The sequence below is a fragment of the Vanessa tameamea genome, chromosome Z (assembly GCF_037043105.1).
Source record: "Vanessa tameamea isolate UH-Manoa-2023 chromosome Z, ilVanTame1 primary haplotype, whole genome shotgun sequence".
In the NCBI taxonomy this organism is placed as follows: Eukaryota; Metazoa; Arthropoda; class Insecta; order Lepidoptera; family Nymphalidae; genus Vanessa; species Vanessa tameamea.
The window spans coordinates 8,706,873-8,851,051 of record NC_087341.1 but is presented as its reverse complement, the minus strand read 5'-3'; the positions used below and the strand labels follow the sequence as shown (position 1 = coordinate 8,851,051).

Below are 144,179 nucleotides of genomic sequence, written 5' to 3'. Positions count from 1 at the left end.
GCAGCTCTACAGATTTTAGTCATTGAGTTCACAACCTACACTCTTGTATAATCTAGATAATTCTATAGTACATGTTTTCTTTTACGTAGATCAACTATACACAATATAAAAAAAATGACAGTCAGTAGAAGAATAGCTTAAATTAATTAATGTGATCGTTTCTAAAACATTACATTATTATAAATAAAGAAACAAAATAATAACATCAGACACGCTCACGCTCACAGACAAACAAACAATATATACGACTTTTTGCAAGCTTAAAATTTCTGGAATTAGATAAATACTAATCGAGTAAATATTAATATAGAATAAATCTAAAATATAAAAAATATATATATATTGAATTTGTTTTTTTCATCTAACGAAATTGTGTGGATGAGATGTTGGTTTGTTTTTGGATCCGGTAGAAGTAAAAGTAAAGTAAATCTATTATTAAAAAAAAATATGTTATTCGAATACATACAATGAAAATGGCACCACTTTTTTGTCACAGTATCATTAGAATTGATTAAATATTTTGCAAATAAAATTTTATAACAACAATTATTCAAAAACATTCAAACAAATTTCAATTTAAGTGAACAAAATTAATTCTATGTGAGTTAAGTCATTTCTGTTCTATTTATTCTACCCGTAGGAGATTAAAAAGAGTACTTTCATTGTAGAGTGACAATACACTACTTCTGGTGTTGTGGAAACTTAACCCATTTAAATGTGAAAAGTGTAGTTTTTCTCGTTTTACGCTTACGACATTAATATTAAAGCAAAGTATAAACTCTTTTTTGTTTGCAAATGTTATTTAAGCTATTCGTTTTTATTTACAATAAAAAATATACCACATAAATCATATTTTATTTAATAATAAAATTAATCAATTGTTGTATACACGATGTTCGATCACAGTGAATTAAATCCTTTGTCTTTCAAAGACAATCGTGCAAAATGAGATAGCGTCGACATAATCAGTGCTTTTCCAAATTGTCACTAAACTCACAAATCACAATAAGTCACTGAACACTGACTGTTGCAACACTAAGCAGTTCCGAGGAGGTTAGGGTCGCGGTCAACGTTCAATTAGTAACTCAACTATATACTGATATACAACTCAGTATATACTGATATAATATAGGGGTCGCCTTACAATATCCATTTTCATGAAAATACAACATACTATGTATGTAAAAAAATATTTTATGTAACTCGGAGACGGTTTTAAGTATTTGACTCAATTTTATAATTTTGAATGTTTTGTTTTTTAACATTATCAATACCCTTTCCTGAAAACAGAATTTTTCACAAACAATTCAAAGAAAAGCCGAGAGAAGTCCGATCACCCAGGCACTGTTGTTTATAACTAGCTTATATTCCAACATTCAAATTAAATGCTTGAAATGCTTTTTTTTATTCGAAACATATATAATTATCTATCTGCATGTAAAAAAACAGAAACTTATGTAATACAATCCGAATATACTGGATTCTGATTCACATGGCTTTTTGCAAGCTTGTCGGGGTAGAAGCTAACCTCAGTGTTTTGTGACGCTCTGTTTTAATCAGTTTTATATCTAGAGAATATTCTACAGATGTACATAATACGTATGTACGTGATATAAACATAGAAATAAAAAAAAAACATTATAACAATAAGAATAGTCGAAAGATTAAATAACGTAGTGTATATTATTTATTGTTGTCAAAAGTATTCTGCAGAGAAAATGTATTTTTATATTTTTATTTTATATTTGTACGTTTGTTATCATGCTTTAATTTTCATTGGGAGTAACTTCATGTATCTACTAGTTGCTATATGATTATTAATATATCCAATAACATAGTTTTAAGCTTGTAACTAACATTATGGATATTATATATTACAATCTGTAAATAAATATTTGTTATTATTATATTATTTTAAAATGTTTATTAAAATTAGTGTCGAACGAATGCTTAACTATTTAAATATTGAAAATTTACTAAACGAATATTAAAAGTTATGGAATATGATGTTTGTTTTATCGTCGTTCCATTCGCAAAATTTAGTTTGTAACCCACATTTATGTATGCACTTGTTCTTGTTAGTGATAATTTGCTCCCGAAATCTGTCCGCCATTGCGATATTTATGAGCAAACATTTCCTCACCGGGCTCATGTTATTTTGACTTTTAAAATTTTCTCGTTATCTCTGTGAGACATACGATTGCGTATTTTTTTAATTGCATTGTGAACACCATTCGTTAGACAGTATCCCAGCATCAGACACTGAAATTCTATCACTTTATTTATATGACTATGTAGCTATTATATTTAATGAAGTTATTTAATAATATGTATAATGAGAGCCGAGATAGCCCAGTGGTTAAAACGCGTGCATCTTAATTTTGTTGCCGGTTCAAACCAAGGCAAGCACCACTGAATTTTTATGTGCTTAATTTGTGTTTATAATTCATCTCGTGCTCGGCGGTGAAGGAAAACATCGTGAGGAAACCTGCATGTGTCTAATTTCAACGGAATTCTGCCACATGTGTATAAATATATTTCGTGTTTAGCCGACTTCATATAATCACACCGAATTATTAATCATTCCTCATATCAGAATTGGAGACTTCGATATTGTCTCTTGTCTCTGCAGTTACTGTACACTGACTCACTTCATCTTCAAACCAGAATACAAAAGTACAAAATATTATTTTTAGCAGTAGAATATTTATGGTTAGTAATGTCCAAATGAGTACCAACAAGTCCTAACAAAGTCCTTCCACCAAGTAGAAATAGAACATAGAATACAATACAATACATTGGGTAAGGGTATACTATTAAAATAGGTAATAACTTTTTAATTTCAAAATATAATTTATTAAAATCATGCACAATCAACAAATATAATAATAACACTATTTTTAATAAAAATAAGAATTAGTTTAGAAATTACACATGCTAGTACTTCTTGAATAAAAAAATTTACATAATATCATCATGACATAGTATAAAACATAATCGCTTACCGCTGTCTGTCCCTGTGTAAGCTTAGATTTTTAAAATTGCGCAACCGATTTTGATGGGGTTTTTTTATAATAGATAGATTGATTTAAGAGAAAGGTTTATTTATTACATGCACAGTATAGTACACTGATACACTGGTACGCTGATAGATACACTGATAATTTTAGAGGTTTCTGAAGTGATGTCGTAAATGAACACATTTAGCTCAATAAGGCCCTTTACAGCATGTGATTTGAATGAATATTTTCAAAGATACTACCGATTTAAGACATAGGAACGCAGCGGTTTGTATTGTCTAATGACTGGAAAATTGTGAACGTTGTAAGACATTCTGTAGTATATTTAGTATCGGCATTGCACCCGTGCTCTCGCACGCTAGTAATATTATTTTTTTTAACGAACAAATAGTAAGTTTCTAAAGTTAAATCGGTAATATTAAAAGGAGATTAAGACTATTATTTTATGAATATTAAATAAAATGGAAATTTAAGGAGATGAAAAATGTGTAGTTTCGCTGTTAATTCTGCTTTTCACCGTAATATTAATGCCTATGTTGTCTGGGGATATCGAATCAGGATCAGTGTTTTAATTAAAGCCTGATGTTATATTCAAATTTCCTTTTTGTCGATGAACTCGAAATGTCGATAACTCATATATTAGAATTCGTTACATCCGAACACACGCACATTACAATATTAGTGTTTCTAGCTTCTTCACTGTGGAAACATTTGAAGTGCGCACAGGACTGCCACTAAGTAAAGATAGTGCCACACACGGTCGGTACGATACGGTTGGGGAAACGGTCAAACAGTTGACGTAACGTGACATAGAAAAATAATCGTGTGGGGTACGCAAAATAGATCCCGTGCATATTTTCGTGTACATTTTATTAAGCTTCAAGCGAGAATATCAGAAATATAGGTATATATTTTTGTATATACGGAAAGCTTTAAATTCCTAAGTAAAACAAACAATTAGCTGCCGAACAGTTCGAAAATCAAATACGACTACATACTTCCCATAGAAAGGATTGCAGGCAAAGTGTCGGATCGAAATCCACAAAAAACATTCCCACCCGTTAATAAATCAAAGGTTTTTGAAGAAGAATTTAGGTCAACAAGCCCTTTGATTTAGTAATGACCATTGAAAATGCAAGTTTCAAAGGTAATAGTACCCTTTTAAATTGTAGGAGCAAAATGGTTAGGTCTAATTGGAATGCGAGTAATTAATGAACTCTCAACGTGGTAGGTTGGTTTGTATGAATTGACCTTGAACATATTTCATCTTAGCTTTCTAACATAATTATAAATTACTCTATTGGAGATTCGAGATGACTCTGAAGCTAAACTGACATGTGAAGACTATAAGATAATAATATAGGCTAAAACAGACTATACACGTATAATTGACAAAAAAAAAAAAAAATTGACCATACTAACCCTTTTTCTTTACGTGACGATTTCTACTAGTTAAATTTACTTTAAACCGCATTAAGCAACTACTTTCCAAAAACTAACAAAACTTCGGTCCGCTTTATTGATTTTCTGTATTATTTATATACTTAAAGCAAAATATATATTTATTATAAAAAATACGAGTATTGGGAATGTTATTGATAATTAGTAGAACATCTTTGTTAGAGTTTATTATACACCATTTTTGAAGATAATTCATCTCGTAGACATCAATAAAGATAGATAGATTGCAGGAAGAAATTCTAAAATATTTATACATCCGTCAATAAGGAAAAGTAGTCAAATAAATTCCTATAGTGTAATATATAATATAATAAGTCCTTTTTCAATACAAGATTACGCTTACGTTCAACTCTGGGATATCAACCGCCTGTTACTTTATGGAATATTCCGAAGTAGCTTTGTAATACTGAAAATATCAAATAATAAATAAAATATATGTCAACGGTCGTAGTATGTACTTTCTTATTGTGCATTAAGCTTTAAAACAAAGCAAATATTTGAACATACCGTCTTGACAGTCTTGTATGTAACTGGTCAAAGGAAAATTTCGTGAATTCGAAATACGAAGTATTTTCAACACCAACAATTCAACATTCCATGTTCATCTTACATACGCAAATAAGCAAAATATTCAATCATAATCGTTCGCGTTTTCTTTTATTAACAATTAAACTAATTAATTTTCTTCAACGAGGACGATTTATTCATCTTAAATTGATATAAACGTATTAAACAAAGTGTAACTCATTAAATTTGTTTGCTGAACTAAAGATTGGATTTCTTTATGTAGGAAAATTAATAATTATGTGATAATAATGAATTATCAGAGATTATAATTACTTTGTCGCTATGCCTGCTTTTGTTACGTATTCTGAACGAGCTTTGAGACAACCTGCCATGAACTAAGTGATAATGGAACTAGTTCTGTACTATTCTAACACATTAACCCACATATTATAGCTGTCTCAGGTCCCGAGTGACTTCATATGCCGCATGAAGTTAGTAGACACGTGGAATGATATTGGCGACCTATGGATTTGACTTTTGGTTACAGTTATATGCGAATTCAGAGAACAATCAATATATATTATATTAAAACATATAAAAAAATATTACGTAGGTCTTGTTTACGTATAATTGCTTCTAAAATGTGTTTTCGATTTATAATTTTTGGGTATATTTTAATTAAAATGGGAAATTAACAAACCAAGAGCAGCAACGCAAACCTTAGCATACAAGCGTACATGAACAGCTCATGTAAGCTAAGTGGCTTAAACTTTTGAAGAGCCGGTAAGTCTATATACGTATAAATACACCAATGAACACGGGTTCAAAGCCAGCAATACTGAACTTTCACTAGCTTAATTATTCATCCAATTATATTCATTAAAATAATCACAAAACCAACAAATTAAATGAAACTGTGTCATAATAGCCCACCAAAAATCACCATAGACGTATATTGGTTATTTTATTTTAAATAGGATAACCAACAGTAGAGACAATATCACATCAAAATAAACATTTCAAAATTATCTTGGCAAATGTTCTACTACTTACAGGTAGTCTCACCATGCACTATCACATTGCACAATATGTATAAAAATATAAATTAAACCTTATCATTGATTATAAATAAGAATTTAGTATAATACATTTTTTAACTATTATATAATAAATAATAATTAATAAAACCAATGAGATATAAATATACATAAAATTAGAAATGATCGGTGGCTATGGTAACATATTATGTCTAAATCTTTTACTCGATGAAATGGTTATTATTACAATTTTGCTGATGTTACACATTTCACTCCAAGGAAAAGATAAATTTTAATAACCGATAAAACGTATCAGTTTCCTTCAATTAACTGGAATTAATTAATTTATTTATATATTTCAATTCATAGTTGTTTATTATTTATAGTTGTAAAAGCGATTTTAAAAAACACTATCAGGAATAACTAATACTCCTATTTTCCCCTCCAATTAAGCTTAAAGATCGTGTTAGAAGTAGAGACGACAATAGCTCAATGGCTCAGGATTGATCCTGCGACCTTCTAATCCCTTGCGGCCCTTAAGCCATCGACGCTTCAATAATGCGTTTGACGATTCTATTAACGCTTCTATTGACACACATTGAATATAGATAGAATAATAAAACGGAACTGTTTGATTGCGTTTAATGACCTAATCAGACGTTAATTACGCTATTACGCATCGGACGTTTGACTTGGACGATGTCTGTTGATCATGCACAATGCGAGATAAAATAAATATTCAAAATCATATACATACATAAACATATACTATACATATGTATTAATACTGTAAAAAATAACCATCGCTATTGTGCCACCAACCTTGGAAACAAGGATGTAAGGTTCTTTGTGCCTGTAGTTACAGTCAATCAGCCTTCAAACCGGAACACAACAATACCAGTTAGGGATGTTTAGCGATGGAATAATCATTTGGTTGTTATACAAATATTGTGCTACGAACGTAACATCGCCTCTGTTTATTTATATTGAAAATTGTAAACAGTTAGAAAATCAATCAGCATTTAAACAATCATGACATATTTAATATAATATACTTTATTATCTTTCAATCAATGAATCTTGCAACCTTTATTTGAATTTCATTAAGTTACGTTTTGATTTTTATGGATAACATGATGTGTTTCTGCTCTCAGAATAAGCTCCAGACTGAGGAGCTCCTCAACAACCAACAGCATAAGCACGAAGTCTTGTATATATATTTATTTTAAAAATGTTGTTTACTACTAATTTATTTACTTCCATTTCTCTTTTAATTCAATTAAATCTCATTTGTTTAGCAAACAACGGCAGTAAGTAATCTAATGTTGACACGCGAGAATGTGATAACCACATGAAGCACATTCACTGTCTGGTAATTAAAGTTTCGTACGTATTTGCTTTAGTTTATTTCCGCTCTAATCGTAATTTCTTATTTGTTAAACGTATAAATACAATTCTAAGTAAATTACAGTAACATTACGTAAACATGCCACACCTGGCCTAAGACGTTCTTTTCTTGCGATGTTCCTTTCAAACTCAAAAGAACATAAAAACTCAATGAAGGTTGCCCGCGATCGAACCTGTAATTTATAGTCAAGATGCAGGAATCCTTGTTGAATGTGTGTCCTTAATTAGTCCACAGTTCGGCAGAGACGTCTTTTTTATTTCACCATGCATATATGCATAGCATAGCATAATGAGAGATGGTTGGTTAACAAGCCGAAGCTTATTCCATTTATTATTATGCGCCACTAACCTTGGGAACTAATTTGTTAAGGTTTTTTCGAACTAATACGGCTTGGGAAACTTCAAGAAAAGAGCGTACTCCTTTCTTAAAGGCCGCCAAAAAACCTGCAAGACAGGGGGCTAGCAGATGTCAATGGGCGGTGGTAGTCATTTTCCATCACGTGAGCCTCCTGCTCGTTTGCAACCTATAACAGAAATAAGTCCCTTTGTAGTAAGATTGGCTTAATCATCCTTCAAACTATAATATAACAATCCTACGAATTGATGCTTAGCTTGAGAAAATATGATTAGTGATTGGTACGGACTGATTTGTTCAAGATCCTACCACCAAACAAAATAAAATAAACTTAAAAAAGACTCGTATGAATTATATTTAAATGTTAAAATAAATAATAAAAATACTATATCAAAGTAAATATTTAATACTATATTATATTTGTTTAAATATTAAATACGTTCATTAACACTGAAAATTTTGAAAGAATTTAAGATATTTCGTAAAATATTATTGAAAATATATCAGCTTACTGAGCAAACGTTACATAAACATTCGTTGGAGGGTTCGAGCTTTATGTAGTCTGCTCTGTTATAATCATTACACGGTTGACTGGCAAAGATATTCAATACATTGTCGAATATAGCGTAAATAAAAGATCGGCATTTTTTGTGTGTTGTCACATCAAATATATTTTGTAATATCATATTTTTGGGTAATCATTTGTGTCCATATGAAGGTCAAACTGAACCCTTTATTATTTATTGTAGTTATATATTTGATTAGTTGCCGCTGTCAAATGTCTACATGGTTTCGTTTCAGCAATAAAATAATAATAAAAACAAACAAAAGAGTTTGAGGGTTTACTTTCGAGAAGAGAAAAAAATGATGATCACATTATTCTAAAACAAAATAAAGAACTAATGACGTTATAAATGATTTGTTTAATTTAGAACAGAAGGAATTTAAAAAATATTTTACAAGTGAATAAAAGATATCAATATTTCTGAATAGTTTGGTTTAAATTTTTTAACTAAATCTCGTTATTACTGTTGAAGGCTCTTTGATAAGACCCAGATAGTGAATTGCTTCTCTGTAGGACGAATATCGATGACCTGCTGCATTATTTCAAAGTAGAAAAATAAAACAACGGGCTCAATTGTAGTTATTCAAAATTGCAATATCGAGTGCATAAAAATGTAAAGAGGTTTCATTTATTCACAAAAGCTTTTGTTAAAACACAAAAAAAAATCAAATATGAAAATGTACTCGTAGTTCTTGCCTACGCGTGGAAGTAATATTAAAGAATTTTACAGTGTAATTAGTAGTCAAGTTACATCTTCAAAATCTTTATCTTAAAACCAAATTGTATTTTTGATGATTTTATTTATGCTAAGATTAATATAGTCGAATACTTAATTATATGTTTGGCCGATTGGATAATCAATTAAAGTAACAAGTTAAAAATATTGTTACGAGTTGGTGAATATTTTACAAATTGTAAATTAACACTTTTAAATATATTTTCTACAGAATATTAGAATGTATAAACAAAAAAAGCCAACGAACATCGGACCAACAAAAATACAATACAAATCATGATCGTACGGAACGGTGGCAAAAATGCCAGTAATATTTCGTGATCCCAATTCCGATTTTTCGGATGAAAAATGAAATGTATAGTGATAGATGTTATATTCAAATAGTGACTTACGTGATCAATACTAAAATATTGAGGGAAATATTTACAAAAACATATTGTTATCAATTCATTCCAGATTTATTTAACTATACATATAGCCTATATATTTTATTATAAAACAAAAACCAATCGAGTACTTTTTAAGACACGATCATAGAATGAGAAGAACATACACGAGTTTTAAAAAATATAATATTTGATGCGTTGAACCTTTAGGTCTAATGTTATTTTGTCTATCATAATTTAAGAGTTATTCAATGGGCATTTTAAATTTAATTTATAATTGATAAGATACATATTACCGTAATTATTTTGTTATTAAATAACCTTTAATTAATTATTGAGTTCATAAACAGCAGTCCAATAATCATAGCTTATTCATCATCAACTTAGTTATGCTATGATTGTATAACGTAAATTAATTATTGTTACCTTGATCATAGACCGATAGCTTCAGGGTTAACAACTTAATTAAATTTACTTCATTTACTAAATAAATTATTTACTATGCTCACGTTTATTACATAACAAATAATTTTGTAAGTTATATACAAAGTAATTTTACCAACATTTAAAAGATTTCAATGGAAAAAAAAACCTAAGCTTATGTATATTTAAGCATCACAAGAAATCATTTATTGACATAAGAATTATTAACATTAAGACGTTAACTATGTACATATAAAAATTAAAAATACTTACTGGCTTGCAGCCATGACCGCGTGTAATGGTGGTGAGAAAGAAGGCTAGCAATATTTTCCCCTTAAATCGCAATTTCGATCGTCTGGGCAGAGTGGGAGGGACTTTTTGAGGCATCCTCTATATTTTATCACCGGAAGAAATAAATTATTAGGTGAGCCTCCTGCCCGTTTGCCACATGTACCATAAAAAAAAATAGTGCCACCAGGTGGCACGGTACAAAGTACGGCTTTCGGAATGGTCGAAAAATTTTAAGTTCAGTGGTTTAGTGAATAAATAATTGTTTAACCTAGGAACTGCTCATTGTTTTAACGCTTACTGTTACGTTACTTATTGTGATTTATAATTCTTAGTGACCTTTGTGAATATTTGAAAATGCTAAAAAATGTTATTATGTTGAAACGACCTTTAAGTTTGCAAGATAGCTATTTACGCCCACACTATTTCGTCAGAACACGTAGGCTTTAGTGCATATGTGACCAAAAATAGAATCGTTTACCGATTTATAGTACTATTTATTCCAAGTAATCGGTAAAAAAGATTTATATAGACAAAAATGTTTCGAATGTGTTAACTTGAAATGCAAGTTTGGAAACGTTTATCTGTTTTTCACTCTAACTACCAAGTAGGGATTTAAGCAAAATTTAAAAGGCTTTAGACAGTTCCGATTCAAAACCAACTTTATTCCAGTTGGCTTTTGCAAACCGTTTGGAATGATTATTTCAAAAATTTGTCATATCGATTCTATTTGGAGGCAATTCTAGTGGTTCAGCAAATGGTCCGATAAGTTACTCAGTAGTTCTTCTTTTGTAGATTAACAACTACAATAAAAAATATTTTATTACTCTGACCCATAAAAATAGAATAAGGATATGAATTTATTTATTTAGAACACCCAACAGAAGTAAAACACGAAAAAAATTAAAAATAAAGTTAATTTCACTTCTAATTATAGGTCGTTTAATTGAAAATCATTCGATGAAAAGTCATAGCAAACTATTTTTGTCGTCACTTATGTCATGTAATATACTTAATTTAAACCGTTATTATAAAAAACTGTTTATATTTTTAAAAAAAAATGCGAATATTGCTGATTAATTAAAGTTTTTAATTTCAACAACCACAAAGAATATTAAAAATATATGCTCTTCCTAACCAAACATGATTGCCAGAGATTGTGGAATTTTTAAACCCGAATTAGAATTAATAAGAGCTCAAACGTGACCCAGTTAAGTCAAAGCTAAAAAATGATCAAAGCACATTTCAGTGGCGAAGAGTGAGTCTTTTAAAAGAAGCTCAGATGCTTTGAGGTTTGATCTAACTGCCCACAAATTTCGTTTTCGTTATTTTATTTCTCAATATTTTCTTATATATCATTATCCTATCAAAAATAATAATATAAAAAGCTAGATATAAATAACTGTCTATATGAAGAAAAAAAAACTACATATTTCAACAAGATACGGCAGGCCATTTTGTTTCTCATTAAATAAGCGACTAGCAACCGTCGTCTATATTAGTGATAAAATAATTCCTTGTTCGTAGCAAATCTTCTTTGTATATTTGTCGTAAAAATTTTATAGGCAAATCATTTTTCTGGCAAAAAGTACGATTTTTAGTGGAATTTGTCCCGACATCAAAGCACCTTACAATAAAACGAAGTACCTGTTCGAATGAAATATTTCGTAAAACGAGCGACACTTGGCAGCTATCGACAATGCTGACATCGATTTTTCAATCCAACGCGTTTAGGCATTGACATTTAACATTTTAAAAATGATACATTCAATTCAACTCAACCGCTTATAGTGAACCAGAGATCTTTATTCCATCTTGTATTGTTACAATATTTAAAATATTGACTATACAATTTATAAAGCAAAACGCAAACTTTAAAATAGGGTAGAATTAGGGTATCATTCAGATAATTTTAGTTGCAAGATTTGAATTCGGTATCCAAAACTATTGTTGTATTCAAAATATAGGAATGTATTTTGCATCGGAATTAGATTTTCCTCATAACAGTGTACCTATTGCTTTGTATGGTCATAAATACATTAAGCTATTTGACTTTTAGTCTCTGGATTCACGGAACCTGACAGAAGAATTTTATATCTGCTTTGGCCCTATTACTATACATACGAATTGTACAAGCCACTTTGATTTAAATTTATCAATTCGTCAAAAGAAAATTACAATGGTACCGAGTAGACGCAGTAAAAATATATACTAATAATATATAGAAGTAAAAATATACAAAATGTTACGATACAATCGAGTTTATACGCTATTTTCAAAGTATAATTAAAAATGTGTTAAAACCTAAGCTTACATTATGAGCTGTTCTGTATTTTGTAACGGAATTTACACTTTATCGTTCCTTCGTTATCTTGAACAGAAATTCGATTACTCTCTTACGCTACGGTAAAATTCACGGCGAATTAAGTTGCTGATTGAAGTATTCTTAGTATCTGTAACATATTTACAGTATATTTCTTATATCAGAATCAAATGAAATTACTTGTATAAATATTACAACAACCTGTTATTATATTTATGGAATAAAACTCGTTATGTGCAACGTAAATTGTTTTCTGGTTATCTCATATTCGAATCGTCAATTGTGTAACGGTTTACGGGATGCCTAGCGATGTAAAAAGTAGCAGGTTTGATCCGAGCCCCTTGGGCTATTGTAGTCCCCAATTGAAATATTAGTAATTTATTTAATACTAGCTGTGCCCGCGACTTCGTTCGCGCTGTTGGAATTTAAGTTATTTGGATATTGTAGCGTGATTTTATTTTTATTCTATATATAATTCTAAAATAAAAGTAGCCTGAGTTACTCCTTATTACATCCGCTATCTACCAGTGAAAGGTCCGTCGTAATCGCTTCAGCCGTTCCAGATATTAGCCGGAATAAACAGACAGACAGACAAAAATTGCAAAAAATGTTATTTTGGTATATGTACCGTGTATACATACATATGCATTTAGTAAAAATGGGTTATTTTAATATTACAAACAGACACTCCAATTTTATTATATGTATAGATAATTAAATAAATAGTTGCATCGTAGTGTTGCTCTGTAGGTAGGATAGGCATGTCTCAGAATTTATCACGATACACGTTACAAACATTTCTCTCGCCACTGAGTAAGAAATGGACTTTGTAAACGATTGGCATTCTAGGGTATCAATACTTTTTCTCTGATTTTATGTCATACATTTATCTTCTCGCTTGTAATTCAGACTTACTTTAAATATTTCATTAACAATTTGAATGATGGGTTTCGAAATTTTTAATAGTAATTTATCTCTATTAGCATTACATGGCTATCCGGATATACGATTAAAACAAATATATATGAAGAAGGACAGTCCCGATGAGTTTCTTTCGTCAATTCTTCTCATGTCTGAGGTATTTTTTTGCGAACCGGTGAAAGATTTTTTTTCTTGACAATCTGTATTGCTTCTTTGTTTACTGTGTCATTATCGTTTCTCGTTTTGTTAAGTAGTTGAAAGTACTGTTGCAATTTTGTTATTAATTATTGACGTATTAACAAATAGTCGCGTCGTTTCATACTTCAGTAAATTGTAATCGATATTGGTTTTTATATTTGATTTTGTTGCTTCACTATAATATTCTACGCGTTCCATCTGGGTTTTTTAATCTGAGAGTCATAAATACATACGAATATTAACATACTAAATATTTTAATCATTATTTTTTTATTACAAAACTAATGGCCAGCTTCTTAGTGCGGCTTAACTGAAATTGAAGATAAAAGTGTATTTTTAAAATCTTATTAATAGCAAACGAACGAGACTTACAGTAGTTGCATATGAGATATCTTCTGACGGAAAATAGGTTGGAAACTTTTGACGGCCAACTCTAGCAACGCTCGAGGTTATTGGTCAAATAGCTCACGATCCCCTGCTACACACTACCGTTCCTTTTCACGAAATCCCTCTTACAGATTGTAGGAAATATGTTGTAAATAAATACGTATTTTAAATAATATCGATGATGATAAATATACTTCGATATTCATAAGTATGGTAGTTGAACCCAACCAGCTATGCACCACAGATGAGTCTCCTACCGTGACAAACTACTACTCCAACGCTGCTAGCTAATACTTTGCAAGTGACTGCAGTACTCCATATTCAACCGGACATAAGCTTGTTATAAATTATAATGCCATCCAGGTTTGAAGTACCGTTAAACTTATTCAGGATGCCCAAGTTTTGTAGTAGCGTTAACTTTAACAATGAGACCAATTCCTCGAGAATCGGTTTCATTTTTTCAGAGACTTCATACAAATGAAATAATAAAAAAGTCTTAGGTTTGTAAATAATGTATTTATCTTATATATTATATATTACAACTTATGAGATGCGATGGTGTCGGAAGGTTTTTAAATGCACTTTGTTCGAACGTTCATATCGCTCTGCAGACTAAGTATGCTGTTAAAACAAATTAGTTTTTCACCACACAGGACACGATAGTCAAATATAAAAAAGTAAAATTTTATATGCGATAATAATGTTTTTTTTTTATGTTATAGGGGGCAAACGAGCAGGAGGCTCACCTGATGGAAAGTAATTACCACCGCCCATGGACATCTGCAACACCAGGAGGGTTGCAGGTGCGTTGCCGGCCTTTTAGGAAGGAGTACGCTCTTTTTTTGAAGGTTCCCAAGTCGTATCGGTTCGGAAAAACCGCCGGCGAAAGCTGGTTCCACAGAGTGGAAAGAATTATTATTTACATTGAAAGAATTTTCACAATAAAATAGCGTATGTCTGTTTTCACATTACACGGGTGAGATACAAAATGAGTTCTTACGCAATAACACTGCAATTCTGCCATTCGTATATCCACTTACCATTAAACCGCTAATCAATTCCTCTCTTAACAATCCGGTCCCCTTATTTGATGTTTCTATACTCAGTATAACTCAGTCGATTGTTTACATCGACCAGAGGGTCGATCATCAGAGGATGATTGCGTAAGCGTTAACTTAAAGTATTGTAACGAATAAAGGCCTTACCTAAAACATTTTTAAGCGTTTATTTAGTTAAACAATGATTACTTTTTTTCTGATATGGATTTTATATTTGAAATACTGTATTTAAACGGCGCAGTGTTCTCTAACCCAATTATTCCTTAAACGAATTTAAAAGCGTTCAGAAATTACAATACAATCTCCGAGGAAAATGTTAAATAAAAATTAAAAACGTAATATTATAACGATCACGTATAAAGCTCGTCGTGAACATTTTAATTCATGCATGAAAACTGAAAGGGACTTAATTTTAGATTCTATTTCATGTCATTTATTTGTATTGTAGTTACTGAGGGCCGATTCTGCTAACGAACCGCCCGCTGCGAACGAACTGACCTTGTTTAGAGAGGTAAGCCAATTTATTTTCCTTTTAAAAGTACAATGTTTTGCTCGTATAGGTAATATTGCAGTGTATGTTCAGATCGTACTAATGTTAGAAATGGCTTAGCTTCTTCTTTTGTTTTTTACCATTTTTTAACCAATAGTTTAAGAATTATAAGACAATATGAATATGATAATGTTGATATCAAATATACAAGACTTTTACAGGATAGATGCAAGTTTCCTCACGATGTTTTCCTTTCTGTCGGCGTCACTGATTTCTACCTTGGACCTGGCGCGTGTTGTCTTTGTCAGTATGAACACAAAATATGAATGTTTCGTACTAAATATTTGTTTATTTATGTATGTTTGTGCGTGTGTCTCAATAATTTAACGCATAATATATCAAAATAATTGCTGTCTGCACTCCACAATACAAACTTTAAGTGTGCGAAATTTCATATTCCTCCGTCCGCGTAATTTTCGTAAAAAGGGGTGCATAGTTTTCGCTTCACGTATTAATATATAGAATAAGCATAACGAAATTTATAGGCGAGCATCTGGGAGACGGTGCCCTTACCGGCTAAGTTGCCAGCTACGGGAGAAGCGCAGATGTTCCCAACCTCATTACGTTTGCTCGCAACCTCCTCCGCAATCTAGTTTAAACAAGTTTTATTCACGCCAACCGCAAATAATATTTTGCTTAACGTATAAAACTTATAATAACATTATTTTATGTTTCAAAGTATATCATTGTTTTCATTCAAATTAAATATAAAACTTATTAAAAGATGATTTCAGAATTTTGATTATTAATATTTATAAATGATTATTGTAAATATATTTTTTTTAATATTATAATTTAAGCATTTTTTATTTAAAAAGGTTAAGTTGCCATTGTCTAAGAAAGAGATATTTACGACTTATCGTAAGTTGTACTTTATACGAGTACGATAGACCATATCAATAAATTATATAGGACATTTTTTCTCTTAGAGATAAGCGGATCTGTGCTTTCGTTAACCAGTCGTTTGTATTATCGAGATCAGCTTTCATAATAACGGGTATCGATTTCCATTCCAGAATAAAGGCATTCGAAATATTTCAATTAATTAGCACAGATCCATTTTAATAGCTGATATAAAGAGCAGCGATAATACTTAGATTAGCGCGATTTGTAAACCTACGAATTTCGGACGATAATTGCTTATTACTTAAATGATTGCTTAAAAATATATTAAAGTCAAGTATATCTAATTACTCTTTATCCATTTATTGTGTTTGTCTTCTAGAATATTGACAGTCGATATTTTCTTCCAAATTCCAATGAAACATAAAAATAATTTTCATATACGAGTAAATAGGTACAATCAGTATTACTATGCTTAGTATCATCGCATTTTGAAGAACATTGGTTTTGATTTACTTGTATAAATGATATACTTTTATTTATTTCAGTTAGTATTTATTTAATTGACGATTTAAAAGGTTAATAAAAAAGTTAAATTAAAATTGTATCTGTAAGAAGCATTAGCGTGTAAAATGTTGGCAAGAATTCATGTAAAATGAACCTGTTGAATTGAAATTTTTACGCGAAAAAAGAACCAAGTAAATGATCTAAACTAAAATGAAACACTTTATTGAAGGAAAAAACTGCATATTTTTTTTGACAGGTCCTTCTCTATGCTACGCCGACCTCTTAAAAGTTTCATCACAATCGCATGAAAAGACCAATTTAAGATAAACATACTAATTTATAATAATTATGACGAATATTTCAGTTATAATAATTGTACTGAAGTCTAAACTAATTTAAAGAATAATATTTTTATAAACGCAATTTATAAAATAGCAATAGACGAAATAAATAAAAGTCATTATATCCATTGAAAGCCGTGCCCCAGGCTTTCGTGCAGTGTTTATTTGCGGTTTTATTATAATCAAATTACGTTGGAGTTTAGCCCCAAAACAGTTCTGCTAGCTTTGATTGAAAACAAGTTGAGCTGTGATACTTAATACGGTTTGCAAAACTTAAGATCAACAACAAGTTCCTCTTTTTTGGAAATTTCTCTACTCGCTTGCAACTTACAATAGAAAAAAGAAATAGCCAGGAGGCGATCGTTTCATTCCCAAGATGTGGTATGTATGAACTCACAAATTATATAATAATTATTTCAACGCCGTACCGTAGACACCTTATACACCGGCTGTGCTAATATTTCTCGGGAAAACGTCGATGAAAACCGGAATAATCTTGCGCCTGAAATCAAGTCTTCTTTAAACAAACTCTCGAACTGGGGCCGGCTAAACCTGGTCCATTTCAACCCCAAAAAGACTCAAGTTTGCTCGTTATCCGCTAATAAAACACCATTCGTCGTATCTCCACGATTAGAAAACATTCCGATAGCCGCCACAGCTAGTATCGGAATAATTGGAGTTGATATTTCGAGCCTCGTTCAGTTCCACGGTCAATTGGAAGGCAAAGTCAAATTGGCATCAAAAAAAGCTCGGTGTGCTCAGCACGGCAAGACGAGTATTTTACGTCGGCCCAACGCATAAATTCCGCCTCACATGAAGTACTGCTCTCATCTCTGGGCGGCATTTGATCGTATCCAACGCAGCTCGAAATAACGACAATCAAGCCCTTTCTGATCTACTTGATCCTTTGGCTTTGCGTAGAGATGTTGGATCACTCTGCATCTTCTACAATTTTCTACGGGGAATGTTCCGAGGAATTATTTGGATTAATCCCGGCTGCTAAATTTCACCTTCGGACATCTCGTCAAAATTCTAAGTTTCACCCGCACCACCTAGATGTACGAAAATCCACATCAGCGCGATTTTTTGCTGTCTCGCACAACCACTCTGTAGAACCAGCTTTCGCCGGCGGTTTTTGCCTCCCGGTGTTGCAGATGTCCATGGGCGGTGGTAGTCACTATCCATCAGATGAGCCTCCTGCCCGTTTGCCACCTATGACATAAAAAAATATATATTACAAAGATTCAAAAAAGGACCCTTTTTTCAAACCTTAGTCTTTAATGCGCGACATATAATCATTATTTAATTCATTTGTCAAATAAATATACCTACTATCATAGCTTGATGTGATGTTATGCTGACACCTTTACCGAAGTATCAGCAACAGCTTTACCTCAATGTTATGAATTTTGCCAAATATTATCTGAGCCACTATAATACAATACCGACATTTTCAGTCAATAACTTTAACATTTTTTTGCCAAAGGAACTGAATTAGCCGCAATATTAGAGTTTTATGTTTTATTTACTATATTGTCTTTATGTTATACTGGTAGCCGCCCGCGGTTCCGCTCGCTTCTTAGGCATGATCGTCAGGTTATAGGTATAAAAAGTAGCCTATGTCCTTTCTTGGATTTTCGAGTTTGCTTTATGAAGATATTTTTTTTTTGTATACCAAATTTTATCAATTTCCGTTCAGTGACCACCCTGAAAGAGAAAGTCTGAGTTACTTTCGGATTTAGTTTTATTATGGATCACCTTCTGTGACAATGTAATCCCAATCGAAAACAAACACGGTTTCCGTTCTCAAGGTCAATTTGTGCGGCACATATTATAGTACATAAGTGTGTGCGCAAGCACAAGTTCTATATTATAATCTGATGGGACGGCAATTCCGTGAAGATGAATTTTCACGTACTTTCTGACTCGGGAGTGTAAGCATCTTCTCTTTTATGGCACAGGTGAAAACGAGCAGGTGGCTCACCTGATGACTACCACCGTCCATGGACACGTGCAACATCTGGGGTTCATAGGAGCGTTACAGTCCTATAAGGAATTAACTCAAAGTAAAAAAGACTGTGATTTTTTCTATAAAATCTCAAAAACTCTTTCATAGTGCCGACCCTTGTTCGAACCCAGGACCTTAAAAGTCGACAAGACAGTCAACCTTAATTAATGTAAGTGCAATCGGTCAGTCAATCGGTGTTCTAGTTGCTATTGAGTACATTAGCCATTGTACTAACCTATTGTTGTAACTTTTTGTTTACTTTATAATGTTGGCAATAATGTATATATAACTTATAACTTTATAAAGAGCTATTTCTGACATTATCTCAATTCATAAGATAAACTTAGGTCTATAATGTATTATAAAAATATGTTAATGAGGCTATATCCGAGTTTCTTTTTGTTTCATTTCAAATCGGTAGACAGGTTTGTAAACGGCCCATCTGATGGTAAGTGATCGCCACCAACCTTGCGAACTAAGATGTTATATCCCTGATGCCTGAAATTACACTGAGTCACTTACTCTACAAACTCGAATAGAACATGAGGCGAAGAATTGGGTAGATTGTATGGTAGTACTTACTCAGACGGACTTGCCCTAAGCGCTACCACAAAAAAGTTTAATAGTGCCTTTACAGCAAAACGATCGCCAGGCGTTGTCTGCTATCTTATATAACCACTAATACCTTCTTAAAACGCGCTGCATCAGGTATAAGTTTCATATACATATATTGGTTTGGAAGTTTAACAATTAGGGAATTCAATATAACATAACTCTTAATTTCTAATGCCTGTAGATAACATTTTGCCTGTCAACCTTTCATTCATCTGTCTAATTATTTTTCCCTACAGGATTGTTTTAGAAGTAATCTCTCAAAGGAATAAGCATGCCTTTTAGGAACTCTCTTCCGTTCGTTAAACAAAAGTGTTGAATTAATTAATATATTTGCAATGTTCATGTTCTAATAAAGTACTATTCTATTCTTACATAATATTTGAGAAGTGCCTCTACAAGATTGCTGGGATCGTGGCAATTTCTCTAAAATGGTGTCAACCAAGCTATCAGATCTGGGTTGCCCGTAAAACGGCGGGAAAAATGTAAGAAAAGAAAATTAGAACAAGGCAACGGTTAATAAAAGTGAGAGACGAAAATATTTAGTCATTGTCAGCTTTATTTTTGTATATTACTTTAACCAACAAAGACAAAATGAATGTATGTAAAATTCTAAAAGCTAACACGGAACTTCGTAGTTGCACTAGAACGTAACCAAAAAGATTTAAACTAATGTGTTCTTGCAACATATACCCACTTTAATTAAGTCTTAAACCAAAATTTGTTACTCTCTCAGGATGTTGGAGTGCGAAGATAATGTATATTTTAACACTTTAATCTAGGTGCCTTATATATTTTTTTTATTAATTGATTTAAAAATATAAAATTTATACGCTTCACTTCAGTTTCACTAGCATATTTAAAAACAACGATAGGTCAATGAACCTCATTATATAACTTCTTTGGTTAGGTACATATCATAACATATCGAATAGACTTCCCCAGCTTATTACTATTCATGTCTACGAGCCTCAAACCTATAAAGTTTGTAATTCATGCAAACTATAAACTAGTACGTCATCCTTTCAGACTCAATATAAAATAGCTCAACAATACTTTAAGTAATATAAAATTGAAATTACTTGCGAGGGAATACTTAGGAATATGATGCGGATACAGCTTTTAAGTTGAGTGTGCAGAATATTGTGTGTGTGAATCGTGCCTCGTAGTTTCACAGTTACTATTATATAATTGGTTCTGTAAATATCGCCTGGTGTCTTTTTAATAAAAACAATCAAAGGTCAAGTGACATACATTGAATTTCCTCTGTGTTAATAAAGATATGTATATGCATATGGTTCAAGCTAGTCCAAAAGCATTTGCTTGCACAGAATCCGTTACGCATCCTCCACTTGACGTGTCCTCTAGGAAAATATTTTTTTATTGTATAAGTAACAATAATGAGACTATGAAAAACGATTGCGTTTGACATTCAATTAAATGTCGTCATTCAATGAACGCGCTAGGCATACAAACAAATCGCAAATTCAACCAGATGACTGCGACATATATTTAATAAAAGGCTGATAAAATAATGAAAATATTATGTATTTATATTATTTATTTATTTCAATTATTTCAAAATTTATATAGTTTGGTTTATATTTTTGAAATTCAATGTGGTTTATACCTTTAAAGACGTATCACTTCGAATGATACCTATATCAATTGTTAATTTTTAGTTTTTAGTTATAAGGATTTTGAAAAAATATTGTTCACACTCGCCACCTCCCACAGGTATGGCATTATCAGACTTCTATTTATGATCATACAGGGAACTGTTAAAAAAAGTTTCAGGGTGGTACAAATCGTTTGGCGAAAAAAAAAAAATTACTCCTTTGCCGTGGTATTGCGGCCATTGGGAACTGTCGGAAAAGTATGGCAAGGTGATTTTCGTGAATGGCTACTCGACGATGATTAACTATGCAAAAATTAGCCTGGTAAAAATGGTTGAATTGTTTTATTTAAATTAATGCAATAGCGTCGGTATGGCGGGCTGTAAGTCACACCCCAGAAGTATGGCATTACGCTACCGCCTCCTTCTTTTTTTTCGACTATCTGAAAATACAAGCATTTTTGTGGAACAAGTCGTTCAACACTCGTTATTTATCCGACGCGTTCGATTAACGCCCACGCGATTGGGCCGCCGGTGCGAGCGCTATGACCATCATTTTCCTTTTTGCCTTTACGTAATTAGACCCCTGAAGAACCGCCATACTGGTACAAATGACCTACTATTTTGTGTCATCATCTTCCTGTCTATTACCCAACTATTGTACGTTGAATTATGAGCGAACGTTGTCCGATTCCAGCGCATACTTGAATAGTACTATGTCACAAACAATAACTTAATTGTACGACGTCAGCTGTACAAAGTTTGAAGTTAATTGGATGAACGATACACGAACGCATAGAATATGCAAAAATAAATACCTGGGGAATTGTTTAGAGAGACTTAATACTAACAGGATATTATCTTCCGAGTTTATTACGATCATTGTACGCATGCCTTCTCAAAATTTATTTAAATATAGAGGTGAAGAAATACTTATAATTTTAGGCAATAAAAATATAATATATTTTACAAATGTTATGTTAGTTTTGAGTCTTAATCCGTATCTTTATGTAAGTTTGTGCTAGTTTAAGGTTTTATTATTAATTTATTATAGTATATTACTTTTTTATTGCTATTCAATAGTGTTGTAAATACCTGTCACTACAGGTAATTACATCAACGTTGCAGAACTATCGATAGTTTGACTATCGATAGTTGACCTCGAAAACTATTCAGGATATCGATAATACTATTGATAGTATCGTATTGATCGATACAATCGATATTATCGATAGTATCGATAGCTCTCCGTGAGCAATACTATCGATAGTGGCAATACTATCGATACTATCGATAGTATCGCTAGCTCTCTGTAAGCAATACTATTGGTAGTAGCGATACTATTACTACTATCGATAGTATCGATAGTTTTAGACTATCGATAGTTTTAGACTATCGATAGCCAGCGATTTCTTTATAGTATTCGTTTTTTAATGTAAGTAATGTATTCGTAATATATTCTAATCGCTACACTCAAGATTACTACAAAAAAGTTTCATTGTAATGCCACCGTCCTCCTAAAAGTTTTTTTAATGTTATGAGTATTTATAATGTTTATTCATAAATCAAACACAAAAAAATATTGACAACATCTTAATTCTAAAAACAAATATTGTGGTAAATTTAATTTCATTTATTTAAATATACACTACAGTTGGCCTACTAAATTACTTATCTTGAGAAAGTAATACTATCGGAAATTACTAGCTATCGATAGCACATATAGATAAAACTATCGATACTATCGATAGTTTAGGTCAAAAGTAATGGTTTTTGCAAAACTATCCATAGTATCAATAGTATTGCTCATGGGAAGCTATCGATAGTATTGACACGTGACAATACTATCGATAGTATCGCTTACACCTTATCTACTATAATATTAATTATTTATAATATTAATTATGAGCGCTATGACCATCATTTTCCTTTTTGCCTTTACGTAATTAGACCCCTGAAGAACCGCCATACTGGTACAAATGACCTACTATTTTGTGTCATCATCTTCCGGTCTATTACCCAACTATTGTACGTTGAATTATGAGCGAAAGATGTCCGATTCAAAAATGCTTGTATTTTCAGATAGTCGAAAAAAAAAGAAGTAGGCGGTAGCGTAATGCCATACTTTTCGGGTGTGACTTACAGCCCGCCATACCGATAATAAAAATAGTAAATAATTAATAAATAATAATATTATAATAATAATTTATAATATTAATAATTAATGCGCCATATCGATAGTCTATCGATAGTGGACTATAGATATGCAACAATAATGTACATCACTAATACTACACCACTGTATATAATGCATCAGTCTGTGTACTTTTGACTGCATTGTTTTTGTGAATATGCCGATGGTGTTTCAAATAAATAAATAATTGTTATAACAAAACAATTATGGCTGTAATATTACAGTTTTTTTTTTATTTAAGTATAATGATCATTTAACAAGGATTTCGTACAATTGTTTTAAATTGCTTGTTACACTTAAATATTATTAAACCTTTATATCGTGTTATAGAAAAACCAAAACATACATTCACACCTTAGCTTCATCTATGTTTGTTAATATTTATATCTATATCTGCCATTTATCTGCTAACTTTATGTTAATCAAAACATACCTACACGATACAGATACAATAGCAATGATATAAAAACAAATGATGCCAGCAACTATTACGCCAGTAAAAAACTTATGACAGTAATAATTCTTGTTTATTAAAACTTTTATCATCGCTTGTTTTATTACACAATACCGGATACAAAATTATACAAATAATAATCTCTCACTTAAAGTTAAAACTAATAATTTCTTGATTAAATTATAATATTATAAAACTATATATATTGAACGAAATGGGCTTAATTCATGATTTTGTGAATCGGAAAAGGAACTTGCCTATAATTATACTTGCCAAAATACTTTCCAATTTTATCTCAAATAATTAATAATTAATGAGAGATAACTTAAAAATAAACCATTCCACATGATTTTGAATTTATATGAATATTTTTCAACAACCCATTTGAAAATATTGTTCGTCATAAATTAATAAGATTAAAATTGTTAAAATGAATTCTAAAATCGAGTTGCACATGCTTCGTTGGACTTAAAATATGAAATATTTGCAATACTTAAGGCGTCTCATGATAATTTATTTAAAAGAATAATGGAATGTCATTTTCCAATAAACAGGAGAAAGAGTAATATAAAATAGTCTGCGTGCGTGTACTATATAATACCTGGTTGAACGATAAAGAAGATAATCTATTGTAGCTTTTATACGTGTAGTGACAAAGAAAGAATACAATCTACTACCCCTCTCTCCCGTGGGTATCGTAAAATTCGACCGAGTAATATCTGAGTGACCATCTCCTCGTCTGTTGGTAGGGCCTCATTATCCGTTCCCTTCCCTTCTTCATTTTGGTGGTACATGTTGATTTGGTTCATTAGTGTTTTTGGGGATTTCAATACTCACCATTAATCGTGGTTGAACTCCCTCAAAACACAATGCTGGAAGAACTGCTCATGCTTTCACTTATAACTTAATCCAACTGGTTGATCAGCCCAACAGGATCTCTGATATAGACGGGCAAGCGCCTTGTATACTGGACCTTCTGCTAACTTCTCAACCGGTAGAGTATCAGGTTGAGGTTCAGGCTCCTCTTGGTGCCACAGACCAAGCTGCTGCCACCAACGGTAGGTAAACGTCGCCTTTGGCACTATAAGTCGGCTAACTAGGACGGTATGTCCGATTACTTTGCGTCCTCGTTCGTTCGGTTCGTTTTGGTCGAACGTTCATTCAGAGGGGACGACCCGAAGGCTAGCGCTGTTGTTGCTGATAAGATCTTGTTGTGGAAGGAATACTACATTTATAACTCATTATTAGGGCTACTCGTCCTGACTTTATGAACATTTAAACAAAACCCAACGCAAAAAGTGTTTTTTTTACACTATGTAGAGACAAAGAATTCGAAACTTCAAAACGCTATAAATCTCAATTTGAATTACGAATGTTATAAATGGCGATATTATAAGTTATATACCAAAAACAGCAATGTTTCAAAGTTGCAATAAGTTAATTATACAAAATGTATCAAGACAAGTAACAAGCTGCGAGTGCTGTCAACAATTAAATTAGACTGTGAAATTATTGCAGTAAACTATTTCCCCGTCAGTAACATTTTAATTAAGTTCCCATTATTATGAAAGTTTTATTTAAATTTAATTTTTTTAAGATTGACATGCACGCTAATGACAAAGTACAATAATAGTTCCGCAACTTTGTATTCAATTGACCGATATCAAATTTGCCGAATCGTTTTTTTCAGCTATTTTCATCGTATTATGTTTAAGGCATTCTTTTTTTTAGGTAAAGGTGCTTATATTGAAATGATTTTTCTTCTTCAAAAAAATCGCACGGTCGAGTCGAGTCGATTTATAATTTAGGTGCCATAACTATTAAAGATAATTCGTAATATGACAGTTGTATCACAGTAGATATATTTACTAAAAAATATAAATATAATATATGTAATAATAGTAATCAACATACAAAAAAATTGACGTAGATTCAATAAATAAAATAAATAAAATTAAAATATTCACCCAAAGGTTTTGCCGTAATAAAATTAATAATAAAGTTTTTAGAGGAAGCTATTCGCTACCGCTATTGAGTTAGCGCTAAACAAACATTAATTAGTGATTAAAAATAATCTTATTACAAGTCGAGAGACGACATGGCCCAGTCGTAAGAATGCGTCCATTGTAACTGATGATTACGGGTTCAAACCCAGACAATGTTTATAGTCTATATCGTACTCGGCGGCTGATGAAAACATCGTGAGGAGTTGCAATTAGACACATGTAGGTTGCATGTATCTAATTGCAACTTTGCCACATGTGTAGCACATCCACCGACTTGGACACTGTATTGGAGCAGCAACGTTGGAATAAGCTACAAACTATCTCTTCCATGGGAGGAGAGGCATTATCTCAGCAGTGGGTCAATTACAGCCTACTTTACTCTTTGTTTTTCCATAACTAGGTAAGCCAATAGCCTTTTTAAATATAATATATTCTGAAATGGAGTAATAAATGTATTTCAGAATATATTATGTTATATTTGAATGATTATTGGATTTCGTGTAAAAAATACCAATTGTAATATGATAGCAATTTGTATTAAAAAATAAATATTAACTACAAAGCTTTTTCTTCGTAGAATCCGTATTCAGAACCGGCGTTAGTACTCAATTATTCAAAAGTACTGATAAAAAGAATATCATTTGAATAAAAATATCGTTGCGTTGATTGATTGCCTCGGAAAACACGTAAAGCCGCTCAGCCTGTGCCTGACCTTTCTTCGGACGACTCGTGCACAAATCGGTACTCACGAACAATGCGAGTGTGAGAATAAAGTATCCGCCTGTGTCTTCGCACATACTTGTGTTGTATATAATCTAGTCTCTATTGAAAATAGTTAGCGCGGCTGAAACTGGTCAGGATAATACCAATATAAATAAATAAATAAATACTACTATTTGTAATACTTTCAAAAATATATTGTTTTAATGTTTCTACCATTGTAATATTATTTAATGTGAAGTTCTCTCTGGATAAGTTGATTTATTTTTGTCGAGTGAAAGTTGTCACATCCTTATAAACGACTCGTCGCCTCATACACGAAATACTTTATGCAAATACTTGAATAAAGACGATAGGGGGCCTTCCCTCTGTAGCAAAATATACGCTCTGGTTAGGTTCATCAATCAATATTACTTACGCATAAACTTACTGAGTCAAAGGTATTCCTACAATTGAATATTTTCATTCTATTTACAAATAATTATAGTATCTGCAAAAAAATAATCTCCCGTTAAATAATTTAAAAGAAAACCTAAATACTTCTTTTTTCAATATTAGTTAAATTATGATATACTCATGTACAATTTAGTTTAAATAATTAAAATGAATTCAAATTATATTTTAATGGGAAACTGTTCCAGAAGCATAATGACGGGACTAAACTTATGGGAAAACATGACCTGTTTCATTACATTGTAAATTTTTTTTGCCTTAAATACAAAATACGAATTCTTCCAAGTAATGCTTACTAATCTACGGAAACATTTTCGAATTACGTAAGCAGTAACGCACTTGAATGGTATTTATTTATTATTATATATTGCTTTTTTTTTGGCTTTCTAGTAGCTTCTACATTTCATAAAATATTTTATAATAATTAGTTATTTAATATTGGTGACACACCATTGATTTATATTTCCTTTATATTACAAAGAGGTAAGATAAAGCAGGTTTAAGCGATAAAAGTAAATTGAAAGGTTTGTATAAAAATTAAATATTACAATCGACTATTCACTAAAACATTTAAAATAAATACCGCCGGACACTGAATAACAAGTTTCAGTTATATATCAACAAAATATAATGAAATCATCATCAAGAATGCAAGTGACAGTTACAAACTTGTTACCACCATCACAACCCAAGATGGATGCCCCTTTCTTTTACTAAGTCTGAAAGGTGACGTCATTTCCTTGGCCACGTCACTCAGTTTTCGTTCTACAATAATATATTATTTTAAGCAATATATAATTTGTAGTATAATGAAAAAAATACTGGCATGAAATATATGGTGTATACCGGTTAGTAAAAAAATGCAAGTTTTGATGAACTCAAAATTGGTAAGCTTTAAAATGCTTCAACATTATAATTTTTCCAATAATTTCGTTAATTTTAAATAATATACGAAAGTGCTGACGAACCGGTTAGATTCTTACGGATACAATATTTCAGTATTCTAGAATATTTTTATTAGAGAACTTTTAGAATTCCGAGAACTTTTTTCAATCTTGAAATCATATATGGAAGAAACTTGACACAAACTTGACAGAAACTTGAAACATTTGCACATATTTATATATTTCATATATCTGCATATATAGTCTACAGCTGAGCCATCCCAGTTTTAAAACCGTCATCATTGAACCCCATCTTTCAGCGGTTAATTGGAAAAGAAAGAGTTGGGGCTTAAGCTTACTGCGTACCAAATGTCATCAAAATTTGATGCCTGGTTTTGATAATATAACAGACAGACAGACTGAGCTATTTTCATATTTATAACCTTCGTAAATAATTAATTTTTTTTTCTGTGCATACGTCATGCAGCAATAACTGGTTGAGTTTGAATTATAATTTGAATTTCTTTATTCTGATTTAAAATTCGATTTTGTCTGTGAAATGTATAATTTTATTTAACACATTAAAATAAGTGAATCATTTTGTAATCTGTCAAAACTTTTGGTAACGTTTTTTTTATTATCTGTGATAGATTGTAGTTCGGAATAAAAAGTAAAATACATTGTGCAACAGAATTTTTTTATGTTATTTATAAAGAATATCGATTCCATTGATACTAAAGAAAGTGAAAATTTTTACACGGTTTTTTTATGTTAGACTAGCTGTGCCCGCGAGTTCGTGCGCGTTGTTTGAATTTTCAGTTATTTGGATATTGTAGCGTGATTTTATTTTTATTCTATATATATGTAATTCTAAAATAAAAGTAGTCTAAGTTACTCCTTATTACATCCGCTATCTGCCAGTGAAAGTCTCGTCGAAATCGGTTCATCGGTTCCAGAGATTAGCCGGAACAAACAGACAGACAGACAAAAATTGTAAAAAATGTTATTTTGGTATATGTACCGTGTATACATACATATGCATTTAGTAAAAATGGGTTATTTTAATATTACAAGCAGACACTTCAATTTTATTATATGTATAGATAACTATTTATTGCATAAAAAAATAAATCGTGTGAATAATGATGAATTAAGAATTTCGTTCGTCGTTCTTGATGCAAATCCCGAGTCATGCCTGTAAAAATGCTATTGAATTTTTAAATCAAGAAATTCCCATTAGCATCTCGGATTTATTAAACTGTTTAGTGGATCAATGTCCAGACTAGTAAGACCTTTGGCCTTACTGATCTCGTCAGTCCTGTCGGATTATCTTCAGTCATACTATGAGAGTAACAGAATTTACAATGAACCTGAGTTTGCTCACAAAATATCCCCTAGATAGAATCTTTGAAATGTGCTGCTCCAGTCAGATATTATTAAGGAGAATACGATAATGGTTAACTCAATTTGTCTTTCTTAGATATCGTTGTGCTCCCAGTGGTCGAATTCTATAATCATTATTGACAATTATTGGAAAATATATATTTGAGAAAAAATGCACTGAATCATTTTATCTTTGCCTATTATATTAATATATAAATTTACTGATACAGATAAAATATCTAAATTAAAAGGATTTATTTATTATGATTAGTTATACTTAACTCAGCAGTAAGTTTCGAAATATACCTAAAAATAATTGTTAATCTACGAAGACGAAAGCTTCAAGTAAATAGTTTGTTTTATGTCTAGTATTCAAACTCATTCGCGCGATATAATACAATTGTGTTAGCGTTGAAAACGAGCGACACGGAAGAAAGTTTTTACGTGGAAATACTTTGAATGATTAAAATCATATATTCTATGGAGGAATTTATGTAGGATTAATGTAATTTATTATGTGATTAGAATTTATACGGAACCTCATACTCATATTTTTATTCCATTTAAGATGTAATCTAGTCAAATCATTCGATTGCTGTAATTCTACTATAATTATATATTTATATTAATAAATCTTTATAATTTACTATTTATTTATGAAAAATATTTCCTTGCATCTATTGTATTTCACCTTCAATTTATTAAAATGTAAAGCTTGCAAACGAATACTATTTGTATATATTTAGAAAAATCAAAGTAATGTCAAAATACACGATAATATCTAATTAACTAACTTAACTTTTTAAGAAATTACTCAAAAAAATAAAGACAATATTCATACGTGGCGTTCATACTGCCAATGACAACACACGTAATGTCAAAGTTAAATATCAATAACGTGTATTTTGACATTTCTTTGTTTTTATATATATATATATATATATATATGTATATCCTGTACAAGTTATCCTGATCTTTTTGACAGATGTAAATTTTTCTGATCGACATAACTTTGCAATGAACGAACATATTGTTTTCTTAATTTGATGATTTTAAAAATTTTAAAAATATTAGAAAATACATATAATACAAAAGTTCCTAAAGATTCGAGCGTTATCCGATAATTTTAAGACTTTTCTATTATATATTATTGCTTCAAAGTAAAATTTAAATAAAAACACTGAAAATAATAGACGCTTGTACAATATTACATCGGTCGGACGGTAGGGACGCGAATAATATGCAGTAACTGCTACAAATATCGATTCCAAAAATCCTTATTAAAGATTATTGTTAAGTTATTGTTACGAACAGGGATCCTTTTGGTTGGAGTCTCTTTGGCTAGTGGTTGGGGTCTCTTTAGCTGGTATAACTCTTTTTAGAAAAATAACATTAAAAAAAATGAATTCTAATTTGAATTACGCATTCCATCGTTCCATCGACTGTTATATATTATGTTATATTTTCTGTTTCTCATCACTGGCCGTCTGTCAAAAAGATCAAGCTAACTTGAACAGGGTATAATAATGACTAATGAAATAACCATAAATTATTATGGTTATTTCATTATATATTAATATAGTACATAATTTAATCACACACTTCGATTAGATTTACATAATATTCTATCCGCTCAGTCACCTCGGCTCCACTCTTTCTAATTTAACTTTAAAATTGAACTGAGTTGAAAAACCAAAGCAATTGCATTGTATTTTGCTAACTTTCCAACCATGATTCATAACTTTTTTAAATTTTAAATTTTTAGACAAATATTTACAACCTATTTAAAAAATTTGCTTTTACGTATATTAGTTACCGCTACGAACTATAAAATATTAATCACAAGCTTAATTAAAATTATTATTAAGGTAGTATTAAGGTTATTAGAAACCACAGTAACCTTGATAAATCTAACCTTTCTTAATTAATTTATGTTTTTAATTAGAGACAGTCAGTGCTACTTTAGGTATATTTGAATAGTGCCTTAATGTATATTATTATTATTTATATTTATTTTTTTCAAATCTCCATGTACACCGGTAAGTAATGATCACGGACCAAAGTCAAGTGAGCATCATCTGAGTCCTAATCTAAAATTTTAATTATTACGATGGTTTGGCAATGTTATATTATCATTATCTGATTGCATAAATTCTCGTACTATCCTACATGTGTTCAGTATTGCAGCTTTCTGTAATTGAATAAATGTATGTGAAGGTAAGTCAAGCGCTTTAAGTGACTGATGATGTTGTTGCGGGATGATGCCTGTAGTAGAAAGAACTCTCGGTACTATAGTTACTATTTGTAAATGCCAATTTATTGTTATTTCATCTTTTAATTCTGTGTATTTTGCTAATTTTTCGGATATGGTATTCTGTAAATTATGAGTATTTGGTATTGCAATATCAGTAATGTAGCCAGTTTTATTTATTTTATTTATAACAGTGATGTCAGGTCTATTGTAAGGTATTGTTTTGTCGGTTAAAATTGCTCTGTCAAAATATAGTCTGTAGGTTTGATTTTCTAAAATTATTTGGGGTTTATATTTGTAATAAGCTGTACGATTCTTGGGATCTATAAGTTTAAATTTTAAAGCTAGTTTTTGTTGTATTATATATGCAACCTGATCATACCTATGCTTGTAGTCAGTTTGAACTATTGTTTTACATGCACCAGTAATGTGTTGTATGGTTCCAGAAGAACTATTGCATAGCCTACACATGTCTGACGGTAAGGTGGAATTTTTCATAATATATTTTTGATAGTTGCGGGTCTCAATAACCTGATCCTGTATTGCTATAATAAAGCCATCCGTCTCAGGGAAGAGCACACCATGATTGAGCCATTCGTTCGACGCTAATTTGTCGACGTTAGGTAGGTTCAAATCCTGATAGTGTCTTCCGTGCAGAGACTTTCGGGCCCATTCGTTCATTTTCATTTGTCTGTCAGTCAAAATTTCATTTCTCTGTATATTATTGTCTTATTATTATTATAAGATAATATTATTATATTTTTTACTTTATTTTAACTATAAATTTCGATGTTTCACATCTACCAGTCGTGTCGTGACCTTTTATTAATATTCAATTATTTAGTATTTTTATGTATGGTTACAGCTAAAAGCTCTTTTAATAAGCTGTTATTTATTTTAGAAATTATTTAGTAGTATAAATATATATTCATTCGTTCATTTATTTCTTCAGAAGAGTTATTTAGCGGATCACGTGTTCTCGTAATTCAAACGGTTCGTTACTACGACCGGGTGCACTTGACAATCTTGTCACTCGATGTCATGCTTCAAAGGTTTTATTTACGACCGATTAGAGTGGACAAATAAATTCTACGTTTTAAGGCCAATAAAATACATGTCTTTATTTTACAAGCATCTGTAAGAGTTTAAAAATGTGGGGCACCTAAAGATAGTTTTCTAAATAATGTTAAATTTATTATAAGTCAATAAAACATAGGAAATAATAAGTTTGGTTTTTTCTTAATTTCAAAATATGAAAGCAATAATTATATTCAGTTAGAAATCATATTGAAGAAAATAATATTAATATACATAAGTAAACTTAATTATCTTATACAAACGTCAATTTACTTACATTTTAGCCGACACTGCTATTATACTGTATGGGTTCTAAACACAGTTATTATATATTTTCGCAGCAAAAGTTACCTAATGACCGCGCTGGTTATTAAAATTTAGTTAAAAATCAAGTCAATCACGGTCATTGACATCCTTCCAAAGTTTTGGACACTACAAGCTTCATTGTTGGTTCTAACAGCATCTACGTTCAGATGATCAGATAGCTCAATGTTACTCAACTACACATTATTTTAATGTTCCCCTCTTAATAACATGTCTATTTCAGTAGTTATTAGATCTCCGTTTATATAGCCAGCTTAATATCACGTATGAATAATTTCAGTGATTTTCAAGATTCCTGATAACTCAAAAGTCAGAAATCTTTATTCAATAAAGAACTTACAACTTAAATTAAACTTACTTATTGACTGTCTAAAATTAACTGAATCTAGTTAGTACTACATCGGAAAGAAAAAAAGAAATATCTCCGAACTCTAAAATCATCTTTAAATATTTATGCTATAATATGTAATTTTATAACCGATGCTTGGTTTTTTCATTTGAACCATCACACCCGACCCAAATGTTTTCGACCTGTCTTCCTAAGTTGGTTCAATCCAATTATAACGTTTATCTAAGGTAAATGTATTCCGTAACGACTTCGAAAGCGACGCGAAGCCATTATCAGCAGCTGTTTTCAGTGTAATTTGCTTACGATGAATGATGAATCCATATAAAATTCTTAGATAGATCAATTTTCATAACAACATTTTGTGTCATATATGAGGTATTTCACGTCACCGCACCGTACTTATAGGTACGTTATTGTGTTGCGGTTGCGTTTTGGTTAATGAACAGTTCGATTGCTTTAATAAATTATATTTTTTTGACAACACACATCGTGACTGTTTTTTTTTATTAATAGCTTGAATTGAACACGTTTAAATCACGAAAATTAAAAATATTTACTAAGAAATTAAATGTATTTTTTTTGTTGTAATGTCTATCTGAAACATCCACTTAAATGCACTTATCTCCATTAATATTTATTAGTACATTGTTTAGCGCAATCTAGTAAATAAAGGGAAGTTGGCCTTTTAAAAGTGTTTAAAGTTTTGTATAAAAAACAAATACGGTAGCTTTAAGCGTAACAATACACTGCAATTTCATTTTTATTCTTTAGTTTTTCGAACGGATACAAAATAATTTGTTGTATTGTCGTCAGTGTCACGTGAACTTATCGAATAGAATTTGTGAGTGATCGAGTCTAGTACCTAACGTTTTGTTCGTTGGCTCTGAAAAAACAATTGTATATAGTTTGCGAGGGATGACATTCATTTTTTCGTTATAGGATATTGTTAAAAGATAAAACAAAAATCATTTATAATCTAAAAATAGTAATTTAATTGCGAAGTTTTGATTTGAAAACGTATTAATAAAATTTAATAGACTAAGCGTAATATTATGCATATAGGAGATTACATAGTCATATTAAAGAGGACTAAAAATAATGAATAATCATTGCCTTGCTGTTGTCTATACTATTATACAAAGATGAAAAATTTGCCTCAGCAGGTCTAAGTTACATTTGAACTATAAAGATGAGGCTATATAACGTTACAGTTTGGCCTACGGTTGCTGAGCAGTCACGTTCAACGCGGTTAAAAATGCGCACAGGAATAATACGTAAGATATCTAACTTATTGTTCTAAAAAGGGTCACACTATCAGAACCTAAGGATTACCTAAAACTTAACCTTAACCTAGCCATCCTGGGGACAAGGTTAGGTTGCCTACCTATATACTTACCAGGTAGATTGGTAGGTAACCTAACCTTCCATAACTCTTAGGTAGCTAAGCCACCATTTTTGGTCTGAAAGATAATTGCAAACCTTGATTAATTACTAAAACTATTACGTAATAAATATAATGTATCAAAAAAATTACGTCAATTGTATACAAAGAAAATGTGTGCGTCGTATTGTCATTAGTATAGTTGTAAGGCGTTCTCTATATTTTATCGCCGGAAGCGAGACACAAGCGCCAATCGGTGGCGAGCAGTCGACGTGCTTTCATTTCAGTAGTTAAGAGAACGTTGGCTGCGACACTACCTGCTTAGAAATTGCGTTTTAACGCTCTTTGTTTAGTGTCTTATTGTATTTTTTTATTAATTTCGACGTCGAATCTCTATTTAATTTTAAACGATAGCTACGTACGCCCGACTATGTAGTCGGAAGACGTAGATTGTATTACATTTCTGACAAAATATCCTACATAAGTATAAACATAATTTTATATGAATAGTAAACTTACTCTACAAATATAAATCTCGACCCGTTGGACTATCGTTACAACCACTCCTAGTCGATACTTCTATAGCAATCTATGTAAATATTACAGCTCAGACAGTTTAGTTATAACATCATATCTTTAAATTAGGTTTTCGAGGATAGTTTCAAGATATAATATATAATACATTATAAATCGAATTTAAAAGACTTTGAATATAATTCACCTTAACTGTGTAAGATAATGTAAGTTCTGGATATTTTTATGATATCAGTAGGAGGGCGAGCAAATGGCCCATCTGATGGTAAGTGGTTACCACCACCAATGCGCTACTAAACTCGGGAACTAAGATGTTATGTCCCTTGTGCCTGTAGTTACACTGGCTCACGCATCCTTCAAACCGGAACACAACAATACTGAGTACTGCTGTTTGGCGGTAGAACATCTGATGAGTAGGTGGTACCTACCCAGACGGGCTTGCACAAAGGCCTACCACCAAGAATGATTATAGGGCCATAGGTACTATATAATATTTCCAAAGCTTTAAATATACAAAACAACTTCACTTGGGCGACTAGCGTAAAAGCTGTTATAATATTGCAATAGCACAAAACAGCGTATTTTAGGAAAACGTGGATAAGCTTTAGGATATTTTCATTCTGATCACGTATCATCCACTGTTTATGTATATTTAGATAATCTTGGTTTGCCTTTGTGATCGATCAACTTCGTGTTGTACATTTGAAAGTGTTTCATGACTATTTGAAAACATCATATGTTCAGTATTGAGGAATACCAAAACTGCGAAAAGATTTACTTGTCGATCTGTTTGTGATGTTTTGAGAACGATTGATTTGATTTTAATTTTAACTCGACAGGTCAAGCTAACTGGCACTAAGGGTCGACACAAATGACTTTTTTCTTCCAAGTAATGTAAGAATTGGCGCTAGGGTAACTACAGATATTATACAATAAATAACTCGTACATTTTCTAGTTGGTAGAAACAAAGAGCCCGAAACGACTGTTGTCTAAAGTGGCTATCTTGCTATAGAAAAGTAGTTAATTTTAGTCTTAATATTTTATACTTGAATTTTATTTTACTGTATTTGAATATAAAAATAATGCACAAAATATGGAAAAAATGTATTCTCACAGCTTTATTGATTACATTTCAGTATCGTGTTTTAGTAATATACCATCATTGTATATGTATGTATAACTGTGAAAAATATCTCAACTTCTTACCGTCTTATTATTAATCGTAACAATGCACATTATTACATATTATTTTATATGCATGCGTAATAACTTAATAGTTTTAATTATTTAACGGTTCATTTGAAATGAGAACACAGGAATTTTACTTTGTGAGTTTATGAGGGTTACTAAACCAAGAAGGTTTTTAAATGATTTATAGCAGCGGTTCTCAGTGACCGTTATTTGTTACAGATGAAAGGGACCACGGACAAATTCACTTCGGAGTATTATACAACATTGCAAAGAATAACAGCGATGGAAACGATTTGAATAAAAATGCGTACGCTTTGGTTGTGGTGTAACGTGTCTTCAAACTAAATCTCTCTCTCTGGATACATTGAGGTGGATCTTTCTTCATTTGGCATGTATCAATTTTTACTTGTTTTTGTTTTCATATATATTTTTTTTATGTTATAGGGGAAAACGAGCAGGAGGTTCACCTGATGGAAAGTGATTACCACCGCCCATGGACATCTGCAACACCAGGGGGTCGCAGGTGCGTAGCCAGCCTTTTAGGAAGGAGTACGCTCTTTTTTTAATTTTCAAATTATATTTATGTTCTCAAATTATATAAAACAAAGGCAGAAAGAGTGCGCAGCACATTATAGTGAAGCAACAAAATGAAATACTAATTCTTGATAGTGCGAAAAAAGGCGTCTTTTTGTTATTACCTACTTCAAAACTATTGTCATTTTAATTAATAATTATCGATGTATTAACAAATTGTTTATTACACACACTAGCGGGAATTAGCATTCACTTTTGATTCTGTAGTCGCATTTGTTGATTCACTACAATGCAACGCACGCTCCATTTACCTTTTGTTTTAGAATCTGAGCTTATGTTGCTATTCCTTACTATATTAACAAAATAGGTATATATCTACTATTAATAATTCATTTTAGAATATTATTTTATTATGTTTAATTATGTTCGAAACTGCGATAATAGTTTAAGGTAATGTGATATTTATACAAGGTTCATTGACATGATCGAGTTCGCCGAACCAGTTGGATAGCAGCTGCAGTACAATCACAGACTCAAGATTTTTTCTACAGAGTTAGTAAGAATTTGGAAACAGATTTTAAGATAGGATGTTTACAAGTTTCATTTATTCATTAGAAATTTTCCTGTAGCTGTTGCTTTAACATTTTATGGAACGACAGCTGCACATAAAAATCGGTAATGGTCTCATTTTGAAGAGCTCCAGCCGTAGATTTGCAGAAAATTAAAGAGGATACTTGATTGCAATTTACTGCAATTAATTAATTATTTGTTAAATTGTTACAATTTAACAAATAATTAATTTTAGAGAGAGGAAAACAGGTACTGGACGGTCAGAGAGCGGTACTACGGCTGTATAAGAATAAAATGAAAACGTAAACAAAATTAAATTAAATTTTTATTAACAAAACTTAAATTCTAACTGAACTAATGTATACAATTTGACATCAAAAAAATTATTTAAAAAAAGTTTCATAATTTTGGCGCCAAATTTAGATGAGTGATTTTTAATTTACAAAATTATATTAAAATGAAATCAAAACAAAAAGCCTGTCAAAGGTTACGAAACTACTAGTACACTAGTAAACAAATATTTTGCTAAAATGGTACGAACAGAATATTTTCACGGAAGAACTAGATAGTTTAGATATAACGATAATCATATGAGTCAGAGACAGTCTGACATTATTGAAATATTTGGCTAACACAGTACAAAGGGAAAATCTTATCTGTATATGACGGAGATCTTATCAGACTGTGGTAATTATAGTATTAAAATTAATTATCAAACTGAAGATGTTTCGAGACTATTTGACGAAGTTAATTATTTTATAAGGTATGTATACATGTAGCAAAACCTTTTTATACAAAAGCTGAAATATTGCCCCAAATAGTCACAAGCTATTTCTGGTTATTGCCGTACTTGTACTCTTCGTAATAACTGTCTTGAAAATTACGTGTTTAAAGATTTTAAAACAGTGTTAAAATTAATATATATTTTATCATCGCATAAATAGTAAATAATTAGGATTAAAATGGTATTACTGTTATTGGTTGATCGTTATCATACTTCTATTACTTACATTATAATAATCATATTATGCTACTGCTTAAATTAAATAATTGTTATTTATGAATAAAGTAACTAAATATATTAATGTATTTCTTTCAAATTAAACGTAATAATGTTATATTTAATACTATTCGAATTAATCTCGCTGACATGTTAGTTTCAGAGCAATTCGGAGAACTTGGATAACGATATTATTATTTTTAATTAAATACTACACCCTAAGAGTAGATATAGTTTCATTGTGGCACTAAAATAATAATTCCAAACCCCATAATGGCATGGGCATTGTTCATTTAACACAGATTTTCTACCAATATATCCATCCACAGCTCCAACAGCCCTTTAATTTTGCCGTCTTTCTATCCATTAGATTCATCCGTCCAACTCATCCTCAAACCTATATACTGATACATAAACATTAGAATCTATGTGTCTCACACCGAGCATTTATCATCTCTGCATATGATAGATTGTTAAATTTAATAAAAGCATTATATAGTTATATTGTTCGGAAACAACTATTGAAAACGGTTTAAGTGCTTCATTTAGGGTACGTCTGAAGCACCTTAGGCTACGATATGTTTGTACTGTACCGAATAAACTCACATGTATTTGTGAAATTAAATAAAAAAAGAAGGAATTCTTCATAAATTCTATGTATATGTCATAACAGTTCGCCAATTTGAAAGAGAATTACAGAGAGTAGGTATTTTTTAATACATATAGCGACTAAATTACAAGCCTGCACGTATTATAATTATATATATATATATAAATTTAAACAGCTGACTTGTTAAGTATCTAAGAAGTATTTGAAATATATCAGTTCAAAATGAACTCCATAGATTTTTTATTTTTTTAAATATTCATATTTATTGTTACTAAATTTGAGCTTCTTCCTGTATCTATAAATAATAAAACTAAAACATTTTTCCAGTTTGGCAACAAATTTTTAGTAAATGTCCATCAAAAACAAGTGACGTTCCTTCAAAGTTATGACCAAATTTTGTGGTTTCGCTTTAAAACTCTTTTTTTATCGCAACCCTTAAGATATATATTTTCGTAAAACCTTTTTATGCCAATCTCTATTCGCTCAGCATAGTAGCTTAGTTATTTTAACAGTAAAAAAAAACAATTAGGGTAAAATCAATCTAAAGATGTCATTGTTAATGATAAGTGATGCTCATTCTAATAGAATAATAATACGAAATTTAAAAAAATATAAAAGACATGCGATTCATATTCAACAGTTAAAATATTCTCAATAAACATCAATGGACGTTTATCGTTCTACTGAAATTTGTATCGTAATAAGAAGCGATTTTCGTACGATAACGCTTTCAAAGCTATCTGAATTTAGATGACATAAAATATTTCAAGAGGAATGATCGTAACCGACCACGGCTCAACATTCAATAACATCCAATCTGGACGTCGAAATGAAATTCTGTAGATAGCCAATAACAGACTCTAAACGAATGGATTCGATTAAATATGTCGAACGTTATCGTGTTATTTAGAGTTTGGTTTAGTCCAAGGAGAAGCATTTACACTCGACTGGAACTATTCTAATAAATAAGTTATTTGATAAACATTTGGGAAATATCTTCTGTGTTAATTAATTTTGTAGAACAATACTAGTCGAATGAGATTCACAACGGGGTTGCTATTAAAAAATATATAAGTATCCAAACTCAAGTGAACGTATCTGATTTGAAGTTTTACCATTGTGATCACTCAAAGAACTTGCCTGTCTTCAAAATGATGTATAAATACTTACAATTAATATTTCTCATAATACTCAAATATTTCATTTTATTTTACGTATTTGCTATGGCAGAATTTAATTATGACAGCCGCGATATAAGCTTTATTTAAATTAGGATACACGAATTCTGAAATATTTAAACTAGTAGTAGGGGAACCCAAGAGGGCTTTTGGGATTTACTCGGATGTGGCAGATTAACATAAGGGGGCTTGCATCCTGAAGAGTAGCCCACCATATATAAGTTCTTTATATAAGATTGTGCGTAGTGAAGCCCATCAGAATAGTAAAAAAAATCAGGTCGACAGAAATTCTTAAGCGGATCAGATTACGGTTAGGTTTATTACTAGCTGAACAGTACACATTGCAATAGTAGAGCGAGCAAGAGCGTAACGTAAAGGAGTTTTTATTTACAACTGTACTATATTGAAGAATGTAATCCAGGGGTAACAGAAATAACATTATCTACCGATTTTTAAAAGACGGAGTAAAAAATGAAGTGTTTTCAGCTGGAGCGATACATGTACCAACTCCAGGTCTCTCTCGCCCTTTTACTTCCTCCCTATCTCTGACTCTTTCACTTTTTTTTATGGCGTATGTTGGCGGACGAGCATATGGGCCACCTGTTGGTAAGTGGTCCCCACCGCCCATAGACAATGGCGCTGTAAGAAATATTACCCATTCCTTAAATCGCCAATGCGCCACCAACCTTGGGAACTAAGATGTTATATCCTTTTTACCTGTAGTTACACTTGCTCATTCACCTTTCAAACCGAACCACAACAATTCTGAATACTGTTATTTGGTGGTAGAATATCTGATGAGTGGATGGTACCTACGCAGATGGGCTTGCACCAAGCCCTACCAACAAGTAAATCGACCCTACATCGCTTCCCGTCAGTGTTGTTAACTGTAATTATGCTAAAAACACCATAATTGGTATAGATCCTACCGTTGTGATTTAATTGCGATCTCAAGGAACAACGATATATTGATGATGGTTTTTTTTAAGATTTTATTTAAGTGACAATACTTTTCATGACACATTTTTTTATGCTTCTACGCATTTAATTATCGGTAATTTCTTTGATAGCACCAAATAAGCGTAGTGAGATTGGACATCACGCTGAACAGTCTGTATAAAAATCTGACACGCTTGAGTATTTCGATATGGCGGTCTTTTGGCATTTTCGAAAATTCGCTACAAGTTTGTGTCCTTTCCGAATCGTCAGTCTTTTGAATGAAAACATTTCTAGGGTTCACTTTATATTATCTAATGCGCCAGGATATTTTTTTTCTTCCATATCCTTACCATACAAGTTAGCAGATTAGGTCCTTATATATATACAAATGTCAATTAGAATAATTACATAACATACTATACATCATAACCCCGTGCAATAGTGACAAGAATGCTAGCAGCATTTCTATGTGTACTACTAAATGTGCAAACTGTTAAAAAATATCATAAATTCCATAACAATAATATTTTCAGTATTTCCGAAAAAATTATCAAAATCAAAATATACTTTATTCAAGTAGGCTTTTTTACAAGCACTTTTGAATCATCATTTAACAAACTATATTAAGTTAAGATTCTACCGAGAAGAACCGGTAAGAAACTCAGTAGTTACTCTTTTTCAACATTTGAAAATACAGTCATGTTAGTTAAATACTATTATATATGTATGTAATATATCCTGCCTGGAAGTCAACAAGTATGCGAGGTTGATGCGTCTATTAATATTTTCTAGTATCCGTTCATTTAAAATAACATGTCTGAGTTAAACATACGTTAACAGAAGTTAAGTGAGTATGTCATCCATAAGTCTCCCCATTATCATACGAGCCGTAAATTTCCCTGAGGTTTGTTTCGAAGTTTAAATGCTTTTGCGAAGTTTGTTCGAACTTTAAACAGTCTAGAACTAATCTTAACCGGACTTAGACACAGATAAAGTCGAGGTACACAGATATAGTAGCCGCAAATGACAGGGAGCAGTTTTATGATCTGAGAATCGTGACATATCCGTTTTAAATTTCATGATAGTTCAAGACTACGCCTATTTTACATCGTTTTAAAGTATTGAGTACACCTAAATTCAGTCTGCTATGGCTGCACGATTACGAAGTCCTGGTTACGAACAAGGATAGAAACACTAAACAAATTATCATTAGCTATTTGGAACATCTAGTGTTACACTTATATGCTTTGAGTACCTTAAGTCCTGTACGTAATCTCTCTCCAGTCGTTTCGGATTTTCATTCCTTGCCGTCCCGTTGAGCACGCTTTATGCATTGTTGGTTGGTGACTGTTGAAAACGAATCCCGTGGCCAAAAGCAGTTAGGATAACAGTTTTTCTTATTAAGAAGTATTGTCTTTAAGCAAAATAAGTGAAGTAGTAGCCCTAGTAAATCTAAATTAGAATACTTACTCATAAAAAGCCGCCGTAGACATAGGATTTTTTATTTTTTTTAATTTTAGATGTCGCGATTCGGTTGTTGCCATTTCATGACTTATACTATGTACTATGTACGCACATAACAATTATAGCCACGTCACGGTGTCATGTTTCAGTCTAAATCGAACTCTATCTATGACATATAGAACAGGTCTATACGTATATACAGTTCTGTACATTTATATATGAAAATTTCTACAGAATTGATGAATGTGATGTGAAAATCCTTACAAAAGTTAATAATATGATATCCGAATCTGTAACATTATTGAATGCGTATTATTCTTTTATAAAATTTTTCATAAATCTTAAGTTCAATTTGGACTTTAACTGTATATTCATAAGATTAATGTTAGCATTAATTAATGGTACAGATTTCGCCGACCGATTCGTAAACATGATGCATTATACTTTATATTTCGAATAGTGTCTAAGCTGCATAAGATAAAATTCTAATGAATCCTTGAATTTTGTTGACGGTCTCTAATCAAAATACGGTTAATTACACCGCTTAAATCCCAGATAATGGTAATTAAACTTATGAATGTTGGGCTATAGCAAGTTATGTTAATCCTTTGTGCTTTCTTACCTTTTAAATAAACGAGTTTGGGTTTGGTTTGGTTTTAATTACATTGCAAACCTGTGCATAATTATTTATTATGATACAATTTATTTTTTTATATAAAACGTGATTTAAACGACATTTTCATTTACGTGATCTCATGTTACTTTGATCACTTCGCTCTGCAAGCTTTCTTGGTTGAAGATCAAGTTAGGGTCCCTAACCGCAAAACCCTCTTGTCTCATGAGCTTGGAATTAAAACCACCTTACCGTACAGTGAGCACGGATTAAAATCTCGAAGTTTGTTCCTAAAATTTATGAGGGTATATAATACAGTAAAGAAATACCTTCCTGCCCTGACTAAAATGTCTTTAAGTACCTATTTTATTGCAGTTTTTCTTAATGATTTGAATAAATGCTGTAAAATGTGAATTTTAGAAATTATCTTCTAAATCGACATAATTGTGAGTATGTACATATCTTAACTTAGTACAGAAACATGAAATGAGTTCTAGTATATGACGTTATCATTATAATGAATGTATGGCCTATAACTTAACTGAAATTATTTATTTATAATATCAATGAAAGTGACCAATAAAATTAACATGTAACACAAAAATGTACTAAGAATAAAAATCGCTGAAGATTTGTATTTTGACCTCCATGGTCTTCATCAGTCTTCGATATCTAAACTATTAAAAAAAATTTATTCTCTGTTTAAGTTGGTTCTCAGTATGACGTTCCGGATTCAATTGAATTTATAGCTACCTGGTTCGAAATGTAGATGTTACTGAGATAAATGGGCAAGATGCTTAGTTATTCTTCTTCTTAAATGTAAATTATAAAAAATAAAATATATATGTTCTGCAAATACACCACGTGATACGAAATTCGCGATTACTAAAGGTTTCAATATTCATATAACACTATATGAATAGCTATTATTATCATAGATATATTAATAGTTTTTTTTATATACATTTTCATAGATTTTAATTCAATATAATAATTTTGAAATAAAGAATATAATATACTAATGTAATTGGCAACTTTTTTTCAAGTTTTATTTATATATTCTCACTCATTTTCTACGTTAATCTATAATGTTCTAAATTTAAAATAAGCTCCAACGTTATCATCAAGAGTGGCGAGGGGGTCGTTATAGAAAAGAACTCTCTCGAAAAGAATTATGTCATGAGATGAATATTTACGAAAATAATTATTAAGCATTTCAAACATAATATCAAAATCAGTCAAGAAAATTGTAAAAAAAATACTATAAGATCTTTGTTGAAACACAAATGTTATGTTGGTTATACCCCGGCTAAAGATACAAAGCGGAATTTTCATTACAAGTCCTTTGTTAACAAATGTGTACCAACAAAACAAAGAATCCAAATTGTAATAATTGTGTTTTAATTTAATATTATCAACAGGCTTAATTTTATTTGAAAAAAATGTATACTAATATTATAAAGGGGTAAAATTTGTAGGTTTGTAGGTGGGGATAATATCCGGAACAAATCGACACCAACATTTTATACTACCCTAACTCGAGAGTGTGCGCGCACTCCGCTAATAATAGTTAGCGTAATATAAATCGATTAATTTCAAAAATTGCCTTTAGTTAGCGTTGTATAAATTAGTAACTTCGTTAATTTTGTATATTTCTTCACGATTTTATTAATACACATAAATATAAAAAAAAACGATTTTCACTAAAATTCGAGTTGTGTCGAAATGATCCAAATCAATTGTTTTTCACTCATATAAAAGTTTCGTCTATAGGTTTTTATTAATAAATTACAGTCGATCGAAACCAGGCCGGGGCGCTAGTTTTAAATAATTATATATAACACTTTTTATTTATATATATAATGAAAACGGCGCTGTGTAAATCAAAGGCAAAATAAAAAAAAAATAGTTGTATAATGCAATTAATAAACAAACATAGGCTGACCACGGAACTGCTGGCAGATGTGAAACATCGAAATAGTATTTTTATCGAAAAAATAATAACGACACAAACATTTTTTTAAATATTTTCCGTCATTTTTTTTATTTACTGAATTGAACACAACTCAAGCTCAGAAATGGGTTAAAGTTTATTTCCATTTCTTATTTATTTACATTGGTTAGGAAATACAATACCTCATAAGGTATGAATCAAATGGAAATAGAAATATCTTTGCTGTAACTAGTTTAAACTGGTTTTATTTCGACCAATTTAAAAAAAGCAGGATACCGTGCCAATGTACGGTTCTTCCTTAGCATGTGTATAGGATTACATTAACTTAGATCATCCTACCATAGCTCCTTAGAAATTGGACGGTTTTTCAATTAAATATTCCTATGACGTTCATCGATATTTTTTTAATAAAATAGGTAGGACTGGCAAATTATTGTTATTGGTCACCGTCGGATCACAAGGGCGACGTAAGAAATAATAAATTTTCATTACATTGCCCATACGACACTAACATCTCCCTTGTGCCTGAAGTATTGCTACACACTAAGTATTGGTGGTTTCCGGTAAATTGTGATGAGTGGGTGGTATTAATCCAGGCAGACTATTACTACTAATATACTAGTAATAACTTACTGAATGTGTTTTTTTTTTTATTAAACATTACATATATTTATCGAGTGTAGTACACACACGAGCTTAGTTTTAGGCCTACGCAAGGCCGAGTTCAGACATTCGGCATTAGATCGTATAGACGCCATCGTATGAATAATTTGGCGAGAGATTTGGCACGGCTCCTTGGAAATGATCCCAATTCCCGGATGAGCTCGCATCTTTTACTGCCTCATATCTCATTAGGTTATCTTGCTATAGTATACTATCTCCAACCCATCACATATTTATGTTGTGGGCATATCTCGAGAGAATAATATGCGTCTTGTATGAATGTATGCGATGGCTTTAATATTCTACGATATATTGATTACGTTTCGGATAAGTTGCTTCATAAAATCATTTTATGATAGAATGCTGTATACGTGTAGTAGAGCTAATACAATATAATATTCTATCGCTTTCTACTCTAAATCAGAGTACCGAGACAAGCCTACGACTATTTACGTCACGACTGTTTGATATATTATTACACTTAGGCTAGCAACGATAATATTAGCTGAGATAAACTCCGCAAATATGAAACCTAAACATGAATCTATAATTTATTATGAGATAATGTAACACCAATGTAAACTAATTAAATCCAAATACAATAATTTAATATAAATAGTCTTTTTGTGACGTAGACGCTCACTAAGAAAGGATTTTTAAAAATTTCAAAATCAAAGCCCCCTTTGATCTTATATTATCTTATTAATTTTACCCTTAAAAATTCGGGATGGACTAGTAGTCCTACTATAATTATATTAATAAAATACAGGAGCCTTGTTTTTGTTGGTTAAATTGATAAATTAATCGACCTACTATTCAAATCGACGTGAAATTTGATGTTACTATGTAGCATATAATACATATTAATGTTTCAAGTGCACTCTGTGTATATAGTGTATCCTATGCAATACACATATTGTCGAAGTGGAAATCAATGGGTGACTAGAATGAACATTAAATTTAAACTAATTAATTATTATTTCATGAACAGATAGATTAAATTGGCTGACAGCACAAATAACGATCATCAAAGAGATTACTGGAATACAACTTTAAAATGACGAGCCTTAGTAGAAATAATCCAATTGTATGGGCAGACTAACCGAATACCATTCAGACTTTTCAGAGAATTCAATGATGGTTATCGTATGAATCTATGTTATTTTTTTTATGATATCAGTAGGCGGACGGTAGTCACTACCGCCCATAGACATTGGCGCTGTAAGAAATATTAACCATTCCTTACATCATCAATGCGTCAACAACCTCGGGAACTAAGATGTTATGTCTCATGTGCCTGTAGTTACACTGGCTCACTCACCCTTCAAAACGGAACACAACAATACTAAGTACTGCTGTTTGACGGTAGAATATCTGATGAGTGGGTGGTACCTACTACCTACCCAGGCGGGCTTGCACAAAGCCCTACCACCAAGATAAATAATATGTTAACAAAAAAAAACTAAAACTTAAATTGTGATATAAAAACATACAGCATGCATAGCATACACAGCTTTAAAGTAACATAGAAACAAATTAATGATAAGATACAATAAAGACACAAAACGCGAGGACACAAATATATAGATTAAAAAAAGACAGACATATACTTCAGTAAATGGTACTGCTAATGTGTTATTTTTTATTATTTGGTAACCAATCCCAGTGGTAAAAATATTACCTTAATTTATTGCAAATAAAATGGCAACAGCCGGTCAGCATAAGAAATGGGCAGGAAGTTTGACCGCAGGCTATAACGTGTTTGATATTAGCAATGAACTGGATTAATTGACCAACGTTGAACGTAAGCAATGGATTTTTTATTTTAACTTTCTGCACTTCTTCTCTATATTAAACTATAACTATGTCATAACTTGCTCTATAATTAAAACGGATTACAAAAGTTTTATCTTAATATACAGTTATGGGCTAAATAAATAAAAAATATAGTTATATTTTGCTTTTTGAATTTGGAATATAAAATAACAACCTAGTTGCGAAAAGAGTTGCGAAATGTTATAATACTTATACGAAGGAAATATGTGCGTTTCGTGCCAAAGGAATATAACATAATGTGGAATTCAATATTTAAACTTCATAAAATCATGTACTATTTTAATTATTTTTTTTTAATGTAGCAATGGAAATTATTTATTTTATTTATTATATTTTTGATTGCCTAAATAATAAAATAGCTAAGCCTTAAGGAACTTATTTTAAGAAGGGTTTATAGTGTCAGAAGACTTAAATAAGCTAAAAAGATTTATAAACAAAAATTACTCACAAAATCATTGATGTTGACCGGGATAAAATTTGGAATGATAGGTAAAAAAACGATCGATCGTTGTCATGCCCTGCCAGTTGAGAGTAGCTTATTTATAATTCAATTATTACAATTGTTCTACGGTATTAAATGTTCTGTTTACAAATTTGACTATTATTGTTTATCGGTTACTAATTTACAATAACGGTTAATTATAGAGAAAGGGCATCAATTTATGTAGTTGTGCGAAACGTAACCGTCGGTTACTAATCTTCGTTTCTGAATAAGCAATTTCAAATTATACCCCTCAGCGTCAATGAAACCTACAGTTTTCATGATATCCGCTAACTGGTTACGTCAATATATGTGTATATTTTGTTATTTTCATTTGCCAATACTACAAAATTTTTTTTAAACTATTTTTTAAGTTATAAATTATGAAAAAGAAAAGTCTAATTGATTGTTTCTTATGATATAATAATACACTATCGGACCGAGAAGCTGCATCAATGTTCAATACGTCTTTTAAAAACATTTTATCCAAATATTCAAACTTTTTATACCAATTTAAATTGAAACCTATAGTTTGCTTCTTTAACCTAACAGTGTAGTATCATGTCCTTAAGTATGTTTGTATACTGGAAAGGAACATTTATTTTTTGAACAAAAATAATATATGGAACAAAAATTGGTCAGTATCAAAGAAATCTCAATTTAAGTTCACACGTAAACATTTCGAAGGGATTTTATATTTTGTTTCCGAGTACGGCTATGATTAGAATTAAAGTCCCGTATATTCGAATCAGACTCTGATGAGATAAGATTCATATCCTCAGTATTCTACTTTTTATTATTAATCAGCTTCATTGCATATTACAAAATAAAGTCATCCTATGTCTGTACGCAATAAACTCAAAACCTACCATAGTGATTTTTATACGGTTTTTACTAACGGATTACTAATATTTCAAGAGGAAAGTTTAGATGAATTAAGTTATATAGATAGATATAGAAAGTTTAGATTAATTAAGGTTTTATGTTAATTGGCAGAGATATGATTGTGATTATTGAAGTTATCGGGAAAAAAAATATACCGACCAAAAGAGGTGTGTATTATGATATAACCTTTTTTGTCGACCCTTATTCTATGCGAAACTGTATCTGGTAGGTAGTATTGAATATGAACTAAAAGTTTATGCAGCTTGTCTTAAAATGGAACATTAAATAATGTTACATCAAAAGATCTAACTTTTTTTATCTAACTTTTTAGACTATAGGCAAGTTAACCACCTGATCATAAGGTTTCACCATTGTGTTAAGATATTTGCGCCGTAAGAATAACCATTTTTTACATTTCCGATGCACCAGCAACCTTAAGAACTAAGATGTTGTTACTTGTGCATGTAGTTTCACTGACTCACTCATCCTTTTAAACGGAACACAGCTACACAAAGTATTGCTGTTTGGCGGTACAATGTGCTAAGTTGGTGGTACCTACAAGACAGGATTGCACAGAGCCGTATCACCAAGACCCTGACCGACATGTTGATGATAGCCTCCTGACCGAATGCTATTATGTCTGCCATTCTTAATAGAGAATAGGAATGAATGTGTGCTCAAGTGTGGCTGCTATTGAGATTTTTTTGATAGCTGGAACTGGAGTTTTAAATATGTCTACTAGAAAGCCTTTCGGGTTTCCAAAGCATAAAGCAAAGCAGTTCGATGTTATAGTCATTATCAAATTGTACATCGCATAGGACCAACTTATGATATTTCATTATCGTATTCTACAGTGTCTTTCGTTTTAGTTTTTACCAAATAGTTCTACTGATAGTCGACACACATAAGCCAGTTAAGTTAACCTAAGTTTTAATGGAGATTATCTCACTTTGCGTTGCTCGGAAATGCGCTTTCAAAAGTAACCTATCGAACCGATAACGCTTACAGATAGATAAGTCGCCGACAAAAGTTCCTCAGACACCGGCCATGAATAGAATAAACATTCACAGTTAACCTTTACACATATTATTACTGATATTATTTAACTAACTGTTCGTCTCGACTTCATATACATTACATTAAAAGCCTGTAAATTCCCATTCCCACTGCTGGGCTAAGGTCTCTTCTCCCTTTGAGGAGAAAGTTCTTGGAGCATATTCCACCACGCTGCTCCAATGCGGGTTTGTGGAATACACATGTGGCAGAATTTCGTTGAAATTAGACACATGTAGGTTTTCTCACGATGTTTTTCTTCACCGCCGAGCACAAGACGAATTATAAACACCAATGAAGCACATAAAAATTCAGCGGTGCTTGCCTGGGTTTGAACCCGAAATCATCGGTTAAGATGCACGCGTTCTAACCACTGGGCAATCTCGGCTCTAAAAGTAAGACCACCCATTGTCTCCCCCTTCTGAAGTAATAATGACCAAAAAGCGTTTCTTAGTGAGGTTCGTTACGAAACTATGCTAAATTTCAAGTCAATCGAATCTTTAATTTCGGAATTCTCGTGATGATCTTGATATAATCTGTGGTATTTCGCTTGCATAATATAATATATAACATATACAGGCTACTAAGTACAGTCACGGTTGACGGCGTGATAATTCTATGACGTTTAATTTGAAAGACGTTTTTGATACCTTGACATAATATTTTAATTTGTAGACGGTTTTTTCTTACAATTAATATACTTTTTTTTTATATTAACATTAATAACGATTTGTGTTATCGTGCAATTTTACCGACCAATGTTACCAATACGATCAGTTTATTTTTTAATCATAATTAGGTTTCCAATTAATTTACTGAGTTGCCCACTCGATCAACGTAAGATACAATCTTTGTTACTTGTTAGAGTTATACTTGAGTTACAACGAGATATAGAGTTTTCTCCATCTTAACTTAGAAAGGGGGTACGGTGAGAATGACAATTATTTATGCAAAATATTGTTTATATTCCAATTAAATAATAAACAAATGAGTTGACGTTTAGTGTTATAAATTATACGTAATTTGCCAGGAATAGAAAACATTCGTAATTCATCATCCTCCTGCCCTTATCCCAATTTTATTTGGGGTCGGCGTAGCATATCTTCTTCTTCCATACTTCTCTGTCTGGCGTCATCTCACAAGTAACCTTCTTTCCAGTCATATAGTTTTTCACACAATCCGTCTACCGTTTCTTTGATCGTCCCCTTCCTCTTTCGTAATTAAATGTATTTTTTATTATATTTTTTAATTGGTAGGTGGATAAATTTATGGGTCTCCTAAATGTTCATTATCGCCCATAGGCATTGATACTGATACCTAGTAATAATATCCGGATCCAACTATTTAGGGGAAAACAAATAAAAAATTTTGGTCTCTTAAAAAGCGGTATGAATTGGTTAAGTAATGTTCATAAATGCTCAGTTATTATTAATAAATAAACAATCAATACTTTGTAATAGACCTCATAATTTGGTCCACTGAATAGTTGGAGTCCCAACAACCAAGTAAAATATAGTATAATCCATCACATTATTCATAATAAAAAAAAATTAAAGTAATTCAATTCAATTATATTCAATTCAAATATAAGAAAATTAACATAATTAATAATTGATTAATTACTATTACCACAGGAGGGCTGGTTCGTTTTTAGCCCAGAGGATCGGATTTGCGATTCAACGGGGATATACACTCCAATATACCATCCAATACCAATCCAATACCCTCCAATATGATATTTAAAACAACGTTTTATCAATACGGTTCATCAATGTAAAATAAATATTTATGTTTTCTAAAGTAATTATTAAAATTTGAAAAAATAAATTACCCGTCTATAAATGAATATCAATAATAATAATGATATTGTCATTCGCAAATATAATATACTACTAAAAATAATATATTTAACTACCTCGGGCAGACATTGCGATTAGGTAGAAACAACTTTGAGGACGAGGTGAATAGAAGAATTCGGCTTGGTTGGGCAGCATTTGGGAAGTTACGTCAAATATTTACATCGTCGATCCCACAGTGCCTTAAGACGAAAGTCTTCAACCAGTGCGTCTTACCCGTCATGACATACAGAGACGAAACGTGGACACTCACGACAAGGCTGGTCCACCAGTTTAAAGTCGCTCAGAGTGCTATGGAAAGGGTTATGCTCGGCGTTTCTCTGAGGGATCGCAACAGAAATGAGGTGATCCGTCAGAGAACCAAAGTCATCGACATAGCCCACCGGATTAGTAAGCTGAAGTGGCAGTGGACTGGCCACATTTGACGTAGAACGGATAACCGTTGGGGAAAACGTGTTCTAGAGTGGAGACCGCGTCTCGGCAAACGTAGTGTAGGACGTCCTCAGGCACGGTGGAGTGACGATTTGCGCAAGACAGCTGGCAGGAGCTGGATGCGAGTTGCCGAAGAAAGACCACAGTGGCCTGCATTTGGAGAGGCCTATGTCCAGTAGTGATTCGCATTATTTATATTTTTTTGCAATCGGTACCGTATTCTTTGGCATTCATTTAATACTCGGCGGTTATAAGCCATTCTTGTTACTCTACCTTATGTTGGTGTTTATCAAATTTGGTTGTTTTGGTTGATTCCAAAATAGATTGGATGATTTCATTTCAAATAAATTGACCTGACAAAACTGTATATTTTTTCATACAATGGAAACCATCTAAAAGATACCCGGGCCCCGAAAGTAGAACCGGATTATATAACCGGATATGTGATTCTTAACCACTAAGATGACCTTCTTTGGAATGGAGGTGAGGCGTGTCGTGCTTGGCTCGTGGCTCGGCGGAGCTCTTCTTCAGGGAGCGAAGACGATCTCACCCACCCGCACTCCTCGTTATGGTAGCGCAGAACATCTCGGCTACCTCAAAACCGTCTCAAATTGATTAAAAAACAAATAGTTTTTTACTAATGTGGTCTCGAGATTAGTAAAAACCTATTTGTTTTTTCCGTACTCATCCTCAATCCCTTAATTGAGACATGTTCTTTTTGTTAATATGGTATTTTATCATAACCAGTCTAACCAAGACTAAAATAATATATACGAGTAAATATAGGCAAACGAATACTTGATAGAAGAGATGAATCTTAACTTTAAGTCACTAATTCAAATGGGAACGATAAATTAGTGTTTACAAATCATCTCGTTATCCGCCAAACTGCTTCGTAACAGCGCAGTGAATTAAGAATCGTATTTATCTCACCGATAGGTGACAGGATTTCGTAACTTTAGAATATTAATGAGCGCAATTTCAAACAAAATCATTATTGCAGAGGAGAGTATCACAAAAGTAGACTTTATTTAATATTATTATTATATATATATATATAAAGTACCAGGGCACTGCTGCGGGTTGATGGATCTAGATGGTGATCAAAATGTAAAATATATGCTATGTGTATATGGATAAAAAAACTGTTTATTGGCAAAATATTATATTTCAACAAAATAATAAACATTTTTTATTACATAATTATTCTACTAGTGGATATATTACGAATTGTATACATTAAAATATTTAGATGTCCGGACTATGTTTGCAATCTGTTTAAATTAGTTTTGTTTTAAAATGGACGTGAGTATTTGTAAATTCTACAAACGCAATATAAATTGCATTTACAACATGTAAAATAACAAATATAGAATACTTCCAATTTTTTTCAATAAATACTGTTTTAATGATCCTATTCAAATTTTCGTAAATATTTTGCACCTGTTAAAATATCTGTTTTTAATTTCATATATCCAAATAAAAATGTCCATAATTTCAACGAACAATATTACTGAAATATTTTACAAAAATATATATATAATAAATATCACTAGTACTAGACTTACAAAAATACATCTCAGCTTTATGGCGAAACACATTTCTGCATTAAAAACCTCTCAGCTAAATTCGTCCGCAGTCCACACTTCTAACGAAGAGCTTGGCCACTTAGTTCAGAGGATAAGACACGTTAAATACATGAGGCATGAGGCAAAAATGTGTGGCTTCTAAGTTACTCTATACGCTGAACGAGAAGTATCTATTAAAAAATTAATCTGAAGAAAATACTATAATACTAAATATATTTTTTTGGTTTCATACCTATTAAATTAGCTTTAGTGTTTTAATGAAAAAATATATGAAAAAAGAATATAATATATATGTATAATCAAAATAATGAAATCTATAAATATCATAAAACAAAGTCGCTGTCTGTCTGCCAGTATCTCCGCTTACCTGTTGAAAACAACACAACAAATTTTAAGACATAGATAGAATATTTTCAGTAATAGAAAGAATAAAAATATGTACAAAATGGTCAAAATTGTTTTCGTAAGCTTACATGACTGACGCTGGCTAAACCTTAGGAGGTATATAAAAACAATGTACTAGTAATTGTAAGTCTTAAACATTTAAATATATAAAAAAAAACGTATACGTTTCAAAATAAAATTAGGAATCTTTTTATAATTCATATTCCCTATTCATGACATACATAGTTATAAAAAAATTAATGTTATAAAATTGAACTTATTTTCTTAATTACCCAATAAATTATAATTTGTGGCAAAGATATTCTTTCAGTAGGTACATTTGTTTGTGAGAGACTCTTTGTTCACTTTAACTAACAAGTCACAGACACTTTTTTCAAGGCTCATTTCTCGTGAATCCTAAAATTAAATCGCCAACATTTGCAAGCAACACAATATAATAAAATTATATGAAATTTATCAGTTCCTCGAATATGTACCAACATTGTATAATTCTAAAATATACAAGCTAGTCTCATTGTCCTCGACACTGATAAATGAGAGGACGGACAGATAGAACACACAAGTGATTAATAGAGACGAAGCAGTTATTTCGATTAATTTAGACAGGCGACCTGACAAATTTTGGATTATACTGCGGCCATTGATTTTAAATAGTAGACCTATTCAATAATAACAAACTCGAACGCGATAATTAAATGTCCGAAAGTGATATTGACTATAATTAAAAAACATTTTACACGAATTAAAACTGCATATTACCGTAAATCGCCTTTACTCTAAAAATACATGCTTTTTCCAGAATAGCATCACTGAACAAAACTCTTTTCACGCGAATAAATAATTTGATAGTAAATGTAGAGCGACGTGTTAAAAAATTCGAGTAAAATTATATTTTATGCATTTCATGTTCTTCGTACAGTTATCAAATAAATTACTTGAAATGCGAAAATTTTAATATTTTTATGTTCGTGTCTTGACTACACAATAACGACGACTTCTAATAAAAATTAGCAAAGAAGTCGATCGTGTCGTGCAGTAGGAGAAAGAGTATTTTACCAAATGAAGGTTACCTTAACAGAAATCAAAAGCAAGTAACGGCTAGTTAACGACGCCGAAATATTATGCATCTGCGATATCCAAAATTGTATTAGGAGCTTATCTATGGTCATGTTCAAAATTCTTATTTAATAAAATAAATTCAAAATAATCCGACGCAAAGAAACCTTTATTTGAATTTAAATTATCTGTGATATTTCAGAATTTCACTATTTTCTTCAAACCTCAAAAAGGAAAATTTTCAATGTGAATGTCTTGAAATGTTCGCTGTGTAAAAGTATACAAAATGTCCAAATTGCCTAAAATATCTGGAGCAACACAAGTGTCCGGATTCTCATAACTTTTTACGGCGTCATTTTGATATTGGGTCTTAGACTTTTACACTGTTTTATTTGAAAATATTTTTGTTTAATTTAAAATGTTATAAACCTAATGTACTTTTTATCGTTGAAGGATTTACTGATATATTATAATTTATTTAATAATACCTTACATTTTAGTATATTTTTTTTATGATATAATTAGTCGGACAAGCCAACTGATGGTAAGTGATTACCACTGCCCATAAACAACGAGGCGAGATGGCCCAGTGGTTAGAACGCGTGCATCTTAACCGATGATTTCAGGTTCATACCCAGGCATGCACCACTGAATTTTCATGTGCTTAATTTGTGTTTATAATTCATCTCGTGCTCGGCGGTGAAGGAAAACATCGTGAGGAAACCCGCATGTGTCTAATTTCAACGAAATTCTGCCACATGTGTATTCCACCAACCCGCATTGGAGCAGCGTGGTGGAATATGCTCCAAAACCTTCTCCTCAAAGGGAGAGGAGGCCTTTAGCCCAGCAGTGTGAAATTTACAGGCTGCTAATGTAATGATGTAAAATAAACAACGGTGCTTTAAGAAATATTCACCATTCCTTACATCGCCAATGCGCCACCAATCTTGATAACTGAGATGTTACGTCCCTTGTGCCTGTAGTTACACTGGCTCACTCACCCATTAAATCAGAACACAACAATACTTAGTACTGCTGTTTGGCGGTAGAATATCTGACAAGTGGGTGATACTTATCTACTCAGACGGGCTTGCACAAAGCCAAATAACATATAATTTACTTTTAATAAAGAAAATGCTCAAACTTTTTAACTAAAATTATTTAATTCTGTGTTCTTTTCTATACATGTAAAGTTTGTCAAGTGACAAAGGTGGCGGAGGATGCGGCGATCGTAATTAAAATTATCATTTTAAGGCCCTAATAAATCTCTAGCTTGCGATCCCACTGAGATTAGGTCTACTGAAGAGGTACTCTATTTAGTAAAATTATTCAGTTGGGTACATGCTTAAGTTGACGAGTTCTGTTTTAGAGTATTCTCATTATGTTATTATCAGGAGCACATTACGTTAATTCTGTAGATTGGTAGTTCCTGAGTTAAGCTTATCTAAATTGTTACCAGATATTCCCATATAAACTACAATGTGAGTGACAATATTTATTTATCTTATACAAATTATATACACAATAATTATTTACATTAAGGTCTTAATTACGGACAAATAAAAAAATTTAGTAACTGGACAAATTGTGACCTCGTGGAAGTGGTGAGATTATACAAAGTGTATTTTTTTTTATGGTATGAGTTGGCGGACGAACATATGGGCCACCTGATGTTAAGTGGTCAACACCGCCCATAGATGGTGCTGTAAGAAATATTAACCATTTCTTACACCAATGGGCCACTAACCTTGGGAACTAAAATGTTATGTGCCCCTTGTGCCTGTAATTACACTGGCTCACACAGCCTTCATACTGCCGTTTGGCGGTAGATATCTGATGAGTGGGTGGTATCTACCCAGACGGGCTTGCAAAAAAACCCTACCACCAAGTGATTTTTCAAATTAAATTAAATGTTATATTTAAAACTAGCTCTGCCCGCGACTTCGTGTGCGTTTGAATTTAATAAAAAAGCGTGACTTTATTATTATTTTACATATAATTCTAAAATAAAAGTCTAAGTTTAAATTGAAGTGTCTGTTTGTAAAATTTAAATAACCGCTTTTTACTAAATGCATATGTATGTATATACGGTACATATACCAAAATAACATCTTTTTCAATTTTTCTCTGGCTGTCTGTTTTTTCCGGCTAATCTCTGGAACGGCTTGATCGATTTTAATGGGACTTTCACTGGCAGATAGCTGATGTAATAAGGAGTAACTTAGGCTACAACAATAACTTTTTTGTTAAACGCGAACGAAGTCACGGGCACAACTCGTTATAAAATAAAGTCTCTGTCAGTATGTATGCGAAACTACCTATAAAACGAATTGAAAATATATTTTTAAACGGATTTCATTAATATACGGATGGACTAGTGAGGTAGGTTTATTGTATAATTGATTAAGCTTTTGTGTAAATTGACCGAAATATGTGTGCGATTGATGTATGCGTCTGTAAATAATATGCTGACTAATAGAGATGTACTGTCATATAAACTCCTTATATAGAACCTTATTCAACACATGCGAAGTAGCTGGTAACATATAATGTACAATTATAGTTGAGATATGCGATACATAATAATATATGATGATCTACTTCGTCCAGAATTTATGAAAATAACTAAAATATAACGATTTCTTTATTCTAAAAAGAAAGGAAATTAATATACCTTAAATACTTGGAAAAACCTTTTTGTTACCTCTCAATGAGAAGGTCTGGAGGTTTGAACATCCTGTTCCACAACGAGTTGGTGGAAACATATGTGGCGGAGTTTTCGTAATGTTTTCCTTAACCCCCAAGCAAAAATATAACACGTGAACACAAATTAATTACATAAAAACCTCGTGTAACTATCCTATTGAAATAATCAGTTAGTTTGGAGCAGGAAGCTGACAGACGGCTCGACCTGGGACGAGAGATTAATTATCCAAAGTTGGCATCAAGTAAATGTGCGGTCTACGATACTGTGATTAATATTCCGAACGCTTTAAACTTGGATGTGTGTTAGTACGACTTAATGGAAGAGTAATGTAAATACGTCGACTTGCGATAGACGATTCATGGCCTTCGAGTGTAAGTAAATTCCATTAAAAACGTGTTTGTAGCGACAAATTAGAATTTTCTAAAGCAGCGGCTTCGGAATTAGGAACACTACTTTAATCTATACTTATATTTTAAAACCGAAAGTAACTCTGTCTGTTTATGTATATGTCTGTCTGGTGGTCTTTTACGACCAAACCACATACGCAAATTTGATGTAATTTGGTATAAAGTGACCCATAGGAAGGATATCGGCCACTTTTTGAAGCCTAACACTTGAGGACCAACCCTTAATACGCAAGCGAAGCTGCGGGTGTCAACTAATAGTTATATATATATATACTGTCTTCTCTATCTTCATTTGTCATTTTTAAGCGTAAGCTTAGCAAGCAGTTGTAGTTGATTAATATCACACGGTTAGGCTACAGCCACCTCTCCTCTTGAGAAGATCATTTTAGATCTACCACGCTTCTTTGTTAGATAAAAATATGGCAGAAATTCGTCTGATACGTTTAGGTTACTTCGCAATGGTTTACTTCACCGCCGAGAACGATATAAATTATTAAAACTAATTATTTTTTATGCAGTATTGAATCTGAAATCTCCTTTTAATATTCATGTCTTTTAACCAACGCAAAGACGGCCTGTTTGATTCCTTTAAAGGTTAATAGAGTATAAGAACTAGCAATGACAAAGTGAAATATATACGTTATATACAATGCTTTTATTTCATCGAACAATTTAACCCGTAGCTAAGGTTTCTTTTACTCGACGGAACTGTTTTTCTACATCTCCGAAATAGAGACGAATGAAGGGCCTGTACGCGGCTACTCAGTAAATGAGGTAAGCTTCGCAGATTTATTACGTTATCATTAAACGAGCCCAGAACTGTACGTCTTGATGTCTCCCTGACTATCCTGTTTATACCGGTTCTTTTAAATGATTACTTGCTGTTCCTTTAGTTTATTTTGCTACTTGATGTTTTAATAAATATATTACATATACACGTTTTGTTCTAATAAAAGTTCAAATTATATAATTAATTGAAGCGATTAATAAACATATTGTATTTGAGTTCATTTAATTTTTGGTTGTCATGTAAATTAGCGTCTTAACAAAACAACATGTCTTTTGTGTTATTAAAGCTATTCATAACGATGTTACGTTCTACATATATATCTTTTATAATCAGTCATATGATACAAAATTTTGTATAGAACATTTAACTGTATAACAATGAAAATTCCTTGTAAAATATAATCATAGTCGGTGTCACGATCTAAATAAATTAATGAATCTCAGAGGTATTATTAATAAGGTCATGATAATTTCGTAGATGGTATTACTCAGAAGCAGTGTCTTGTATTCGTTTTTCGAAATAAAAAAGGAAAGTTCTTGTAATTTAGTAAATATAACAAAAATAAAAATATTTTTAAGTCAAACCAACCAACCATTTTAAATCAACTAAAACGTAGGTATATATTCTTTGTATAACTATCATCTCAGATAAAGTTTCTTTACAATAATATTTGAAATAAAATATAATCCAGTCGATTTATGAAGGGCCTAGTCTGTAAAGCGGAAAGTATAGGTTGATTGGATTAAGAAGATACCCGTTAGCATAAGAAATTGAATTTATATTCTTGGTTACATGCAGTACCGTTTGGCTCTCTGCCACACGATCTCCGACTTTATGGTCTTAGTTTAGGTAACTTTCTTATTATTTATTTTTTTAAGATTTTCGTATATAAATACGTAACGGGTTATGCGGAGCATTATTGTTCTTCCTTATTGTTTAATTATTGAAAATGTTTTTATTTTTATTTTGGAGATTATTAATGAACTCTCAGCAAATATAATTAAATCATTTTTTATGTCAACATCCTTTGGTGCGCCTTGGGGGTTATGACCGACTCGGCCGACCGGGCAAACGCCGCGTTCTCTACTCCTTTGATTTACGTAATTATTATACTATATAATATATTCGTTCTATATATTATTAAAAAAACATTAACAAACTCTATGGTCTCGTTACCACATACTCATAAGATATTCTACCGCCAAACAGTAATACGTAGTTACTATTATTTTAAAATTGATCGAATCTGTGTAACAACAGGCACAAGGATTATAACATCTTAGCTCCCTGGGTTGGTGATCTAAGCAGTGGTCAATATTTCCAACAATATCTATGGGCGGTGCTGACCACTTTATCACGTGACCCATTTGCCCGACAACTTACCTTTGTAATTGTACTAATGTTTCACGTCTGTCCGTAACGGTCTCTTTTTTTTCAAGTCAGACTGATATATCCAAATTATATCGTTCCAAAAAATAAAAAAAAGTTATTTTGCTCTACAATACAGGCGTATATATAGCGTATTACGTCATTATTGTTACTCACAATGTATGTTCCTACAGTGGTTGGAACGGTAATATGCCTCAGGGAAATGTGATGGACAATTTTCGAGTGTCAGATCCACGTAACTACGGCTTGGAAACGCAAATAGCGCCTGTAAATCCACATTAACTAGCTCGCCCGTCGCATTTGTCCTGATTTAGGCACTTTGCTAACTCGAACGACGACACGCGCTCTTTCGGACCTAATTCTCATTAAATTTTCAAAACATTTAGAACGCGTCCCATTCCAGTGTATTGTATTGTTTCCCATTTTAATATTCAAAAGGCTTCGAAGGGACTGCTTTGTTGATATTCTTTTGTAAATATTTTTCTTATAGCAATAAAAATAGAACTGATAAAATTCTACAATCATTAATGTGAAATACATTACTGATTTTATTGTATTTATGTTAAATAAGAATATATACTTTGAGGTCTAAAATAATACAGGTTACAAAGAGAAAAGGTATCGTGTGACATCCGGTTGATATGAAGTTGTTTTCTCTATAATTTATGTATTAAATTGCAGGCATAAAGAAATAAATTAACAAGATGTGAGAATGATCAAATAAAATTGTTATAAAAATTATAAAATCTCATGTGAAATAAAACAATAATAAAAAAATAGTTTATATAAAACAATATTTAATAGAAATGATATGGAGAAAGAGAGGGAAAGACTCGAAGGGGCTTTTCCTTGCGTGATGATTTTTGCCATTTCACTCTAATGTGAGTCAAGTAAAAGAACTTCGTACCAATAAAAATCAGCTCCCGATTAAATAACAATGGTTGTGGATCAGCGGTAAGAAATGATATATGTATATTGTAATTATAACCAATAATAGAGTCAAGATGGTCTATGGGCTAACGCGTTAAAACCGGCGAATTTTAACAGGAGATTACGGATTAAATCGAGTTTAAACACCTCTACATTTTCTAAAGTGTATAATAATTTATTTCATGCTCGCTCACGGGAAACTTAGGCGTGCGTCGGATGGAAATCTGGCACATATGTATCACCTAATTACCATCATTGTGTAATAAACTCTAAATCATCTTCTCAAAAGGAGAGGGGGCTTAGCCCGGCACTGGGTCATTGAGAGACTGTTACATTAATTCGATAGATTTTTTTCGTATCTAATAAGGTCTCTCTACTAGTCTCTAGGTCTCTAACTAGTCTCTTAGTTATTTTTCTCAGTCTCTCTAAGTTATTTTTTTCCCAGTTCTGTTCTTATAAATCTGTAGATATAGTTCTGTTATTATATGGCTGATCGAATATTCATGGAATTTATAGAAGTGTCATACATTTCAAAATAACAGAGAATCTTTATTATTACAGAAAAAATAATAAGTATTCAGCATTATTATGCACTTGCCTCCATAATCCATACTGTTCTTAGTGTGGTATTACGTTTGGCATGTGATCATTCGTTATTGAAAAATGAATGCTTCCAGCAATATAGCTTTTTAGAATTTAATCAATCAAACCTCTCGGGATCAACTACTAATTTTAAACATATATATTTTTAAATATTACAATTCGATGTGCTGAATTCAGGAAAAGAGGTTGAATCATATGTTTCAGGAGCGATAATTCGTCTCGTGAAACAACATGAAGAAATTCCTAAAGTCGGATAAATTACTCACCACCAACTCTCATTAGAAAAACATGGAATAAGATGGAATAAGCAACAGACACTTTCGAGGAAGGAAGGCCTTAATCTTATAAATGTGAAGTAGGTATGTATGAGTTTTAAGGTGTTAGTCACCCAATTATACTCTACAAAGGCTAAGATTCAAAAATTAAAGGCTAGAAAGATTCTATTATTTTTTTTATAGATGTATATGAGGTGAAATATAATATAGGGTAGATAATTACTCGAATTATTAATAAGCAGGAGAAGATAATATCGTGGCTGGCTTAGGCTTATGGAAGATTGCCAGCCACTACTGCATGAAACTTTTAATAATCGGAATTTCCATACGGGTAATTTTTTTTTGCAAATGTCACAGATGCTGCATTTAGGTTTATAAATGTTGCCATGTGAAAAAAGAGAGCTACTTGCGCTCTCTTTTTTAAAAGAAGTCTTACCAAGTTTCGTCTAAATTCTGGCCTACTCGACCAATAGAGAAGTTCCTCTCAGTTATTAAAAATAATTACTTTAATTTCATTTACGTCGAGCGAAACTTATTTTAATTTTACATAAAACGGGTACGTCACTAAAATCAAATGCTCAATACAAATATGGTAAACAATAAAAATTTCCCTTTGCCTGCATCTCATAAAAAAGTTAAGCAACAAACATTAGAATAGCTTCTAATAAAGCTCCAACTTTGCAATGCATTTATGATTTTCAAGGACCATTACTACTGGAGTACAGAGCTATTATCGTTTTATATTCAGCGCACAAACATCACTCTACATTTCAGACTTGTTAACACTTGACTCAGTTTTTCTAAGCTTAGTAAAGTGTTAACAAATTAATCATATAACAATATTTTTTATTAAATTGGTAACAAATGAGCAGGAAGCTCACTTGATGGAAAGTCACTACCACCATCCATGGACGTTGCAACCCCAGAGGCAAAGAGGTGCGTTGTCGACTTTTAAGTAATGTTAAATTTTAAAGATAAAATAAAAAAAAAATTAAACCGATATTAGTATTGGAACACATAAAACGTTTTGTTATAATACATATGTATATCTTTGTTGATTTACGTGGCATAAAGCTCGCAGTCAGCTGTTTTTCTTCACATTTCAACAATTATTCTCATATTTCAGGTAATTCACATAACGCCTTCCTCATGAATCATTCCATCCATTCATTTGTGTTTAAGTTTAGCGCGTTCGGACACAGACAGACCAGAAAACTGCAACTGTATATTTGTAGTATTATCGTTTTAATTATTTTATAATATTATGCTGATTGTATAAGCTATTTTAAATTAGAAATTAAAATAGTTTATTTAATACCATGCAATAGAATTTAAGAAGCAATAAGATTATGTTCGTTCTTCTCATTTTAAATAAAACTATACTCATATTGCATTTTTGAAACAACTAGTGCCCTCTGTGCCCTGGAAGGGAGACAAACGAAGGGTTTGAGTCTATTCCATAGAGGAAACGGCATCTACTGAAAATTCAGGTGAACTAAAAGTGGAAAGCATCTGAAATGTATTTCCTCTGAATATCCATAGATGACGTCACAAGTGAGGTCAATGTACTTTAAGTACAAACAGGGTCGGATTGTCCATCAGGCGATGCAGGCCAAATGTCAGAATTAAGACTTTAAATATTCATTGATTTAAATGGTTTAAGCCAAATATTTTTTGTAAATTAGTCTTATTTGCTATTCATATGCAATGGCATCTTCGTATGTTACCCATTCCTTAAATCGGTAAAGCACCACCAGCCTTGGGAGGAAAGATATTATGTCCCTTCTGCTTATAGTTAAACTGGCTCACCCACCCTTCAAATCGAAACAAACAATAGGTACTATTACGTATTATAGTTTGGCGGAATATCTGATAAGTGGGTGATTCCTAAGATACCCTTAACACAGTCCTGCTAAGTAAATAATAAGAAACAATAACATAGTAAAAGACTTCGTGAGTTAAGCAATAACTATGAATAATTTTGCGTCGTGTTAGAAAAAGTATATTTTAGTAAGAATGAAGTCTTGCATTTTCTGGGACCCCGACATGATTAATCCGGCCCTGGATGTAAAGCTGTTACTACACATTAAGTACCTTGTATTCTGGGTTGCCATTATGATTGTGATTTTTTAGAGATATATATTCAAAGACATATTTGCCAGCTTTGTTTGTTATTTGCTAAGTTAAAAATTATGAAGAGATATTATACTTACTTTAATATTTTTTCATATTAGTTTTATAATATTTGAAGAGATGAAATTCTCTACAAAATGTATCGTACAAAACAAACCATTATCAACTTCGTTATGTGAAAATTATATTTCACTAAGCAATCCCGAAACACCTGGATCCATATATTATCATATAATTATATAGTCATCGAATTCGATGTCACACCATGTCACGCAACCCTAAACAGACTCCATAGACAAAATTAAGCTTACAACTTGACGTAACCCTTGTAACTTGACGTGTAAACAAATACCTCCGCGATATAGGCGGCGAAGCCTTTGTATGGTTAGTTCGAATTTAAAATCAAAAAGAAAATTATCAAACAAAACACTAGCAAATTATCATTCTACTCGTAAGATATATACATTGTTCGAATTTCACTTTATCTTCGAGTATGTCAATGTCATTATAACCTCCATTGCAGTTGTTATCAAACCTTAGATTTTGAAACAGATAATAAAACTGCAGGTCTTGATTGACTGCATTATTTATAGTTGGTATAAACAAATGCAAACCCTGTGTGGATCGATGAGGTATGCCGGGCTAGCGTCTGTTTAGTCGCCACAACGAAGTGAATGAATCCCATCGTTGATATATATTACTCGTGGGACTGAAACGAACTATCGTGAAGTGGTCATTAGTGAAGCGGTTTATTTTTCTACTTCTCACATTTAAGGTAACAGAGATTACCATGAATCTCATTGATGTTGTGACTATATTAAGCTTTATTGATTTATTTCGCTTTCAATGTTTGAATTAAATGATTGTTATAATGGAATCACTAAAATTCAACTAGATGTGCTTTAACGTATAAGCTGTTATACTAAGAAAAGAAACATCCACAACCACATATAAGAAAATTTATTAATATAAAATGCAATATACTACATAACTCGTCTCCCCGCGACGGGGTCACAGTACACATTCAGTAAACTCATATCAGAAAAAGAACCGTAAATAATAATACCCACATTATAATTATGTATTATTATTTTATAGTTGTAAATAGGTATATGATTAGTCATAACTATATTAAATGTATTTAGGTATGTACATGAGCACGGCTAATGAGTAATGAAAGCCTGCTGTTAAAAACTACAAGAAATACCAACATTGGCCGTTCGATGCGTATTAACAGTTTGTCTGCTTAAAATCAACATTTCATTGAGGTATTTTATTACTGTAAAGCTTAGTTGATTTCTTACAGAAAACTGGTAATATTAATAGAACATCTCCTAAAACATAATTTCACATAATTTTCGCAACGCATATTTGAAATGTATTGCACATTACAGCGACCTTTAAAACAAAAATAAATATTATATATTATGTTAATTGTGATGATTTCACGGCCATATTTAAATAAATTTACACTGCACAAGCAGTTGACGTTAACTAGAAATTATTCGCACTGGATTTTAAATATTTAGCTCCAGCTGGTCACGAAGACAGTTTTAAACAGACAAAACCATCAACTTTACATATATATATATCTATCATAATTTTTAATAATAAAATTTCGAAATCTAAATGCAAGTAACAATAAACTCCAATTATTTTTTTAAATGTACACAAAAGTAATGATTGTAATTGTTTTTTCTATTAATACTGAACAGAGTATTAGGAAAGCTTAAAAAACATTCAAAATGCATATCAATACCTAAACTTACGAATGCTATCTCTAGAAAACATCTAACAATAATTTTAAGATCTTTTTCTCGTGAAATATCATTGACAGTTCTGTCGATTTAATACATTGTCTAAAAACCTGTAGCAATTTTAATAGTTGATTTTCTTCATTTAAACAAATTTTAGCATAAACCTACCGATTTAAGAAGCACTGGAATGTAACGGTAAAGAAATTACCCAGAAAAATCGCTAGTGAAATTCTTAAGATGAAATCCATACATTAAAGTTGAAAATAACGCATGAGAAATGATTACGCGTAAAAATAGAATAACACACTGACTATATATTTAAAAACTATTAATTTTATTAGCTAAACACCAGATTATATAAATTTATGGATTTAAATATGCAACGAACGTTCTATGCATGCACAGGCTAAGTGAGACGAGTATAAAGGATTTATTTTCGGGTACACTTAACACATATAGTCAACAGTTGTCTGACAACATTTAAGAATAGCTTATTTGTTATAGTAATATTATTATTGATAAGTATTGATATTGAGAAATATTTAAATTTACTAACACATTTACGGAATAGATTTAACATTCGAATCCACACACATCTTAATTTATCGTCTTAACAGTTTACATTATGTATATTTACCAAAAACAATGAAAATATGATTATATCTAATAATACCTCAATAATGACGTATTCATATTTGTCTTTGGAATAAAATACAATTAGTAAAGATCTGTTTTATGTACCATTACTATGCAAACTTATGTTCTGTGGTAATATTCCTAACCTTATATTAATACAATAGACAGCAGAAGTTTGATGAGCAACAGCCAATAAACAAATCGACTGTCAACGGTTATAGGTCGCTAGGCTTTTCGTGATTGGCTGTTTCAAATCAACTGAATTGTAATGACAGTCCTAACACGAACATTACATTTATTTGAAAGAATTATAAATAGACATCAATAGACAGTATGCTTATAGAAAAATACATATTTATCTGAAAGAAACTAAATTTTTATCTAAGTAACCAAAAAATGGTTTGGAAATAAACTATTGGAAGATATATTTCTCCAAAAGGCGGATCACAAGTAATCTACCTGTGTCTGTTTGGTTTAAAAAAATAATAATATTAATAACGTGCTTCTATTTATCAGTAGGTTGATACTTTGATTATTACGAAAGACCTAACTACAGGTTGATTCAGTAATACACAGCCGCAACTTTTCATTTAAAAATTTGCTATAATTAGTTGTATATTTACTTTAGTTGGTGGTACTTGAACCACATAAAGTCCACATTTCAATACGTAATATATATTTTTCTACACATCTAAACATATGCAATATCCAGCCATAGTGCATAGTATTAATTAATAAATATTTTATATCTAATCACATCTAGAACTTGCCATATAGCACTATCATTACCAGGTATAACTTTACCACAAACATTCAGATACACAATACTATGACACGTTACATTATAATAGGTATGTCACTAGGATTGAATAAACTTATGAATCACATTTTTTAATATATTTCTTATAATAAAATTATTATTTTATAGTTTTATTTAAAACATCCACACATTGATTTTTAGTTTAATATATTATAATATTAAAAATATCCAAAAAGACTATGATTTATTTAGAAAGAAAATGTTAGCATAAAATAAATTTGATAGTAACTTAAAGCGCTAAGGAGATATTACAATGTAATATCCTTTTTAAATTCGATTCGCGATACTCTACAATAATTTACCATTTCTGAAATCGATTTAGTTTTTACATTTATGTATAATACAGCTTAATATGAATTTTAAAGATAATGAGAGGTTGGTAAGAGAATATTCAAATATTTTTCGTAGACAATGTGTCGTGAAGTTTTTAATTTTGGCAACATTCATACGATTTTATGTTTAATGTTGCCATAATCGCACTCATTACAAGCCTAGTTGCACGTGTTGTGATAGTATTTGAATATCATAGTAAAACAATGTTCGGAAAGTGAGTAAACGTTAGAAATTCAGGCTACACGTTTGAAATATACGCGATTAATTTCCTACAGCCTTTTCTACGTCGATTGCTTCTTGCAAATATTATATTGCTATACCTTGCTGTTTTTTAATTAGACGACAATAGCTCTCAGTTAATATTATTATTTTAAAGAAGCTAATTTATCGTAATATTTTATATCGTATAAATTCTTCTAAATTGTGCTTTTGGCAGCTAGTTGAAATAGAGCAGTTTTCCGTTACAATGTGTAAAACATTCAATCGAAAATTGTTCTATAATATACACAATCCCTGAGATCGCGCCGATGTAAAAAAAATCACATATCTCAATTCGGGAAGACTACATGATTGGCCCCCGGGATTTTTTCCTCGTAGAACCAGTTTCAGTACACAAATAACGAGTTAGCGAATGTTACAAAAGTTACAATTTAACCTGCTCACAAATGGTTACTTATCGGATATTATAATTATGGCAGTAGTTTTCTGCAGTCGTTGTACTTACAGTTTTACAAATTACTTAAGCGCATCCCAAAAAGGATGCCCGGTGGAAAAGAAAATTATCGAAATTAAATATATATATTTTTTATAATACTATCATGATGTTCTAGATAAATTACCACAGCCCGATTATATTTATTTTACGTTATTATAATGCGGTGATCGTTATATTTAAAAAAAATTATATACTTCATCTCCAAAAGTCGGTAATTAAGAGCTAGAGAAATGGTCATAATTAATTCTGACAAAAATATTTCGAATGTCTAAGTACTTAGTCTAAACGTAATGGTAGTTGATGATTTATTTGACTTTATTTAATAAATTACTAACATAATAGTTTTAATAATTCAATAGATTTAAAGATTATTTGTTTGTTTGTTTTTTTTTTTTATTCAAAATGAAATGTTGAAAAAACTTGAAGAAAAGTATTTCTTCTGGCAATATTTTTGCACGAACAAAACGATTACATTTTACGCTGTAGTAAATATATAAAAATGTTATTTTTATATATCTGACCAATTATATATAAGTAATAAGCAATAAAACGAAAATATTCCTGTAATTTTCAGTTTTGAAAAAGTTTTTGCGATCAAAATTGCATCGTTTTATTTTGTTTTTAATGCAACCTTTGGTTTTGTTATTGCTTATAATACATTTTTGTGAAATTATTATTCTGTAAGTTTATGTTATAGAATTATATCATTTTTCATGTTAATAAGCGCTTCAGTACTAACTGTACGGAATGATTTCGCTACCCGCCGATAGATGGCGTTTGATGCACCGAATACATGCCTGTGTTACTAATCTCAAATTTCTTAGTTAACCAATACGAAGTGAAACTTCACTTGTTTTATCGAATTTCATTTAATAATATCTTTACTAACCACGATTTCATGATCGCCTCGTCATTACATATTTATTCATGACAGCAATAAGGTTTTATAAGCTTTCGATACCTCGTATTTTCTTTATATTAATGGTATTTATCATCTACAATTGCAATAATATATACGGTATATTATAAATAATCATTTAAAAACAAACTGCCGGTATTACACGATTGTCTAACGAATTTATATATATATATGTGTATTTGCAACAAAAACTTTTTTTTAGAATTTACTAACCAAAATGATTTACTTACGAATCACAACGAAAGTCTTATAATAACAAATAATTTACTAACGACAAAAGCATTAATTTTAATATTTTTTTATTTTAAATTTAATTTTCATAGCTTTTAAATGATATGTAATAACTTAAGAGATCCGAAATCTTAACGTCAAAATTATGTAAGCTCATACAATAATCGCTTAATATTAAAAATTTCGAAAATTCTCAAAAAATTTAACGATCGTCTAAATTATATAATTTGAACGCTTCAACCAATCAAACGAATCAGAAGCGGGTAATGAAGTGTCAATAACGTCAGTGATTATCGACTGATAAAATGAAAACTTCGAGTCAACACACAACATTCAAAGTATCAAGAACTTGACCGGGATTACCACGCAGCCGACAAATAACTTACATCACTAAAAACAAATAATTTACATCACGACTGTGTTTTAGAATCAACTTGTTTATTTCAAACATCAATGACACCTCTACACACTTAGCGAAACTTCTGAAAATAATATTTTAAAACATTTTATAACTAGTACTGCGTTTCGTCGGAGATTTTATAAAACATTTACGCAGAGAACGTTTCCTCGTGGCACCGACGATGCGAAGACGCAGCACAAAATAGCTTAAACGAACGGAATGAGAGAGTAAAGGAGAAAGCTTAAAGTAAATATATCGCAATGTATGAACATCTTAAAAATAAACATCATATAAAATTAAAATAAGTCAATTTCTAGAAACAATCGCCTTTGGACATAATAAATCAGCACAATCGGGTTCAACTAAAACAACAGCGATGTTATGTCAATTTTAACTGTTGATCGCTTCATTAACAATCGTTGCATTTGATTAGTTGCATAACATTGTCCACAGTAAGTGTCTCAAGAAATTGACGTAACATCAGGTAACGCGCGACGCACATCCTACTAAGCTTACAACTAACAAAAGGTTGTGCTAGGCGTCGGTGGGAATATCTGCCGAACATCCCGCGAATCAATAAATAATAATTATGTCACATGTGATCAAATGCAGGTTGACGGAAAGACGCGCGGGAGCGCCGCGTGCGCACGGACGCCGCGCCCGCTCGCTCCGCGAACGATGGCACAACTATCGACAAGCAGCCGCTTTGCGACCGGCCGACATAAAAAAACCTCTCTGTACACAAAGCTTAGAAAAAATCTTTTACATAATAAACAACGGCAAATATAAATCGTTCTCTTATTGCAACAAAGAACCGCAACGATAGAGGCCGAAACATTAAAGATATTTTAAAAATTTATCGTCGATTAAAATAATGAAATAAAAATAACGTTAAAGCATTAGGTGCAATGAGTGTTGACTCGGCTACATCCGTAGCGACATTTTCTTTGGCTTGCAACGCTTTGCGAACACCCACTCCCCAAGCGCGCGCCTCGCAACAAACATAACGACACAAAGCGGAAACGAACGCCACGCGCAATCTTAACGTTCAATTCCGTAAGATCACAACGCACAAAATCTACAAACGGAATCACACATATTTAAATAAGAGGCGCGCACCTGTGTGTACACGATCACATTCTAGTGTACATTCCCATCTTTAGGCAGTTTTTCAGCTCGTTTGTTCCGATTACTGCCTCTTTTCCTGGGAGTGGGTGTTTGATTCTCGGGCTACGCATGACGTTTTGCATGAAGCGCTAAATGATCGGAGCGTGAAAAGCAGCGCTCGCAGTGGCGGCAGCGGAATGGTTTCGCTCCTGTGTGTTTACGGTAATGTCTAGTCAGCTCGTCGGACCGCGCGAACCGCCATTCACACCCTTCCCAAGAACATTTGTATGGCTTCTCTCCTGAAATTAAAGAAAACAAATCATATAATTTGATGGTTTATACTTTTTAATCAGCTTAAAAGAGGCAGTTTGCCAGATTTATGATTGTTCGACTATAATCGACAAACTTGACAAGTTTTTAATTATTATTTTTCTATATAAGTAGATACTTAAACTATTCAATTAATGCGAATCACTGAGGGCTATCATCTTGTCAATGTTATGCAACGCTAAAACTGGGTGAAGAGTTTAAAAGAGGTCATAAAAGCGCCCGATATAAACACTAATCACAAAATGTAGGATTTCTTCTATACGCTGCCGACTGGTGAAATAGCATGCGCTAGGCGTTTCCAAAGATAGGAGAAATCACATTTAGAGTAAATAATTCAGAGAATATAATATAATATTCGCCAATACGTTTTTTTGTCGGGCATCTGATCACGATTGATTGACACATGACACGATTATTAGATCGTTTTTAGAAGGTTACGATCAACATTATACATAATTTTAAACCACTGAGGGCAAATGTGTCCAAACGTCAAAAACAGTATGTCAGTTGAATCAGGAACTCGTTAGTTTCCAAAACAAGGATAAATTCGTGAAACCTGCTATCGAACTGATGGCCTTGATTACTCAACGAAAATCAGAATAATAATTGTTTACTAAAAAGTTTATAACGTACAAGTAACAAGAAAGGATATTTCTCCAAAATAATGTTCGGGGTTACACGGGCAACATTATACTCATTTTTATTTACGATTTCCGAATTGCTTCGATTTGAAAATTAAGAGGGACAAAATAGGAGACAGGCGACGATGTCTGTAGATCGTTCTTTACCAGTACTCGAAGAAAATATCACAAAGATGCCATAAATGTAGAAAATCGTAGTACGACCATAGAGGTTCTAGGAGACTCGAAATATAAAAAATAAAATTTGTCGACGTAAACACCTTTCAATCGTTGCATCAAGAACACATCAATCCATTCAATAAAGTTTAAGTGATTTTATATAAGATAGAAAACAAAAACGACTTAATTAAAAATTATTTGAATTAAATAAAAACTCTTATCTTAATTGTCTTTGAGTTAATGAGGGTTTACATACCTGTGTGTGTTCGTTTGTGCGCTTTGAGATGCGAACTCTTGGTGTAAACCTTATCACAGGCTGGGAATTCGCATCTGTGCACGCGACGCCTGGGATCGGTGGCGTGTGGGTGCGGATGATGACGTGGCACATGACGTCGAACAGGCGCCGGACTCGGCGGCTCATCTGGTCATCATCATACAATTTTATTATAAGCGTGGCGTTTACATTATAGGATAATTATAATTAAATCATCTTAGTTATAAAAAAAAGTGAACAGTAGTACTTGTGCTATGATTGTTAGAGAAAGACGGAATTGCGAAAAATTCATATACGCATCTCATTCACGTTTATTATATTATTGTATTGTTTTATTACTTAATCTATAAATATTAATTAATACCTTACTCATGCTTCGAGCACTCTGTCGATGAGGACAGATAATCAACTCTGTAGCTTAGGAACTAAGAAGATTATAGATACATAGCAACAGACACGGCGGAGAGAAGTAGGGGGGGAGAAAACGGCTTTAGGGGATTTCATTTGTAACAAAAGATAATTATTATTCTATTTACTATACAAGTACAACACCGGATTAATTAATTATTATCGACCAGTGACGTCAAATTATTTGCATCCTGACGTCTCTTATTTTATATTTTCTTTGTATTATGTAATTGTATTTGTTGGATGGGAATAGATCTTCTAATTATTTATTTTAAATATAGTACCGTATATATAAATATATATATATATATATAGGTACATAGTAATTACAAAACTAAATATTAAAAAAAACAGATAGCCAATTTATTGAGAAATATTTTAGAATGAGACGTACATAGGAATACTAGAAACTAGTCATTTTATATATAATATATATAAATCATATAAATCGATAGAATCGGTTATAAAATATTCGTTTTTAAATAATCGACATACATACATACTACCGTTTAGTCGCGTTCTCTGAAAACAATGACATCGATTTGAAATAGCTTTATTCATAAAAATAAATTGCATATCAATCATGCTTTATATATAAAAATAAATTTAGACCAAAGTAAGAATAACCGTGCGCTTTTGATTATTTACCGAACATTCGACCAAATGTAATAGTTTCATTGTTGTTCAATTAAAGTATACAAAGTACCTTCGTTTAAATTTACTTAACTAATTCTAGTATTATAAATGAACTCGAGAAAAATAACATCATAATAAGGCTAACACTTTCGGGATCGCTTTTAAGTGATTCTTTGTATTAAATATTTCCTTCCCTATAAGCTATTATTTAACTTGAAATATTTGTATGGGTCAAGTCTTGCCATTAGAATTTGAACACTTTTATTTATACTAGAAAGTTGAATTTTTATACGTTAGTTCATTTTCGATGACAATGCATTTTATGGTTAGCATGACCTGATTCGGAACCCAGGATTGGCTTTAGAACTTTTCAACTGTCGACAGCATCGAAGCGAGATTTTGTTTTTAAAAATAAATTTAATATTCATTCTGTTATTTTATTTTTACGTTAAATTGAATGTTTTTTTTGAAATATCCTCGATATAGTTACTGTTATAATTATGTACCTATGTCTGTGTATTCTTAACTCTAGTTTTGCTTTATGTATTCAAGTGCAATTGTTCGTTTTTTCGGTATTTATTATTAGCACAGTTTAAGTCACGACGATACGAAACATTGTATACGTTTTTGTTTATAACTTAGGTTAATTACTTAAGCTTGACTCATCGACAGTTTTGCGATTTGTAATAAAGAATCATCTTCATATTACAAAAATGTGAATTGAAAACCAAATAATCATACTAATATTATTTTATTATATTATATATAGCATAAGGAAACAGCAATACTTATTATTGTTTTGTTCCAAATTGAGTCAGTTAGCCAGTGTAATTACACGCTCGCTATGACGTAACGTCTTATTTCTCAAAGTTGGTAGAGCATTGACATTGTGTCAGTAATATTTCAAACGAGACAAATGTGTATTCCATTGCCATCCTGCGTAATTTAAAAATAAAATATTCCGTATCTTTCAAATTTGGAACTGCAGATTTATATTTTATAAATCAAGTATCAATTATAATAATAATAATAAAAATAAAAAGAAATATCATTATTAAATTTCAAAACTTTGTGTTGTATATTTATGAAAAACTAATTATTGTACCTCTTGGTTCATCGGAATCGCTAGGCGGTTCACTCTTCACTGCTGTGACTGTGAAGATTCTCGGTGACTGTGGAGATGGCGGTGTTGGAGGTGGAGATGTGGCTGACCTCGCCCATTCCTCTTCTTGCGCCGGCTCTCTGCGCTTCCCTCGGGGCTCCTCTCGGAGGTACCGCTCCATTTCGTAACATGTCTGTAAAACATAAGCCACATAATTTTTTTTTTTATTGTCATCATAGCCGATAATCAGCCAGCCCTGAGAAACAATTTACACTGTCTTACTTAGGCAATATTACGTTCAATTTATCAAATCAATGAAATTTTAAACTTTATTTTTATATCGAGTTATTCGCATTTTGCTACTGAATTTTTCTGAAAATTCGACTTGAAGTGAACCATTGGATCCTAAGGGAACAAATTTTAAAGCTACAGAATTTTTCTATCGTCGAAGTTCCGGATCCAATCCGGATAATTAAAGATTTTTGTAGTTCATAAAATTTCCTTAGAAAGATATGAGAATTTTTTTAAATGTTTAACGTACACTGACTTTTACAAATCTATCATTCAAGTGGATATACGCTGACATTCCCTCGATACACCAACATATCTACAAAGAAATTCAGATACATTTTTAAATTCCAGTTTTAAAATACCTAAGCCGCATTCATTGTCATGTTTTAATACTCTATTTAAATTATTAGGGCGTAAAAAAATCTCATTGAAAACCGACGTTCTGATAATAAACTATTATTCAAATTGCAACTGCAATAACTATCTGACCTGTGCAGCTCGGTAAACTATTAATAAACGCGAAGTATATTTTTCCGTTAATCAAACGATTTATAGTTAATCATAAAACGTAACGTGCGCTCTTTTTAATGGTCACTGATAAACCTGACATTTGTTTCCGAGAAACTAATTCTATAACATCAAATTAATTTAAACGTTTTATTTTCTAAAAATATTAATAATAATAAAAGCCCCGTATCTCTTAGCAGATTTATCGTAGAATAAGTTACAATTAAGAGTATATATATATATATATATATAATATATAGTGTTAGATGATATACGCAATAAAACTTTCAAAGCCGTTCGTTAAAGTGCAATCCGAGTGAAGTAAACTCGTAGGCGATAAATTCCATAGAAGGTTTCGTCGGCGGCTTCGATTTCGTGAGAGGAAATCGAGGATTCAGGCATTAGTTACCCATTTCTGTACGCTTGACAATGTTTGCAAAATTTCGATGATAAGTCGAGTAGTTAAGACGTGAAATCGTAACAAACAAACTCGGTTTAGCATTTATAATATTAGTTAGGATAGTAAAAAAAAGAGCTGCGATGATTTAATATAAAGAGATGGTAACATTAAACGAAAAATGCTGTTGATTTGTGTTTTGAATGCATTTTAGACGAATTTATGTTACATGTGCAACAAGAATTGCGTTGAACAAAAAGTTTATCTTCTATCTTAAGTAAGCCCAGCGTATGGATCTTTCCGCGTTGCCTTATATGAAAACATCATAAACACGTTTTAAATTACCAAGCATTAATTTTTTGGCACAGGAATAAGATAGAAAGTATTATTTGATATAACAACCGGGATCAAAAGATTAAGTACCCGAAGTAACAAACACGGCCCAGCAAAGAATATATCTTCCACACAAAAGATTTCGGAGCGCTCTCTGTAGACTGAGCTTCGGTCACCTGTGTCTAAAACTATTTTATCAAATTTTAAATTAATTTTATTATCCTCTTCTTTTTATTACTTTACACATTTATATTATCATTGAATGAACTTATTTTCGAGTAACATAAAATTCATCGTAAAAACTTTACTGGTATATTTTACGATTTAACTATACTTGGCATTGCTGATATTGTCTATACTTATAAAATAACATGTCCTGACTGAGTAAGGTCGTTTTATTGAGTAGACACCAGCTAAGGAAGGGATTTTGGAAATTCTACCTTTAAAGGGATTACCCCTATAGGGGTTGAAATTTTGTATGGAATTCCGTCATATTTAAGTTAGAAACATGAACTTTATTTTTGGAATACTGATCTCGTATCTACTCATTTTTAATAAGATACCAATTTAAGCATTTCTGGATATTTTACCCTAAGAAGTGAAATATACACCAATGTGGTAAACAAAGAGGTCTTAAATTAAAGTAATATTTTAAGTTAATCTTGTAAATATATTCAACTTCGACGCGAGCAAAGCCGCGGGCAAATGCCAGTTACATATATATGTACATGATATCAGTAATGCTATTTATGTTTATTTATCCTATCTTTTCAATATAGTATGGAAAATTTAATAATATCTACACGGCCCATCCACACCTAAGCTATTTTTGAAAATACAAGAACTGTCTGACAAATATAATTACATAAAAATTGAGGTTTGCGTTATTTTAAAATTTTGAACGACAGATGATCAAATGCGTATCTCGATGATATGTGGTCATCATCATAAATACCTACTGGCACTATAACAAATGTAAATAAACCACTCTTTTCAACATCACAATACTGCCATCCACAACTAAGAGATTAGGTTTTTGTGTTATTAAAGGTGGTTACCATACAAACAGAAAAATATATAGTATAACTGCCCTATCAGTACATAAATCCAACCAAACTACAATTGAGCGGCACAAATGTACTTTTATTATATTTCTACATAAATATTTATTGTATAAATAAAAATGTTATAACATTAACGGACGATATAGGGCACTGATTAGAAACAGTCTACATTTACCCTGAGTGGGTTTAAAGATATATCCACACAGGGATTTAAGCACAGATGTTCTAGCGCTACTGAATTCTCACGTATTAAATCTGTGTTTATAACTTGTCGTGCTTTATGCAGGAAAACATCGTTAGGAAATCTGATTTGTATGTGGGGAGGAAATTATGGCACATTACGTCATAATTGTAAAAATATATTGAGACAACAATGCATCCATTTTTTTAGGAACAATTGAAACGAGATAGATGAGGCATTTTAAGAAATTATGAACGCACGTTATATAAATTAGCAAATCTATATAAATCATAAAAAAATGAAGATGAAAAACGATTTCGAGGAGAGTCTTAAGTTAGCTTTGTTTCAATAGTTGAAGATAACTCAATACTAATATTTGAAATTGATTGTTTCACAATCTGTATCTATTATTCTAATAAACATAAATTGGATACACATTTTGTCTGCCCTTAGACGTCTTATAATCTTATTATTTAGAGCTAATAATGTCTAGAAAAAATATTTTACGATATATTTTTAATTCTTAATTATATAGAAATGTAATAACGTACTAAATTCGTTTGATTTGGGAGTCAAAGTCCTCATTATAAGAATAGGCGTCACTAATGGAACGAAGAATGTATCCTATGCATACATACAAGCAAACGCACGAGTTGACTTGTCATTAAAAATACAAATTCAATTTATTGGGATCCCAGTCTGACTTCCTAAATAAAATTGTATCGACTAGCAAGTTAATTTTCGAAGGTTTCTGTGCCATCCTTGTTATATATAGAAAGTTCATCTGCTTATCCGTTACAGTTCATTAGAACCGTACGATACAGAGAGGTACGGCGGCTTAAAAATAGAGTTTGACACATTGAACATATAAAAAATATATCGTAATGTACATCAACAAAAAATAATATTAAAAATTATATTTGTATCATATTAATAACTAATAATTATGATTATTATTAATAACAGAATGTCATAGTAAGTATACTATGTTCACAGCTTTTTGTCATTAGATAATACAAACTGCTATGTCCCTGAATTTTAAATCTGTAATATCTTCGAAAATATTTATTTAAATTACATATTGTAAGGGCCATATTGATCTATATTAAATGCACAATGTATTTAAGGTACTTAATTAGATAAGGATTAATGCTGTTTTGCTTAAAATCGCCTCGAATTTAAGCCATTATTTCTCGTGAAAAGTAAAGGATAAATAATGGTTATTGTGGGTTATCCCTAGGAGATAGACATATACCATCGCGAACATTTTTGAAGACCTTTTTAAGGTGTACAATACTGTAGTACATTATTTTGATCTATCTCATAGGGTTCAATCAGCATTTGCATTGTAAGCGGAAAAAATGTTTATTTACGACATCAATTCAGAAACCTCTAAAATTATCAGTGTTTCTCTACTATATTATTTATTATACATATAAACCTTCCTCTTGAATCACTCTATTAAAAAAAAACACATCAAAATCCGTTGTGTAATTTCAAAGATCTAAGCATACACAGGGACGGACAGACAGCGGTAAGCGACTTTGTTTTATACTATGTAATGATATGCGAATTCGGGTATTATTCACTTATTAAATAAATAAAATTAATTTGATATGATGAATATTATTCATCATATCAATCATTCATAAATCAAATATAAAGGCTTATTGAAAAATTCCGATCATGACGATTAATACGTTGAATTCGGAAAATATTTTGGCCACACTCATTATTCAATATTAAGCGTTAATATGCAATTCTATAAATTGTTGGAAAACATACAATAATGGATGAACAAGTCCATTTGAATACCTAATTTGTGGTTACGATTTTCGTTAAGTAAATGTAATATTGTAGGTAATTAGAGCGCTAACGTGAGTTGTGTTTCATATAACCTAATAAGGTAAAACAAACTGATAATAATCAATTACCTACATAATTGTCTTCCCGAACTGATGTACAGGAGTATAATTACAGATACAAGTGTATACTGTATGGACATAGTATTTTTATAAAGTTGTGCGCGTTGAGAATGATAGTTGATTCAATGAATTAAAGTATTAATTACTTACCTACTTAATCAAAATAAAAATGTCCCTTACCACGGAATATGAAATAAAATCTATACATATAATTAAATTGGAGTGTCTGTTTGTAATATAAAAATAAGTGCTTTTTACTAAATTCATATATAGACATGGTACATATACCAAAATAACATTTTTTTTTTAATTTTTGTCCGTCTATATGTATGTCTGTTTGTTTCGGCTAATCTCTGGTACGGCTGGACCGATTTTGACGGGACTTTTACTGGCAGATAGCTAATGTAATAAGGAGTCACTTAGGCTACAACAATAACCTTTTTGTTAAATCCAAACGCTCACGAAGTCGCGGGCACAGCTAGTTATAAATAAAAGGACATGAAGTTTCAGTGACAGTTGAAGATTCACGTCTGCTAATCACTGAAACATTTAGCCTCTGAAAAACCGAATTTGATGATAGTAACGGTTTTATTATGAAAAAAAATTAAAAGTGATCGTTCGGGAGAATATGCACAAAAGAATATGTCCTATAGTAGTGTTATAGCTAATAAGTTACGCCCGACATACGTTGCCTCTGCAATATTATTGTAAACAATTTTTCGATACGACTCTCGCGTCACCTATTGTCCGTTGATGATGATTGCCAGGAACCTTCACGCATGTGTGAACACAACTGTACAAAGTTTCAAGTCAATCAAATGAATGGTACAGGAATATTTACGGTACAAAAAGCATTCATATATTTACATATGCAGTTATAATATGTAATATAAATAAATATTTAATTTAAAATAGATGAGCAGACTGGCACTGACTGACCTGATGACAAGTGGTCACCAACATCTACGGACAAGAACTATTGAGAAATATTTACAACTACTTTAAGAAATATTAACTATCCCTTACACCGCCAATGCGCCACCGACCTTGGTTTACTAATTATACTGGATCACTATACATTCAAACTGGAATACAACAATTGTTGTCTTGAGGTGTTATAAGTGAGTGGTCCGTACTGAGACCAACTTGCTCAAAGTCTTACCACCAAGTAATAAAATGTATGTATATTCAATGATTAACTAATTAGTAGTATATAATGGTAAACTGACTGTAAACGTTAAAATATTAATCGTAAGAGATAACCTCTTACGATTAATATTTTAACGTTCAAAAACACATTCCTTAACAAATGTCTAAACGCTTTAGTGTGACATGACATAACAATACTCGTAAAACAAATAAATAAAAGCTGTTTATTCCGAACTAGACTTACAAAGTATTCGAATAAAGCCTTTAAGCAAAGGACGCCATACACTCACCTATACTTCGAAGTCATGAGAGAGTATCGCACATATAGGAGTAGTCAGTTTTCAATTCGACAAATGGGTGTCGTTTCTTTCGAGCTTAAATAAAAACTCGTGTAGTCTTCCGAGGCCATCGCCAAAGGATCGAATATCTTCTTATTTGTTTTTTCGAAGCATGAAGCCATGTTTGTGTACGGAGGATATTTGAGGCTGGGCAGCAGGTATATAAGCAAGACATAATAGCCGTTTATAGCTAAAACAAAACGATATTATGGAATTGACCATTAGTGAAATAGCTTTAATGTTTTTAAATGGAAATGTTCCACTGCTATGCTAAGACCTGCGCTCCTCTTTAAGATAAGGTTTGGAGCCTATTCCACCCAACGTCACGATATTTATAATAAGATTTTATGAATTTCGTTTCAATATCTTGTTAAATTAAAATGTTTCGTATAAGACAGTTTAAGATCACGTCGAGTTGTACAATCGCAGATAAACAAACATAAAATTGTTAAAAGTATTACCGCTCTTAAAAACAATAACATATTTTTATTATTGTTTGATTTATTTTGTTTTATTTATTTATAGCACGTTGAGTTATTTTGTATGTGTGGACACAACTATATGTTTAAAATTTAACTGTCACACAATGTGTACATTCGCGAGTTTGATGAGCAATGCGGTGAAACTATTTTCTTTGTATGTTTGTCCTTCACTGTCATTGTGTAACGTAGACTGTTACTTAATACATTCAACAACAATGTTGATTGCAAGCCCAAAAGGAAAAATATAATCTCCATCAGTCTTTTTTTATCGATATATTTAAAGCAACTCAAATTATTTTAATATTGGAAGACGAAAAGGTCATCAGCATTGCAGACTAACAAGAATTATAAATATTATGAACAGAATGTCCATGTGTATGTATTATATATTCAATTGCTGATACCTAGCATTCAATACGATGTTTCTTTAAATTGTTCGTAATTCACTATCGGCTACGTCTCTGCGCCGCCTATTGTAACTTAAGGTACTATGTCGTTCACGAAAAGTTCTCGAAAATTTCACGAAAGTTCCAGCAACTGTACAAAGTTTCAACTTAATCGGATCGGAACGATTTGAGACAATAGGAATAAAAGCAAGTATTCTTTTTTTATTTAAGAAACAAGTGTAGTTCAAGAAGAAATTTATATTTGTGAGTTTCAAGTATTTGAATGTTAAATAAAACAACCATTGAATATTCCACTACAAAACGAGGGCCTGGAAGTTTCCGCGAAAGTCATAAAGTGCTTATATCAGAAATTCTCTCGCACAGTAGGTTCTTTAAAATTTATTTATATATTTCAAAAATTTATAAAATTAAAAATAAAGTTTTATAAATTAGAATATTTTTATTCAATTTATTATTTCATTTTTGATTCAACGGATTCACCACTCCATGCGGTCATGATCTGTACGATTTGTACAGCAACTTTTTATTTCTATATAATTAAGACGTTAATGGTTAATTATTGGTAATGGTAATTAATAAATTATTTTATGTCATAAAAAAAAACAATATTAATTATCATTACATTTATTTATTGATAACCAAATAAAGCGCATAAAATTAGTGTACAAGAGTTAGCACACAAAGGTGCCTTTGCCTCACTTTCATAGTCTACTGGGAGTCAATTCGACACGAACAGAAATAGTGCTTCCGAAACACGACAGTATACTAGTTGTATAATTACAAACTTCCAATTCCGAACGAGAATACTTTCATAGAAAAACTTATAATTATAAATTATACTGGCGAACCACGAATCTATCAGCCTAAAAAATTGCTACTAAACTAACGAGGCCATTTATTATCAATATTACTAGTTTCATTTCTGTTTTTTATTATAAATACTTTACGAATAATTTTCCAAAACATCAATAGGTGTATTATATATATATATAGTTATGTATAAGAATCAAAAGGTAACCAGAATAAACTCGTAATCATTTATTTCCACGTGAATTTCAACGACCTTTAAAATTGCCAATAAATTGAAATATTATGATAATGATATAAATCTCTTAGAATACATTAATATAAATTAAAAACAATCATATATTTTCCATTATATCGGTAGATACAAGTTAGTACATACCCATACAAGTTGTTTAAAAAACCTAGTGGTTACTATAATGCTCAATGTATCGCTCTTAAGGAAGAGTTTTTTTTTCTATTCAACTCAGAATATAATCGTGTATAATATTTGAATGTAGAATAGCAGTCACTATAACTCAGTGGAACCCACGTTTTACTATAAAGGTTAACGCTCGCTGTCAAGGCTAGAACGAAGGTACAGGGCACAATGCCTCTCTAAACTTAACGGTGCATTGGGCAGTTAAGAACAAATTCGAGTTTAACTTTAATCAACCCTTCATCTTTATCTCGAAAAAAATAAGATTTATAATCGTTTGAACGTAACAGGGTGAATAGCCCGCCGTCGTGCACGAGATATTATTTATTATTTTGTTCTAGAACACTAAATTGTTGTTTCCAATAATATTGAATAATTGAGACATTGTTATATAAATATGTTTATATACTTTTTTAAATAACCAATTTATAGATAATCGAAATGAGTCCTCGTTTTGGAAGACCATATTGATAAAACGCCACGTTTTCTTATTAGTTAGGAGGATGTATATGTGTGTGTACACATTTGTACATATGTAGGTATGGTTGTGAATATTTATCTTTTTGAGATTTGAGAACAAATTATGATACTGATTCCAATTCAATTTCATCAGATTAGTAGCACATCTAATCGTAGCCGGTTTTTAATTCGAAAATATAGTATTTCCAATAAGGACTGCATTCGAGAATAACGGAAACTCTCTTTGACGGTGTAGACAGGTTGCTACCAGACCTTTGCGCTATACATATTTATATAGTTTGAATGAAACAAAAATATCACATGACGTCATTTACGATAATTTAAAATGTTAGTACAATGACAAACAAGAGCGCTCGTTATTGCGTGGGATGTATCCAAATATTTCATCCATTGTGTCATGCCGATTTTATTAAACCTTATCCACTTTATACCTACTTACATTCAATTCACAAACGCGTGCAGGAATCCAATTTAGTTATTATCAATACATTTTATTTATTACCTATTTGTAAATTTACAATTAAATCCATTTCAACGGCGAGTGTAATAATAACGTTTTTTCCCTATTAAAATTTTCTTCGCCAGATATTACGATATCTTTAAAGTTTACATTCAATTGAAAATGTTTCGTTTTTAGCAACTATTTATATTAAATGATGCTTCGTTGCGTATCCGCTATCAAAAGACTAATAAAAAAAACTGGTTTGAACTATATTTACATTAATAAATAACCTAAGAGCTCTAACATTTTGTATTCATTTTAAAATCGTCGATGATACAAGTGAAGTCGATTCACACGGAAAGTGATAGTTCTAGTTACTACTATTGCCGTTTCGCTCTTACCCGTGTGTTTATATCGTGCCATTTCGGTGTCAAGTGTCATGATTAAATGAAGAATAAAATTATACATTTTCCTTAATTAATGATATATGAAAGGAATTACGTGCTCAAATTTATTTCCCTTGTTCGTACATTTTTATATTATGAAGCTTTATAAAATAGCATATTATTTTAGCTTATAAGTATAGGACACTATTATTATAGGAATTGATAAACTATATATATTAAGTTCTCCATTTTATATACCACCGGTTTGTAATATTGTCAGGATATTTGTGAGCATACGCACTCAAGTTAACACTTTATATAATATTGTATAATATTTAATCAATTTATTTATCAAACATTTAAACAGTCGCCCCGCAAGCGGTAATTTGTTTATGTCATTCGCATAGCACATAGGCAACAAAAAAAAATAACACGATAAAAAAACAGGTACATTTGAAATGCATACACAGTCGCTGAATCTTGCCAATGTTGCCAGTTACAAAATCGCATAGCAATATATTGAGCGTAAAAGTAAATAACGTTCGAAAGAAGTTCGCACTGCAATTTGGGTTCTGTATTTGTTAGCTGGCCAAGGAATAATGCAAAATATATAAAAAATAAGACGACAACGGCAGTAAAACATGGGTCAATAATTTAATTCATTTTTAATATAAGCATTGGTCTTAACTTAATTTATATACGAATACTGAGTCCAAACTCCCTCATGCAAGTTAATATTTTACGACTCCCTGTCGTAAAATATTAAGTTGCAAGTGGCAACACTTTTTTTATTTCCATGGACGATTATAGCTGCGTATTTATCGTAAAACCGCAATTCCCAGATACACGGGTCACACATGATCACCCTACATAGTGTCTTGCGCAGCGCGTGAGTGACTTTCACAACGCCTTTCGAAGTTTCTCGCACTTTTCTACGCTAAAGGAAAATGCATTGTCCCATTTGTATTATTATTTTAAAAATATGTATAAAGGACTTTATTAAATAAACGAATTTTAATTGTTAGTTACAAATAGTTTTCTTCTATTCTATAACACTTGTAAGTTTACAATTAGCGTTAATTCGTTCGGTGGCTGCATGATATGCCTGTTCGTGACCCTCATTTCGTTATTCATAGATCAAACAATGGGCAATAGATCTTCACAAAAAATCTTTTCAGAGATTTCACCGCTGTTAAGCGTCATCGTTTTTATTACTTTAACAGTTTTAAAAGAATTCATGTCACGACTATAAAGCCACTTCGAAATCACTAGCTATTGCAAGCTTTTTTTAGATTCGTATTGTTTAGATAAAACAATTGCTTTTAAACATTTACCTACTTAACAAGAAACTGTACTTTTTTTGTTTTATATTATCTAGTACGTGTTTGGATACGATCACTTTTTATGTTATTGATAGACTGGTCTTAAATTTATGATATTAGGAATATTATTAATTCGAACTTTTTTAAATCCGGAAAGGGTAAAATAAGCTTCACAAATTTCTTCAAGTTCTCCATAGCCCACCTTCGCACATATATTTACGGGCTATTAATTCTCTTTGTGTATTTTTAAAAGAAACGTAAGTAAGTCATTATTTAATCTTATATCCAAATAGCATATGAACTTTCAATCAAGATACTTCAGTTATTGTTAATACAATAGTTTGCAATTGATAAAGTTTAAAAGTAAGAAACGAGTTTCATCGTTAAGTCAGAAATTAATTAATTGTATTCTAATTATGAATCTGGAATACGTTTAACCAGCTCTGTTTATGTTATATTTTGTTTTTATAAATATTCGTTAATAAAATTAAAAAAAAAAATCGGCTATATTGAATAACATCAAAGTTCGATATTCCCCAATTAAATTTCGATACCAATTATTACGTTTTAGGTTATACGCATAGTTTGTTTGTATAGTAAATATTTTACGTAAATTTATCGTAATTTGTGATGAAAAATAATCCGTTTTTTTTTCATATTTCGTTTTCATATTTTAGTAAAAGACTCTTGAATACTTTATTTATATTTAATAAATAATTATTTATTATATAAATCATTATTATGTAAATAATGGTTTTATAATAGTATATACTCTCATCATGAAAAGATTCAAATATATGAGTTTGGTAAGATTCCATCGCGATCATAATTATGTTTAAATATATGATATATTCTAAAAAATGTATAATGTATGTTGATATCGAATAGCGACGTTATGTTGCTATAGTATTGTAAAGGGTAATATTAAAAAAATGTGTTACGTCACACCGACGGGCCAACTTCATTCTATTATGGTATTTCTGTCGGTGAGTCATCAACGATGCCGGTTCGTGGTCTCTCTCGTAGGGTTTACACTGCAAAGTTTAAGCATTTCTTATAAATAGAATATATAAATAACCAAATATCATGATTTCACCTCAAATTGAGGCAAGACATTATTAATTTTATAATAATAATGTGAGATTTTAAATTAACATGGTTATTTTTATTACTACAAGTATTTAAAACGATATATTTACCATGTTTTTTATTTTTATTTGGTAAAGCTCGATATTTCGATATTATCTACGAATGTCTTGTTCACGAGACTGAACTCTCTCGTGTAAAACATGGTAAATATTCCATTTCAAATACTTATACTTAGTTATAGTGATGTGTTTTTTGTTGTAATTTGAATATAATTTTACGATTTTCTATACATTTGTCGTACAGTTATTGTTGTGTTTGAAACGCGGCATCGATCTCAAATGAATGGAAAAGCTTGTGAATAATGAACTTAGTGACATTTGAAAAATATCAGGAAGAATTTTCCGATTATTGTTTTCAAAAATATTTATTGTTGCATTCAAATCTAGGAAGCGTGTCTGTAAATATTATTTTTTTTGTTAATTTTCAATTGGCAGTCGATAACCCTAAAGTTCGGCACAACGGTCACAGCCACAGCGGTTGAGTGATAATACACGCAACATTTTGAAATGAGGACCCCTCACACGTTTACACACGACGCTTGTACCTACTCAAATTCATGTTTTAATGTTTTAAAAAGTTATTATTTTATCGAAATATTGGATACTTGACATTTGAGAAACATAAATATAACCAATTATTATGCTAAAATATAGCGTAGTTTTATAGCTTATGATCAAGATATATTACAAGTTGTATATAAATTGGTCTAAGTTGGTATGTTTTGTATGAAACTTTTTAAAACAGATTGGTTTCGAGATCATAACTTAAACTTGAAAGAAACAAGTCGAACACTAACAGATTTTACACAGGTACGCTCTGTTTATCCGTCGTCGCCTTAACAGTGTATTCCTTCGTCACACACTTACGTTCACGACAGACAAGGCCGGTGCATTTCGTGTGATAAAAACCACAGCTAGCACGGCCTTATACATTTAACGATTTCACGTACATAAATGCATATTCGGATTAGTCATACACGAACTTGATTACAAAATACATGTATATTTTAAGACTGACAATGTTGATACGTTCACAGTGTGCATGTAAATATGTTAGTCACAGCTGTATATCCTATGTATATATGTATTATATGTAGTGAACATTGTAAAAATACATATAATATGACGATGGAAGTAAGATAAAAAACGTGTTGTATAAAAGTTAAGAAACCTTTTTTTGAGTCAAAGTTACTAAAATTCTGTGGCCTGCTGCTAAATGGGCCACACAAAGATTTTTTGGGTATATCATAAATGACAACCACTTTTTCCGAACCAAATAAAATATTATAAATTCATTTGTGCCGAAACAGCACATTAAGCTTAACCTAACCAACACTAGTACCCAAAACCCATATTTTCTATAAAACCACCAACATTTGTTTATCGTTTCAATTCGGATTGACAAAAAGTTATTGATATTGGTCCTTTTAGCATCACGTCATCGAATTAAGAATCATTAAAAAGATATAGGTAAAAAATATCTGCAAGTAATTATGGAAGTAAGCTCACGCAGATCAGATATTAAATCCATTACTCAAAAAATATCACATTTCGTAATCAGGAAACACGCAACCTTTTGATTTATAAACAGGCATCGTGCCAAAACACGAGTTACGAGCTAGTTTGTTTTTCAAATCCGCTGTCATTTAAGAAGATAAAAAAATTAGAATGATAAGTGACCTCATTTAAATTTAGAACTATTTTTTTTTTAGACTATAAGGACGAAGATTCTTAAACAAAGTAATTTGATAATCCTTAAACTCACAACCTCATCGGGGTAAAGAATATAAAAATAAACTTTTTGATGTTTTTTAAAGGTTCGAATTTGACTTTCCGTTTTAACCTTGCCCTAGAAATCCTGATAGACCATAATTTTGTTACCGCTCTACGAGCCTTAGACACTAAATGATTGATTTTTTGTAAACAAGTAATTATTATTATTATTTAGTAAGTTCAGTTCAGTCCAATATTTAGAATAAATCCATGCTCGCAGTTGAAAAATGATATCGATTAAGTACAATTAAACAATTTACTCTTACTTAAAAATTTCGTGAACCATTTTTTATATAAATTTTTACAATATTTTGTTTAGTCTAGTTTTAATATGTCAGATTGCATATCCTAAGATTGATAGAATACACGCCTTAATTAATAGGGTCATTGTTACTATACTTGTTAAATGTTTATTTTATTGAATTTAAGCTAATATTTACATTGCACTGTGTACAAGTCTGGCTCCGTTCTACTCAAAAAACAATTATTCTACCATCAAAAAGCAATGGTTACTTAGTATTGTTAATTGCCGATTCAAAGTGTAAGTTTAATTAAGTGTGTTAGTTAGTGTATCAGGCATAAGAGCCGTAACATCTTAATTTCCATGATTTGCGAAGCAATAGCATATTAAGGAACGCTTAACATTTCTGATGTGACGTGGCCTGATGGTGACCAGTTATCATGAAATTGAGTATACGGTTATTTTATTATATTCAATTTACTTATCGTTGAAATACGTTTGAAATACAAACACTAGTCGTAAAACTATAAACGTTATCAATAAATAATTAGCTCTATCTGATACGGACCACAATATTCTCCACTGAAGCGTAACAACCCACGTCTGTTCAAACTTCGTTCAATTTTCCGGCGTCGTTGCTCGTTGATCTAAAAATAATTCGATGGAGATCCGACGGACTGGCAAGAAGTGTTGATTTTGCATATTATGTTCTCTATACAACTAGATGTATTATACATAAGAACACGTCTTGTGTTGCCTTACATCAGTAAGGAACTGACGATACGTGGAAAATATTATTTAGTTGATGAAAAGTATTTCAGAAGGATTCGATATATTTTTTGTAAACAATTTACTTTTGAATTACTTAGTTAGCCACCCGATCTTGCATTATAATCCATTTAAAAAAATTGTAAGATGCTCTCTATACTAATAAGATTGTCGGGTCTTGATAGAGGACTACTCTATTTACGAAGTAGTTGATTTACATATACGAACTATTTGTGTCGTGACGAACATAGCGAAAGTCTAAGGTTTATTCTTTTTTATATATTAGATATTTCATTTGTTTGATGATGTATTGCAAAGTTTTAAGAAATTTGTTTATTTTTGTAACGCAATAATCCTCAGATATTAAGTTAGTCATTGATAAATGAGCTGTAGTAGTCCATTGGTTAGATACAGTGCATCTTAACCTATGATTGTGGGTTCAGACCAACCACCCTTCAACTCGATCAGTTTGTATAAACCCTTCCTGCCTCTTCGAAAACATCGAATACACACAAGATTATAAATGAACCCTTAAATCCTATATTTTCAGTTATTTGCAAATCCGCTCCAAAGGAATCTACACAATAGCACACGATGTTTTCCATTAGTATGAAATATTCGAGAATTATTGTTACCGAAGCAGATCTACGACTCGTAGAATCTTACACAATGGTTCATTTTCTATGTTATTTCCATTTAATTATTACAAAGTATTTCAGTCTTAAATAGGAACACGATTCATGTTATCACAAAGATAGTTAATTGTTTGAAAGTGTATTAAACGTAATCATTGCAAGTTCAATTATTTTATTTAAAGAGTAGTAATAAATTAACTTATTCTATCAATATGACGAAACAATATTATTATAATACTAAAAATACATACCAACTAAATATATGAAATTTGTATAGCGTTTGTGTTTTTTACGTTCATTTAAATGTCCAAAACACTATGAACTAAACCAGTATAATTGGTTTTTCATAGGTGTACTAAGTGTAAGAGCCAAGATGGCCCAGTGGTTAGAACGCGTGCATCTTAACCGATGATTTCGGGTTCAAACCCAGGCAGGCACCACTGAATTTTCATGTGCTTAATTTGTGTTTATAATTCATCTCGTGCTCGGCGGTGAAGGAAATCATCGTGAGGAAACCTGCATGTGTCTAATTTCAACGAAATTCTGCCACATGTGTATTCCACCAACCCGCATTGGAGCAGCGTGGTGGAATATGCTCCATACCTTCTCCTCAACGGGAGAGGAGGCCTTAGCCCAGCAGTGGGAAATTTACAGGCTGATTATGTTTATGTTATGTAGGTGTACTAATGATTTTATTGATGGGCAGCTAATTCGTGGAATGTAATTGCGAATGGATATTTGCAATAATTGACCTGTTTACAGGTAATTTCAAAGTGTTTGTGTGAACAATTATACTGTCCCAACACATACCATTCCCAGATTGCATTTGGCGTTGACAGCCTTTTGTGGGCCATCGTATTCATTCCGCTACTCCCCGGAATTTCCCTGTTTAAACAACGGGAATAGGAGTACGGGATTCTGTTTCAAACAAACGATTAAGCAAACTACAGACGAAATCGTTCAGTCAAACCTATATGCGATTGCATTTTTAATTTCATCATCCGGTTTCAATTTAAACTTTAAACGGACATTTTGAACGAATCTGCGTATATGAATAACCACTGGTACTTCTACAAACTTAATTATCATCTGGAATTTTCTCGAAAGATTAATCAACTGAGATATTAAAAAGGAATATTCTTTAACTTAGAACGTCTTTAAAATTATATAATTTATTAATTTAATTATTTAACGAAACTATACAATTTGACATTTTCGTATATAATTTGGTTGAACTAATTGATGACGATTCTTAATCTTTCTCAGTATCAGCCTAGACGGTGCAAGCAAGGTATTACAAGTGTGAAATGATAAAATACAATAAATTAAAAGAATCCTTAATATATCAGACTAATAATAAAAAATAAACAAAAAATACAACAGAAAAGGAAAATAAGGAAATACGAGTGTACTTACCGCCAACCCGCATTAGAGCGACGAGGCTGAATAAGGCGCATAATACACTGAGACGCGCCACGCGACCGATCGCTGGGCTGCGTTTTTAACGTTGACCGGTAAGTACATTTGTTTGTATACAAAATACGCAAAGTACCACACACTAACAACGACTCTCCACGCTCCAAAGCAGCATGTATCATAAACAATCACTCCCGCGCCGCGGCGCGTGCTTTACCACGCGGGTTTTTTTAGTAAGAGCATATCTACGATGTATCTCGATGTGGACAGATTTATTTAACTTAGTGTAACCCAAAAATAAATTAAATTCTAAAATTAGCTTTTAATCGAGTAATGGCTAAACAAAGGTTGCGGTTCTCACTAGAGTATTTTAATATTTTCCAAAACCTTTATAAGTCATCTTAAATGGCCCGTTTATCGATTTCAATTCCAAATAGTGATATACGGTTACACAAAATTTAAATTGATAAAATCACTACGGCGGCCTGAATTTGTTCTGTATTATAGATATTGTTTGTTTGGAAATATACATCATTTGATACAGAACCGGTGTGTACTGAACATCGAAACTAATCGGACGGTTGACCCGCGTCGTTGAAACCGCGCGCCTAGCACGTTGCTGTGTGTTATGCGCCTCAGCGCCAAGCCGTTTCAAGAGAATATGTAATCTTTGTCCAGCTTTGACACTCACTGTTACTTTACATTACTTTTTATATTTAAAAAGGCTTTATACGCTCTGTTCTAACAAAATGAGTTTGAAATGTAGCAACTTCTATATAATTTTTTGTATTAAATTAATGTTATAAAGCATTTTTACATTTTCTTTATTAATTAATCCAAATGAATCCTTTTTAAATAAAGATATGAATCATGGGAGGCATGTTAATAATCAAAATACTCCTTGTCTTTATCGTACGTGGTGAACATTTCCCGTATTATTTGTATACATTTACTAAAATTATATTTACATTAAAAAAACACCTTTATTTGGGTACGTGCAAGAATTTCAAATATTAAACGTAAAATTTAAATAAAGTGCACGAGGAACCGTCGCAATTAAAATCATAATATTTATATATTAAAGATATTGAGGTCCTATAGGATTGTCAATTAATGTTAATTATTAAATTATATTTTACCCTGTCGAGTGTGACGGGTCATCTAGTAAGTTTAAAGGTATACGAAAATTAAAACTTAGGATATACATTACAAAATAATAACACAGTAACAGCCTGTAACCTGTAAGGCCTGTAATATCCTGTACTGAGCTACGGCTTAGAGCTTAGATAAACTGTTCCTTTGCGGAATTCGGTCGTCTCGGCTCATGATTAAGAATCATAAGCGATATTAGCACTAGTTTAGTGTGAGCTAAGAGTAGGTTGAGTTTATTGAGCGAGTTTTGCAACCAATTTACCAAATTTCAATCAAATCCAATAACTATTATGCCAACCGAGTTCATTAATTATTACTATAGAGGCACGATTCGCATGTGAAAAGGCACTTATTTATTAATATATTTTAAATTTTAAATTATTAAACGGACTGCTGAATTTTAATTTTAATTTAAAGGAAGGATGTATTAACATTGTAAAGTCAAAAATTCGGTATTATATCATTAATAATATTTCAATAAAGCTCAGAGACATTTTATCCTACAGCAGTTATTTCAAAATTAAGCTACTGGTACATGCCAAGGAACCGTGCATTTTCCGGGATAAATTTTAGCTCTAGTTATTGTCTCGTCCCTCGTACAATCGATCCATTGCTCTTTTTCTTGTGTTATAGAGACAGATACTTGTGTAGACAGGTATTTGTTTTCCATTGTTTTCAATATTCCAGAGGAAGCAGACTCAATGTGAGAATATTTGCTAATTGCTTATTTCTCCTTATTAACTTTTTTGAATAGCTGAGGTACTTCGCGCATGCGTTCATTATTAGTAGTTATTCAGTGGCCAGAGCATGTTCTATGTTTGTTCGTTATCTAGTTTATGAGTCATGCGTTATTCATCGACCTCTCTAATGTATTAAGGTAAACATCCAGAAGCCGCGCTATACTTGTTAAAAAATAATTAAAATTTCATAATAGAAAAAATAAATTTTCTATCGAACCATTTAAAGTTCTATTAAAATTATTATAAATATAATTCACATAAGAGGAGGCAAATCGTCCGATAATAATTAAAAATAAATTAATCATCCTATTACAATAATAACTTAATTATAAGGTTATCAAACCTAAACTTATTTTTAATTTATTCTATAACCTATCAATTAAATTATATGTATTCATACGATTAGACGCTCGTTCACATGTATTTTTAGAAAAACAACATTTAAATAAATACAATAAGAAAATATCTTAATCTCTCTCTAGAAAAAAAATATTCTTGATAAAATCAGAGAGAAACATTAAGATAGTAGACACAATGGTTTAATGTTTACTTTTCGTATCTGTTTCAGATCTTCAACGCAATAAAGATTTTATTGCATAGCATGCAGTGACTAAAATCAATATTCAAAATTACGTTGATTAAACTTCACGAGTCTGCTGGGATACACATTTCTAGTGCCGCGTTGATTTAAAGTACATTCACATGACCTAAAAAGTATTGCACGGTTTTAAATATATTTCATGCAAGCGCAAAGTGTGTCGTCATCAAGTAAAATCTGTTTTGCATTAAACGATACGGTATTAGGATCAAATATATAACAGAAATGCATCAACAGTTCACGTTTGGTTTCCGTCAGGATGTCGTTTACAGTAACGAGTTGTTATGCCATGATTAAAAATTACAATGAACGAATTATGTAGGTGACTTCACAAGTAAGATCATTTTAAGCAGCGTTCTAATTACCTTATATCAATGTAGGCGCGCAGTTGGCAAAGTGGTTGGAATAGATGTATATTATAGCTATGAAGCCAGCCGTAGCCTTCTCTAAAACACTTATAATCCAGAATACGGCGAAGAACGGCCTTCTTACAGAAATGACGCCCAGAGCACGTAATTGTCCGTAAGATGCGGGCCTTGTGTGTCTTTTTTAAAACAGCCATGAAAAGGGCAGCAGTTACGATGGTCCGGCGCTTCCATGTACGCTAGCGAGAACTTGCGAGATGGTCCCTCAAGAAGGACTCGAAGCGACGAACAGGGAACGGCACAGGAGGGCCGCGGTTACGTTAAATCAACTCGATCCTGCAGCCTCTTCAATTCGACATCCGTGCCGTTGATGGCCATATCAATGATCCCGCATTAACCAAAAAGTGGTGATACCATTTTAAAAGTTACAAAAGCATGAAAATAAAAATGTGCTTGTAGTAGATAGAGTAACAAAAGATCGCGGTTTTAAATGTAGACAAAAACTATTACTTTTAAAAAGAGCAAAGAGCACTGTCAGGCGAAGACCAGCCTTTGTCAATTTTCAAACACATTGTTCGTATATGAATTTTAAAATTACAAAGACAAAATAGTTATAACGCGTTTTATATAGTTATATAAACTTTTATGATATTTTAATTATTTTATAGCAAGCGAACCACGATGGCAATGTACACAACACGTAGTGTAACTAAAGTCACTGGTTTAATAATTCACAGCATGCTCTGCAGAACCTGCATATGACGGCTACGTACTTTTACGATACACCAATCCGCACCGGTTCAGTGCTAGAATTCATCTTCTTCCCGAGTCGTATTATTAACATAATATGATTCAAATGTTGTGTCGACTTAATAAAATTTCCAAATGACAGACTGGCTTATAACATATAGCTTAAACCTTGGGTCTAATAAGAAGAATAGTTGAATCATTCATTGAATCCTATGGGGGTTAAATAAGGAATGAAAGTTCGCGTGGAAGTTCGTCATTTTTAAAAACAATAATGTGGAAGTCGTTATTTAAGCTAACGCTTATAAGTAAAATACGTCCAAGCAGTTTCCAATTGGATATATATGTGTGTGTATTTGAAATAATATTTTATATTTAGAGCTAATGCTTGTGCAAGCCCTCTGCGTGGGTACAACCCACTTCTCACTTATCCTATCGCGATTGTGTTTCGGTTTGAATGGTGAGTGAGTTAGTGTAACGGGCTCAATCGACATGACATTGTTTGTCCAAAATTAGTGTCATATTGTATGGTCACGCCAATGCGTGGTGTGGCCAGTATGCATTGATGACCACTCAGCAGACGCAACAGCCAGTCTGCCTATCTAATTAATTGAAAATACTAACGTCGAGTCTGCGCTATAAAAAAACACCGTTCACTTAATGAATAATAATCTGTTAGCAATTTTAAAGTTAATATTGATAAATGATATTTTTTACAAAATCCAATTATTAGTTATTGCACGTCGATACCAATTATGTCGGATTAAAATCTTTGCAATATATGATATTAAATAACGTCCGACACGCTATACGTAGCAAATGAAATTGAATTTTAACGAAAAATTCCTGTCATTTCACGAATTGATTTATTTCGTGAGGCGATGGCTCTTTGCCACATACAGTTTTACACGATTTACACTAAATTGACCTGTCCTGACCTTTTTGTTAAAATAATTGAAAAATATACAAATTTATTTTTCTACTTTTACACTTTTAATCCGAAGTAATTAAAACATTTCATAAGAAAAAAATATTAAATGTCTTATATAGCTTAAAATAACGGGCTTCAAACCTTTGAAATATAAACTTATTTACTATTAAAAAAACGTTGTATAATCTACTTACGTTTTTTACTTTAGTCTATTTTAATAACAATAAAAAAACTGATACTTATACTTCAAGAGTACATAAGAGGAAGTTTGAAAGTGGTAACCGAGAAGCTATCTGGAAACCGGCTATCTTGGTATGGGCATGTTATGCGGAGGAATGAGGACCAAGTTGTTAGAAAGGTTTTGAAAATGGATGTGGATGGATATAGAGGTAGGGGAAGACCCAAGAAACGATGGATGGATTGTGTGAAAGACGATATGGTTAGAAAGAATGTTACTAGTGAGATGACGTCCGACAGAGAAGTATGGAAGAAGAAGACATGCTGCGCCGACCCCAAGTAAAATTGGGATAAGGGCAGGAGGATGATGACTTATACTTCAAGCTTCTTTTAATACTTAAAGCAAAAAAAATATCTTATAACTATACTCAGTCTTATTATAAAACTACGGTGTTTGCATCGTGTGTTCAATATCTGAATCGATAATGCTTTTCGTAACGGCAAATTTTTTGACCAACACTTTGGAGATACTGTCACGTTGTCGGACATATCGCATTGATATTTTTGTAGAAAATACAAAATATTTACCGTATACACCGTATTATGTATTACTAAATTCACACGAAGTATTTGATAGTCATTTTTTTAAACAAGAATCCACGCATAACAGCCGATATGTTTTATGTTATATTATACTGACAACTTAACAATTATGGGAATCATTGTACAATTTATGTGACTTTCTATTATATCTAAGTCGCTGTCTTTATTTTAAACGAATAAATGTTTTGAGATACAAATTTAATTGTTACTACTAAAAAAAAATATTATTATTGTAAAAAATTCATTTTGAGTTTTCATAATTAAGACTTAAAACAAAGATTGGTTGTTGTCATATGTATTACTTTTGAAAGTTAGTATTCATAATATGTTATTGATAACATTGATAGTATTTAAGGTATGTAGATCGACATAAATAAATCGACATAAATCTCACTGGCCGAACCAAATTATAAACAGTATTGCAAAATCAAAGAGTACATATTCTTAGGTTCACAAATATATACTTTTTCAATAAAATTTTAATAAATCCTCTTACTTAATAATAATTACTATTTTATTTTCAAGTATCTTTATTATTATCTCGAAGAAGTTCATGTAACGTTTCACGCTTAGTTAACCTTATACTCGACAGGTCAGTAGTTAGCAGCGATTGTCGTCTGGCATCTGCAATTTAACAAGGTCAAGCTGGATTAATATCACGATGGTTAAACCTATCTCCGTCGAGCTGTTGAACCGTTATGTATCGTCTACAATATGTCAACTAGACGTTACACACGAGTTATTAAATATGTGTCATATATTGAAAACAGGCGTTTGAGTAAGATTTGGGATTATTTCACTGGTTTTTATGACGAATGGTACCATTCTCTATCACACTCTGCTATTCACAAAAATGCTAAAAATACGGAACAGAATATATTTCAAAGTACTCATATAATATGTACACTTGTAATTCATGGCGTCCATTTAAGTTAGGTCGATTTCTTTTCTAGCAGATTTTCATTAAACAAATGAACAAGTTTTATCGAAAGCAATCAACTATTTTAATCAAATCAAACATTGATGCAAAAAGAAAAGAAATACCCATTATTTTTAATTTAGAGAAGCTTTTCAATTTTTTAATCATAGATATCCGAGGTTTCGACGATAACAACATATCTTTGTTCGGTAGTTTTAATTATGAAAACACAGTTCAGATCATTTACACCCAACGTTTATTAATCAAACTTTCGGTGTGGTTATTACGAGGACTTTATTACAAACGATTCTATGTAGAAAGGAACCAGTTTGCGAACTTTCGACGCAAACATTAGCAAAAGCAATATTGTGTAGTACATAGATACATATATATGTATATATGTACTACAATAAATAATACATTAAATAATACTAATAATTGTCGAGAGACAATAAAATGTATATGTTTTGTATATTTTATAAATTATAAATAAGTGATAACAGTGTACAATTTATATATTTTAAAAATACCGACGGGAGATTTTTTTTCCATATTTAACCATTTACCAGTACCTAATTTCAATGCTCTGTTCTGTGTTAGGTAAATAGCGAGTGAGCGTAATACATGATATTCGAATCAAAATATCCAAACTAGAAACAATTCAGTAACATATTTCGTTACTGGTTGCTGGCTTTGTGCTCTCTCGGTACTCGCTGGGTCTGGTATTCCGGTCTGCTGGGTGGGTGAGCTATTGTAATTACAAGCACAGGGGAGAATAGGGGGCAACGCAAGTCACAGTCGACAGTGCTTTCGATAAGTAAGTAACTAATGTCACTCGAGCCACGTTCAAATCTAAATACTAATTGTTACATGGAAACATAAAATGAATCAATTTTAAATGAAAATGATTTATTTTTCGTATCATATTATCAGTTTGAAAAACATTTTCGAATTCCACAAAGAAGTTCGCTTAAAACCACCAATAATAATTCAATGTTGTATTGAAAAGCTATTTTTATTCCGTGAAAAACATAAAATTAATTTTAAAATAAAATACATGGATTTTAAGAAATTTAATAAATAAGGTGTACAAAAGTTGGTGTCGGTATATGGTTAACATCCGAGAAGACGTATTAAATGAATGCTATTAATTTTGATAATGATTATTATTGTCCATTAAATAATTTATACTAAAGTCATCAGGAAGCAAGTTAGTCTGACTGAGCATTAATATAAGCTGCATTATAATGTAATAACTAAAAAGGCACTCAACGGATTGCAGTTAAAAAAATACGAGTTTTGCTTAATCTCTACAAACGTAACAGTTTTATAAATTGAAATCGTTCGTCAAATCAAATCAAATCAAATCAATTTTATTCAAGTAAGCTTCACAACGAAACCTTTTTGAAATATTGGAAAATACATGGGCGTCAAATAATCATTTTTTGACAAAGTGCATGGCATGGATATGTCGAAAAATCAAATGTGAGTTTTTGAGGTTATAGATGAATATAAATAAACATACGGAACCTTAAAGGGAAACATAAAATGTGGGGGAAACATAAAAAAGGGGGTGATTTTTTTGGAAAAAATGGATAAAATGACCGATGAAATAAAAAGAGAAAATGGCCGATACACTGATTTTAAGGATTATTCAAGTAAATAACTAAAGTTTGATATTTCCAAGTCAACAAAGATACGTCACAAACCTAATTTGATAACATGTAATAAAATGACTAGTAAATTAATCTTTATGAGTACATAACATAAACTGAAACAGACAAACTAAAACAACAATTCTAGTTTAAATATTTAAATGATGTTACAGACTCATACGTACGTGCGAGTAGATATGTATGTATGGTCAGCTCCAACTTCTCTCATTTTCCTGAATTACTGGAAATAATAAAGCCATGCATTATGTATCGTCCGACCATAGTTTGTACGAGGGAAAGCGGTCGAGGTAATTAGCACAGCTGTTTTCATTTACGTTTTGCGGTGCTTTTCGCACGTTCAATACACAAAGGAATCGTTTTGTTACAAAAACTACCGCCTTGTCTCCGGTCCCTTTTGTAGATTACATCTTTTACCTCGAACGGCAATAGATAACTACGTTTTTAATCAACGCTGATGGCGTTTGATTGAAACTAGATTTGGTAAATTTTAAACCTATTTTTGTTCGGATTCAATATTATTTTCTAATTAACGGAAAGGTTAAACACAATATTTGAAATATTTATTTTAAATAAATTCAACAAAATGTAGAAAAAAGATAACGTTATTAATAAATATTTTCTGGGATATTTCGTATTCAAAATTAATAACTGTACTAGAAATATTGATGATTCGAAAAATGAAAATGTCACTGTGTAATACATTACACAGTGACTTTTCATCAGGGATGCCAAAAAATAACATAATTTATATTTATGGAAAAGCAAACACACGTTTTAATTTTGGCCAAAAGATCTTGTTTATTTATTTTGAGATATAAAATGTATAAATATATATGGCTGTATTACTCCAGGATAATTATATCGTCCGAACACCTAATACAGTTTTCATTAAATCGTTTTAAAACATTTTATTAAGATATGCCATATCGATAAGTAAATATTTTTTTTTGTTATTAGTGTCCTGACTAATGCATTATTCGCGTAAACAAAAAGCATTGTATAAATGATCACTCGTTCCATGGGCATTCCATAGAGAATGATGTCATCCTGATAATATAATCGATATTAGTACAAGAACAATCGGTGTTGATAATTGCATGACATTACAAATTTTTGGGTCAATTATTTAAATGATTACACTCGCCGTTTACGAGAAAACTTTTGACCGATTGACCTCGAGATTTTTACAACATCATTACATTTAACATTTTTACAAGTCGTATCAGTGTTGATTTTTGTTATAGCATTTTTAATAGTTTAATAACGATCTGTACCAATTTTCAGATCTATACAATTTATTGTTAATTGACATGCCAATTTTGACCTGACTATAAACTATCGTGACCTCGTGATAGTCATTTAAATGTCACATATTGTACTAACATCGTTTGTACAAAATCGAAAGAACATTTTATTTTGACAACATTTGATACGAGGATATAAAAAATATTTTATATCGTCGTAACTAATTATAGCATTGTCATAGTCAAGAGCTTTGAATGGGACAAAACGAGGAGAGTTATGTACTAAAAAGTTTGTTTTTAGTAAAGTATGAAGGATATAAAAGAGAAAATAAATACTAATGAAAACTGCTCTCAATGGAGGTCCTTGAGAGCAGTTTTCATTAGTATTTTAAATATCCACACTGTACCCACGTAATAGAAATATATCAAACAATTTTTGGTTGTTTTACTAAGAATTTCGTGTAAGGCTAGACTACCACAAGCCGCCCGCTTAAGCGTGCCCTAAGTTTGTGTTCATGTTATTGTGCCGTCAAACACAAAAACTCATCTATAGCCTATGCCAATGGAAGTTAGAATTAAGATAAACAAACCTTAAATATACGTATTTCATGCGATTTACTAATAATAATTCAGCTATATTGTACACTACTAGGAATTTATGATTAATATATCTTTATTTATAATACAACACTATTACACTTAACTACATCCATATATTTCCATTTTAATGTTACTTCCAAAATTCGGATAACACTTTCGTCGACGTTCAAAACGCCATTTTTTCGCAAATCCATAGTAATGATCATAGATTAATCAAGCTCGACCAATGATGTCGCTTCAATTTCTTGTCAAATGCTGTTTAACTTTTCTTCTCTTATGGTTGGAATAGACTATAGAGTAGTATATCGAGTCAATGGTGGTATTATCTACCATTGATAAGTAATTTTGTTGCGCAAACAGTTGTAGTTAATTAATAATTTATTATGATGTTTAAGTATGGTTAGGATGACGTCATCGTAGATATAAAAAGGTGACACGCTCGGTTTTCATACTATCTAATAAAAATGCGGTATCTAACCTGTTCTAAATCCGTGTTTCAGATCCTAAATTGTTATTTCATCCATATTACAAATTACCTGTGCTCTGCAGTTCTCCCCGCGTTTAATCTGTATTATTCATGGAGTAATAGGAAATCCGAAAACCTAACATTTTAACGGAAACAAAACATCGCTCTTTATCGTATCCCGGATGAGTTTCGAAAAACCCTGAAAATAGTTTTAGTGTTTATAATTACTTCCTCCTAATATGCGGTAATATAAATAAAATACTATCGGCTAGAATAAGCGATATACAAATATGTACGTTAAAATGTTATAACTTTTGATAGACGCAACATATTTTGATGAAATAAAGATTAAACGTTACGACAGAAAAAAATGTTACATATCGGCTTTGATAACTTGCAAATTCCCATAATGACTTGTGAATATAGATTATTTCTAATTGATTAATATTAGATATCTATAAATTAATAATAGCTCACTGTATACGTCTTACCATGTCTTATAAGAACCCATTTATGCTTCGATTAAGAATTTTTCTAATAGATTATGCAGTCAATACTCACTTGATGCTTAGAATATTAATTACTAATAAAAGCATATTTTGCATATAAATTATTAGGCTATATTTGAATCCCTTTGGAATATTAACCTAATTACCTATATACTTAAATAAAAGTACACCAATGGGACGTAATTGCTTAAGTAAATGCAGTCCGTATATGACCCACTGCTGGGAACAAGCCTTAAACCCATGAATGTGACAGTTTTAGCTTATACTACTTAAAGGCCTACAACTCGAGACATTCTTTATGTTTCTTATGTCCGCAAAGCGAAAGGTTTTCGATTTTGATTTTAAAACAAATTAATCTTTACGTCACATATATGTACTTTAGTATAGTAAGTATTTCGGCGACAGTTATAAAAATAATTACTCAATATCTCAATGTAGTAAAAAATAAAGAAAATTGATCTCTAAATATAAATATGTATCATTATTATCTCTACAAGGTTATCATAGAATACAATTTCAACGTAGGTAATAATATAAACGGCGTCGTATATATATTTTTTACATTTTATAGTTTGAATACCTCGAGTAATTTTGCTAAGCTATTATAAACTCAAATATCGCGACCGTTACATGACGTAATTACATTTAGTTGGAATGCCGCAATACGAGTTTGCATTCAGACACCATGAACAGATACAAATAACTAATAATTATTCAATAAAAGGTAAAACTATAACACATATTATGCTTTCGTTTTAATTAACTCTAGATATGAAAGTATTTTTATCCATTTTTATATTGGTGGTCATTTCCTTGAAAGTATTTTTATCTGGTTTTTTTTTTAATTTAATCTTTTAATTTGAAGTCATGGCTCATCACACTACTCGACCACGGAGGTCATTAAAGTTTAGTGCTTCTACTACAAATTATTGATACCAAACAATATACTTTAAGTCAGCGATTTTGCATAAGATTAGTTACTCTGCAACAACAAACTCGAAACTTAAAGTCTAACTTTGAAATATCAGGAAGTGATAATAAGTATTATAAAGGATAAATGCATCAAAATATCTTATAGCCGTTCATGTTCAACATATTATAATTGATTCGATTATCAATTTCGTTTCATAAAATACTTTATAACATAATAGACTAATAATAATTATATTTCATTTCTTGCACCGAAAACCTTTCTGGCAAGATAAATATTCTTTGTTTTTCGGTATTCTAAACACAAGTAAGGCTCGACCTCTAACGAGCAATATGCATATTTCTTTACGTTTGCAGACGTAATTGAATTCCAAAATAATATTATCACAAAATACGTACGCAACGCACAGATCAAAATGTCTCTACATCATTCTGTCACTGCATAGGATTGTAGATTTATCGTTGATAATTTTAAGGGTCAATATCGTTTCATATAATTTTTGCAGTCAAGTCACGTAAACATACAATACCATTGATTGTGGATACTTACTTGGATGGAATGTTTTGGCGTCACTCCGATTCATTTCAATCCATTGTGTCAAGACAATGACTCAATACAGCGAGATAGCTAGGTATACGGCTTCGTATTAGCAGACTAAGCGTAGGTGTGAAAGAAGCGTCGTGAATGAATAATTTGAATAACTCATTATAAGTCGTGATCGTATTTTACGCGACAAATTTTGAGAATCAAATACTTTTTATCTTTCAGAATATCAAAGAACGATTGAAGTTTAAAATTACAATTAGAACGCAAGTAATTACATAACTATAGACTTTCGTATACTACACGTAATATTTATTTAATTGATAAGTTGATACTATCAGTAGATTGAGTTGATTGTTTCAGATATATATTATTGATAAAAATTGTTGGTGCTTGTTATAAATATTAAGAAGTATTTTGAATCGCCATCGAATTTATGCCACCACTAAAACCCATTTTATTATTTATTAGATATTCAAAATATTGGCTTTAAAAACATAACTAATATCGAACTACGATTGGTTTTTTTTTTAACCGTATTAAAAAGGTTAAAAACAAAAATAAACACAATCGTAAGATTCATAAAATCAGTAGTAATATATTTTTTTAAACTTGGTTACCTCAGATCTCCCTTTATTATGAACCGGTTAGGAGAAGTACTTTTTTGTTTGTAAGTTTAAACTTTCCGTTTGGTCACGTTTATTTGAATTGAATGAATAAATTTGAAATGTTTGTTTTTTGTTAAACGGTGTAAGCTAATGGATTACAAAACAACAGTGATGGTGATACAAAAAAAGTAATAGTTCAATTGCAGATGGCCATGTACGATATATTTATGTAATTTTAACAAAATAATTTACATAAATTAGATATGTAGCACAAACTCGACGACAGTCGACTTAGTCAAGGATATCTACCTACTTTATATTATTTACGTTTGTTATATAGTTTAGCCTTACAGCGACCTATTCACTGTCTGTGGGGACCTATTGAAATATTCACTACTGGGACACCATTGTATATGAAATACTTGATAGGACGCCATTGACAATATTGTATATCTTTTCGTAATAACGGCTTCGCAATTCAGTGTTATATCTATTTAACTAGTTACAACCGAATTGGCAAAGTCAATGTTTACCGCGTATAAAAGTTTTTATACGTAAAATCACAAGGCTTAATCGTTTTAATTTACTCAGTAACAGCGCACAGTATGTCATTTTTATACTAGTAGTGACATTTATTTAACGTGTAAATAATTATTATTTTATTACATAGTATAAAACAAAGTCTCTTACCGATGCTGTCCCTATGTATGCTTAGATTTTTAAAATTACACAACAGATTTTGATGCGGTCGTTTTTAATAGATAGATTGATTCAAGAGGAAAGTTTATATGTATAATACATGCAAAATGTAGTAGAGAAACACTGATCATTTTTACATTAACTTTGTTTCTGAAGTGATGTCGTAAATAAACACATTTTTTGCGCTTACATTGCAAACACTGGCTGAACCCAAAAATAACACAAAATAATGTACTACAGTATTGTACACCTTAAAGAGGCCTTCACAAAAGTCCGCGCTGGTATATGTCTATCTCTTAGGGATAGCCCACAACAACCATTTTTTATCCTTTACTTTTTACGAGAAATAATGGCTCGATTTTAAGCAATGCAGCATTAATCATTATCCAATTAAGTACATTGTGCATTTAATATAGATCAATATTAAAGACGTTTGCACTAACAAATATTAACCATTACACATTGCGTCCCGTTTTGAAGTAAGTGTGAAACAGTGTAACTGCATGCATAAGGGGGACAAGATCTAAGATTCCTATTTTATAGTTACTTATTCTCGGTTACATTTCGTTATGACATGGAAAGTCCTTCGTAACATTTTACAAAAACGCTTGAAAAGCAATTTAAAAAATGCAGTCTATCGTTCCTTGAGCTCAAGCTTACTACGTACCAATATTCATCAAAATCGGTTTAGTTGTTTAGCCGCGAAAGCGTAACAGACAGTCATAATTACTTCCGCGTTTATAATATTAGTACAGATTAATGAAGTTTGCTGATTGCTCTAACAAAGAGCAAACATGGATGCTCTATCTAGGCTCTGTGTCGATGATTCACGCGTGATCGAGCTTAGCTTGTAATTGTGTTATTTTTAGCTAATCACAGTGAAGAAGTATTTCGATTATTTGTATATTTATATGTACTACGGCTAAGTCTGTTCAACCGATTATAGCCAATAAGATGGCATTCAATTCAATTGCAATTGTTACGTTGTTCAAGAGTTGTTATTCAAGTCACAAGTTTTAAATGATAGCGATTTAAATTTTTTATTATGTATTAGTATTTAATATATAATCAGGATCATTTCAATCCTGAACACTATCTTAATTATGATTAGCGTGCACTAAAATGAGCAAGGGACGCTCGTGCATACGAGATGTCTACTCTATAGTGTGCATTAGATGACCAAGAGTAAATAAACTAGATTATATTTGTTAAGTTTATTTAAAACGTCGATAATTTAGCGTGGACTTAAATATTATTTTCAACGTTTAATCTGCGTAAAAAATTGCTATTTCATGATAAGAATATTTCATATTTCGATAGCTGATGATTTCAAAAACGAACTCGATATTCTGTTTCGTTGTATCATATCCCTTTAATAAATAGAACGCTGAGTATTTATCATAGTTTACGCTTCGTAACCATCGAATATACAATACCTATTTTGCTGACAGGCATTCATGGATATATCAACATATTAAAATCGGTTCGAGTGATATCCTCCTATAGGTTTTCAAACATGGCGGCTATTTTCAATCACAATATTTAATTACACTGAAACTACAGGTGTACCTTCAACTCCCTCAAATTCAAATCAAATTCAGAATCGTATGCAAATGCAATCCGACACAACCGGATTGTTCGGGCGTAGAATAAACTGGTTGCAATTTTTTATTATAAAGACAGCGCTACCCATACTAATCGAATCATTACCTATATGCATAATGAAAAAAAAATTGTCAGTAATATTGAAAGGGTAAAAAGGATTCCGATACACTTGTAAATTTCAATTATTTTTTGTTTTTATGCCGAATTGACTGATATTGTTCACATATAACTCGTAGGATAAATTGAATGACATAAATATTCCTTAATTTGCTTGTTTTAATATTAATAACAGCGGAAATGTTATTTAACCTAAAATTTTATAATTCCGATAAACGCTTTTCGTTTCATCTTTACCTCTTATCGTCTACTACTAACATTTTATCTCTGTTGGACATGAGTGTTTATTGATTTATTTATTATCTGGATTACATACATGAATTCGTTACATTCGTATAACTCTTTTTGGCAAAATAATATTACCATTATTGAAACTTTAAAAATATAACGTTATAATTTAACTATATTTTATTTTGTCTTGGTAAACGTATTTCAATGTTCACAAAATTTATCGTGAATTTGTTTTTCTTTAATTCATCAAGTATTAATTATAAAACATTTGTAGTAACAGATAAAAAATAGAAAGAAAATAAAAAAACAAAGTTTCAACAGTAGGGCAAAAGGACTATCCATTAAGCCAATAAAAGCGTAAATAGGCCGTCCTAGTAGTTTTATTGCGATAAACTACCTTTATAAATACAAGCCTCAGGACTAGAGGAAGGTTAATAGAAAAAAAAAATATATGCTTCAACAGCTTCATGGGAATTTATTATTAGTTTAAAATATAATACTGGCGTTTTAAATCTTTTATGATTGTTGTATAAAAGTCTCATCTGTTCTTCTGTTATTCTATACGGTTATTTTCTTGAAATAATTCAATCGCATTAATACAAATAAGATCTAATTATATTTGTTGGTTATACAATTTTAGTTAAATTATTATTCTAAAGTTAATATTTTTGTCCAGATGTTATCCAATTTTTTCTGAGCATCAATTGGCCAAATTCGTACATTTTGCCACATATTATCGGCAACATCTTTTAGTACTGGTCTTATGTCTATATTTTTATTGTCAATCCACAGCCAAAATTGCTTAGAAAAATGTTCTAATTTACTGTCATTCAAATCGTTCAATTGGTAATTTTCGTCGATAACTTTGAACAGTTCTTTTAAAAGAATGACGTATTTACGTAGTTCCTCATTTACAATTTTTATTATGTCATGCTCCGACAAAGTTTCGTCAAGAATGTCGACAAGGCTTCGTTGATAATATGAATCAGATTTTAAAATTTTTCCTATTTTTTTACGAAACTTTGCATTTGTTTTAATTCCGAACATATTCTTGTACAGTAAATTTGATATTGCATGAAAAAATGACTTTAATTTAACGTTATCCGCGTTGAAAACGTGACGTAACCATTCAATTAAATATTCGGTATAATCAGACTTTTGAACACATATAGAAAATTTATAACATATATTGACTTCTATTACATTGATAATTATTTTCATTTGCTGTCGCAACATACTGTACTTGAGTATATTCTTATACCATTTACTTGGTTGTAATAAATTATAACTCGCTTTGTGGAGTCGATTCTCTATGAGTGTTTGTAATAAATAGTTAGAGAAATCTGTTAAATCTAACAATAAAATCTCAGGGGAGATATATTTCATTCTATTCATTTTGTTTAAATTTTCTCTCAACATTGATTGATATTCTAAGTTACTTGATCCAGATGCGGCTTCGATTATTTTTATATCTTCAGTGTTCAATTCATAATATTTTTTAATGTTTTCGTGAACATTTTCAAGGAGTTTCATTGATATATTTAATAGAAAGGGTACAAAGTTTGCGTACAATTCTATACTACTCATATTGTTGTAATTTAACGTATGGAAATTACTACGATATTCGATGGTATCATTTGTATAAAATGAATAAATTGTCGTTCCGTTTATTTCAATATCATAAAAATTTAATTTATTTCTTATAGCGTAGGCATTGGATATTGCAACTGAAATGTATATAAAATATTCGTAGATTAAAAGTGACTATTGTCAAAGATAAATAAAAAAACTACTCACACAATGAAATTGCAAAGAGTGTCGGCATTGTTGCTCTATTTTTGCTGTAGTTATGACTTCATCATAAAACTAGCGCTCGCCTACAATAAAATATAAAATATAATAGCTTCATTTTATTTTATGCATTTTCATCGATAAAAATTTAAGTCACTACATATAAATCTATATATATATAATACAGCCTATAAAAGTGAAACAAAGAACATAATTTAAATAAGGAATTTTAAAATTAAAGTAAAACCTTAGATTATTCTCAAAGTGAAATTCCTAAAACAACTCAGCGATAGTGCTGTGGATCTTAAATCATTAATTAATAACTGAAAGTGAACGATGTGAATTCAGCGCATTGTTTAATTTTTTTTTTTTAATATTTGAGTATATTTTTCACTCTAGAACAATCTACGACTTAAGCTTAATGGAAGCAAAAGAGGCGACAATATGGCTGAGTTGGAAATGCGGTACAATCGCAACGGAAACTTATTCCACGCTTTCCGACCTCGCTTCCGTCCCTGGTCACGTCCAATAACCGATATTTTTACTTTGTCCTTTATATATTGCCCTTTAACTGGTTTGATGAAATGTTCGCATGTTTATTTTACAACCCAATGCACTCTCGCTAAATTTATCTAATGGTTTGATTTTATTTCATGATATTTTATTGATAAAATTAAACTATTATACAGATTTCGTTTTCTGTTATTTCAAAGATAGGATCACGTTCTAATTGTTTCTATTTTTAGCGTCTATTACTTACAGCATCGTTGTTTGTAACTTACCAACCAGCTTATAAAGGAATCCTGTTGAGTATTGATCAGATAATCATTTGGATGGTTTCCATCGAACTATTCAGTGATAATTTGTGTTACTTGTATTTTTTACTTTGGTGTTTTGATTTTTCTTTCATACGGTGACTTAGTTAGTGTGATTACAGACACAACATAATACTTTGGATAGTTTAGCGGTATCGATGTTTTAAGAAGTGATCTACACAGCTCACAACGCCAGTCTCCAAGGCGGCATTCGTATCGGGTCTCATGCTTAACTAATATGGCGAACTTATCACTCAAAAATGTTTGCATATTGGTTATAGTAAGACATAGTTGTGATTCGTCTCGACTGTCCGACTGGTCATCTTTCAATTTTTACATCGGACTTCATTGTATCATAATCGTCATTTGAAAAGCTAATTCATTCAACAATATACCGTATGCGTTTATCTTATTAAAGTTGTACCATTGTAAAAACTAGCCAAGAGCGAGACGCACATGATCGTCTACATTTGTATTCAATTCATTATACTAGGCCATGAATCAGGAAATAAAATAAATATTATATTTATTTCATAATGATAGTTCAATTAATGATTCATCTGATTTAAGTCATCTGATTCTGATTGATTCAATAATTTTGTCGTTTCAACTTGCAATGATGTAATTTATTTTGATTTATTTGAATAAAATAATGAGTCTAACACTTTATCTAAATCTACCAAAAAAAAAAACAGGTACAAGAAGATACAGAATTAAATACAAGGTTTTATATAAATCGAATCGGAGAAAGTAGTGAATGAGATAAAATATAATAAAAAGCACTAACTAGAAAGAACTAAAGCAAAACTAAATTAATTGGTCATTACAAGAAAATCTTCCTGGATCGTTCATTTTCTCGAGACAATATTGTCATTCTTGCTACAACTACCAATCTTAGATATTCACAATATAGATATTCTTTTTAATATTTAATAAAGTCTCCCGGTATATCTTCATTGTCGTTTCAGGAAATTTGATTTTCTACATATTGCTGCAACACATGAAATGCACGTCATATTTACATTAAACTTTATACAAGCTATATAATTCTACACGATGTTTTCTATACATGTTGTCCGAGTAAAAGAATATTATAAATTTTATATTTGTTGAATATATGCAATTATTATTTCATATATGTCGCAATACTAGCGCCCTCTGTAGTCGCTCGACGTAGTCAATGATTCACCGACTGAGCAGCACACTCCACACTTCTCGAGCAGCAGCTGGCCAGTGCGGTCGAATATTGAAATCTATATACACCTATACCATAGTTAAAGCTAAGAGCTTAAATTATAAGCGAGTTCATTAATCTACTGTGTTTCGTTGCTCCACATTACCCACCGACTCCCTCTGCTTGAGAATTAGTAACTATAGACCATACCAATGAAACAGAGGTCCATCCTACGTCATATATATATATATATTATATATATATATATATTGGTATTAATGATAAATATTCAAATCATGTCACGTCTATGTAATTAGATTGTTGTTATCAGAAAGCAACATTTTAATACCAAAGATTGCTTCGACGAGAATGTTGTAAGGTTCAAGTTCGTAAAGGGCAAATACAACTGAACACAAAACATAATTCATTTAATTTCTCGTTTTAAAATTGGTGATTTATAATTGTAGGCTTATATACGAATAATCGCCATCATTTTCGTAATTCAGTCCTCCTCTTGTCGGATTACCGTATTAATTTCAGAGCGCACAAGTGCCGATTCTAGCAATGAGTAGCATAAATGAGTAGCGTAAGTACATGGTGCAACGATTTTTTTTTATTTAATGAAAAAAATATCACTGAAAAACCTTTTGTTTGTTTTTTTTTTTTTTAAATTGGAACTGTATATAAATTAACTGATACTAATAGGAGAAATGCTTAGTAACTATTATACAGTATCTGTTAATCTGTTATGTAGTTGATACCTTTATGAAGCTTTGATGTTGGGCCGGCTGATTTGTTTTTTTTTTATGCAATATGCTTTACAACAGTTTTTATAAATATCCAAAAATAAATACAATTTGTTTTAAATGACACAGATGTTTATATTAATGAAAACTTCTGTTTTAAACCTTTCGGTAATTGATTGGATTTTTATTAAATTTCTCATGTGCCTTTCGTAATAAAATTATTTTATTTATATTATCAATTACTGGATTCGATCACGTTTATTAAAATCGCATTAACCACAGTTATTTATAAAGAATATTGTTACTTAAATATTTTCTTCAGACGCGAATTAAATATTGTGGAAACAACAATATCAATACTATCAACAAAACATACGAAAAAAAAAATGAATGATACCGATAAGTACTTGTACATTAGAATAACAATAACCTCTTTACTCGGTACAAAAAAAACTACAGATAATATTCTAAAAACGTAACTAAAAGAAAGACATCACAGGCTGAGATTAATGTTATCAACTGATAGTACAATCAAGAAACTTATCGGTGTTTAAAGTATTTGACAGCAGACGTAATTAAGGCTGCTGTTTAGTAGATTGAAGCGTAACAAAGGAAAACTTAGGTATAATTATTAGGTCAAACTTATACAGAACTGTCTCATTCACATAACTACTTCATAAGAAATATTTATTTTTATTTTGTATTCAGATAATATGAGTAGAAACATTGCATTCTGTTCTTAAATTTGCTTTTATCTATACATATAATAAAATTGGAGTGTCTTTTTTTAATATTAAAATATCGGCTTCTTACTAAATGCATATGTATGAAAAACATGTACCGTACATATACCAAAATTATTATTTTTTTCGATTTTTGTCTGTCTGTCTGTTTGTTCGGTCTAATCTCTGGAACGGCTGCATCGATTTTGACGGTACTTTCACTGGCAGATAGCCGATGTAATAAGAAGTAACTAAGGATACAACAGTAACTTTTTTGTTAAACTCAAACGCGCACTAAGTCGCGGGCACAGCTCGTTTAAAATATATATTTAGATATCTCAGCAATACCTGATGGGTTTAAATCGTATACAAACTCGGTCATAGCCCGTAGTTACTGTAAACAAATGACTTGGGAGTGAATGAAAGATCGAAAACAAGTATACACTAGTGCTGTTTATACTGATTCTTATCGTATCAGGAAACATAATAACATTTGTTACTTCTAAATTTAAACGTAAGTTAACGTAACGTAAACGTTACGACGTTTAGTCCACGCGATAATAATCGTTATGCATTTTATTTTAAATAACAAAATTCACATTTTCCATTCTTCTTTGCCTTTCTTGTAAACTGCTGAAATAGTTACATGTATTTGGTATTGAGGTATGGCCTCAAAGTTATTTATAAATACACGAACATAAAATTAATTATTACGAAAGTCTTATTCAGTGAAGTGAGTTTGAAGTTTCCCGAAATTTAAATGTAAAATACTTACGAGTGAGTAGTCGACAGTAACTGCCTAAATTTGCCAACGAAAAGCATTAATCCATCGGAAACAACTCCAACATGAATCGGCGCAGTTCTCCTCGATTCCCCAGTTTCAGCTCAATTCATTTGTAAAGAACATTGGGCTGACATCGCTATCTTATTCCAGCTGCTTTCTGCCACAACATATTGAAGAGAAAATTCACAAACTCTTTTGGAGACGCAGTTACAAAAGTAATAATAAAATGGTTCTCTTTTTGAAATTATCAATAAACTTCATCAGATCTTATACATGCATCTATTAATATTCAAAACAAATTACGAGTATATGTTATACGTAAAGTGCTCTCGTCGTATCTCACACGGTACAATCTTTTATGTGATGTAGGGCTGACGGAGATTAGCTATAAGTATATGAATCACCACAGACGTAGGCATATGCATTGTTCGTGTAAATTTTTCTCAAACTTTCTATGAATACAGACTTAGGGTTATTTAACGGTTTCTTTCTTCAATACAAAGTGAACATGTGGACTTTTCTAAGACGTCAAAATCATTCATTGTAATATTTTATTATAGTTGCAAACATACAGAAGAATTTGTTTTTATGATAATGTATAACCTATTGCACTTTTGAGTTTTATTTATGCAATATATATAAACATATTTACACAAATACAACTAAAAAGTATCTACTGAAATAGAATTGCAAATTTAAAATTTAAATGTTAGGTCTTTCTACTGGGTAAGTTAAATATTATCAATATCATCAGTTGAAATATTTTTCCCTGGATATTTGTAAAGCTACCTTTGAATGAAATATAAAATATGTGAATTTTTATGAAAAAAAAAACTGTTGTTAGTTGATTATTATTTCTTAATTGAAAAATATTATTTTTAATTCAAATATTTATGACAATTCATAATTAGATATGTTGTAGGTTTGCGAACATTGCCTTAACGCGATATTTAATTTTTTAATGATTCACCGTCGTCGGAGTAGCGGTCAGCTGAGGTCAGGAGATTGACTTCTCCTTGACAATTGATCTTAATAAGATCGGGTGGTGACTTTTTACTAATTCCCTAATTTAAGTAGCCGCGTGCTGTGAATCATCTAAATATTAAAACGAATTAAATTTTGCAAACGATAGAAAAATGTGGTATATGATCCGATGAAAACGGTGTAAATCGGATAAAGAACGTATACATTTTGTTTTTGTGTAATTTCCCAATAAATATTTAAAAGGAACGATGAGTAAAATATATCCTTTTAGATGTTGGTCCCATCTCGTTGGTCCAATCATGATTTTAAATGTCAAAATATAATCAAATAATATCGGTTTATGTTTATACATATCAATATGTGCGTACTGTGTCTTCCTGTGCTCTTTTCCATGCGTTTATTCTATTTATATTATATTTTTAATATGTCGTCCGAGTAAAATATCCGCACAATATATATATATATATGTGTGTGTGTGTGTGTAACTACAGCCATAAGCGACAATAAATCTTTGATCTCAAGGTTGGTGGCGAATTTGTGTTAAGGACAGGTACATACGATGCATTTATCATTAGGGGGCCCATTCGCCCGTCCGCCTGCCTATCACTATAGATGAAAAGAAAATATTAATATTTGTTATATCATGAACCCAGAACAAAAGTCAAACGAAGAAAAATTGGTATTATTATTTGTAATACCAAGAAGAGAAAGAATTTTAAATCATTTTTATCGATATATTTTAAATACAAAATGTAAAGCTATTATATATTTCTTACGGCTTCAAAGTTATTATGAAATATGTTATTATAAATACAGATTGAAAATATGGCTTCATATAAAGCTGTATAAGGATAAAAATTAAAAAATAATTGCTGTACAAATCATGACCGCTCGGTACAATGGCAAGAATGCAGCAGATTTTCCCGTTGAATCGCAATTCCGAGTCCCTGAGCGAAATATGAACCAGTCTCGCTTTTTGTGAATTGTAACATATTGAACACAGCTTAAAATCATTATTAATTATCAAGTCGTATAATATTTTAATTCCATTTGTCATGTATTTAATTTTGAATGTAGAATAGTATTTCTATACGATCTTATATTTTTTAATAATAGAAATAATTAGAGCATTAAATACGATTATTCCATCGCTATCGGTATTACATAAATTAACAAACTAATACTAATTTTAAAAAAATACAGAAAGTATAGTAACCAACATTTTGCCCGACAATTGTGTCGAACTCTTAAAAGGTCATGCGCTCATCACTTAGGTGTGACTCGAGTGGATTTCTTGAGTATCATATTCCTTCTAATTGGTGCTACGGGACACTTTTGATGCACGTTTAAGTAATGACAGATAAGTAGAACAAAATCAACACGAGATTTTATGTGATTGTTTATTTGAAAATGGAACATTAAATAAGGCGAAAACACATCTGCATAAAAAAACACTCGTTTAAATCAATATGAATCTTGCGGTAAACTGTAATTTATAATATGATAATATTGATTAATCGGCTTAAAATAAAATTGATTAAGTAAAATAATAATGCTCTAGTAAAATAGATACCAACAAGGAGAAAGTAAAAGGTTTACTATTTGCCAAACCATTCCAAAAACTTTTCGACTATATCACCATATACTGGACTAGTCGATACAAGACAAACGATATTGATGTTTTTGCTATCACGTTAAGATTCAATTTCCTCCTAGTCAGTAGGTTGATATTGCCTTTCGTTAAGGGATCTCTATACCGCAGGGTATAAACGTAGACCAAGTCAGGGTTGGGGTGAGGTCGGTAAAGGGGTCAAGGATCGATTTTCTGAGTTCACACTGAACTTATTTACTGAGTTGTCATTTGCACTTAGTTTTCCTTTGAAACCATATCTAGAACTCTATGTTCTTGATGAAAATGGCTTACAAAAACGGTAACTTTGGAATTTATACAGCATATAGCTTACATTCAGCAGAAGCTATTCAATTGTTAGAAAACTTGATACGAAACTAGTAACTGCATCGAATTCACTTTATAGTGAACTACGATTTTCATTAAACCGTTAGATTCAGTTTTAGTTTTAAGACTAATTGATCGAGCTGGGGGATCCGAGCTTCAATTGAGTTATTTGCTTTCTAACGTCGATAATACAAATAATTGATGTCCGCTTCCGAGGATTAAATAAAATGTTTGGCATGAACTAGTAAAGTAAACTATAACAGTGAAGGCGAATTTTAATCCTCTGATGAAGAAATGATTTTAATGAATGTGATTTTTTAAAGCACTAATATTTGTCCTAATTTTGGGGTTCGAAGGTGTCAGAGTATAATTACATGTATTACATATAATATACGTTCACGTAAGTAGGTATTTACGTATTTATCGTCATTCATATCTTGACTACAGAATGATAATATTATTGACATCAACAAATTTCCATTCGAGGCTCACAATTGGAAAAAAAACAGGGATTAATTTATCATCCAATTTGATTGAATTAGAATTAAACTATTTATCTTTATAATATTCAAAAAACAATATTAACATACAATAAAATATTATTAACACAGCTGCTAAAAATGTACCCCCAGACACAGATATTTTCTTCACTCCATGAGTAGGTTCGTTTGTTATTCTATGATATGGACACATATGAATGTTTCCTCACCATGTTTTTCTTTCCGCCCAAATATTACATACATTATTATTGTACACATTACAAAAAAAATAAGGGAAATGTCAGTAGCATTTGTCCCTATTTGAACCCGTGATTTTTGGTTAAGAATGATGGGCAAGTAACTCTGAGTTATAGCGAATACCTAATACACAATAATTTAGTTTTATGAAAGATTTAAAACGTATGTAATTGTTTTTCGTGCGCTTAGTATCATTTTTATAACGATCCCTAAAAACCGTTGGAAACTTAGGGATTTCTTAATAATATACTTTTTGATTTAAATCCATTTTCAATTGAATTATTGGGATAGTTTATTTAATTTCTTGCAACACATTGCTATATAAACGTACGAAATTTATTGTTTTTCGTACGATTAACATAACTATGTTTATAAAACAATAAATGTCCATACTAAACTGGTCCACACTTCTAGTGACCCAAGTGTTCACACTTAGCTCAGAGAAGTTTCGCCATTCGAAGTGGCAACAGTGTTAGTCTTAGCTACAGCGCTATACTATTAGAGTGGATACCATTAGTAGTATTCGTCTTGTAGTCGAAATCCGACTAAAAATATTCCAAAATTGAAAAAAAAATAGTTATGAGTTTGCCTAAGCATTTTTTATTGACACCAACAAAGCCTTTCTAAAAGTGCCAAGAGATGAAAAAGGTTTTGTTGTTTCTTTTTTTTTCTTTTTTATATTCGATACGAATTACTAGGCCGATTACGTAGATTTTTAAACATTACAAGCTATTTATTAAATATAAAATAAATCCCATAAAATTTGACCGATTAAATGTGACACAATTATGAAGATAAATAAATATAATCAAAAGCGAAACGCAAAAATTCATTTTTGAGTTCGTTATGAAACTACCAACTAGTAGAGCAATTAAAATAATCCGACTACAATCCCATCGCAGCGGCGACAGCGGTTAACATTATCTCTTTTGTTTTCATACCGGTTGCACACATCAAAGTAAATGAGACATGTTTGGCGTTCAAAACGTTCAGGCTAATTGTTAAACAGCTTAAACTAGGAATGTGTTAGGTGCACACTTAACCAACTACCACTTTAGATAAAGGAAACTTCGTCTTTGTTGACATTCCACAAATGTTTTGTATATATATGTATGTAAAATGTAAAAGATACGCTAAAACATGTGCGGTTAAATGAAATCCACATTGATGAAATTCAACCAACGATGTCACTGTTGCCTTATATTTTGTAATTTAATTTTACTGGTTGTTCTTAGTTTCATTCGACAATATCTTTTGCATTTTAAGTTTTTTCGTTGTCTTTCTATTCTTATCGGAAACAATTAGTTATCACGAATACGTGAGTGATCGGTTTGAAATGTGAACATACGTCAATAGTTCAACGGTATACGGGCCGATGATATGGGATGTGAAAGTCGCAGTAACGACCATGTAAAATAAGTAATTCTCTGGAAACATTGCTGATATTATTTAAAAAAAAAACTTTCATTTTAATCCATCATCATCTTATAAATATATAATCTGTTCTCAAATATATCTTTTAGGTGTATTTAAGTTATATTTTTAGTTTTTTTAACATCGAACAATAGTTAAATACTCAAAGAGGGCCTATTAATTATAATGTATATTTAATTTCTCTTGTTTCTTAATTATTTCATTTGTAAAGTTTTTATTGTATATTTTAAAATGTATCAATTACAGAAGCTGTACAGATTGTATATGAAATAAACTGTTTTTAATCCATTGTGAATATTTTTAATACATTACTTTCGACTACATTACGTTCGTTTATATAATATTATTATTAATATTTATGTAAAATATAAGTTCTTATTGTACAGATCAATAAAAGCTATGATGTCATTATTGTAGGTGGGACAGACGACCTAGTAATTATTACAGTCACGAATTGTGAAGAGATATATAAACTATTGACTAAGTAACGTGGATTTTGGTTGTGCAAAATAAAAAAAAAACAAAAAGTTTAGATCCACGGCTCCACGTTAAATTATCGGCGTTTTAATAAAATTAACTTAGCTAATATCAATATAATTTAAATTAAATAATAATAAAAATATAATTTACATTCTGGTGAGACTGAGTAACAAACATCCGTCCATTCAAACTTTCGCATTAATAATATTAATAATAATACGAACATGACACGCAGTAATCATTAGAAATTTACAACATACAAAAGAAGTCTAAGGGGAATTCTATATACTTATAGGTAACCATGATATGTAAAAGAGACAATAAGTATCTTATCTTAAATGTTAGTAAAAATAAATAACAATTTCCTTCAATATAATAATATAGGGTAATGAAACTTACTAAGAAAGTTCAAAACTTTATAAGTAAAATTATTTGATATTCAAGAGTCGAAGTTTTATTTTAAAATATATTTCGTATTTAATATAAATTACAACTATGTATAAATGTGCTTTACATACAAATTAAAGTATTTATATAATTAGGCTTGTTGGGCAAATCATATTTGTGATAATGGACATGAATGGAAAATGTTTCGGTTGTATTTACAAATCTCAAATTACATTTTTATATGCAAAATGTACAACAGTATTTATTTGATATATTTAATTAAAGCACATTATATAATGTCAAATATAATTAAACAAACATGCGTTCATTATAGCTCTTACAAAAATTACTAGTAAAAAATTTGCGAATTTTACTATTATGAAAAAATATTCACGTTTCCAATGAAAACGTATTCCATCTGGTTTTTATTTAATTTTATTTTTAAGTGATGGATACCGGTCGAATATAAGTTATTTTTATTATATTATAAAAGAATATCGCTGACGTAATCATATAACGTCGATCGAAGAACTGTATAGTGTACACGATAAAAATGTTTTCATTTTAAAATGTTTCCCAATAAATTCGAAATCGCTCGCCTTCGGGTATATCTGATACAAATATATCGTTCCATGGGTATTTATTCACGTATGAGAACATAAAAACGCGTTATGTTATTCGAATCCCTACCATTTTCAATATCACGCAAAAATGTATTACAGGATTTGGTCTATATATAGCGCCTTTAATAATGTCAAAGTATACCAAAAATGTTAATATAGCTCTTATAAAAATGATAAGAAATAATTTGTGAATTTTACCATAGTAACATTATTTAATTTAATTCCGTTGTTCTCAACCTATGAATAAGATTAAATTAAAATCTTGAACGTTTCAATACAACAATTTGAAAAATATTTTGTACTTTAACATAAAAATAACATTTTCGCTCTTTGATGGCCAAAATCAAAGATGTCACCTACTTCAATGAATTATTAAACATGACAAGCAAAGGTTTTTATAGAATCGATCAAGGTTTTGGTTGGGTGTAAAAGCTAAATTTATAGTTTTCGAAAAACTAACGAACACAGCAGGAACGATTCGAAGTTTTAAGATTGTGTGTCGTTATACACGGCAGTTATTAGTCTACACTGACACGGTAAGTGGACAGTTTTGAGCTTTTGTGAGGACTGTTGGAAAGTGTTTTATAAAAATGGTAACGGAAAATATTGTAAGCAATTATTTTTACTTTTAACTCTTGATTTGTTTGATTAATGCAAATCCGAATATTTTTATCGAAATTAGTAATTACAATTTCAGTTGCTTTCATATTTAAAAAAAAAAGTGATGCTGAACCTGTGACTTTACACGCGCGAAAGTTATAAAATTTTACTTACAAAGCACTAAGCACTAGCACACAAATCGTTACCACCAATTTTACCCCCTCGAGGGGTGACCTAAATAAAGTTACCTATGATCCCCTGAGCTTAAACTATGTGCATACCAAATTATATCTAAATCGGTTTGGCGACGTAAGCGTGAAGAGGTAAAAGACTGAGTTACTTTCATATTTAAAATATTAGTACAGATTACTTGGAGTCGTTACTTGTAATAAATTCTTTGCGGAATGCGTTTGCGTAGTTTTAATACAAATATAATTGCATGAGCCAAGGCCTTCATGAGGTGCAACGTACTCGAAAATCCAGCTCAAATTTAGGAACGTCATATATTTATATACTGCACCCTGTTCACAGTGCAAATATGTGGTTTACCTGTTATAATAAATAATAATCCATCATCCATGTGATGCTTGCACTGCAAACTTTGCATACCTTATTAAAACTTTAATAAAAATTGTAGGAATATAAAATTGTCTACGGTTAAAAAACTATTTTGTTTGATGTACCATATCTTAAACAATTTTTATTCCTTATATTTTTACATATAATATTAAGACAATACTATGAATAAACGCGGTTATGAATTTTTATTTTTTTTATTTTTCAATAACCAATATGTCAAGAGTCTTAACGTGTCGAAGAAAATTATGCAAAATATCAACTCGATCGGTTAATAACATTAAAAATATAATTAGAATATACCTATATAATATAATCTAGGTAGGACCCGCAATCGTATTAATAAAAATACATATACCTACAATACAAGTAACATAATGTACCCACGGTTTCAAAGATATTAGAAAATATTTATCTCAGACGTACTGATTAAAATATTTATTTCAATCAGTCGAGAATATTATTATTATTTATATAAAATATAAGCGGTACAGAAACAGTTGATTAATAGAGATAGATTTAAAAGGAACCTGAAATCCGATACTCTGAAGTAATTAAATATTTAAAATGCCATTACGTTTTTCACAAGATACATATTTTTCATACTTTGCATTAATGAAATCCTACTCGGTTTATATATATAGCTAGCTGCCAGACCCGACTTCGTCTGTGTATTCAAACCCCTTCTCTTAAATCACTGCTTTCATTAGTGTAAACCTTATAAAAATCCATTTGGTAATACTTGAATTTATCGCATGATAACTAAGGCGAATACCACTCAAATTTCACCTGTACAATATCGGGACGGTCAACTAGGTAATATTATCAATACAAAAGAGCAATTAATTTTTCGACATGATGTTTTGCATTTCGTTTATTTGTAGCGTTAACTTTTATCCCGAAATGCGAGAGAATGAAACCTATACATATAATAAAATTGGTGTGTCTGTTGGCAATATTAAAATAACCCAATTTTAGTAAGTGCATATGGGTGTATACACGGTACATATACCAAAATAACATTTTTTACAATTTTTGTCTGTTTGTATGTCTGTATGTCTGTTTGTTCCGGCTAATCTCTGGAACGGCTGAACCGATTTCGACGGGACTCTCACTGGCAGATAGCGGATGTAATAAGGAGTAACTTAGGCTACTTTTATTTTAGAAATTATATATAGAATAAAAATAAAATCACGCTAGAATATCCAAATAACTTAAATTCAAACAACGCGCACGAAGTCGCGGGCACAGCTAGTATAGAATAAGAATTGTATGTATGTATGAGTGCAATATTATGTTATCATTAGTTACGTTGTATTCAATCATGATTTATTAATTTTTGTTCTATATTTAATATTAAACTTGTCTTGCTTGTAGGGCTGCATTTCATGAAATCCAGATCTCAAAATATGCACCCTTATAAGGTCGGGCCAATAAAATATTATTTTAAGAATTAATCAATTCAGTTATATAATCAAGTATATAATATTATTATACACGCCTAACTCGCGTTGAGGCAACTCGTAGAATATTGAACAAAGAAAATTACTCATCATGCACTCGTAGTATACCGGTACTTTGACAAATATTGCTGCTCCGTGGTAGATTAACATGTAAATTGGTAACACCTGCCCGTCGAACTAGCAACGTCGCCCATCTATCAAAGTCAAAGTAAAACTCTTTATTCAGTATACAAGCATCGTATTTGTTTATAGACTGGCGAAAGAAACTCAATGTGTGTGTCTGTTATCATACAAAAAGTCATTATTTTCATATTCAACTCAAGTTATTGAGTTTTTCTGTGAAACTGTTGTAAAAGCTTACACATTAACACACAAAATTAATATTAAGCTTGCGTAGTCGTGTAAGAGGAACAATGATTCTTATTTGTTTATCCGTTATGAAATCAACGCAATTAGATCAAATTATCTATATTAATATTTTAGTTAACCACTTAAAACCAGAGATTCAAATGATATTATTATAGTTATTCTTAAATCAAATTGCTACTACAACATTATTGTAACGTGAACATATTTTATAAATAATTATTTGCTAATAACTAGGCGCTTAAATACACCCTGTAATTGGTACTACTTGTGCGAAGCGCATTCTATATGAGAGGTTAAAGTATGAATCATTTAACACGTATGATTCAATACATCGATAATAATCACGGCCATTGAATTGTTCTCAATAAAATCGCGCAATTGTAGATCTTATTGATTGTATTGTAATGAGGTTGTCAAGTTCAATACAATTTAGCTTAAATAAATCAAAAAGTAAAAATGACGTCTATCAACAATTTGTTTTAAATTACCTAAATCAATGTAGTAAACGAAAGAAACTTACGCTAAATTAATTTGTTTTTTTTTTATTGTTTCTAAAACAAAATGAATCGAACCAGTCACTCAGTAAATTTAATAATTTAATATAAATCAAGTTTATTACGAATAAAAAGGGAATTCATCGAACGACACGACCATGACGCAAATTTGACGGAGATAGGGAATACATTTTTTATCGATGAATCGCGATAGAGAAATCGTTTGCAAAAAAACGAGCGGACTGAATAAGGCTCGAACCGGCAAAGAGAAAATGTCTCGACGTCTTATTTCGATCAAAGGTGACGGAAACTGTCTCTTTAGATCTGTGTCGTACTGCTTATTCCGAACACAGGAGAGACACAGAGAAATAAGATTGAGAGTTGTGGACCGCGTGGTAAATAACTGGAATCGTTATAAAGATTTCATAATCGGTGACATATCGTACGGTCTCTCAATGCGAGATGCATGGGATTATCGTAATTTAATGACTAGAGACGGCGAATATGCGGGCCATGTGGAGTTACACTGCATTAGTGAGCTGTATCCTGACGTCACGTTTATGGTCCACAGAGACGGCTGTTCCAAGACTATCGATTACGGACACGGAAGAACGGTAAAGCATTTGTTATTCTCCGGTTATTGTGATGCTGGACATTACAGTGTTTTGGAATATTCTTAATACAGATTAATTGTGTGTTATGTTAAATAAATTGTTTAGTGTTCGAATACATACATGAATATTAAATATTAAAAACAATGATTAAATATTCTACTTATTTTCCGATAAACAAGGTTTCTAATAATAGAAAACTAAAAAAAATTTCGGTATGGAAAGTCGTAAATAGCTTTACGCTAACAGGCTACGGAATACCTAAATGATTTTCAATACGGGCTTATTCAGTTTAAATGCCGAGAGATAGTTAACTTAATAAGTGGGGTCAAACATCGCTGCTCGGAACTCGATTGCGAGCAATTCAATGAATAATGTGGTGGGGATAAGTGCATGGACAATACGTTTTGTTGCAATTACAACGAAATAGTACACACATACATATGTATGTGAGCCACACATAATTCTAAATTTTTTTTTTAGATATATATACCATACCAAAATACTTAAAGATAATACCGATCACGAAATAATTTATCAAACTTAGTACATAAACTAGTATTTTTATCTTTAAACTACAACAGCAATTCCTGATAACTTGTAGCGAAGATACCGTACACATTCTAACTAAACTATAATTGTAGTGTAGTAGTGAGATGTCAAATAGCAGCAGTAAATAGCGAAATCTTCTACAGACATAGAGCGACCAATCTGATATATTGCGAATTAAAGAATATATACTTGGTTTATTTTTGGCGACACACAATTATTCGGTTTTTTATTACACGTTAAGTTGTTTGTCTTCTCTGAATTTTCACCGTATAATGGACGCGCTATACACTAAATATTCCCATAAACGATTATTTTTTACTGCATGGAACACCACGTACATGGTACACGATATACCACTAGAGACGATGAGAACGGATTCATTGTGAACACAAATTTATTATTTATTGTTGCTAGCACCCAATTGCAATATTTTCTGTATATCTCCTATTCTATACATTACTCCATCTAAATATATACATAATTTTATCACTTGTTTTTAAAATCGTAGGCATTGCAACGCTTCTCCTTTTTGTAAACAATTATTTGATACGATCTGCGCGCCACCAACCACCGCTTATAATAATAAGTCAGAATTATTCATGCAAGTGCCAACAATAACCGTACCGACATAGTTTCCACGAAAGCATAGAATACGTAACACACCTACATTGTAAACAAGATTTCTTATTTACCTTTATATTTATATCTGTACGAGTATTAATAGAGACATAAGTAATAAAATAATTAATATGCTTTATTTAGAGATAAATCATCGTTTTATTTATCGACATGCGTCCGTCCCTGGTTGCATTGTCAATGTATTGAGGCATTTCCATGTGTGTGAGTGGATTGTTTACTATCTGTCAATGTTTGTAAAAAATACACGTCAAAACCTTTAATACAATTTTGCATAAACTGCAGAATATAACGTTTTGCTGTAAAATAGTCAAAAAATATATATAAAAATAAATTTAATTTTAAAAATGATTTTATACTCGTTCTTTCAAATCGTTTTGATGTTAAAATATATAAATCCGGTAATTGTTAATTCTGAATCATTGCTATAAACGAGATAAGTATTAAACCACGTTGCGTTTTCCTTATTCTGAATCACCAGGGTTCAGATTGTTACTGTTGTAGTATATTCAATACACAAAGATTTTCGTATGTATCATGGGGTAAGAATAACCTTTTGAATTGGAATATCTCAAGATATTTTTAAAGAAATATTTGTAAAGAAGTCAAATAGTGCAAATTCTAGCTATATCCATAAAGTAATATTCGTTTTGAACTCTTCATTCGTATACACTCGTGAATACGAAGAATATCAATAAACGTAATACGCTTGCGCTGCAAGCGTCTCAATTTTCTATTAAGTTCTTTTAAGTGACAGACCTTACCACAATATACTAAATATTATAACAACCGTCAAATAAAGACTTCTACTTAACGTCTAATATATATATTTCTTATTGATTTGTCAGACAATAATACGTTAAAGAACGCTATTTAAAGAGGTTATCTCGTCGATATAGTAATGAGCTGCGGCCTCTTTATATAACAGTTGTAAATGACTCATTACCGTAGGTATTCATAATATAATAACAATCACGATGAATCACTCACGAGAACGCTGTCAGGCGCTAAGTGAACTACCAAGCCAATTCGTTTTACATATTAAACCATATTTTACATAAATATAACTTCAATTAACCTTGCACTTTCATCATAATCGAATCTTAATGAGATCAATTATATAAATTAGAAATATAATTAAAATAATAAGTAGTATAATTATATTTTGCTTTTTGGAAGTATACCTTTTTATAGAACTTTTGATTCCAAGATTTATTTTAGGAAAATTGTACTGTATTGTAGATACCTTTGTCGATTTTATTTTTTGCATAAAATTGTCACTTTTATGCATACATTTCATGTTCACGACACATCATTAACTACGTCGCTTCTATTGTTAACTTCTAAGGTTTTAGATCCCAAAGTCCTTGGTTTACATCCTGGATCGAACCAATAAAAGTCATTAGGTCTCAACGTTGTAAGTCACGAGCAGTTATCAGAACGGTCCATAGCTGAGGTCACTGTGTGATATATGTAGTCAATGAAATTTTAGATCTTTTTCGACTTTTCTTACGCTATTAACATATAAATTTTGACTGGTAAATTAATATTTACTTTTATTTCAGTTTTTCCTTGTCTCGTCTGGTCGCGAGTTACTTTATTTTATTTATGAGACAAAGAGTACAAGTTGATACGCAAACTTCAATTTGAAATTCACTATTAGTTGTTTGCTCATCCTGTGTTAATATGTTAAGTCGTCGTCGTAAAAACGTTGTCTTGAAGTTTAACAGTCTTAAATATATGAGAATATTATATATATATATATATTATTACGTCTAATTTTACAAAAAAAATCGTTATCGTATTCTCTTGTGCCACAGAAAGCACTACGTCTTGCGGTCCTGTGTCTGACCTTTCACGTCGTCTCGGATTACCGTCCCATCGGATTATATAAGAGAAAAGAAGCAAGAGTGAATCTGGTTGCACACACTGTATATCCTGTGAATTCGACTATTCTGTACTGAAAATGGTCGTGCCTATAATAGGTCAGGAGTACATAGTGAATCTCATTAATGTACGTAATTAAAATGTTCGTGAATGTTTCTTTTACCTTTTTTTTTATTATTTACTTTACAACATCCACGGGCTCACAGTTGCCCGTGCCTTTTTTTACATTTTATTTTTATAAATTGTGGCGTTATTTTATATTTTTACTGAACATCAGCAGATCTTCACTGGACTTCGAGCTTGTCTTCTTGGAAGACGTGGCCCACACTGACATTACTTTTTTTTCCATTTAATATAATATATAAATAGTCCATAATAAATAATATATGATAATATATAAAAAATACTGTATATGGTGATTTATTTTTTTTAATTTTTTAATCCTAATTACTGCAATCCAGCGGGCCCTGCTCCGTGCTCGATCAGAGAGAGTTCTTTTACCTTTTATAACATATATTGAAGACAAATGATGACATCCACTCTTAATTAATTTCTTTCGAAGCCCATATAATAAATATTATATGGGCGATGTTATTTATTCAGGAAACAAATATTGTCTTTGAATTTATCTGTTTGAAATATTAGTATAGATTCAAATATTTTTATATTTCAATTTTAATATTGCAAGAAAATATATATATTATCCTTGTGGGTGTTGTGTATGTAACATTTATATCATTTTAGCTGCCCCGATACTCTATCACACGTATACGATAGTAGAAAGCGTCAGCGTTAAGTAAACGGGCTGTGGATAAACTACGGTTATGCAACATACACAATAGCTTATGTAATTATGTTTATTGTTCTAGCATAAAATCTTGCTAATATCAGATGACATTAATCGAAATGACATCACAAAAACGACCCAATAAAATTACTAGTAAGTACCTTTAAAATAAATTTAAAAACATACTTAATTGACTACTATGTCCATCTGATAACAAAGTAACTAACGAAATCTAATTTTTAAAAACAAATAACATTAAAAAATATCATTGTGTTCAAACGTAACTAATTGTGATTCACCCCAATGTGTTTATAACATTCTCATGGTCACGGAGTGTTGATAGTATTTGTCATGTTCCTAAAATGGATAAATATACCGATACGATGCATTTGTATATAAACTGTTTCTTTAAATTGCGAATTTTGCAAGTATTGTTCATTCAGTGACGTTTATTCATATTTACGATAATCGTATCGAATTATATCGGACAGCCTTACTGATATTGCTTTATATAGTGATAACGTAATCATCAACACTAAATATATAATTGATTTAACCTAAAATAATAACAATTACGCCCTTGAATTGTTTGTAAGGTCAATGCAATCTCATTCGGTGTCAAATATTGTATTTAAATGTAATATATCTTAAGTGCATAACTTACGTAAACAACAATAAAGTTTACTTGAACAATAACATATTATATATTTTTTCAAAGTATTTTATATATTATTTTAATAATAATACGAAAAGTGTTGCCACAAGATATATAATTTAATATATTTATTGTAAGAATTGAATTTTTACTCACTTGTTACATTATTATCGAATAATATTATGTCGGGTATCAATGTTACGGCTGACTGAACTGTTGTAATTACACAATAAAAAGACCTTAGGTGCCAAGACAAAGCTTTGATCTTAACCGCAGTGTCTAAAGGTTGAGGTCACTAGCCAACTGGATCATCTGATTGTTTTCTAGTTAACCGTACATTCATTATATATTGGCTTATCTCTGAAATCGACGTAGCGTTATTTAACGGTATTATAACATATAAAAAAGATTATTTATCGTTCGTATAAAATTATATGATTTATTATCGCGCGCCGTTATTAATGATATGAAATTAAAATATTTACTACATGTGATAGTAAACAAATATATTTTTTTCAAATCATTAATAAAATTAATCTTAAACAAAATTGTGCTGCTTGGGAGGGTAGACAAAACCTTCTAAAGACGTCTTAAAATAATAATCCTATCTCTTACCGAACTTATAAAACTTTATTTAACTCGAGGAGTTTTTCTGAAGGTTTTCAAACATTCATTAACAACACTTGTACACAAAGACCCACCTTTGACCACCTCGAGACCTATTTGCGTCTACCGACCCATCTTAGTTTTACCTTCATTTTCGAAAATATTTGAAAACTGTTCAATGTTATATTAATAATTATTATAGAACATAATATTTTGTGAAACTCGCAATTTGGTGATATATCTCGTAAATATTATAAGTATTCATAAACACATACATATGTATGTACACATATGTCAGCATGCTGTGTGTATAAAGATACACCAAGCACACAAAAAATAATTACAGTTTGCTATCGTGTATTTTCAAATATTTTTTCTGTTAATATATTTATTATTGCTTGCGTTTTTTATTGCTCTGAATAAAGATAAATAAGGTTTGACTGACACATTGGCACAACGAATCGGTACGGAGTTCTGCCTTCTGTATCGTAGGTGTATGCCTAGCTCGGGTGTTAAGGGCTTCACTAATTGTAATTGTTACTGTGCTTCCTCTGGATATAAAAATAGTACATTTCATTAAAAAAAACGTTGTTCCGTAAAGTTATGTCATTTAACGACATTACTTTCTTTAAATTAATGCTTTGGAGACAGTTGTACAAGTTGATTCTCTAGTGTTGACTTAACGGGTGTTTAGAATAAATATTTTCTCAAAAATCTGTTTATGACTCAGTCTATAAAATCGGAGTATAACAACTTTTGAAATACATTTGAGTATTAACTCTGTGCGTAATCATGCGTTATTCTTATTAATGTAAATTATTACAAGATAATTTTATCATCACACATTTCTATAAATACTGGTGATAGTTCATTGGTCGAAATTAGACCGTCATTTATTGCTAAAGTGGTAAAATGTGGAACTGGACAATACCTTGTCATTGTTACAATTAAAAAAAGGCACAAATATCAAAAAAAGTCATTCATTATTTTTTGAAATATGAACGTGAACTATAAATGTTTCATTTTATATATGTATGTGTGTGTCGAAAACACGGTAGTATGTTATATATATTTTAATTAATTTAATGAATCTCTAATGCATTGTATATCTCCTCAATATAATATGTAACTGTGTCAAATTACAAACACCTCCGTCAGTGTCATTAAAAAAGTATGCGTGTAAATGAAATATTATATAATATAAAACTCTTCAAGGATTGTATAAGAATTTAACACTAACATACTAAGGCGTTCAACTGCGAGAAAAATAACTTAGTGCAACAACTTGAACATAAGAAGATTACTTCACAAGAGCAGCCACAAGAAATACCAGTCTGTTGATCGTTAAACTACGTACTAAGTTAAAACAGATATTTATTATTTACTTTCTTTCTCCATTTTGATCTTAGGTTCTTGAATTCTTCTTTAATTTAAAACGTCTTATCTTTAACTACTAATATAACAGAGAAACTTGTTACAAGGACCTTTTAACAATCGGGAACGTTTCAATAAAACTAGGTATTCTGATTTCGTTTGTATTTCAACATTAAATAAATGTTATCAGAACTGCAGAAGAACTTACAACTGTTATTCATGGTGGATAGAGACTTTTACTTAAAGAAGACTTATCTGTTTTAGTTTTTTATAATAACATCAGACATCGACTATCAATTCGGAACGTTCTTGTACGAGAAATTACCGAAATATTAGAACTTAAACGAAAATGATCCAGATCTATTGACAGGCTGAAATCATTAAAATAAACATACAAATGAACCAAACAAATAGAAAATAAGTTGACGTTTCATCGTCATTTCATAACTCTACACGAATAGTTTCAAATCAGACAGTTAATCATACAAAATTACACGAAACATTGTCAGTCGTGTGGTCATTTCGTATGTATTTCATATGGGCTAAGTTAACACGTTCTGCATAGTAATTTAGTTCAGCATCTATTTCAAACTTTAAACATATACGCAAACAAAATTCTGGTCGCATAATTTCGATTGATAATTATTATTACCAAAATGTATTTCGTATTTTGTCTCAACATCGACAAATACTATTAACCTTAAAGTAAAACTACAAAAGCGAATATAAAGTCAAAAGTGAATGCATATTCCCTGTACTGCGCAACGACGCGTCTTTTTGCAAATACATTAAAAAGTTTTGTCACTAATGATTAATATCGAGAGAACCCATAATTAATTAGTAGAAGTTAAAATATAATAATGCTCTAAAACATCGTTAAATTTAAATTTTCTTTATTTAACTTAATCATAAAAAAATTGAAGGTAGGTTTTCTTATTCAACAAATAATGATTTCTTAAGCAGCAATCTTGCGATTAGTCATATTCTTGCAAAACGCAAACATTGATTAGACCTTGTAAATCTTTTAAGTTGTAACGAAATTACTAATTTCTCTGCCTTTATTTATCGACCTGCGAATATGTAGAAATAAATACTTACTTGTTAATTTAATTGAAGTTTAAAAAATAATTTAAAAACTAAACTGCTATGAAAAGCTTTCCAATGCTAAAACATAGAGCCCTCTTAAAATAAAACTAGAAATATTTTATACGGGTATCGTTTCCGTATAAAATATTTCTACGACTGCAGTTGAAATGTGAAGAAAAGTACAAAAGTAAGCACTTTGAACATACGAGGGTGAAAATCATTTAGTTATTGTGTCAAATGTATCAAAGACGAGGGTTTGTTTGATTTCAACCGAAAAATTCAATTTAATATACAATATAACTTACAAATTATGACAATATATTGTTTCAAAAAAAAATTACGACAATTTCATGCATTAAAATTGTCAAAGCACAATGATTAGAATTTATTTTTTAAGAAAATACGTAGATATTAGATTCCTTCCAAAAATATCTGGAACTGGACCCGCCCATGCTTCGTACGAGTGTGTCAGATTAAGTAAGAAATAAATAAATAATTAGACAATTACAAACAAGGCTTACACTATGTATTGTATGTTTTAATCAATTCTGTAATAATAATAATTTGATTTAAGTTATTTTTGAATTGTATTGATAACATTGATATTAAATAAGAGGATACTTTGACTTTTCTGTTCAATATTGTGAGTCACGTGATTTGTAGTGAGGCTTATATAAGTGATGGAAGCTCGGTATAGAACACTTTACTTTACGTTTACTTTGCACTTGATCCTGGACCAGCAAGCTGCTGCTAACATTTAAGGTACGATATAATTTTGTGATATAATATAATTTTTATTGCTTGTTAAATTATTGATGAATATATCAATTGTGTTTTTGCAAATATCAATATACAAAGTTAGTATTATATATACAAAGTTAGTATAATTGTATTTAACTAAAATGACTGTATTTTTGGATATTGAAAAAGAGTAACTACTGAGTTTCTTGCCGGTTCTTCTCGGTAGAATCTACATTCCGAATCGGTGGTAGCTTTACTTTAAATAGTTGGTTAAATGACGATTCAAAAGTGCTTGTAAAAGCCTACCTGAATAAAGCATATTTTGATTAAGGTAATTGGTTTTATTGTAATTATTAATTGAAAAAAATCTAACAAGTGCAACATTAATATAGAAAAAAAAAAGAGAAATGCCCCTAGCAATAAAACATTACATTCTTTATTGTATAGCATTAATTTATTCATCAGTTTAAATATAAGTATGTCGTAAATGAGATACGTGAATCATAATTTAGTCATGAAAAACGGATCGAAGTATGTGGCTTAACTGGTTCATCGATTCAAATTTGGATAATTGTTACAGACAAGGTCAACTTGTTATTATAAGACTATTTTGCAGCGAAATATTTTTTCGGTGCACATAATTTAGAAATTGTAATATTTATAGAAGTATTCATCCTCCAGTAATAGATTAAAATATAGATTTAAATCTATATAAAATACACGAGGTATTCAAAAGATTTAAAAATCATCCTCTTCAATTCGTGAAAAACCTTCCCAAAATCCGCCGTGTGATTTATAAGTAAGTGGAGATACAGACAGGCTAAAGGTCCAAAATAATTATAAATGACTTAATTTTTTAAGTTTAATTTGATCAATTGAAAACTTAAGTATCAAAACAACAGAAGTTTAAACTATATTGTTTACAGATATAATAAAACTAATTGATATGACAATATATTCGCCTCACACTTATAAATATAACGAAAAAAAAATATTAGTATTTTTTTAATTTAACAAACTGGCTTATCTGGTAACCGTCTACACAAGTACTCGAATTAATATTCGTATATGACGTCTATGAAAGAAAATTAATTAAAAATATGTTCTAAGAAATAATAAATGTATCTTAACATACACCTTATATCGAGATCGAGAAATTATCACTGTGCACTTTGACAGCTCGTCTTCGATTTTCGTTCAGAAAATTGCAATTAGGAAGCAACTTGTTATTTTACGTGGCAGACATTCGTAATATTCACGTTTTGTAAAAGAAATATTCGAATTTAAAGCGAATCATTGACGTTTCATAATCTAAGCCAGTGATTCATTCAGCGAGTGATTTAATACGATCTGACTGGACATTTGACGTTAGTACTATTATAATATATTTAATAAATTATATTTGTAATCAGTAATATTGCAAAAAAAGTTATATTGACGGAAAGTTAAAGAACATTTATATTTTATTTTTCTATCGATGGTTTAAAATCCATAGAATATTCAAATTCAGTTTCAGGAGTGTCATGTGTTCTACATATTACGTATGTACAGAAAACTAATATTACACAAATATATTTTATAGTGAACAAAACGAAATATCGGTCACATTTTAATTGTCAAACAAAACAACTTAAAATACAACAGGGAAAACCATCATATTTATTCGTTAATTAGTATTCGGACTATCAATTAAAAAACTCTACTTAAATATCAAAAGTTAAATATATAAAAGAAATAGGCTTAACAGGAAACTCAGAAGGTAAAACTGAAGATGACTATTTCGAAATGTTAATATATAAGGTTATTTATCATTCAGGATTATCAAAAATAGCATGAATGTATTCTTTTTGCGATTCGGTAGTCGCTTTCCAGCTCATCGTTTTAAGTATTTTCGTTTAACATGTGTGTCAATATTTTGATTCAACTTAATTACCGTGTGTATACAGTTCCTCGTAGGTCTTTGTTAACACGAATTTAAATTATATATGTGACCGACTCGTGTCTTGATATTAACACTAATCAATATTATTTACGATTTGGTTTTTAAAATACCCTATAAATATCCTGTTTATTTATCATAGTAATTATTACGTAGTTATTATTATTTAACAGATTATTGAACCAATCGTTGTGAATCGGTGAGCATTAGAATTATAATTTTTTCCCTCGTAATTTCTTAATTAATATAATACACATGCGACTCGTGATGGTTTCCGCGAAATAAATGCTAAAAATCAATAGTAATCAAACGGAATAAGTAATTAGACGCAGACAACGTGTTAATTTTTTGTTTTAGAAGTCTACTTCATCAAATATTAAAAAAAATAAAAGATAGAATAAAAATGCTTCTATGTTAACGTTCAATTTTATAAAACCAATGTATAAAATATTAGCTCCGCGACATTTTAAAATAATAATGAAATACAAATAATTTATACGGTTCATAATATTTCAAATATGGTTATTTGAACAAGACAGTTTTATGTAAAAAGATTAAATAACTTATTGAAAAATTAATACAAAAAATTTAAAACCCGTTTCAGAGTCATCGAATGTTATATATACCTAGTATATTATTTTATATATATTAAATTATATTATTAAATTTCCACATATTTTTTGATTCGAGTATAATAGTGTAGTATATGCAGGAAAGAAGAAACATTACAATTAAGTACTTATATGATAAAAATAATGAATAATGCAATCGTTTATCAACTTTACATCGAACAAAAAATGAATACACATTCTTATCATTTTATCAACACATCGATAAGCCGAATACTTACATGTGTGTATTGTCCAACAATCAGCTGACTTTATACTATTTTAAAACATTATATTGTATAGAATAATTACTTAATTATTGAATAATAATCTGGAAATGTTCCACAGTTGGGAAAATAATCTCTCTCCTCTCCGATATATACGCGATAGAGTCCTCGGACTATTATTATTTTTGCAACACAAACTCAACTTCACTGTGTGTTTGACCTGATTTAAACTTGTGATCTTTGTTTAAGACTTACGATAATGAGTCGACTCTTACTTAATAACTTCAAAAATTGTTCAAATTAATCATAGTAATCAGTAAGAAACACTGTTATCCTAGTGTATAATGATAAAGTTGAAACTATACAAGAACAATTAAAACTCACGAGATTCTTAAAAGTTATGAACGCCTACGCTGTTTAAAAACTTGCTACCCATATTATTCAATGTAAGTCTTATAAGTACAAAGAGAAGTTTATGTTACACAAGCCGAGATGACCCAGTGGTTAGAACGCGTGCATCTTAACCGATGATTTCGGGTTCAAACCCAGGCAGGCACCACTGAACATTCATGTGCTTAATTTGTGTTTATAATTCATCTCGTGCTCGGCGGTGAAGGAAAACATCGTGAGGAAACCTGCATGTGTCTAATTTCAACGAAATTCTGCCACATGTGTATTCCGCCAACCCGCATTCGAACAGCGTGGTAGAATATGCTCCAAAAACCTTCTCCTCAAAGGGAGAGGAGGCCTTTAGCCCAGAAGTGGGAAATTTACAGGCTAGGCTAGCATTAGCTAATGCTAATGTTACACAATATTTATATGACACTACACTACTATTGTGTACGTGTGTATATCACTGAAGTCCTAATATATGGCTGGAACGATTCTGATGTTTTTTTTGTGTAAGATTATGTAATTCCCTTGATAGGTTAGATTGAACTCGTCGCTGGTGGTTCCATGCTTTTATTTAAACAAAAGTCATATAAAGTCGTTACGGACTAATATACACAATTAAAACTGGCTGACCACAATATGTATTATATATAAGTATGTGTGTGCGGTGTATTGAAACTTAGCATTAATTAATTATAATCTTTAATATTCTAGAGTTTATAATATTTTTAATAGCGGTTAGAAGTGTACACTTTGTGACCACAATCTGATTCAAAGTCAGTGCACCGGCTATAAGCAAATTGGACAATCTTGACCAAATTTAACAAGCTTGATTTTGTGAATTTACTACGTACTCTCGGTCTAGGATCCAATCAAAGTAATAAGCACATGCCTCCGGTACCTCAAAGGTTTATGAATTCGCCTCGATGATATCCTGCTATTTACTTACAAATAGTTTTTTGTCAGTTAAAACAGCTACATAAACCTTATATAGAAAATATATATGAAAATTAATTTATTTTCACGTTTCAAACAAAAAAAGTTTATAAAAAATTAGAACAAATATCTGTCGAAGTCCTTCTAGTTCAACTGACATCGGCTATTTTTTAAATCATCTGAAAAACATTACAGAAAAACACAGAGATAATTTTATTCCGTTCCGCAGCTAGCCTCGAGTAAAGTCTGTCAGATAAATAAACGTACTCCCACTTTCTGTCACAACCCGAAGACGCGGAGGCAATCTTCATGTTTTAAGCGTTCCTTAGAAACGAAACGAATGTCATCAAATTACATGACGAAACTATCGTCTGTCCGGTTGCCTAATTAGTAACGACACAATTTTTTACGTTTATCTAATACTTCATGAAAGATTACAATTTATTTCATTATTATTAAGAGGTGGGTACACTGATTTTGGCCATCATAATATCTATAACATTATTGGGTTCTTTCGTTCTTTCTGGTCCTTAAGACTACCTACTTAAGATATTACTTTTGGACCATAGTTAAGGATCACCCTTCCTTCTTGGATTTGACTCATGCATCAAGTCGCTAATTGTTTCGAATTAATGTTAATTATTGTATTATACGATACACGAGTTGTCTTCTTAAGAAAAATTTTGTTTCTTAGTCACAAAGACGGATCAAAACGCTTTATGTCTAGTATATTTACGTGAAATACCATCTCAGTTATTGTATTTGGTTTTTTTATTATATTTCATTAACTATTTGCAACTATTTTAGTTACAGATAAAGTTTTATTGTATTATTATTTTTGAATGTTGTAAACAAATATAAAAGATACATGAAAATCACGTTGAGCCATTGGTTAGAAGGAATGTATTATGTATTTAATTAATTTTATTACAGTACTAGTTTGCATTTTACGTAAACATGGCTTAATAATTGTATCTAATGTATGTATGTTTGTAATTCGATCGCCATTTTTAAATTCGAAAAATCCTTCAGTGTGACTTAGTTAAAAATTTCCAAAGCACAGAATATATTCTGAGATTTCGCTGATAACATTCTCATTACCTTCCCATAAAACAAAAAATAAACATAACAACTTTTTAGCTACCATACGTATTAAATTATAAAGTATCATAGCATGAAAATCCGAAGTCAATCGAATTATAACTTCATGCGTGAAACTAAAAAAAATCATTCACATTAAAATGTAAAACTACAAAAGTATTTTGTCGCTCAAAACCAAATCTAATTTCCATTTATTTGGAAAATCAAAGAAAAACATAAATCACCTTCATAGCAATTTCTGTTAAAATTCTTCTGGTCTCCTTGATTCGTTGGTCCTTAAGTTCCACCTTAAACAATATTTTCATAAGTCGTCTTTTTACTTCGGATTTCGATGTTTTCACAAATAACTTTACGTATTATGGCTTCGTTCACAAGCAGAGAAAATATAAATATTTGCATTCAATGTATTTTGTGAAATAATGATTGTACTAAGTTGATTCGAGTTTTAATTGGACGTTGATTGTTATTTTGTCAGAGCATTGTGTACATATATTTATCATTACTATGTTGCTAGAAGTAAAAATGCATGTCACTAATCTACTGGGATAGAGCGGATGCTCTTGATGCATACTCGTAGTCTTCTTTTCATTTTATTTAAGACTTTCTTACAAATACATGAAGCAGTCAGTGTTTTATACGGAATAGAAAATAACATTTTATAAGCTACTAATAGATTCCTAACATGTCGAACGTATACACTTAATTATCAGAACAATACTAGGTTGTACAACCGTTCGTTAAAAGTTTGGTTATTAAATTTACTCATTCTTCTGCAGAATGAAAGACTTCATTCATTCATTCAATTTTAGTTTTCTGTACCTAGGTCAAGCTTCGTTATAGTTGTGAAGACGGAATTCATAACATTTTCAATTCACGAAACTCTCGGTTCAAGTGAAAAGCAAATTTGATTATAGAATTTATACGTTACTTAAAGCTTCCTCTGCAATTAAATATAAATATATTTCCTTCATTATGAAGATTTATTGGATGTATATTTTATTATTATTGCCACAAGATGAAGTAAAAAATATATTTATTATGAAAAAATATGTATCATTATACTGTACAACAAACAATCATTTTTATGTTATCAAGAATATGTTGTTTTTAGCACTAGGTAGCTAATAAGATAAAAGCAATAATCTTAATGGTAGAACATTACATTTTAAAGTAAATATTTTATATCAGTTTGATAATTTCGCTTCTCTAAAAAGTTATTTAAATAAATAGCACTTACCTAACGTTTATTGCAGTTTTAATCATCAACAATTAGTAAAATAAACGTGACCGTATTTAATCGCAAGTAAACAGTTTCACCGTTACGTTATCTTCATAATAATTGATAGTGATATCTAGGCAGAATTATCTGTACCTGATCTTTACAAATTTAAAAAAAAACCGGACAAGTTTACGTTAACTCATACATGACTTTGAAACAATTTAAAGCATATGATTTCGACTTCGTAATAACTGATTTAAATTGACATTATTTGTAAATTTTGCATATAGATATAATATTATATTCAAATTATATCTTATAAGATTCCCATAACAATCCTATATATCTTCAATCACTAAATACGTAGAGTATTTCCATCTTAACGCTGATCTTTAAAGCTGTCTTTTCACTAGGTCAAGGAAACAAATTTTCATCAATGGTTAAATATTATGATATTTTAGTCCTGTTATCGTAAATATTTCAGTAGCCATTATTTATTTAGTATTGTAATTAAACGAGAAGATTTCACGAATATGATTATGTAGATCTAGAATTACTCCTTTATGAGAACAAGCCCATTCAATCCGTTATTATTACAGGCATCACCAACGACAAAAGAAAAATATTATCATCTAATTTTAAATCACTGTATCAGCTAAGCAATACGATATATATTTTTTAAATGATTGTAATATTTTTAAAATTATATTTTTTCATGTTATCTGAAATATTAAAATATTACAGGAGTTCATTGACACTAACATATTTAAAGTTTATATTGAGATTGAAAAGTAAGGTATTTTAAATAATAATAGTTTAGTAACATAAGGTCGACGACGAGACGTAATTTCACGAATTATAAATTGATCCATTGATTTTCAAACTTCATAAATAATCGGTTTTAGTTCAAAATATACCTTAGGAATACTGAAGGAGTCAATTATAAGTGTCACTAAAGTTCTTTAAACTTTTTCATAATCTCGTAAACTTGAAAGTCTTATCAAACTCGTGTTAATCTGTGATAAAAGTTTTAAAACTAAAGTTTTCAAAATAGTTGTAAACGTATGTAAACATTCAAAATATACATTTTTTAATTTGTTACGACTATAAAAATCTAAATCCAAAACTCCTAAAACATCGCTAGGATATTTTTAGTTATGGCGTAAGCACGATCAGAACTAGTGAAACGCGCGTTGATGTACAGCGCACAGCGACAACCTTCGGCGCAATTGAATTAGAAATTTAAAAAATAACTTCTCCTCTCCTAACTCCATTACATTTCCAAAAGAAATTCGTCGGTTTAGGTTGAAGATCCGTTGAAAATCGACCGCGAGGGCTCACGCAAGCGCGACGCCACCCTACATTGAAGACTCGAAATTGTTAAACAATAATGCGCCAGCTCGCTCGCTTGCATAGCATGCCATAGTGGTTATACTGATCGCGCAGCACCACTTACCTGTTGCCAATAATCTTCGAGTGACAGCTTCCATTCGAAATAACCGGTGTCGGTGACATCCTGCAGCTCGCGGAATAGGTTACCGCTAGGAAGAACATCCATCGCGCTTACATGTGACGGCGATCGAATTTTTTAACACAACACACGTAATCCAATCGCGGCAGAACGCGCACGACTGATTTGTCCGCGTCCCGCGCCGTGTTCCCCTCCCACTACATTCCCCGCGAGTATCCTCGAGCGTAGACTAGTAACGAATAGAGAAAACGAAGTATAGCTTTCTCTTTTTAATCCTTAAAGGAGTTTGTCTTAGCAAAGATTCTTGGAGGATAATATTGTCGTATAAACTTCAATGTAAATTTAGAAAATAATTAAAAGGTAAATTAAACAAGTAAGCACTTAATACTTAATTTTTTTTCTATTTATATACCCGATATACCTACTTAATTATTTTCGCGTTTTATATTGCAAATATTATTTTTACAATTTTAATATTTGTACCTAAATCTCAGCTCAAAAATACATGTGATTGTACTAATAATTTTAATAAATATATAATTTTAATCAAATATACATTATATTTATAAGTTTACATAAATTCATTTCAATTATAGTCAATAAAAATTTGAACAAAATGAAATGTCTAACTAAAAAATAACCAATCTAAAATTTTAAATAGCACCTGTAATCGTTAATTTTGATATATTGAGAATAGGTCTCGGTTTTGTGCATTATAAACAAAAAGTTTTACTAAAGTTTTACTAAAGCTATATTCATCTTGGCATTTATCACTTTTATTAGAGAACTCCATACAATTTTTAATAAGGTACTTTTTACAAAAATGTTCTGATACATTATATTGCGAGTGAATATTTTTTACCAAAAAATATCGACAAATAGTATCATAATAAATAAATAATATCGAAGTGCAGGTTTACTCAATACAGTTTTGTTAATAGATTTAAATATTTTTTTATTTCTCTTTGGGAATTGCCGCGACCAATATAGATTGTGGTAGAATAAATAACCTTGGTATTTAACTGTTGATGACGTTTACTCAAAGTACCAAAATGTAGATAGATAAGCAGCTTATTATGGTACGACAATAATCAAACAGATAGACTTTTTAAGTTACATAAAAAGTGTTGTTTTTGTATTTCACGATACTTTGTCAAAGTAAAACCTAAGTAAAACATTGAAATTGACATAACACTTAAGACTGTTGCATTATGTATAATAAAAATTAAACTATTAAATACTTAATACACTTATGTTGAAGAAACGGATTCAGTGAGATAGTATTTTTTTTTAATATAAAATAATATGTTATAGTATTATGTTTAAAGTATAATATATCGACACCTCTATACTTAAATTAATCTGCAAACTACAACTCCCGCGCAACGCTGGTATGCAGACACGGACGGTCCGACCGTTACGCGCGTGCGCAACCACCCATGATAACTCCATTCATACTCGCGTATCATCACGCTATATACTATACAAACACAATAACATTTTACCGGGATCACTAGAGCAGAAATTTTTAATGTTTTTTTAAATGAACTATAAATTCAGAACATGATGTGTGCACATTTCTTACTACTCATTGAAGTTGGACTCCATTAAAAACCAGATTCCAATTCCAAAATATATTTTCATATGATTTATTAAATTTTAAAACAATTTTTTGGGACTATACTCATGTATGGTATAGGTATATATTTATTAATATAAAAATGTAGTCCTACTGATTTCAAGGCGGAAGTCATCCTCCATTGAAACCTTATAAATTTTCGCCTAATAAGGGTTCATATCATTTTTAATGTTAGTAAGTAGATTTATATTAAATTAGAAGCGGTGATCGTTAGACTAAGATTATAAGAAATGATGAAATTAGTGCGGTAACTGTCTACACGATCCATTTTGTGGACTGATTCGATTGGCTAGTATCGCCAGCTAGCTTCCCCGAATGAATGAAAGGTACTTCATAATTACTCACATTTGATTGACGGGCGATAATCATTCTGAATGCGAGGATTATCACATCACCATACTTAGCGGGGTCGCAATTATCTGATACAGCTACTTGGCCCTCTGTATGCATTGTTACACATCCCACCTTTAGAATTGAAGTGACTAATCAAAATTCTTATTTTTGTTAAACCAATGAATTTTAATCTTAGTTCTTAGTTCTGAACTATTTTCGTCGATTTGTACAATTAAAAGAATGAAAGCCTCAAAAATAAGGCGTAAGAGACACATTTAGGACATTTTTTCTAAGTTGTCTTAATTTCTTGACCTTTTTAAATTTGTGCGTTTCTTTTAATAAATTTCATAGCCCACTAACTATGTTTGAAAGAAGGCGATTTTTCCAAAGTCACACGATCACTTTTAAGAATAAGTTAATTTAATTTTTCGCGACGTATAAACAAATTTAGTTTTTTATGCCATATGTGGCAACGAACATCAGGCTCACCTGATCGAAAGTGACTACCACCACCCATGGACTTCTACAACACCAGGGGACTTGCAAGTGCTTTGCCGGCCGTTAAGGAATATGTAGGGTGTTTTTTTTAAGGTTCCCACGTCGTATCGGGTCGAAAAAAACGCTGGTGAAAGCTGGTTCCACAGAGTGGTTGAGCGAATCAGAAAATGCCTTAAAAATAAAAACTGTTGTAGATTTTCCGACATCTTGGTGACATGAATGGAACTTGGAATTCTGATGCGAAGTCCGAGGACAAAAATAAAAGTTAAGTTGTATTAAGTTAAGTGTAATATGAATGACCCAAAAATATCACCAAAAATTATAGTAATGGTTTAATTAATGTAGCGAATGACATTTTTACAATTACATTTACATTTTTACATTTACCGTGATAGATGATTTAAATGTCAACTTGTTTTATATTTCCCTTAGTAATACGATTATTAATCTACGAGGTGATTAATAAAATAATTCACGATCAAAAGTTTGATAAATTATCTTATCAAGAATCGAATATACTTTGTACTTATTAATGACTTGCTAAGTACTATGTTGTGATGCTTTAACATTTATTTTATTAACAAGAGGACCAATTCTGCTACCAAATTGTTAATTCATCGAAGTGTCAAAGTGGGTACGATCCATAAGCGTTATGAATTAGTACAATTGTTCCTCAGTTATCCGATGCGAGTCGTGCGCCTTATCGAGTCGAATTAAAGGTTTTAATTCATCCGAATGAGTGGGGTATATGGACGTACACGGGACAAAAAAATAAAAAATCATTACAAAGATAAAGGTCTCCACAC

General features: G+C 31.0%; 2 protein-coding genes across 3 annotated transcripts; both read right to left on the bottom strand.

The window, feature by feature from the left end:
• Positions 1 to 66,047: 66,047 nt before the first annotated feature.
• On the bottom strand, positions 66,048 to 141,073 carry LOC113404021 (Krueppel-like factor luna). Of its 2 annotated transcripts, none has more exons than XM_026644749.2 (4): positions 140,889 to 141,073; positions 75,574 to 75,763; positions 73,407 to 73,571; positions 66,048 to 72,319 (listed from the first exon to the last, which is right to left on the bottom strand). In XM_026644749.2, exons 1-4 carry the CDS (start codon positions 140,988 to 140,990, stop codon positions 72,144 to 72,146), a joined length of 633 nt encoding a protein of 210 aa, XP_026500534.1. In that variant the 5' UTR covers positions 140,991 to 141,073; the 3' UTR covers positions 66,048 to 72,143. The 2 variants fall into 2 exon arrangements, with proteins under 2 accessions (XP_026500534.1, XP_026500535.1); XM_026644750.2 differs by lacking the exon at positions 140,889 to 141,073 and adding an exon at positions 98,369 to 98,391.
• On the bottom strand, positions 108,398 to 109,805 carry LOC135194630 (uncharacterized). The gene is made up of 2 exons (XM_064220237.1): positions 109,736 to 109,805; positions 108,398 to 109,665 (listed from the first exon to the last, which is right to left on the bottom strand). Exons 1-2 carry the CDS (start codon positions 109,761 to 109,763, stop codon positions 108,587 to 108,589), a joined length of 1,107 nt encoding a protein of 368 aa, XP_064076307.1. The 5' UTR covers positions 109,764 to 109,805; the 3' UTR covers positions 108,398 to 108,586.
• Positions 141,074 to 144,179: the final 3,106 nt, after the last annotated feature.

Coding starts and splice junctions, on each gene's coding strand:
- LOC135194630 (XM_064220237.1), bottom strand. CDS start 109,763: ATGCCGACACTCTTTGCAATTTCATTGT. Junction 109,666..109,735: donor ACTCTTTGCAATTTCATTGT/GTGAGTAGTTTT, acceptor TATACATTTCAG/TTGCAATATCCAATGCCTAC.
- LOC113404021 (XM_026644749.2), bottom strand. CDS start 140,990: ATGGATGTTCTTCCTAGCGGTAACCTATTCCGCGAGCTGCAGGATGTC. Junction 75,764..140,888: donor TCGAAGATTATTGGCAACAG/GTAAGTGGTGCT, acceptor TATGTTTTACAG/ACATGTTACGAAATGGAGCG. Junction 72,320..73,406: donor GCACAAACGAACACACACAG/GTATGTAAACCC, acceptor CTTTAATTTCAG/GAGAGAAGCCATACAAATGT.